This window comes from Mustela lutreola, chromosome 4, assembly GCF_030435805.1.
Source record: "Mustela lutreola isolate mMusLut2 chromosome 4, mMusLut2.pri, whole genome shotgun sequence".
In the NCBI taxonomy this organism is placed as follows: Eukaryota; Metazoa; Chordata; class Mammalia; order Carnivora; family Mustelidae; genus Mustela; species Mustela lutreola.
In genome coordinates, this window is record NC_081293.1 from 55,965,305 (window position 1) to 56,106,332 (window position 141,028).

The 141,028-nt window shown below is 46.8% G+C and overlaps 4 protein-coding genes and 1 long non-coding RNA gene across 9 annotated transcripts; 3 read left to right on the forward strand and 2 right to left on the reverse strand.

The window, feature by feature from the left end:
* The first annotated feature begins 14,026 nt into the window (after positions 1-14,026).
* Positions 14,027-30,137, forward strand: SAR1A (secretion associated Ras related GTPase 1A). The gene is made up of 7 exons (XM_059170040.1): positions 14,027-14,152; positions 18,783-18,856; positions 18,982-19,101; positions 19,533-19,598; positions 23,173-23,276; positions 26,146-26,277; positions 27,836-30,137. Exons 2-7 carry the CDS (start codon positions 18,799-18,801, stop codon positions 27,950-27,952), a joined length of 597 nt encoding a protein of 198 aa, XP_059026023.1. The 5' UTR covers positions 14,027-14,152; positions 18,783-18,798; the 3' UTR covers positions 27,953-30,137.
* Positions 30,138-32,318: 2,181 nt separating this feature from the next.
* On the forward strand, positions 32,319-39,164 carry TYSND1 (trypsin like peroxisomal matrix peptidase 1). The gene is made up of 4 exons (XM_059170041.1): positions 32,319-33,647; positions 35,334-35,464; positions 36,704-36,889; positions 38,357-39,164. Exons 1-4 carry the CDS (start codon positions 32,467-32,469, stop codon positions 38,572-38,574), a joined length of 1,716 nt encoding a protein of 571 aa, XP_059026024.1. The 5' UTR covers positions 32,319-32,466; the 3' UTR covers positions 38,575-39,164.
* Positions 39,165-40,996: 1,832 nt separating this feature from the next.
* On the reverse strand, positions 40,997-46,190 carry LOC131828877 (uncharacterized). Of its 2 annotated transcripts, none has more exons than XR_009352598.1 (3): positions 46,019-46,190; positions 43,278-43,412; positions 40,997-41,897 (listed from the first exon to the last, which is right to left on the reverse strand). It is a non-coding gene; the product is annotated as an uncharacterized LOC131828877 (long non-coding RNA). The 2 variants fall into 2 exon arrangements; XR_009352599.1 differs by having other exon boundaries at positions 46,009-46,190.
* AIFM2 (apoptosis inducing factor mitochondria associated 2) lies at positions 45,567-62,314 on the forward strand. 4 transcript variants are annotated; one of them, XM_059170044.1, is made up of 10 exons: positions 45,567-45,702; positions 53,669-53,862; positions 54,230-54,345; positions 55,229-55,348; positions 56,085-56,177; positions 57,760-57,868; positions 59,002-59,154; positions 60,288-60,488; positions 60,634-60,808; positions 62,025-62,314. In XM_059170044.1, the coding sequence occupies exons 2-9, from the start codon at positions 53,685-53,687 to the stop codon at positions 60,783-60,785; spliced, it is 1,122 nt and encodes a 373-aa protein (XP_059026027.1). In that variant the 5' UTR covers positions 45,567-45,702; positions 53,669-53,684; the 3' UTR covers positions 60,786-60,808; positions 62,025-62,314. The 4 variants fall into 4 exon arrangements, with proteins under 4 accessions (XP_059026027.1, XP_059026029.1, XP_059026025.1 ...); XM_059170046.1 differs by having other exon boundaries at positions 62,047-62,314; XM_059170042.1 differs by having other exon boundaries at positions 62,079-62,314.
* A 27-nt stretch (positions 62,315-62,341) lies between these two features.
* On the reverse strand, positions 62,342-105,487 carry LOC131828876 (core histone macro-H2A.2). Its single transcript, XM_059170047.1, has 9 exons — positions 105,041-105,487; positions 86,482-86,712; positions 74,803-74,909; positions 72,881-73,078; positions 71,743-71,853; positions 70,178-70,277; positions 65,662-65,751; positions 64,774-64,948; positions 62,342-63,088 (listed from the first exon to the last, which is right to left on the reverse strand). The coding sequence occupies exons 2-9, from the start codon at positions 86,651-86,653 to the stop codon at positions 62,923-62,925; spliced, it is 1,119 nt and encodes a 372-aa protein (XP_059026030.1). The 5' UTR covers positions 86,654-86,712; positions 105,041-105,487; the 3' UTR covers positions 62,342-62,922.
* Between the last annotated feature and the right edge of the window lie 35,541 nt (positions 105,488-141,028).

A 141,028-nucleotide genomic window follows, 5' to 3' on the forward strand; every position in this document is an offset into this window, starting at 1 on the left:
GAAAATTTGGGGGAAAGGGGGAGTCTGTAGGGAAGAGAATACCTCCCTGGCGGCTTATTCCTGGCTGGACCCGTAGTGATCCCCCTTGCCAGCTGATGTTCTGCCACCAGACAGACTCCCACTCTCTAAGGGGCAGGAATGAGCCTCTGTGGGCTGCCTTCTATTGCTAGGTCAAGGGTTAGGAAGGACTCTCTTGTGGGTGGTAGGACACACATGCCCCTGCCCTGGGCTACTCTCTGGTCCTGTTCCCAAACCAGCTCGCTGCCTAGAGTTTTCATGTGGCTGCCTGTTTTGCCATTTCCAGGGTTTATAGCTGTACTTTGCCATGAGGAGCAGGGGGAAATGGGTCTACACCATCTTGTCTGCACCAGAATCAGAAATGTCAGCATTCAGATTTTAGCAATATTTCTCTGACTCCCTTTGTAAGTCTATTTTTAATGTTGCCTCAATCACAGTTGTATGTGATTCTGAAGTGATTTGTCAGGATGAGAAGCAGGTTTTGTAATGATGGGAGTATACAATGTGCAGGACTTCCAAAGACTTGGCCCACTAGTTAGGAATCAGTCATCAAGGTTTCTGCCAGTTTTCAATGCAGTAAATGATTGTATTTTTTCCCGTTGACTTGGAAGTCAAAGCTGACTATGTCACCATAAACTACTTAAGCCTACTTGAGTTAGTTTTTCTGTCTGTAAGATGGCCGTGAAGCTGTCATCACAGGTAGAAGGAATGTAGGTGAAGGACTTCCTCAGTGCCAGGGTCACAGGAGAGGCTTGGTGGAGGCTGGTTGTTCATAACTGTAAATCTCAACAACAGTGAGTGTGATCAGGTGCATTTTTCCAGCTAAGAGAATCTGAAACCGTGGCCCAGCTGTGGACAGGATCGGACTGAGAACTCCCAGGGGAAATCAATTCCCTTTCGCCATCATTGAGCCTAGGCCTACGTGTGCAGCAGCTGTAAAGGTAGTTATGTCCTATCTCATCTGCATGTTCTCTCTGCAAGGGCTTAAACTATGCTTTTGCACAGAATGTTCTTTACATTTAGAATGAGCTGCTCGGCTTTCTGAGAGTCTGGGCAGAGGGGAACTTGGAACTTGCTTTCACATTGACAAGAATGCTGTGCAAATAGCTTCACGGTGGGCAAGTACTTATTAAAGAATTATTAACTGGGTCGCCTGGGTGGCTCAAGGGTTAAGCCTCTGCCTTTGGCTCGGTTCATGATCTCAGGGTCCTGGGATGGAGTCCCACAATGGGCTCTCTGCTCAGCAGGGAGCCTGCTTCCTCCTCCTCTCTCTCCCTGCCTCTCTGCCTACTTGTGATCTCTCTCTGTGTTAAATAAATAAATAAATTCTTTAAAAAAAATTATAAACTGGAGTTGGTTAGCACATAGATCATGCTTCCCTCCGTTGGTCTTTGGAAACTTTGGTTATTACAAAACCTTTAAGTTAAAATATTCACCAGATGTAAGATGAAGCAATGAAAAATCACAAGGTCTTGTGGCAATCTGAATTTAAAAAGAAGCCTAAGTTGAATTTGGCAGTCTCTTATCAAAAGTTTAGACTCACACTTACCCTTTGAGTCAGCAGTTCTATTCTGAGAATTCATTCCAGTTGACAACAGTCAACCAAGTGCACGGTGTGTGGTGGCTTTGTGTAGTACAGCAAAACCTGGAAAACGAATTGTCCAGTTGAGAAGTGGCTAGATATGTTCTCAGTACCTTGTAGCAGTTAAAGAATAGTTACCACTAGAGCCGATAGGGGAAAGATACTCAAACTATACAAGTGGTAAGAGAATCCTGTACTCCGCAGCCGCTAACTATGGCCCGTGGGCCAAATCCCACCTGCTGTGGGTCTGATAACTAAAGCGGCCTTGGAACACAGCCACACCCATTCATTTGCAAATTGTGGCTGCATTCAAGCTACAATGGCGAGTTTCGTAGCTGGACAGAGACCATATGGCCTGCAAAGCCAAAAATATTTCCTGTTCAACATGTTGCTGAGAACATTTGCCAATCCCTGCTCTCTCCTATGATCCTATTTGTGTTTTCCACAAAATGAGCATGGGGGAAAAGACATATATTAATGGATATGCTTGTATGGGCATAGACAATTTCTGGACACAAAACCCACCACAGTTAACAAGGATTATCTCGGGTGGGAACCTAGGGATAAGTGTGGAAGAAGCAGGGTCTGGGGAGTTTCTTTTCACTTAGTAAGATTCTGTGCTCTTTGAATTGTTTTTCTAAAACCATGTGTAATTTTTTTTTAAAGAAAATTGAAGTAGGAGAACACCAATGGATAGTACTCAGCACAGCTCCTGGCAGAGGGCTCCCGGCTCCCGGCAGCCTCTCTCCCTGTGGGCCTTGAACCACCAGCACTGATTCACCTAAGATATTTGCAAAAAATAAAGAAGTAGGGGCGCCTGGGTGGCTCAGTGCGTTAAGCCTCTGCCTTTGGCTCAGGTCATGATCTCAGGGTCCTGGGATGGAGCCCTGCATCCGGCTCTCTGCTCAGCAGGGAGCCTGCTTCTACCACTCTCTCTGCCTGCCTCTCTGCCTAATTGTGATCTCTCTCTGCCAAATAAATAAATAAAATATTTAAAAAAAAATAAAGAAGTAAAACACATACCATATATATATAAAATATACGATAGATAACATGATACACATATACATACTATATATGATAGATAACATGATATCCATCCCACTGAATTAGAGCAGGGAGGGGCTAGGCCCTGAAATCTAATTTTGAACCAGTTCCCCTCAGGTAATTCTAACAAATCTCATGTCTGAAACCACTGCTCTAGTCATAAATCTCATAAATTAGCGAAAGAGTTCTCAGCGGGTCGTAATATAATCAGTGTGAGATAATTAGCAAACATCTACCACAGCAACAGCAGCCACAAAAGTAGCTTCCCATTTGTGGGGCGCCTGGCTGGCTCAATCAATAGAGCATGTGTCTTTTGATCTCAGGGTTGTGAGTTTGAGCCCCATGTTGGGTGCAGAGATTACTTTAAAAACAAAAAAAAATAGCTCCTATTTGTTTGTACTTAGTAAATAAGCATCAGGCCCTGCCTCTTCTATACGCTTTATGTACTTCATCTCATTTAATTAGCTTGCAACACGCAGCTAGGGAGGCCAAGCTCCGAGTGCCTTGGGCCCTGCCCTTTGTGAAGGGCCAAAGGGCCGGGAATGGGACACCCTCCCAGCCCCATGGCTCTCCCCAGTGACAAGCTGGTTTCCTCTTTCCCCTGGCAAGCCACGTAACACTGGCTGCACTTTGTCAGGTGGTTTCAAGAGACTCGTAAGTTGGGTCACCTTCAACACCCAACTTCCATCCCTGGGAAACAAGGGGCTCAATTGGGGTGCCCCGGAAGGCCTCTGCCAGCTGATTTCCACGCCTCCACCTTGGAGCTGCAGTGCGGATGGTCCAGTGGGACGTGCGGCTCCTCACTGCTGCACCCATGCACCGGCGGCCATCCTCCCCTGGCCTGTCCCCCTGCTCCTTCCCTGCGGAGGCAGATGGCATTGTCCTCCTGTGTTCCAGCCCTAGCAGCCCTGTTTCTCCTCCTAGCTCCTTAAAATACATAACTCCGTGAGCACGTAGCTGGGATCCCTAAACAGCCTGCCAGCCCCTCACAGGCAAAGGCTGTGTTGATGCTGTGTCATCCAGCACAGCCCCAAGCCCACAGCGGGAGTTCAGGAAACACCTGATGCTTCTCCAGTGCGTTTGCCAACAGAAACGTAAGGGCGTCATCATATGACTCAAGTTGATAACCAGCAGCTGGTGCCTGCCTGCTCCCGCAGAGGGTGTGAGAGGGTACTGCGTGCAGTAGAGTGACACATGGCCTTCCACACGGGGGTCCAGCACCCCATGGGGATGCAGTCTGTGCCCAGACACCGAACAGAGACATGCGGCTTCCATTGTACTTGAGGGGGAATAATCACTGGGTTATTCACAGGTTCAAAGACATAGACGTGCTGTGATTTTTGAATGCTGCCTTCCCCCCACCCCCCTGAATTTTAAAGAGAAACATGCCATTGCAGGGCAATTTTGCTATGTGTGCCTTCTGTCCTGGGGCTATGGCACCAGACCCCTGGAGCCAAAGCGGATTTTCCTCTGGTCTTAGAGTCAAATCAGAGGCAGTTTGCAGAGCACTATAGGAACGAGCTCTGGGCCGCCGGTCTTGAGTCAGGAGTTCTGGCTCTGGCCCTGTGTGATATCGCGAAGGTCTTCTTACTTCTCTGGGTCTCAGTGTCCTCATTTTGTATAATAAAGTAGTCGATCCCTACCTCGAGCATGTATTAACAAGGAAGATATCATGTCTTTATAACTGCTACAGTCCTGGGGAGCAAGGAAGGGGTGGGAACAAAGTTTCTCTCTGTGGCTGGCACTGGGCTGAGAGCTGGGGTGACAGAAACCACCTTTTCACACTCTTTGCCTTCAGGAAGTTCCCCAGTATGGCGGTACACTAAAACAATGGCTGTAGATGTGGAGAAACTGGACCTCCGCATGCACTGCTGGTGGGAATGCAACATGGAGCAGCCACCTTGGAAAACAGGCACGTTTTCACAAAATTCAACATAGTGTTACCAGATCACCTAGCGATTCCAGCCCTAGGTATATACCCAAAGAGATGTGTCCCTACAAAAATTTGTATGTTCATAGCAGCATTATTCATAATAGCCAAAAAGTGTAAATAGCCCAAAAGTCCACCAACTGAGTGGGTAAGTAAAATGTGAGTATGACTGTGAATTAGGTGTTGTTCAGCCAAAAGGAATGAACTATGGGCATGCACTACAACTTGGATGAACCTAGAAAACATGGTGCTGAGTGAAAGAAGCCAGACACAAAGGCCATATCTTGTATGATTCCATTATAGGAAAGTCTACAATAGAAAAATCCATCAGGACAGAAAGTACACAGGTGCTTGCCAGAGTCTGGAGTGAGGGAGAGTGGGGCTAATGGGGTATCTTTGGTGGATGGTGAAAATATTCTAAAATTGGGGTGATGACCGCCCAACTCTGCAAACATACTGAAAATCACTGCAAATACACTGTAAATGGGTGAATTTTATGATATGTGAATTACATCACAATAAGGCCATTATGAAAAAACCCCAAACCAACCTCAGAGGTACTATAATGGTAGAAAAGTAGTTGAAGGACAATGCGGGAAAAGGCCGTGTGGGAAAGGCTGACTAGAGGGAGTTTGCTTGACTTGGGTCTTGAGCCACAAGGCGCAGAAGAGATGGAAGGGTGTCCAGACAGAGGGAGTAGCCCGTGCAAAGGAAGGGATTCCGAGGCTGGAGAGAATGTTGATGGTAATATTCAACTGTTACTGGATGTTTGGATTGTGCCAGCAAACTGGTATCATCTTATTTAATCTTCATAAAAGTCCTTACTTCATTCACTCTGTCATACTGAACAAACTTCATCAGAGACCTCCTGTATGCAGGAACTGTGCTAGCCACCAGAGATGCTATGATGAGGTAGACACTCTCATTATCCACTGTAGGCATATAAGGATTATATAAGTTATGTGAAGTTACAGAATGAGTAAGTGGAAGAACTGAGGTTCAAACCCAGCAGTCTGATTCCAGAGCCCATTTTCAAAAAAAATGTTCTTTTATACATCCCTACAAATACTGATCATTTAGCATAAATACATAAATACCATCACACATTTCTCCACTCATCTCCCTCTTATTCTATCACTCTCTCTGTCTCTTTCTCTCAATCCTTTTCTTTTCCCAGTTTGATTGCGAGAACATGAACAGATAACACTGTGTTTCAGGTGTACAATCTGTTCATGAGATACGCTCACGCACTATAAAATGATGACCATCTCAGCATCAGCTCACACCTCCCCTCACGTCACCTCATACCATCGCTGTTCCTTTTTTGTGGTGAGAGCATTTAAGATCTATTCTCTTAGCAACTTTCAAGTGTAAAATACAGTATTACTAACTATAATCATCATGGTCTACCTTAGGTCCCCAGAAGTTATTTATCTTTTTTTTTAAATTTTTTTAAAGATTTTATTTATTTGTTTGATAGAGAGAGATCACAAGTAGGCAGAGAGGCAGGCAGAGAGAGAGAGGAAGGGAAGCAGGCTCCCTGCTGAGCAGATAGCCCGATGTGGGGCTTGATCCCAGGACCCTGAGATCATGACCTGAGCCGAAGGCAGTGGCTCAGCCCACTGAGCCACCCAGGTGCCCAGAAGTTATTTATCTTAAACTGGAAGTTTGTATCCTTCGGCCAGTATCTCCTATTTCCCCACCCCTCTGCCCCTGGTAACCACCACTATACTCTGTTTCTAGGAGTTTGGATCTTTTGGATTCTACATATGATTGATATCATACAGTATTTGCCTTTTTCTGGTTTATTTCACTCAGCGTGTTGTCTCCAAGTTCATCCATGTTGTCACAAATGGCAGGATCTCCTTCTTTCTCACGGGTGAACAATATTTCATTGTGTATACACATCACAACTTCTTTATTTGTTCAACAATTGATGGACACTTAGGTGGCTTCCGTATCTTGGCTATTGTGAATAATGCTGCGGTGCACATAGAAGAGCAGATATCTCTTTAAGATTGTGTTTTTAGGGCACCTGGGTGGCTCAGTAGGTTAAGCCTCTCCCTTCGGCTCAGGTCATGATCTCACGGTCCCAGGGTCAAGCCCTGCATGGGGCTCTTTGCTCAGCAGAGGGGCTGCTTCCTCCTCTCTCTCAGCCAACTTGTGATTTCTCTGTCAAATAAATAAACAAAATCTTTACAAAAAAAAAAAAAAAAAAAGATTGTGTTTTTGTCTTCTTTGGATAGACCAGAAATGGAATAGTTGGATCATATGGTAGTTCTATTTTTTATTTTTTGAGGAACCTCTATATTGTTCTCATTCCCACCAACAGTGCACAAGGGTGCCCTTTTCTCCACATCCTCGCCAAATCTTATCCCTTGTTTTTTTTATAATCTCCATTCTAAAAATCACCTTTTGATAATATCCATCTAAAAATGGATAAAATCCATTCTAATAATCTCACTGTGGTTTTGAATTTCCCTGATGACTAGTGACGTACCTTCTCATGTACCTGTTGGCCACCTGTATGCCTTCTTTGGAATCATGTCTGTTCAGATCCGCTGCTCGTTTTTTTAATCAGATTGGTTTTTTGTTATTGAGTTGTATGAGTTCTTTATATATTTTAATCCCTTATCAGATATATGATTGGCAACTATTTCTCCCACTCCATAGGTTGCCTTTTAATTTTATTTTTGTGTATTCTCTGCCCCAGCCCCAGAATCAGCCATTTCTTCAAGGAGCATCAGTTCCTTTCACTGGAGAATGGTATTAGAAACCAAGACTGGATGCAAGGTGTGGTCAGGGCTACTGAGTTGCTGCTGCTTCTAGGTCCTCTCAGCTCACAGAGCAAGGAAATATACGTCTGTATACCATCTTGTGTATATACATATATCTATATATATTTCCATATACACCTATCTATATCTATAGTAAGCTAAACTTGAGTTTCTACTGTTGCCTCCTAAACTGCTTCTTCAAAGCCAGAACCTACACCTGGAAAGGCTCCTTCAACCAGAGGGAAAAAAGGAAAAACCAGTGCTAGTGAGGATGGGAATAATCCTGCAGAAAATGGAGATCCCCAAAAAGACTTTGCATGGAAAGCTGAAAATGCTAGAGGTTCTGCTCACTTCACCAGTACATACACTAACACTGGGATGGAAGACAGATTAGCATGGCCCTGCGCAAAAATGACATGCAAATCTGTGAAAATTCTGGAGATGCCAAATGAAACATGTGTATTTAAAAAAAAATTTTTAAGGGGTGCCTGGCTGTTTCAATCAAAGGAACATGTGACTCTTGATCTCGGATTGAGAGTCTGAGCTCCACATTGGGCATAGACATTCCTTAAAGAAAACAAAAAATCTTTTTAAATGTGGCAAAATATTTTACCATTTAAAAACTTAACATTTTAACCATTTTTCAGCGCACAGTTCAACAATGTTAAGTACATTCACGATGTTAAGGAAAAGATCTCCAGAATTTTTTTTGTCTTGCAAACCTTAAAGTTTATAATCATTAAACAACTTCCCATTCCCCCTTCCCATAACCCCTGACAACCACCATTCTACTTTCTGTCTCTATGAATTTGACACCTGCAGGTACCTCATATGAATCGAATCCTATAGTATTTGCCTTTTTGTGACTATCTTATTTCAGTTAGCATGTCCTCAAGGTTCATTCATGTTGTAGCATGTGTCAGATTTCCTTCCCTTTTAGGGTTAAATAATATCCATTGTGTGTACATATCACATTTCATTTATTTATAAAGTGTGTTACTTTCACCTTTTAAAAAAATATTTTATTTATTTATTTGATAGAGAGAGAGATCACAAGTAGGCAGAGAGGCAGGCAAAGAGAGAGGGGGGGAAGCAGGCTCCCCACTGAGCAAAGAGCCCGATGCGGGGCTCGATCACAGGACCCTAGGATCACAACCTGAGCCGAAGGCAGAGGCTTAACCCCCTGAGCCACTCAGGTGCCCCTTACTTTCACCTCTTGACTGTTCATAATGCTCCTGTGAACATGGCTGTACAAATATCTCTTTGAGACCCTGCTTTCAATCCTTTGGGATGTATACACAAAGCAGTGCAGTTGCTAGAACAGATGGTAATTCTATTTTCGACTTTGTGAGCAACCCCCAGGCTGTTGTCTCTAGTGGCCGCACCATTTTACATTCCCACCAACAGTGCCCAAGTGTTCCAATATCCCCACCTCCTTGCCAACACTTATTCTCTGTTTTTGTTCTTGTTTTGAGTCTAGCCATCCTAATGGGTAAGATGGCCGCTTACGTCAGTTCAATTTGCATTTACCTGACGATTAATGATGTTGGGCATCTTTTCATGTTTCTTGGCCATTTACAGATCCATTCAAGTCCTTTGCCCACTTTTTTCTTTTTGAGAGTGCTATATTTGATTGGAATGAAATGGTATTATGTAAAATCACCAATACAAAGATAAGGCATTATTCTCAATACAAACAGGACAAAAAAGACTTGAAAATCTTCCTGAGTGTCACAGTATGTATGCTTTGATCTAGTTTTTCGGGGAGCTGAAAGTAATTTCACTGAAGACCCAGGGAGCTCTGATTTGCCTTTTTTTTTTTTTCTGAGTCATCTTGGAAAGAGTGAAGGAAGGGGCATTTTGGCCTATCAGTTCCTCAACTCTTATAAGGATATAACAAGGGACGAAGAAAGTAATATACTATTCAGGAGGACATGGAGTTCATTTGGAACAAAGATACAATAGAAAATAGTTCTCTTTTAGTGATTTTTCTGACTCTAAAACCCATAAAGTTTTGGAAGGATTCCCTGTCCAGGAGGAAATCTAAGGTAAAACTTATTTTTGTATAACTATAATGACCAAGGAAATCAGAACCTAGATACAGAGAAATTTATAAAAAAATATTTCAGGAAAGGCCTTCAAGTTAGACGTCCTCTCCCACCCCTTTGTAAACTGGGGAACATACAACTTAAAGAAGAAGTGCTTTTTTTCTACTTGCCTCTAGGTGATGTCTAAGGAGAAACATCTGAAAATTTTAACAATTGTCTCAAATTTTAAAATAGATTGCTTTGGGGGGTACCTGGCTGTCTTAGTGAGGTGTCTGACTCTTGATTTCGGCTCAGGTCATGATCTCAGGGTCGTGAGATTGAGCCCTGCATCCAGGCTCTGTGCTGAGCCCACTGAAGATTCTCTCTCTCCTCCTCACTCTGCCCCTTCCCCCTCTAAATAAAAATAAAATAAAATAACATAAAATGAAACAGATTTTTCTAATCAATATGGTATAAAATCCTCCAGATGACAAAGGTCAAATGTTTATTTTCTCAAGATTTGAACCAACTTTTAAGTTTTTTTTTAAAAAAAGATTTTATTTATTTGACACAGAGAGAGAGAGAGAGAGACCACAAGTAGGCTGAGAGGCAGGCAGAGAGAGAGGGGGAAGCAGGCGTCCTGCTGAGCAGAGAGCCGGATTCGGGCTTTGCTCCCAGGACCTGAGACCATGCCCTGAGCTGAAGGCAGAGGCTTAGCCCACCGAGCCACCCAGGTGCCCCAACTTTTAAGTTTTGACCCAGACGATATTCCAGTTTTTTACCACTGAGCAGAAAAGAATATGAATTTTCATCATCTATGCCCTTTTAGATCCCCAGTCTCTCCTTCATAGCCATATTTCTAACGGCATTGTCCTGGGTCACTGCCCCATTTCTCTCTCTCCTCAGGTTATTCCAGTCCAGCACCCATCCTCGTCACTCCCCCAAACTGCATTTATCAGGCTCACCCATTACCTCCATGTTGACAATTCCAAGAGATGCTGATGGTTTATTGTATGTGTCAACTTGACTGCACTAAGGGATGCCCAGGTAGGTGATAGAGTATTTCTGGGTGTGTCTGTGAGAGTGTTTCTGGAAGAGATGAGCACTTGATTCAGTAGACTAAGGAAAGAGGTCTGTCCCCACCAATGTAGGTGGGCATCACCCAATCCCTTGAGGATTCAAATGGGCCAAAAATGCAAAGGAAGGACAAATTCTCTTTTTCTCTTCTTAAGCTTTGTCATCCACGTTTCCTATCCTCAGACATCAGAGCTCCTGGGTCTAGGGCCTTCAGGCTCTAGGGCAGATACAGCGGCCCCCTGATTCTCCACTCCAAGGCCTTTCGGGCTTGGCCTGAATCATAACACCAACTTTCCTGGTTCTCCAGCTTGCAGATGGCAGATCTGGGACATCTTGGCTTCCATAACTATGTGAGCCAATTCCTCAAATAAATCTCCTCATATATATGTGTATGTATGTATGTATATGTGTATACATACATATATACATACTGTGTATATAGATACATACATATATATATACATACATACATATACATATACATATACATGGAGAGCTATGAATACTGACACGTTTTTCAATCCCCATTTTAGCTTCTGAGTCCTGTCTACCTAATAATACTGACATGTATAGGGGATAAGAATAGGGTGGGAGGGGATAACATAAAATTGCTCTGTTTCTATTATTGTTTATTATCCTAAAAGACCTATTTGTATTTCTTTTCCTGTGAATTGTCTGGTCTTATACTTGGCCTATTTTTCTAAAAATTTTGTTGAGATTCTATTTTGGAGAGAGAGAGAGAGTGCGCATGCGTGAGTGCGTGCACACCTGCTGTGAGCAGGGGGCAGATGGAGAGGGAGAGGCAGAGAATTCCAAGCAGATTCACACCAGTACAGAGCCAGATGCAGGGCTTGACCGGCAGCCCCAGATAATGACCTGAGCCAAAACCGAGAGTCAAATGCTCAACCCTCAACCGACTGAGCCACCAAGGCACCCCTCCTTGCCCATCTTTCTAACAACAGTTAGTTTTTTCCTTTCACTTGTGATGTGATTATGCATATTTTTTCCCAACGTGCTGTCTTTAGGGTTCATGGTGTCATCACTGTTAGGGCAGCACTTTTCTGTCATATAAAACTTTCCTGTTTTCTTGTAGTTGAATTCGCACATTTTTTCTTTTTTTACTTAGAAACTACAAGTTTACTTTATTCTTTTGACGAAGATGTAACAGACAAAAAACAAAAATAAAAACCCAAACAAGAAAACACGTGGTTAGATGTTTGAAAGCAAGGCTGGGCTCAAACAGCCTTCTGGTCAAATACAACTAAAAGTTTTGCTTAAGTGTTTAGGCAGTATTTTTGTTTATTTTTATTTATTTATTTTTTAAGATTTTATTTATTTATTTGACAGAGAGAGATCACAAGTAGGCAGAGAGGCAGGCAGAGAGAGAGAGAGAGAGAGAGGGAAGTAGGCTCCCTGCTGAACAGAGAGCCAGACGTGGGACTCAATCCCAGGACCCTGAGATCATGACCTGAGCTGAAGGCAGTGGCTTAACCCACTGAGCCACCTAGGTGCCCCTGTTTATTTGTTTTTAAGTAAGTTCCATGCCCAGCACGAATCCTGACATGGGGATTGAACTCATGACCTTGAGAGTAAGACCCAAGGTGAGATAGAGAGTCGGATGCTTAACCCCCGAGCCACCCAGGCACCCCTAGGTTTTCATTTTGTTTTGTACTATCTATTATCCCTACCTTTTTATTATTTATTATTTATTTTTAAACCTATAACTGAAACATTTATTGAAAACATACTCTGGAAAAATTCCTTACATGTACAACATCCTTCTTTCACTCATTTTAGAGCTGGGTACCCTGTGATCTGAGGTATCTGTCAACTCGCTCAAAGCTGCCCACTTGGTAAGGAGAGTTTGCAGCAGTCCTGATAATTTGCCTGTGTGCTCCTTCCTTCCTCCTGAGCCTCCCAAGCCATCCTTTGGTTTGGGACTCCCCCACCCCAACCTCTAACAGCCAGCCTTCCATCAGGGCCAGTAATCCAATGCAGTAACTTGTGCTAAGGGAGCCCTATGTCTCCAGGATACACACACTAAGGGTCCAAGCCCTACGGACACAGTTCTGGTCTCACCGGAGCTGGGAGAAGCCTCAGAACATGGCTTTCTGTGTCTGGACAGGATTCAAACTCAATGCAGAAGACTTACAGGATAAAAAGAGCGGGGAAAGTGGCAAGCTTGTCCGTCCAGCTCCCTCTGAGTATTACTGGAGTTGTCGGATGCCACTTAAATTTTATTTCTGCACATATTTGGGTCTATTTCTGTATTTTGTTCTAATTGGTTTGTTTGGCTTTTCATGCACTAGTACCAAAGTGTCTTCTTTAAAGTTTTTATTTTCTTATGAGAGAGCGAGAGTGAGAGCCAGAGAGAGAGAGAGAGAGAGAGAGTGAGCACAAGCAGTGGGGAGGGTAAGAGCGACAATCATACTTCCTGATGAGCAGGGAGCCCCGATTTGGGGCTCAATCCCAGGACCTTGACCCCAGGACCCTGGGATCAGGACCTGAACCTAAGGCAGATGCTTAACAACTGGGCCATCTAGGCGCTCCCCTCCTTGCCCTCCTAAAGTGTTTTAATTACTGAGGATCTATAATATATTTGAGTATCTGATAGTGCTAGGTCCCCCTCCTTGTTCTTTTTCCAGAGCCTGTTCCCTGAATAGTCTTGTTTATTTTTCCATTTGAATTTTAGGAAAAAATAGGGTAGTTTAAAACACACACACAACCTATTAATTCTATTAGTTCTTTTATGGGAATTATGTTAAATTTTATAACTGTACTTAAGGAGAATTGAAATGTTTCTGGTATTGGGTTTTACTATCCAAAAACATCATTCATCTTGTCACTTGACTTAGTTTTCCTATCTGTAAAATTGGAGTAATACCAATCTCATAGGACTGTCTTCAGAATTAAATGAGAAAATGCTTGGGAAGGATGGCAGAGTAGGAGCTAACGTGCCACTTTGCCACTTCCTAGACTATGAACTTGGGCTTGGTTACTGGACTATTCTGAACCTTGATTCTCTCATTTGCAAAAGGGGGAAAAATAAATCTGCTTCATCTGCTGTTATCAAGGTCAAATACTGGGGGCATGCATGCCAAGTACTCAGTGCACTGCGGGGAACCTAAGGGCTCAATGAATATTAGCTGTTCTTCCAAAACACAGGCTGTCGCAGAAAACGGTGACTGAAAGCAAAGGCTTTCTGGGATGCACCCTATGTCGAGGGCTGTCGGGGCAACTCTTCGCTCTGAGAACCTACCTAGCCACTTGTCGCTGCTCCCGATTTGGCCCGACCGTCTGCGACCGCAGTCGGACTAGAAGCAGAGATCCAGCGCGTCTGGGAGCACTCGAGACTCCAGCCTCCTGCTCCGCCCCTGGAGCCGCAGCCCTGCCACGTCTCGCGTGCCCCGCCCCTCCGGACGGTGGGAGGCGGAGTCAAACGTGGCCCGTCCCCGGGATCGCTCTGCACGCCTCAGGCCCGCCCCTCCGCGCCCGAGTCATCGGTAGGAGGTCCCGGCGTGTCTGAGCGCCGTGACGCTACGAGGGGGCGGGGGGCAATTACGCTGCCGGAAGTCCCGGGGGAGGGGGTGTTACGTATATCCGGCGAATAGCTGGCGGTCCCGGGTGCTGCTGGGCTGTGTGCTGTGAGGGAGGGTCGAAGCCGCCCGCCGCCGCCAGAGGAGCCCCCTTGGCCGTGAGTTGGGGGGCTGCTGCGAAGGAAGGAGCCGAGGGACGCAAGGGGCTGGGGCGGACGGCGGGGAGGGTCAGGGCGGAGGCCGGCTCAGGCGGGGTTGCTGTGTGTGTGGAGGGGGGGGGGGAAGTGACACGCAGGCGGTTCTGTGGGGCCGCGGGGCTGGTTCTGGGTGGGGACGGGCCGACTTGGCCGGTCTGCTGCGTTTCCTGACAGCCCTTGGGGTGTCGGGTCGATCTGCATTCCTTTCGGGGTCCCGCAGCTGCTGGGGCGGGATAACAGTTTTCTTGTCTATACTGTGCGCTCAGGTTTGCGAAACGGTTTCACATCCCGTCTCGGAGGAGCCTCACAGCCCTGGGTCGGGCTGGTGGGGGTCCTTGATGACAGTCCTTGGTGTGGGGGAATAATAAGGCTCGGGAGGCACTGAATTGGCCAAGGCCCCACAGATAACGAGAGGAGCGCTCGAACCGGATCTCCTGACTCCCAGACCTGTGCGCACCCCCCTTCCCGACTTTCAGCTCTGTTATCGTCTGATGCCCTGGGCCTCGAACCCTGTATTTTTTTCTTCCATCTTCCTCTTTTCCTTCCTCTTTTCAGTGCCTGGAAAAATTCCTTCGAGTGCATTTTGTATAGATTAGTGTTTTCTTCATGATTCTATCGTAGAGGCCGGGAGTGCACTTGTGAGGGCTGGCACTAAATTGTCTCGGTTACTAATCTCCCCTGCTCTTGTCTTTTCTCTTTACCTCGACCCATCTGCTTAGGTCGTGACAGAGGACCTGTGGTGCTTTGCCTGGGGGCTTGACCTTTGGTATTTATGCTGCAGCTAAGCTTGGTTTCTTAGCTAAGAACCAACAGCCTGCTCTCCCAGATCTGTCAGGAATGGTGTCTCCAAGTTGTAAAGAGTATGCCTAAGAAATAATGAGTATATAGAGAGCGTAATGCATACATTATTGGCTAATGGTCAGCATTGGCTAGTGCTCTTCTTTTTTATTTACTTCATTCTCATGTGAGTCCTGAAATTGGCAAATTTTAGTTTGGGGTACATTGGCAGTGCTTTGCTGGTAGTTTAGAGTTCTTAAATTTTAGAGTACGCCAATTTGGCCACAAGATGCCATAAGGTGGTAGAGTGGATCAAGAGTAGGAGATAAATAGAATGCTAGTTATTAAAATACCATTCAGAAGGTGTGATAAATTGTAAGGAAGGAAACTTAGAAAGATTATCATCTGTTTAGCAGGTAGGTTAAGGAAGTTTTATGTTTCTTAAAAAGCAATTTTGTGATTTTGAATGAATTTTATGTAATATTAACAGGAAGAGCTTTAGCTTTGGCATTTTAAAAGGAAGGTTTAAGTTTTGGCACTTAGACTTCTTTAGCTGAGCAGTTTTGGTTCAGCCAGCTGTCCTAGGAGTGTCCGCGTCCTTGTCTTGTTATCGAAGGCTAAGGACCCCTGCCCAGTAGGATTTGTGTGAGGTCGAAATGAGATATATGTGCAGGCACTGTATAAAACTGTAGAACTGCTCACGAGGGTTACAAACCCTAAGATTGCAAGGACGGAGGAACCATCAAAGCCATTTACTTAACTATGGAAATAAAGTACAACAATACAGTACAACACTTTGGGTCCAGTAATGGTTTTTATTATTTTTTTAACATCACCTGAAGAGTTTCTTCAAGCACTTTTCCATCGATCATTTTGGAGGGACCTTTAATTAAAGCAGGAATGTCAAGGGAAGATAAATTGGAAAATCGAACTAATTCAGTTACCATGATAAAATTCCTTACGTGGGGGTTTTCCCATTGTCACCTTTGGAGAATTCATTGAGTTTGGAAGAATTCTAAAATGATATGGTAAAACTTTACAAAGAGTCTGTAGAAGTGTTGACTGCAACCCTGTGTGTACAAATGAATATGTAACAGTGGGTTTTAAAGGAGTGATCAGAGTGGGAGGGATCTTAAAGAGAGGTTCTCTGTAAAGGTGAGCCTCACTTCTCCAGGTTGTAGAGTGAGAAAAGTAGAAGGGAGAGATGACTGGTTCGGGGGAATTGCAGAGAAGAGGCACATTGTTCTTTTACTTACCTACAGTGGAAACTTAAAAACAGGAGCTTTGTTGGTGTATTTAAGTAATTAAACTTCTTAAAGTGCCGACTAAGTTATCAGACAAATTATTTAACATGCTAAATTTGGTCCCTGTCCTCCCCAAATATATGTAATATATATTAATATTAATATACATATTTTAAAATTTTATTTATTTGAGAGAGAGAGAGCATAAGCAGGGGGAATGGCAGAGGGAGAGGGAGAAACAGATTCATTGCTGAGCAGGGAGCCTGACGTGGGGCTCAATCCTAGGACCCCAGGATCCTGACCCAAGCCAGAGGCAGATGCTTAACCAACTGAGCCACCAGGCACCCTGCCAAAATATATTTTAATGTTACTGAAAAGGGCAAAAAAACCCCACAGTTAGTATTTTTTTTTTCTTTCTTTTTTTTTTGCAAAAGCTTTTGTCTTAGCCTCTGCTCTCACCCAAACTCCCAAGCCTCATTTGGCTTTCCATGATAAGAGCCATAGAAAACAAGCATTAGGAAGCCCCTAAAGTTTATAGTCAGACCTGATTTTTTTTTAAAGATTTTATTTATTTATTTGAGAGAGGGAGGGAGCGAGCTTAAGCTGGGGGATGGGGCATGGGCAGCAGAGGGAGAAGTAGACTCTCCACTGAACAGGGAGCCCAGTGCAAGACTGGATCCCAGGATCCGGGAGTCATGACCTGAACCATGAAGGCAGTTGTTTAACCGCTTAGCAGACTGAGCCACCAGGTGCCCAGAGCCACCAGGTGCCCAGGCCTGATTAAAAAAAAACAAACAAAAAAACCAACTCAGTCACTGGACAGAAAAAAAGAATGATATACACACACACATATATATGTATATGTATATTAAGTATATGTGTGTCTATATATGTGCATGTGTGTGTGTATATATATATATATATATATTCACATTTAGTTTTTTTAAGTAGTTTCTACCCTTAATTTGGGGCTCAAACTTACAATCCCAAGATCAAGAGTCACAGTTCCTCTTACTGAGCCACCCAGGCACCCAGTGTAGCATTCTTTGAGGGAAGAATATGGGTGGGTTTTTGTGGATAACCCTGTTAAGGTCACTAGTAAAAGAAACAAAAGTTCATGAAAGTTGCATTTGATAACAGTTGGTCACATCTACCATAGCCTTGTGTTGATATGCTCTTGCTGATAAAGAGGAGTGAAAGTGGGGGATTCTTCTTCTTCTTCTTCTTTTTTTTTTTCTGCATTAAATCTGAGATACTGAGGCAAAAGTTCAGTGACAGGAAATGCTGAACCTCAGAAACTTTGACACTAGCACTGGCTTTAGATCTTCCCTTCTTAACTTCTTTCAGAGGTCCTCTTGCTCATTACCAGTGTGTGTAGACTTTCTAGTAGCTTTGGGTGATCTTTTGTTTTGTTTAGGCTTATGGAAAACAGTATGAAAAGTGGTCCTACTATTAGTACTAATTAGGGTGTGTACTTGGCTAGGAACCCATTTCTATGCCCTAAATAAGTACTCTTATTTTAAGAAAATCACTGTTTGTAAAATGGTAATTATGTCTTGGTTACTCATATTATGAAAAGATTATCTTATTTCTTAATGTCTCTCCAAAATAGTGATATCATATCTTTTTATAAGTTGAGGCACAAATCTGCAAGAGGGGTTAAATAAATATTGTTTAAGAAAGGGTATTGGTGGGGCGCCTTGGTGGCTCAGTTGATTAAGATTTCAACTTTTGGTTCAGCTCAACGTCATGAGCTCAGGGCTCCTTGCTTATTGGGTTGTCTACTTGAGATTCTCTCTGTCTCTGCCCCTCCTCACTTCCCACAAGCTCTCTTTCTTTCTCAAATAAATAAATCTTTAAAAAAAAGAATTGTCATTGGTAAGTGGGGCAGGGCAAATCATGTCAGCCATTGGGATTTTGGTAACCGTGTTTTAGAGCTGTTTACAAGGAAGGATTAATACGCTTTTCATTCTTATTTTCTGTTTAGTGTATCGATGTGATGTTTTGATCTAGATTATTGATAGGATTCATTTCCTAGAGGTTTTACTAATTGGTAATAGCTGTGGTGTATCTAGGGAATGTGAATGAGCAGCTGCCTGGAGGAGAAAGTTACACAGTAAAAGATGAAAGTGTATTTAAAAAATTTTTTTTTAAAGATTTTATTTTTATTTATTTGAGAGAGAGAGAGAATGAGAGAGGAAAGGTCAGAGGGAGAAGCAGGCTCCCTGCCCAGCAGGGAGCCTGATGCGGGACTCAATTCTAGGACTCCAGGATCATGACCTGAGCCGAAGGCAGTTGTTTAACCAACTGAGCCACCCAGGCGCCCTGAAAGTGTATCTTTAACTCCTAGCCCTCGGAGTATCATAGATTGAAAACTGACAGAAAACCAGGATTTTGTACAGATCTGAGGACCCCAGAGACTTCCCTCCAGGGTGCAAAATCTTTATTATCTTATGCCTGAAAACATGGGACAATAAACATGCATCAGAGCTACAGAATAAGAGTTAACTTCTCTGAAACTATACTAGCATTCAGAAAGCTAATGTTTGCTGCTTTCATATTTTATACAGGTAGTAAGCATTAATAATGTCTTTCATCTTTGAGTGGATCTACAATGGCTTCAGCAGTGTGCTCCAGTTCCTAGGTAAAACCATTTCCTTGAAATATATTATAGGTTTCAAACTTTGTACATTTCGTCCAACGATCTAACACAAACAGCCTTTGGTAAGTAGAAAGCAAAATTATGTTAATTTTTTTTTTCTTTTTTAGGACTCTACAAGAAATCTGGAAAACTTGTATTTTTGGGTTTGGACAATGCAGGCAAAACCACTCTTCTACACATGCTCAAAGATGACCGATTGGGCCAACATGTTCCAACATTACATCCGAGTAGGTTTGAAAATACCAGGTGACCTTTTGATACTTGAAGGTCATTGTCATGGTTTAAGGATGAATCCCCAGTTGACTCATTTCTTGTATTAACTGAGGTTTCAAAAGACAACTCACTTGAAAAAAAATTCCTTGTAGGACACTCAGGTCACATATCCCTAAACCTAACCCTCTGGGACTCTCAGTATCAGTTCTCACTAGTTCTCTAAGGGGACACATCTCCCATATCTACTAAGAAGCAGCAGACAGACTTTGGAGAAAAAGAAACTTGGCTTTTTAGAATAATTTAAGAATGTTTTCATCCTTGTATCCTTTTCTTTCCAAGGTAAAAGCTTCATTAAGTTTTGCATTTGTATTGGCTTACAGTACTGGGAGCTGGGCCTTGTTGGATGGAGGAGTTTATGTCTTTTTTCTGTTTTGACAATTTTCAGCATCAGAAGAGCTGACAATTGCTGGAATGACGTTTACAACTTTTGATCTTGGTGGGCATGAGCAAGGTAAGAGAATGGAAGAATGCTGTTAACTTATGGTTCTTTTTATTCCCTCTTTTTTTTTTTAAGCAGTGTGACATTTTTTCCTTTTTAAAATATGATTAAATTATGATTGAGCTCTTATTACTTAAAATTGTTAAGTACTTTCAGACTTACCAAAAATTGCATATAGAGAACTCTACTCCTTTATACCTTTTGCTCTAATTTATTAATCTCTGTGTAACACATAGTAAGTTATCAAACCTAGGAAGTGTTATTTTATCTACTATGTAGTGTATATTTCTCTTCTTGTCAGTTGTCTTCATAATCTCCTTTATAGCATTTTTCCTCTTGAGCAAGATCTAGTACAATATCAAATTTAATCATGTCTCTTTTATATCCTTTATTCAATGGAGTGTAAGTATGTAGAAAATTGTTATTATTTGTAAGTAATTTCAAATTTGTCAAAAGTTGCAAAAATAATAACAGGGAGGGGTGCCTGGGTGGCTCAGTGGGTTAAAGCCTCTGCCTTCAGCTCAGGTCATGATCCCAGGGTCCTGGGATTGAGCCCTACGTCGGGCTCTCTGCTCAGCGGGGAGCCTGCTTCCCTTCCTCTCTCTCTGCCTATGTGTAATCTCTGTCAAATAAATAAATAAAATCTTAAAAAAAAAAAGTAAAAAATAACAGGGATATATACTTTTGGTTTTTTTTTTTTTTTTTAAAGATTTTATTTATTTATATGACAGCGACAGTGAGAGAGGGAACATAAGCAGGGAGAGTGGGAGAAGGAGAAGCAGGCTTCCACTGAGCAGGGAGCTGGATTTGGGGCCAGATCCCAGGATCCTGGGATCATGACCTGAGCCGAAGGCAGAGGTATAACTGACTGAGCCACCCAGGCGCTGCTAACAGGGATATACTTGTGACCACTCTCATCTATTTAGTATACTCTGTCCATATGGGGCGGTTGGTAGAACATTTCCTTCTACCTTACTGTTTTTGTAGTACCTTTTGCCTTATGCAGGCCATGTCTATTTGGTTCCTAGATTCCTATCAGGTATCTTGTGTGGGTTTTGGAGATATGTAGACCAGAGCAACTTTTTCTGATGGACACTTACTTTACATTTGGCAAGACTTTAGGCTTAGGAGTCAAACATTTAAGATGTGGGAATAAATATTCTGCAAAGTAGGAAAAATATTGAAATTCTGTCAGATTTATTCATTTGTTATTAAATTGAGTTGAGAAGTTTCCTTTTGGAGCATTCATTGTATTAGGTTGAATTAAATATAGCTTTTTAAAAGCATAGTTAAAAGAATAGAATATTGGTAATTTTAATTTTTTAGCCAAGTAATTATTTTTAAAATTTTATTTATTTATTTATTTTTAAATATTTTATTTATTTATTTGACAGACAGAGATCACAAGTAGGCAGAGAGGCAGGCAGAGAGAGAGTGGGGGAAGCAGGCTCCCAGCCAAGCAGAAAGCCCGATGTGGGGCTTGATCCCAGGACCCTGGGATCATAACCTGAGCCGAAGGCAGAGGCTTTAACCCACTGAGCCACCCAGGTGCCCCTTAACTTTTATTTATTTATGTCACAGAGAGAGAGAGAGATCACAAGTAGGCAGAGAGGAAGGCAGAGAGAGGGGCGAGGGGAGCAGGCTCCCTGCGGAGAAGAGAGCCCGATGCCGGGCTCGATCCCAGGATCTTGGGATCATGACCTGAGCCGAAGGCAGAGGCTTTAACCCACTGAGCCACCCAGGTGCCCCATTTTTTTTTTTTTTTTTTTAAAGATTAATCTATTTGACAGAGATCACAAGTAGGCAGAGAGGCAGGCAGAGAGAGAGGGAGGAAGCGGGCTTCCTGCTGAGCAGAGAGCCCGATGCTGGGCTCGATCCCAGGACCCTGAGATCATGACCTGAGCCAAAGGCAGAGGCTTAACCCACTGAGCCACCCAGGCGCCCCCAGGTTCCCCATTTTTGAGCCAAGTAATTTTAACTGAAAATCTAAGGAGTGATCCAGATGATTTTGTATTCAGCGATTTCATTGACATAATTACATTTATTTTAGTCACTTAATATTTATATCCCACTAAATCATATGTAGTATGATCATAATCACATAAAATACTTGTATAGAAAAAAGATTGAACAAATATATACAAAAATATTAGCAGTAGGTATGTTTCGATGGAGGATTATAGATCATCTTGTGTCCTTTTTTCTGTAATGAGCTTGTATTGTTTTCATTTGGGTAGGAATGGGTGTATGGTGGCTTTTTTGCTTCTTTCAAAAGGATTTGTAACTGCTTACAAATTGAAATTCAGGGTAATACAGTTGTAAGAACTGAACTGAGACCACTTTGAGAATGTAGGAAAGATGTTTTTAGACCCCTAAACTGAGATTTAGGGTGGTATTCGGTGTGATAAATTTAGGTTTCAAGTTTTGATAGATTAAGAAGGGGAGGAATGTGTTACGTGTAGTTTTGTTTTGTTTGAGGAAAATTTATTTAACAAATTACTTTATCTTAATAACTTAGTCACCATTTTACAAAAATTACTAAAATGGTATATATTTGGAGATTTCCTTTAAAAAAAAACGTATAAATTTTAACTTATAAAAGTAGGCCAGGCTTAGGGTGCCTGACTGGTTCAGTCAGAAGAGCATGCAACTCTTGATCTTAGGGTCGTGAGTTCAAGCCTCAGGTTGGGTACAGAGATAACTTAAAAAAAAAAAAAAAGTAGTTCTGGCTCCATATAACAAATTGAATATACACTCAGCATATGAATATGGAAAGCAAAGAGTGAAAGTTTCCCTAGCCTCTCCCTATCACACTCTTTAGAGATAACGGTTATTAACTATTTGATGTGGATATGCTTTGTTACTCATCCCAGTGAAAGTAGTAGAAATGAATGGCTTAGAAATGATAATATAATTAAAGTATTGCTTCCCAAACCATTATCACTTCATGGCATAAACAAAAAAATAAATAAAATTTATAAGGCCTCTTGGGTTAAGTATGGGAGACTGAGGTAATTGCCTGGGAACTTCAACCACCTGTCAGGCCCCATCTCCTGAGTGTGGATGGAGCGGGTGTGTCAGTACACGTACACATTGGTTAGTTAGGAACTAACTTGGGACTGAATGGTGTCTGAACAGGTAATTTGCATCTTGATGAATTTGGTTTTAGGGGTGAGGTTGGTCATTTAAGGTGAGTCAAAGTGACTGGGTTTCAGACAGTAGGGAGTGGTGGAAACTTTGCCAAATGAAGAGCCCAGATTTCATCTAAGGGGGGACTTAGTTCCAGCTGATCAGTGACATGTGGGCAGGTATGTGTGGGATTGCCAGATGTTGCAGTTTTTCTGAAAATCAGGCAGAAAACCTTGATTTTTTAATCTGAAAAAAATCAGGTTCATGGAATATCAGAGTATATATATATGTACTTGTTCTGATTTAATTCTGGTTGGGACTTGGGAGAATCCATATGGAATTGAATGCTATTGAAACCAAGCCAAGGTTTGCCCATTTTAGGACAAAAAAATAGATACATTTTTCAAAATACTTAAAAAAAAAAAAAATTAACACAACTACAAACTTTGTCTTCCAGCACGTCGCGTTTGGAAAAATTACCTCCCAGCAATTAATGGGATTGTCTTTCTGGTCGACTGTGCAGATCATCCTCGCCTCATGGAATCCAAAGTTGAGCTAAATGTACGATTATATTTTTTCTTTTCTTGGCTTCTGTTTCTTTTAAGGAATACAGGTCAGTAGTGCCAGTACTTCAGCATTCCGTTACCATTTGATAAAAGTCCTAGTTATAGGAAGAATGTGTTTTACATCCAAAGACCTTGCTTTTCAGTGTCCTGAGGAAACAGCTTGAACTTGAGGAAGTTAACTTTGTTTATATCTATCATAGGGTGACTTTGTCCAATTTGCTCCTACACTCCCCAGAGTGTGCCTCTTGCCCTGGCATAGTGAATGCGTTTTCCCTTCACATACCATAGATGGTCCCTGTTTCAGAGTGAAACCTAAAGAGAGAGATTAAGGGTTCTTTATGTGTTTGAATCTGGGTTCTCTGTGTCTGCCCCGCTCGCACTGAATGACTTCACAGACATTTACAGTCTCTTCTCAGTCGTCAGTTTGGGTCATGGGCAGCATTTGATACCGTCAGGTTTTCTCCTTCCTCAACATAGCATTTGCTAGGCTTCACAGTTCTTGTCATGTTGTCTTTGTTAATCCCTACTGGGTCACCCTGCACCTCTTCTTTTTATTTTATTTGTAACTGTCTCTCTGCATTCTTGTTCCTGGCCATTTGAACCTGTGCCCCATTTATTGTGAATCTATAGCTCTGGTCTCTTGTAGAATCATTTATAGGGCATTCCTTCTCTTACTTGACCTCTTGTCATTGGCATTCTCTCTTTCTTTGAGCTCCCATTTGCATTCTTGGTTTTGGTGTGCTCTCTCTGGCTAATACTTGCCAGTGACTCCCCTATGGATTTCTCTTGTTTAAACCTCTCTTGAGGTCCAGCCTCATACATAATGCTGCCTACCTACCTGCCAATTCCAGTCTCCCGGGAAGAATGGAACTCTTCCCGACCATCTACCTGGACATGCGGTCCAGGTACTGTGAATGACCAGAGATTTCACTACCACCCTGCCACATTCTAAAATGCTAGAAGGAACTTTTTCAGACATATCATTGGCCTATTTAATATTCTTTAATAGAATTCTATCACCTTCTGGATAAAATCCACAAGTCTTTTGCATAGCACATAAAGTCTTTCCTGATCTTTCCTCTGTTTATTTCTCCAGCTTCTTTTCTCTTTATTGCCTACCTGGAACTACATTCCAAACATAAAGAACAACTTGTCCTTCCTTCACTATGCACAAATGTCCCTGCCTGGCTTTCTCATCTGACCCCCACCCACTTTAACTGGTAAATTAAAAAATGTCCTTTAGGAGATCCCAGAGTTCAGCCTTGACCTCTTATAGGAAGCTTTCCCTGACCTCTCGGACTTAGACTCGCGGCCTTATCAGTGTCTCTGGTCTTTACTGGTTCTCTTGTAGGTGTCCTCATCAGATTGTGAACTTAGAAGGGACCTAGTTTTGTTCTTTGTGAAACGCTTGCATTTAGCAAAGCATCAGACATAGAGTAGCATCTGGTTAGTATTTAATCAACGAATGACATCCTTACTCTGATTTTGTCTAACACTTCCGGGAACCTAAGATGGTCAGAAGTATGTTGCTCGTTATCTCTTCAGCTCTACTGTCCTTTCCAAGCTTTTCCTGTCAGTGGGCACTGGGTTCCCAGGCTCGAAATCTCTGCCAGCTCAGGCCCCTCTTACTTGTCTTATCCAGACATCAGTCTCTTTACTTCATTCTTCACAGTGCCTGCTGCACTCACTGTCCCTTGGGTGCTGTCATCTTAGGCTAGGTCATTGTCTCTTACCTGAGCACACATAGACACTTTGTGTGAATTCATTGTGTTTTTTTTAATGCACAGATTCCCCCCCCACCCCACCCCGGAGAGTGGGAGTGGGAGGGGCAGAGGGAGAAATAGACTTCTTGCTGAGCAGGGAGCTGGATGTGGGTCTTGGTCCTAGAACCCTGAGATCATGACCTGAGCCGAAGGCAGACGCTTAACTGACTGAGCCCCCCAGGCAACCCCTTACACACAGATACTGTCTGTTAATTTCTGGATTGGGGGTCTTCAGGATCTGTTGCAGCTAACTTCTTAGGCTGGCACCGTAATGTTGATCATGCCTTCCCATTCTGTTATTACTGTGTGTCAACATACAAAGACAGGCAATTCTCCATGTGGCTTTCTGAACTCTTTCCTACCATAAAGCCATTGCTTATATTCTTCCTTCTCCTTTCCATCTATCCAAATCCTGCCCCTCTTTTAGAGCCTAGTTTGGGGTCCTCTACTTTGCTAAGACTTTTCCTTAAGTCCACCATTTTCCCTTCCATTTGATTTCCCCAAATGTCTGTTAGTATTTGATTCTGTCCCTGTTCATTGTGATACTTAATCATACACTTGCTTTGCTTTGCTGACAGATGTATGAACATAGAGTGAGGATTTCTTGAGGCCAAGGATATGTCTTACCTTTCTTTTTGTACTCCTTTCAGTGCCTGAGATAGTGCTTTGCACACACTGAGCACTCAGTGTACACTCGGGGACTTCCTGTAGCCCTCCTTGAGACTCTGTAGCCAGAGCATTCAGTCTTCTAGGACCGTGCTCAGTGGAGAGCTCGAGGATGGTCTGTGGTTGAGTGATTTATCTCAGAGTTAAGGTTGAGGCAGTTCTCCTGCCTTGTAAATAGGCACAGCCTTAAGTTGCAATTGTTTTGAAGCTGTTAGGGGATTTTTACCTAATGTCAAGGTAATTTTTAGGGGCTTCTACGTAACATTAAGAATGTTGTATAATGTCAGGATTTTTAGATCATCGCTCAGGTATAAAGACTATTAGATATTTCTCTTTACATTTGATTCATTGTAGACAAGTGATGGTCTGGTGGTTTTCATGATCTAGTGGGCATTCATAGATTCTCACCTAGTTCTTCCTTTATGTTGTCTTTAGGCGCTAATGACTGATGAAACAATATCCAATGTGCCAATCCTGATCTTGGGTAACAAGATTGACAGAACAGATGCGATCAGTGAAGAAAAACTCCGTGAGATATTTGGGCTTTATGGACAGACCACAGGAAAGGTAAGAGAAAAATCGTCAGGGGACATATTATTAAGGAAATTAACAGTGTTTGAAAAATTAATGTTTTACTATCTGGATTTTACTTGTCTTTCAAAAGTTTAACCGGGCCTAGGATTGGTTTTGCCATAGGTGATTTGTAGTCACTGTGAAGGCAGGAGCCTGTTCTTTCACCATTGTCTGAGGAAATTTTCCTCAGGTATATGAGGATGAAGAAATTGGGAGGAAAAGTTAGGCTTACCAATTTAAGAATTTTCTGATTCTCTTTCAAATCTCATTCAGAGAAATCTTTTTTGAAGAAGGCCACCGTAACCAGAAATCAGTTTTATTTTTGACTGGAGATTTCAGGTTATGAAGAAGAGTGGTCATTCATGATCACTTTCCAAACACTGAAACCCTAGCACTGGATTATCGTCAGTGTTCTTGCTGAGCGAGGTAGGAAGTCAGTGATAAAACCAGGAATAGAACCTGAGTCTCCCAGATCAGTAGGTTATATGCTGTTTCCAGTTGGAAGGAGAGCTTGCTGCAGTGCTTCTGAGAGAAAAAATCTAGACCAGCAGTAGTTAAGCAGGAATTCTGTTTTTTTCAGCTTGAAGTTTTGGCATAATCAGTTTTAAAAATTTTCCTTTTCTGAGATCTCTGATAACCTTTTTTCTTTTTATGGTTTCTTATTTCTAAGTGTTATCTCTTCTTGATTAGCTATTTCTTTCTAGAAACACTGACTTTAATTTAATTTCCCCTCTTCTGCATGAGTGTTATACAACATGAATTCTTAAATTCCTTGATATAATTTATTTCTGAATGTTTGTGCTAATGAGAGTGTTCTTTTTTTTTTCCCTTAAGTTTATTTATTTGAGAGAGAGTGCACAGAAAGAGAGCATGAGCAAGGGGAGGGACAGAGGAAGAGGGAGAAGCAGATTGGCCGCTGAATAGGGAGTCCCAAGTGGGGCTCAATCCTAGTATCCTGAGATCATGACCTGAGCTGAAGGCAGATGCTTAATCCACTGAGTCACCCAAGCACCCTTCCTTTTTTTTTTTTTTTTTTTTATTTATTTGAGAGAGAGAGAGAGCATTTATGATAGGGGGAGGGGCGGAGGGAGGGAGAATCTTGAGCCAACTCCCACTAAATGAGGAGCCCTATATGGCGCTGGATCTCACAACCCTGCGATTATGACCTGAGGCGAAACCAAGAGTTGGTGGTGCTGAACCAGCTGAGCCAGCCAGGTGCCTCAAGAATGTCCTTATTTCCAAGAGTCTTGGACTTCTCTCCATCAAAGAACATGCTGGTTCTGTGGGTCCTAGTGGCCTTTTTCTTGGTTAGCTGCAGTAACTTGCCAGATGCTGGTGTGTTCAAAGTAAAGGCTCTTCACTATGCTGCTTATTTTGTCTTGAAAGCATGACGCTCTGGGGAAGGTAATCTATATGGCTTTGACCCCATTTTTATAAGTAATTCCTACTTCCATTTGCTTTTGAGGAACAAAGAGAGTGATTTGTGATCACCCTTTCAAGCTTTTCCACCACGGGGATGCTAACAGGCCTTTCTTGGTTTTGCCTCTCTTAGGGGAATGTGACCCTGAAGGAGCTGAACGCCCGCCCCATGGAAGTGTTCATGTGCAGCGTGCTCAAGAGGCAAGGCTACGGCGAGGGCTTCCGCTGGCTTTCCCAGTATATTGACTGATGTTTGGACAGTGAAAATAAAAGAGTTTTCCTTCTCTGGACTGATCCTATTCACAGCTTCCTCATGAACTTTTCTAATAGAACAAGGAAAGCTCTTCAGCCATGTCTGGCGTTGAGAAGCCAAGAGTCTCTGTCAGCTCTCTCATCGCCCAGTGGTGACATGTGCTCTTCTCCACACTGTCGGGAGGTAATGCTGCCTCACGTGCTGGTGCAGCTCAGCATCCTGGGACTTGGAAGTTGGCAGGATTTGCTGGGTAAAGCTGTGTGCCATCCTGGGGCACCTGAAAAGAAAAACACGTCTCACCACTGTGGTTGATTTCAAAGAAAGTGATTCTATTTTTTAAAGAAAGTGTTGTTAATGTCATTGGTGTCCTAACTTTCTGAGTTCAAAATTTACTTGGTCCAGAGTTTTCTCTTTTTTTTTTTTTTTGGTCTAGTGAATGGCATTTAGCTTCTTCATGAAATTATGCACATGAAACATGTTGGAGGCCAGAGCTCAGTCGAGTAAACTTAGTCCTGTTGAGTTAGCAGGTCAGTGAGCCAAAGCTCCCCGGCTCTCTGACGGCCTTGTGGTAGGTGGCGCCAACCTTGCGCACAGAGGAGCAGGAGAGGGCCCGGTCGGCCTGGTGGCGGCAGCAGGTTTCCACTGTGGTCAGCCAGGGTCATTCCTCACCTGGTTTGTACAACAGATGGTTGGTTTGCTGTGGAGGAGTTCAGTACAGAGTGGTGATTTTATTATTACTTACAAAGCTTCAAATTTCAGGCAGTCTTTGCTTTTATCTCTCCATAGCACCTTTTTCATTTTCAGTTATAAAAAAGAATGACTTTTGCATCAAAAGAGAACATCCCCCATGTTCTCCTATACTACAGGCATGTGTCTGTTAATTTTGCACAGAGTCTAGGAGAACATTTTGGGGATAGGTGAGTCATATAGGGCAGTTACAGTTACTGTGAGTGAGAACTTAAAAACCTGGCATTTGTAGCATTTGTTTGAATCCAGGAAAGATTTATTTAGTGGGGTTTAAAATTCTTATGTGCAAGATTTGACTTCTTTATGGGAATGTTCATGAGCGCTTTTTTAGGTTACTTTTTGGGGGAGGGGTTGTGGTATGAAATTGCCTTTCTCCATGCCAGAAATAAGCTGGGGAAACTGAGGACTTTGTGTAGTGGTGTTCTTTCTGTGCCAGTGTCACTTGTCATTAAGAGCTCAGTATAAAAGCCTCAGCATGCCCAGTCGTGTGATGATCATTTTTATAGCATTCCTTTTTTTTAGTGCCATGTGTAAAATTGGATTTTCAGGATCTTAGACCCTCTCTTAAAATGGGTGGGTGTCTTCATCTTCATTTTTCTTTAATGAGAGATTACAAGTAGTTTCCTCAAAACAAAATTATGATGCAAAGGTTTGAAATAAATTCAGTGGAATTTTGGTGTCTCATGTGAGGGTAGGGAAGTGTGGGTAATATTCCAGGGGCGAGTAGGAGTGTTACTCTTTAATGGACTTATCATTGTCAGTCTTCAGTACTGACCTATTAGGAAAGGATACTTTCTCACTGCCAGGTACAAATGCAGAGGCTCAGTAAAGGATAAATCTGGGAAGAGCGTGCCTTTCCTCTGTTAGCAAGCATAGCTGGATTGCAACAAAACTTGGTTTGGAAAGGGTGAAAGCCTTAACTGAACAAATGTAGCTAATGGTGAATGAACTAGGTAGTTAACATAATTTTAATTTCCTTTGGCTAAAGGTAACCCATACTTCTTTATCCAGAGACTTGAGAAGTATGATTGCAGCGCTAGTTTTCTTGTTTTTGGTTTTGTTTTTTCCTCTTTGTCCTTGACCCCTTCGTAGCAAGCTAGAAAACTATGGATTCTACACAGCTCAGCTCTTTGTGAAAGTGGTTTACTTTGGCCACTGGAGAAAGAGGGGATTGAAAAGTCTGGTATCTGTCTATTTCTTACTCCACAGAAAACACTGTTCCTATGAAAAGATTGCAAAAGAAGCTGCTGTGAGGATCTTGGCTCTTAACAGAGAGGATCAGAGCTTTGTACAGGAACTCCCATGAATTGAGACTTTTCATTCTGTTTTATCAGAGTGCATATGTGTCCTATTTCAGGAAAAGTTAATTAAAACAGTCATTTACAAAAGAAAGTCAATCTGTATCCTAAGCATTTTAATAAAAAGTTAAAACAGACTTGATTTCTTGTGCCATTTATTTTTCATTTATTTGCAAGGCTTTGTTCTGGTTTTGAATGTTCCTTGACATTTGTTGTTTGTGTGGTGGGGGTGACGAAGCAAAAGTTGTTTCCTACTTAGGGAAAGAAATATTTACAAAGCTTATGAGAGACAAGTTTTGCTACTGGGAGAAAAAAAAAAGGGCTAGGCCAATTCACACATTTCATTGCAAGTCATAAACTTAGTACATTCGAGGCTTCAGACATTTGGTGATCCCAGGACTGATGATGTACTTCTTTTTAGCAAAATCTATTAACACGTTAGTAAGGACTGGGGCCAGTTTAGCTGTTTACCATTCTCCATTTTATACAAAATCGGATTCGGTTGAGAGCTACATTTGGTAAAACAGGGAAAGCAATGAAATGTGTGCTTGTGCATTTACCAGGTTTGTAGGACTTTGTTTTTAGAAAACGCAAATGAGATTCTAAAACTAAAGCAATGGGACAAATAGAATGGAAGCAAAATGCAACAGGTTCTTTTTGACCAAGTATTAAAAGTGTTAGAGGCAGGGGCGCCTGGGTGGCTCAGTGGGTTAAGCCGCTGCCTTCATCTCAGGTCATGATCCCAGGGTCCTGGGATCGAGTCCCGCATAGGGCTCTCTGCTCAGCAGAGAGCCTGCTTTCCTCTCTCTCTGTCTCTCTCTGCCTGCCTCTCTGCCTACTTGTGATTTCTCTGTCGAATAAATAAATAAAATATTTTTTAAAAAAAGTGTTAGAGGCATCTTGTGATTGAAACTAATGTCCCTGTTACTAAAATGATGCCATGGGTCCTATGTTTATATATAATATCTGTTGTTTGAGTTAGAGTGGGACATGAGAAGTACAGACTGAGTCAATGAACCCAGCACTCAAGGGGTCTCACCTTGGCTGCTGGCTGTGACTTGGGACTCTTTTTAATGTGCTGTAAACAGAAAAACCTGACGCATCATGGTTCATGCTGGAGGCTTGAGCGTCATTAAGGGAGAATAACGGACTCGAGAGAGAAAGGAACTCTTAATTGCTAGGAGGTTGGGATTTAGATTTTCCTGTGATCGAGGCATCTTCAGTGTCACAGAGCCGAAAGAAAACGCCTGCTATGGAAGACTGCTTATTTCAGTCCCACCTCATACTATGATGGGTCATTTAACTTTCTCCAGCAGGCTTATTGGATAAAACATCATTAGTTTTATCCGGAAATTGAGGCAGAAAGATTATGTAGTTTAAGTAGTAATTGAATCATCTTTTAACAAAGTGCATAAATAATGCACTACAGTCTTCCAGGCTGCTGCCTGACCTGTGTGTGTGTGGTGGTGGGGGAGGGGCGGCGATAAAAGAATGCTGTCTTGTGACATAAAATTCAAATTTCAGTTTCCATAAGGAAACTTCTACTGGAGCACAGCCATCCATTCCCTCAGGTTTTGCCTACTACAACTGCAGACTTGGGCGTTGGAGAGTTTATGGTCCCCAACTGCTATTCACTGAGGCTCTGGCCCTTTACTGAAAGTGTGTTGGGCCCCTAACCTAGATACATCCTAGGTGGTGGTTATAAATGTATGGGGAAAGTGCACACTGCAAAGTACAGGGTGGTAGAATTGAAAATTTTTACTTCAGTTACTGTTCATAGTTTTAAAGGGCAATTTTACTTTGCGCAAACCCAGTTTTCACCCGTTTTGTCTCAGGCTTTGGCATCAAAAGCTTCCTAGATGTAGTCCTGTGAGCTGCGTTTCAATTTCAATTAGTAATTTCAAATTACTAATTCGGCCAAAGGGCCAAGGATTTCCTTGCGCTTATCAAGCCCGGGGCCAGAGGCCGCTGGTTTAGACCTGAGCGGATAACTCAGGTCCTATCACTGCCTGGACAAGTCTAGCTACGTCAGCCCTCATTTCTATTCTTTTTCTTGCAGCCCAACGAACAGCAAAGGTACTCTGTCTTGCCCAAACCCCGTCCGTCTCTCGGTAAAACCACACGCCGTCCACTCTCCCAGAGTTTATCCTCCTGGACTGCTCCGGCCCCTCGGTGGCACAGGCACCCAGAACCAACGAGTCGGGGGCGGGGGCGGGGGGGTTGGGGGCGGGGAAAGGGACGGGGTCAGCCTGGGCAGCCAATCAGAGCCCGGCCCGAGCCCAGCCAATGGGGGCGGGCAAGTTGGGGCTTAGCCAATCGGGTCCGACGAGGAAGGCTGGAGTCCGTGTTTGCAGGTCTCGCTTGGCCCTTTGGGTGACGCTGAGTGGGAGCCGCGCGGGGTCCGACCGGGGATCTCTGTCTCTCCGTCGTTCCTCTGGAAATCCAGTGTGCATCGTTCTGGAGGCCATGGCGCGGCAGTGGGGGCCCTCCATGAGGGCGGCCGAGAAAGCGGGTTGCGTGGTGAGCGCCTCCCGGGCTGGGCAGGCCGAGGCGGACTCGTGGAGCTGCAGCGGAGTGATCCTGAGCCGCGGCCCGGACCTGGTGCTGTGCCACGGGGGCATCTTCACCCCCTTCCTGCGGGCCGGGAGCGCGGCCTTGACCGCGGCCGGCGCCTCCTTCCTGCCCAGCGACAGTTGCGATGACGACCTGCGCCTGCACGTGCAGTGGGGTCCGGCAGCCGCGAGCCCCGCAGGCCGCGCGGAGAGGGGCCGTCCCGGCTTGTGCACGCCCCAATGCGCCGGCCCGGAGCCCGACCCGCCGGCCCGACCCCGCGGGCGGCTCATACAGCCCCCGCGGCCCGCCGAGCTGCTACTGCTGCTGAGCTGCCCGGCCTTCCGAGCCCACTTCGCGCGCCTCTTCGGGGGCGAGGCGGCCGAGCAGTGGCGCTTCGCGAACGCGGCGCCGGACGACGAGGTGTCGGAGGAGGAGGAGGAGGACCAGCTGAGAGCGCTGGGATGGTTCGCGCTGCTGCGCGTGCGGCCCGAGCCGGAGGAAGAGGAGGAGGCGGCGGCGGCGGAGGAGAGCGGGCCGGCCGTGGCCGTGGCGCCTCTCGGGGCCGTGCCCAAGGGCGCGCCGCTGCTGGCCTGCGGCTCCCCGTTCGGGGCCTTCTGCCCGGACATCTTCCTCAACACGCTCAGCCGCGGCGTGCTCAGCAACGCCACCGGCCCGCTGCTGCTCACCGACGCGCGCTGCCTGCCGGGCACCGAGGGCGGCGGCGTGTTCGCGGCACAGCCCGCGGGGACGCTCGTGGCGCTGGTGGCCGCGCCCCTCTGCTGGAAAGCCCGCGAGTGGGTGGGCCTCACGCTGCTCTGCGCTGCCGCCCCTCTCCTGCGCGCCGCCCGAGCCGCACTCGGCCGCTTGGGTCCAGGTCCCCGCGCCCTGGCCGCCCTCCTGCCGCAGGAGATGGGCGCGCCGTGGGGTCTGCCTCTCCGAGACCCCGGCCCCCCGTGGGCGGCTGCGGCCGTGCTGGTGGAGTGCGGCACCGTCTGGGGCTCCGGAGTGGCCGTGGCGCCCCGCCTCGTGGTGACCTGCCGACATGTGGCCCCTCGGGAGGCGTCCAGGGTCCTGGTGCGCGCCACGCCCCCTAAGTAAGGCCCGCAAAGTTGCCCCAACTCTGCCCGCCCCGGGGGTCTCGGATCGTAACTCTGAGGATAATGGAGGCCTTCTGGCGTCATGCTGATGCTTTGACGGCGTAGCGCGGGCAGAGACCTGAGGCCCTGCCCTCATCCTCGGCGTTCACAACCTTAATGTAGGGCGTTCGGGGCCTCCTTCTTGGCAGGGGGTGAGCGGGGCTTGAGCAAAAAAAAATGTCAGGCAGCTCTGGATTGGGGGGGCAGGGCGGAGTCTCAGTATCCCTGGCTGGGAGGGCGTCTCTGAGCACCCTCTCCCAGCTTGAATTCCTTCTGAACTCTGCTGTCTCATAGCTTTGCTCCCACACACCACTAGGCTCCTTGGATGGTGACTTCCCCACCCTGTTCTGTCTCCCCTGAGAGGGGTGGTGAGGTCTCAGAGGCCCAGAATGCTGCCTTCCTGGGGTCAGGAGAGGAGCCTCTTAATCTTACTTGATCGCTATCTTAGATCTTAAGCAGAACTTCCCATCCCGGTAAAAATTACATGTGTGGAGTTACACCTAGTTAGAATGTGGGATTGGGGCGGAGCCCACAGTTGCACTGGAACAATCTTTGGATGATCCTGGCAGCCAGGTTTGGACTTCAGTCACTTCCATCTCTGCAGGGAAAGGGCCCTTGGCCGCCTTTCCTATCTTTTGCCTGGTAGCAGGGACAGCAGCCTTAGCTTCCTGGCTTAGTTTCTAGGATGCGGTCTGTTTCTGGGACTTCCCAGGTGCCAGACTTAGGCAAGAGCAGAGCACTATTGCATCTTTTTGTTAATGCCTGAGGTTCTGTACCCGGCTTAGCCCAGCCTTGCAGCCCAGGCCTTTCCAAATCCCTCTACTGAATTTCCAGGGTTAACCCCTCCCCTCAACCCCCGGCAGCCGGCAGGACAGCCATGGCGCTATAAGGAAGAGGGTAATGAGGATTTCCAGCAGGAGTGGTGTCCACTCCGCCTCCCATGACAACACACACACTTGTTTCTGGGGAGCCCATGGGGTCTGCTGGAAGCTTTTACTGCAGTGTAGGACGGGGGCCCCTCTGTGATCCCGGGCAAGCCAGTCTATGCTGCCTCTCCCTGAGTTGACTTGTAAAGTCTTGGAACACAGTCTGGGACACACTGAGAGCGGAGATGTGCTAGGGTGTATGTATGTATGTAAACAGGGACACAGCATTGAAATCCTGCGCCTGCCCCACCAACTGGCAGAATTATTTTCCTGCAATGAGACCGTGAAGGAAAACACTGGGAATGTGTGCCCTGGCTTCTGCCACTTAACTGTGTGACCGTGAGGAAGTTACTCAACCTCTCTGGGCCTCAGATGTGCCATTTCAAATGGCGGTAACACCAGCGCCTGGTTCTTAGGGCTTCGATGGGAACTAAATGAATTGGGGTGCACAGAGCATTAACACCTGAGCTGGCCCACAGCGCTGTCCAGGTGTCAGGACTTAGGAATATGGTGAGACGCAGGGAGCTTACATAGAAGTGTGAAGCTTATGTTTGGAAGTATCCCAGGATGGCCGAGGGGTGTGCCCAGAGATGCCTGCCTGGCACATGTCAGGGCTGACGCCAGACCCGTTAACCCCCAAGTCCATGACTTCCCCTTGCTTCCTCCCAGCGCTGAAGGGTCAGAAAGCTAGCACTCACTTTGTTTCCCTTGCTCCTAGGAGTGCCACAATCTGGGGACATGTGGTGTTTGCCACCCAGGAGACCTGTCCCTATGACATAGCACTAGTGAGCCTGGAGGAGGACCTACACGATGTACCCCTGCCGGTACTGGCTGAGCATTTCCAAGAAGGTAAAGGACAGGGTGCCCTATGGTCTGTGGCGGACCTCAGGAAGCAAAGTGCTGGGCACTCGAACCCTCTAGATCGGGGGCCCGGTTCCCTAGGCGGGCTCCCGGCCTTGCCCCTGACAGAATGATGACAGTGGCATGAGTCTGGGATGAAGTCAGCCTGCCTTGAGCACTCTGGCTGGGTTGCTCTTGGAGGTTTCCCTGCTTGTGCCCAGCATGCGTCAGGTCCTAGGCACGGTGGGGGTGTGTGTGTTGGGGGCGGGTGGTGGGGTCCCCATGAAAGGTAAGGCACACCTTTTTTTTCCCCCTGAGGCCCTGCAGCGGTGTCCTGTGGAGGGGCTGAGCTTGGGGGCTCTTATAACATCATAGGCCTGCCAGAGCGCTGTTCTGCTTTTGAGGCCCCAGTGGCGTGGCACACTGCCTCGGGAGTGCCTGAGGTCTCCAAGTGGGCATCTCCTCTGCCACTTGCTAACCCTGTGTCCTTGGACAGGCAACTCCTTATTCTCTGCCTCAGTTTCCACATCTGGAAAATGGGGATAATGTTCCCTGCTTCTGGGCACTGTGAGGTGTGGGTGAGACGTTGCCTGTAAAGCAATTAGCTGCGTTTGCCATGCACGAGCACTTGGTAAAGGAAGTTACTCGCAGGTTCATGGTCATCGTCATGACCATCTTTTTTTTTTCAGTTGATCTTAGCCAAAAGGCCGAGAAGCGATGACCACTTTTTTTTTTTTTTTTTTTTTTAACCAAGGGACTTCTTAGGAGGAGATGGGTATTAATGTCACAAACATTTACTTATTTATTTTTTTAGGGTTTTATTTATCTGTTTGTCAGAGAGAGAGATCACAAGCAGGGAGAGTGGCAGGGAGAAGGAGAAACAGGCTCCCCATGGAGCAGGGAGCCTGATGAAGGGCTTGATCCCACGACCCCGGGATCATGACCTGAGCTGAAGGCAGATGCTTCACCCACACAAGCATTTATTGAGCACAGGGCTGGGTACCAGGGACCCTGAAAAGCAGCTCCCCGGTCCAGCAGGGACATGAGGGCCACAGAACAGCCTGATGTCAGGAACAAGTGGTGAGCAGGTGCGGAGAGCTCAGTGGATGTCCTGGCTTCTTCCCATAGGGACTTGGGGCCGACTCCCTGGAGGCGGGAGTATCTGAGCAGCAGGGCAGGTTTGGGACTTTGGAGAGGGCAGGGAGCAGAGGCGACTCCCTGCCTTCGCCCTCCTTTCTCCCCGGGCAGGAGAAGCTGTCAGTGTGGTGGGCTTCGGCATCTTCGGCCACGCTTGTGGGCCCTCGGTGACCTCAGGCATCCTGTCCGCTGTGGTGCGGGTGGACGGCAGACCAGTGATGCTCCAGACCACCTGTGCCGTGCATGGCGGCTCCAGCGGGGGACCCCTCTTCTCCACCCGCACAGGAGACCTCCTGGGTAAGCAGCCCCTTTGCCCTCTCCCAGCCTTGTCCTTCCTGGAGTCTCAGTGCCATCTAGTGAGTGCTGGGCATCCTGCCCCGGGAGCCACCCTTGGCCTGGGACGTTGGTGGGCCTGAGGCCCAAGAGGTAGTGAGCCAAAGTTGCCAGGCGCTTGTGCGCTTGAGGGCGGAGAGGGACAGAGGCTGAGCAGGGAGGGAAGAGATCTGAGTACCGGTTCCTTCTCTGCCACTAAGCCACCCTGTCACCTCAGATAAGTCCCACACCTCGTTGGATCTGTGACACTCAGGAATTGGATTAGTCCAAGAGTCACAGTTCAAGTGAATGAGTACGGGAGTGAAGACAGCAGGGAATGGAACGTCAGGGGTGACGCAGGGGTGAACGGAACCCCACTCTAGCACCCCACGGCCTCCTGACACAGGACTGTGGGGTTAATATGGCCCAATTCTGCAGCTATTCGCTAGCAACTGTGACCTTTTTTCTTTTTTTAATATGTGGTTGTTAAATCTTTCCATTTTAAAATTTTGGTAATAAAAAACAAAATAATCCATCCATTAAAAATAAAAAAAGCCAACTCTGAGCACATGTGGACCCCTCCACCTGCACGCCGGCACCAGGACCCCTGCGGTGCTTCCCCTTCCCTTACTTCTGAGGTCATGAGGAACCTCGCCCTGTGCTAGCTAGCGGGAGTGGAATCTCTTGCTTCTTCAGCTGTGGAACACATAGTACTGGTGGAATCCCTACCTCACAGCCCCGCGAGAAACAGATTAACCAGTTAGAGCACAGTGTTGAAGTGCGGATGGTTCTTTTTGTCTTGAGCCTTTATGTGTCCCAGCGAAACACTTTTTCCCCCAAGTTTCGTAGGCACTTGCCCACAGTCTGTTGCCCACTGTAGAGCAGCCTGCAGACAGCATCTTAGCCAAGTGATGGAAGTTAGCTAGCATCACAGACGTGCCGACAGACATCCTCCATCTCCCAGTGGGTCGCCCGGAGAAGGGCGCGGGATGGTATTCCCAAGCACGTCAGACCTCATACTTACCGTGAGGAAACACTGGGTGACCCCAGTGTGAGGGACCTTCTGTGGAACAGTTGACCCGTGCTCCTCTAAGCGTCTAGGCCACCAACAGTGGGGAAAGACTGGAACTGATGCAGATCAGAGAAGACTCTAGAGACAGGAGCCAGAGGCTGCCGGGGAACTGGATTGCATCCGGGAGCAGAGAAAGCTCTCATGGAATCACTGGCGACATCTGAACGTGTCTTGTATTTCAGTCATGACCATTGCTCCAAGGTGACTTTCCTAGTTCTGAGGACCGTTTTTGCAGTGACCTGAGAAGCTGGGTGAGGGGCAGGCAGGGACTGTACTATTCTGGCAAGGCTCCAGGCTGGGGATGGGCCTCAGCTCCCATTCATATGTCCATCCGTCTGTCCCGCGGCTCACACCCCCTTTCCTCTTTGACCCTTCCACAGGCATTGTAGCCAGCAACACCAGGGACAATAACACAGGGGCCACCTATCCTCACCTGAACTTCAGCATTCCCGTCTCGGTGCTGCAGCCGGCCCTGTGGTGGTACAGGCAGACGGGGGACCTGGACGGCCTCCGCCAGCTGGACGGTGCTACGGAGCCCGTGAAGGTGGTGTGGCGGCTACAGCGGCCCCTGACCGAGGCCCCGCGGAGCAAGCTGTGAGGCAGCGTCAGGCCTCTGGAGAGAAGAGCCCCTGTTTTACACCACAGCGAGGAGCAGCCTTGGGATGCGAACAGGGCGCACCCTCCCAACCTTGTTCAGCTCTGGAATTGGGACCAGACCCCATGGGTCTCCAACCTGGCAGCCTTTTTCGGGGTGCCCCTTTGAGCCCTCACCTCAGTCTGCCCACCGGCACTAGACTTAGCTGTGTTATTTCTCCTTCTGGGGAGCCCCGTGCGGGCACATAACAGCCCTGGTCCTGAGAGACGGAGGCCAGCGAAGGGCAGGGCCAGCCCCGGCTTTGCATCTGTTCCCTGTCTCCTGATGGCTGCTGGCCGCCAGAGCAGTGGTGTTACTTAGAAACCCTTGGCAGAGAGGCCGGCCCTGACTGTCTTTCTGGATCTGCTGCATCCCTAGGTGGAGTCCCTGAAGGTTAGGATTCGTGGGTCTTCGTAAGTCGGGTGTCGCTGACCTCCAGCGGCACTCCACCACAGTGCCTTTACTTTCCCGCCCATAAAATGGGCCTCAGGGATCTCATGGGGGTAGAATGTGTCTCTCTGAGGGTTGGGAATAAAGAGGATGTCTAGGAGAAACTCTGCTTCTATATATCAGGTTCTTTTTTCTTCTTCGTTGTTGCAAAAGTTGAATTGGGAAGAGGAAACCACCAGGCACAGAAATACACCTTTTCTGTCCTGCTTTCTTGGCGGGGCTGTGAGCTCGGGGGATACTCTCATGCCAGATGGGCCTGGCCTCAGGCCATGGTGCCAGGCAGCGCTGTTCGGGGCTCGCAGCCCCCGGAAGGTGGCGGTCTTGGCTGGGCAGTAAGGGCTCCCAGAGCAGCCAGGATGCATCCAGGCCTGTACTAGGCCCTGAGGGTGGGTTGGGAAGTTCAAATTATGAAGGAGACCATGGCAGCCCCCAGGAGCTAAGACCAGCCTTCCAAGTCAAGAACATGTACTGCATATCCAGGGTCCTGCACGTGTCCCCCCTCAAGAAATGACTGAGGTCATTGACAGGTTGAATGCCATTGTGTGGGTGGTGACTGTGGGACTAATTCTAAGCCAAGAGAATCGCTGGGAATATTTCGTTTCCAGCATCTGCCTGTTGCGTGCCAACTGGACAACGAAAACTCCTGTGATGGTGGTTCTCCTCTTCACAGCTTCAGAATGGTCCAGAAGCCAAAGTTAGCTTGAGAGTAACCCCATAGTAAAGTAGTGGCAGCAGGGGATGAGGGCTGGGGGCTGACTTAGCTGGGGGTGGGAGGGGAACATTCCTTCCAGTGGGTATCAAGGAGCTTGGCATTCTGGGGAGACTGGTGTGTCAGCCCATGAGTGCGATGGGCTGTGTCCTAGGGCCTTAGGGAGAGGGGATCAGGTAAGTTCTCCTCAAGGTGTCTTAGGAGCTGAAGGCTGCGAGGAGAGTAGGTCTTCACGTGATGGCCTGGACACAGGCAGGGTGTTCCAGTTGGAGAGCAGCAGGAGCTGGGACAAGGAAGTGTGAGCCGTGTGTGTTCTGGGCAGTGCTAAGTGGAGGGGAATTGGAAAGGAGCAGGATGGTGGGCTGGGGAACCAGCTCCACGGGGCCAGGTCGGGGAGAAGATGGGTGAAGTAGGACGGGTGGGCATGGAGGAGACCAAGTGATGGGACAGGAGCCAGGACAAAGCCGAGAGAGAAAGGGAAGATGCGCCTGCATTTCTGATGAGGACAGTAATACAGCTGATGAATTTGGGGGCAAGATGTTTCCTCGGGGTGTGTGGGACCTCAAGTGGAGAAGTACAGTGGGCTGTTGAGTAAGTAGATGAGTCGGGATAAAGCAGGACCCCCCCCTCCCCCAGCTCAGCGGCTTCAGACAATAGAAGTTTATGTGGGGTCAATAGTAGCAGACCGGACCAGCCAGGAAGGGAAGGGGCTCTGGTGCAGGGGTGGTCAAGGGACTGAGGCTCCTTCCCTCTGGTCCTGCAGAGTCCTCTGCCATGTCCTCTCCAACTGGCGAGTGGAGGGGAAAGAGACAGATCTAGTCCTGCTTTTTCTTCTACTTTTTTTTTTTTTTTTTTAAGATTTTGGGGTCCCTGGGTGGCTCAGTGGGTTAAAGCCTCTACCTTCGGCTTGGGTCATGATCCCAGGGTCCTGGGATTGAGCCCCACATCGGGCTCTCTACTCAGTAGGGGGCCTGCTTCCTCCTCTCTCTCTGCCTGCCTCTCTGCCTACTTGTGATTTCTGTCTGTCAAATAAATAAAATATTTTTTTAAAAAAGATTTTATTTATTTGAGCAAGAAAGAGTATGAGCCCTGAGGAGGAGCAGAGGGAGAGGGAGAAGCAGACTCCTCTGAGCAGGGAGCCTGATGCAGGACACAATCCCAAGACCCTGAGATCATGACCCAAGCCCAAGGCAGATGCTTCACCAACTGAGCCACCCAGGTGCCCCAATTCCTGCTGCTTTTTAAAAAAAAAATAAATTTATTTTGAAACAATTTAATATGCAGAAAGGTTGCAAGAATTCACAGACGCCCTTCACCTAGACACCCCATTCCACTTTTGCCAAATGCCCCTGTGATGTTCTTTGTAATAAAAAGGTTTGATTTGGGATAATGAATTACACCCACTCACCATGGCTTTGATTCCCCCCTTTGCCTGGAGCACTTCCTCACTCTTTCCTAAGTCTGATGCCCTTGATCTTCCTAAAGGAAACAGAGAATGTGCCTGAGCCTGAGTCTGTCCAAGCTTCCTCCTGATCAGATTCAGGATATGCCTCTTTGGTGAGGCGATCAAATTAGTGATGTTGTCTTATTGTGACCTACTGGGGGGTACGTGACATATATTTGTGCTATTACAGATGATAATGTTGGTCGTTTGAGTAAGACAGCGCCTGCGAGGTTCTCGGACCTAAAGGTTTTTTCCCCCTCTTTGTAATTAATAGTTATTTTGTGTGGAATCTCTGTAAGTGATATAAATCCACTGTTCTTTACCCCACTTTCACCCACGATGTTTATCACCCATTTATGACTGTTGGCTGGATAACCTTAATCATTGCAAAATGGCCGTTCTTTATTTTCACTATTCCTCCAACATTTATTCGCGGGCATTCTGTTGTAAGAGCTTTCCCTTGCATTTGTTTAATTGTACCTGTTTAGACTCATGGATTCATATTTTCTTCTATGGATTATAATCTGTTATTGTCATTATTTATTTCGATGCTGAAATTGTTGCTTTTGTCTATGTGCTTTGAGGCCGAAATTGTCTGTTGGCTGTTGGGAGCTCCTTCAAACTACCTTCTCTGTTCCTTCTTTTGGCATCTTCCCATTGTTTTTGGAGTACCGCCTTCCATGGCTGTAGATAGGAAGGAAATTTAGTATTTTTTCTTCTGCCTTTGTTTCCCACATCAATTAGGAAGAGAGAAGGAAGACACCTTTGCTTCTTAACTGCTTCAGACCAGAAGTGATGTGTCTCATTACTGTTCACTGTCCTTCGGTGAGAACTTGGTCCCACCCAGAAGCAAGGGACAAGGTGGGAAATGTCCCTGGCTGGGCAGAAGCTCCCCGGCAGGACCCCCACACCATAGAAGGATCTCTGGCTGAGCTGGCTGACCCTGCCAAACTGGGTCTCATTTTTGTGCTGCCTTAGGAACAAAGACTCACTTCTACCTGAATAAAAATAGGTTTCGTCTTCAGGACCTTGTGGATAGGTGCCAGAAAACTCCTCAACCTGGAGGCTCCTAGGGGCTGCTAGGATACATGAGGACCCAGCGTCCTCTCTGCTTTGTTCCCCCTCTTCCAGCCTCCTCCGCACGTGGAGTCTGTCCTTTGTTGTAAGCACAGTTTGCATTTGGCCATCCAGACCTTTCTGGCCCTTCTCTCCAGGCCCTTTGATCTCTAGCTCTCCTTATCACACACCCCGTTTTCAAAATTCCCTCCATAAATGCCCAAGAGACCAGATGTCTGATTGGACCCATTGTCTTCTCGGGTCTTGCTATGGCTGGGTTCCTGGGCCAGGGGGCAGGGCGGTGGCGGGGCAGAGAAGCCCTGCACCGCTGTCTGCCTGCGTTGCAAACGAGGCTGGGTGTGGGCTCAGTGAAGGGCCTGGGGCTGCCAGTGTTGACCAGACAGAGGCAGAGCCCGAGCCTGCCAGGGGGCCAAGAAGAGACAGGCAGAGGTGCAGGAAGAAAACCAGGGAGGCCAAGACCTAGCTTACCAGCATCCCCCATACTCCTGGGTATGTGCTAGACTGCGTTTCCTGACCCCTCTCACAGTGAGTGTGTCCATGAGTTCCAGCTCACAGAATGAGAGCAGAAGGGAAGCATACCACTTCCAGGCCTGCCTGTAACAACCTCTTCGCTCTCACCCCCTCCCCTTGATGGGAATGGAGGCGACTCCTAAAAGAGGTCAGAAGCCACTTGTTAAAGATGGCCTCTGGCTGGCTGGTTCCAGGATGACTGTGCCTGAAGCAAGGGGCAGCTTCACGAACCTGTCCACTGGCCTGGTACTGACACCCAGCAAGAAATGCCCTTCTGTTGAATATGAGCCATTCAGTTCGGGGGTCCAGATGGCCCAACAGTAGAATTCTATCCTTGGGAATACAGTCTTTCCCTAGCTGGAAGCACTATAACCAAAGCACATTCTGGGGGAGAGAAGAGGAAATAGGGAGATTCCCCCTGTCCTTTGAGGCTTATACATTTCACTGAAAATACAGGAGCAAAAGGAAAGTACTTACCAGGCTCGCCAGAGTTAAGGGTTGCCTCTTCCTCAAGTGGGGGGTCCTGCCTCTCTTTCACGTGCTCCCCGAATTGACCCAATGACCTTGGAGCTCCTCCGAGCCATGGGACCTGGCATTAAAGCCACCTGTTATCTGTCAGGAAATACGGGTTCATCGTGGCTGAGAGCCAGCAACACTTCCTTCTCTTAGGTTACGTGATGTTAAACAATCTGTCCGCGGTTCCTACAAATCATTAAAGTTCCATAAGACTGCCAGGGTTTCGACATTCAAACCATATCTTCCTAACTAGCTCTGACCCTTGCAAATACAAAGACAAAAGTCTTCTGTTGGGCAGGGAGCCCTGATTTTCAGTTTCATGGCTCTGGGCCCTGTTGGGTGGGAAGAGAGGAGTGGTGTGGGGTAAGTGGCCTGGGGAATTGCATATGGGGATTTTTTTTTATTTTGGGAATGATGAAATGCCCTGGAGTTAGACAGTGGTGAATGGTTGCACAGTGTAACACCCCTGAATTGTATACTTAAAAGGGGGAATTTTATGGTATGTGACTTATGCCTTAATCTAAAAAAAAAAATCATTCATTTTTTTGAACGTCTGGCGATGCCAGATGCCGGGGATCCACAGTCCAGCAAAGCAAGGTCTCTGTCCCCCCAAAGCAGGTCAAATGTGCTTATTGCCCTCCTTAGCATCAGAGTTTAAACCTCAGCTCTACTTTTCTCTAGGGGTGTCAGGAGGCAAAAAAGGAGATTAAAAGCTATTTGGAAGTTTGCAAAGCCTAGGACAAGTGCAAGCCTTGGGGCATCCACGCTGTAGCTCTTGGGTGGGTCCTCAAAGGCCAGCATTAGAACGGGCAGGGCAATGAGCCCTCTGTGTGGTTGCTTTTCTGTGGCCCCAGGGGCTGAGAGAAGGAGGTAGAGACTCCCATACCTCTGATTGAATCTCCTTCTTCAGCCCAAATTCAGGGGGCAGGGTGCCAGCCAGGATAGGAGAGAGGCAAGGAGTCCAAAGAAGCGGAAGGAGCAGCACATAGCCTGGGCTGTATGGGCTAATGATGTGTGTAGGGCACTCACGGGAGGACACCAGCTTCCCTCAAGCTTGGGATGGTTCTAGGCACCAACGTCTTCTAGGTCGCATAGATCAGAACCCTCCTCATTCCAGGGGTATACCAGGGGATACAAGGTCCTTGCCCAGAGCTTTTGGAAAAGGCACAGAACAGTTCAGACTGCTAATGTAAATATTCCTGAATACCAGGAAGATGGAGGGCAGTATCAGAAAGAGCACAGGCCTGGGAGCCCAGACATTGCCAACATACTGTGTAGCCTTGGGCAGACTGTCTTCCTGTATAAAACACCTATAAGAAATGGCTGCTGTGTGTGTGTTGCTGCTGTGAGCCAGGCACCCAGCTAAACACTTCACACAGATGAACTCGTTGGATCTGTTCCACAACTCTTAGGGTAGGTGCTAATATTTGTATTAAATAGAGGACGATGGCTCATCCATCACCAAACTGGCTATATCCTGTCTCCAGGTTAGAACTTGGGCTGGTCTGTTTCTCTCCGGATCTCAGTCAAGCTCCTTGGTCTCCAGGACTGCCCTCCTAACTAGTTCCCCAATTTCAGGCATCCCTGCCACTCCCCTATTGTTTCCCTACAGACGTAAGTCAGATCTGTCTCTCTTCTGCCTAAAGCCTCACAGTGACATCCCACCGCCCTGGGGATGACACAGCCAATCTCCACCGGGGCCTGGGTGGGGGAGAGGGCGGTGCTGCGCACCCTGTCCACGCGGCGCCACTCTGTCCCGTGGAGGCCTCTGCAGCAGCCCCCTCTCAGCTCTCTGTCCGGCCTCTGGGTCTTTGCACGCTCATCCTTGGAGAGAGGCCTTGGGACACTTCCTTTGCCCGTCTTTGGTACTGCGGTTAGCGATACAGGTTTTGTGTGTTTACCCCGGACTGTCAGCTCAGCGGAAGGTGGACACCATGCCTGTTTGGTTCTCCGTTCTGTCGCCCCCCCGCCCCGCTGCCCCGCGTTTACAGCGGGTGCGGGTTTACAGGGTGCCCCGTGCGCGGTCTCCGGGATTGGGATTTATGATGGTGCAGCCGGAGGCTGGTGATCGGCCGAGGTGGCTCAGCCAGTGCCTGGGAGGCCATAGCGTCCCCCGCGCACTCTGGGGGCGGTCCCGGGGGCGGTCCCGGCGGCGGTCCGGGGTGAAGGCAGGCGCGTGCCAAGCCACGCCCACGCCCGGCGGGAGGAGCCGGGGGCGCTGGGCTACTCCGGAGCGTCCGGAGCGGCCGGGGCGGGGGCGGGCGCGGCCCGGCGGGGTGGTGCACGGGGCGGGCTCTTGGGGCCCCGAGTGCCCGAGCCCGCTCGGCCCCACACACGCCTCGAGGGGGCTCGCGGGGCCTGGAAGACGCAGCGGACGGCGTTGGAGGTCGGTGCCGCGCGGCTTTGGGGCCCTGGTGGGGAGGGCGATCGTGCGGGGTAACCGGGCCCAAGCCCGCCTCACTCCAGTTCCCCCAGCACACGAAAATTGGGAGGTTTAGTCCCGGGGAGGGTAGGGCAAACTCGACCCCTCGAAACATCCGCCCCTCGAAACAAACGCCCCTCGAAACTTCCGCAAAGTCTTCCCGGGGAAGGCGGGCGGCCCCTCCCTCACGCTCCCCGGGTCGAGTCACCCCTGGGTGGAAAGCAGTGTTATCAAGCAGGAGGAAATCCTCCGACTCTAGGGGGGCAATACCTGGGCTTACCCGAGTGCCGACCGACTCTGGCGTGCGCTAGGAGGTCCGCTTCTTTCCCCGTGCAGCCCAGGTTCTGCGGGGACAAAGGCCATTGGTCCTGAACTAACTCTGGTGGGGCTGGGAAGGCCAGGAAGCCTGAAATTCACCCGGAGCTGCTACTAGTGGGTGATGTGGGGCGCTTTCTTCCCCATCCCACCCAGTAAACACTCTCCCCTCCAGGGAGAGCCCTTCTGTCAGGGTGGGGACGCTCTGGAGAGGCCCTGGGGAGCTGAGGATCCCGCAGAGGGACCGGGGCAGGGCAGAGGGTCAGGTTGGGATGGGCCTTTCAGGTGTGGCAGCTAGCTGTACCTTGTGTTTAAAGGCCAGCAGGTGAAACAGGTAAATATGTAAAATATCAGGGAGGCCTGCTCAGGTCAGTGTGTGTAAGTGTGCGTGACTACACTAGCACCCCAAGCTCTCAGACCCCCTTGTCCTCACCCTTTGCCTACAGAGGAGCCTCCAAGGAGCGCTGGGCCGAAGCCAGCATCTGGAGGGCTTTGGGGAGGAGACCTGGACCTGGTCTCGTTCGGAGCTAAGGAGGGGTTACTGGGTGGAGCTGGGCTCCAGCCAGGTCTTCAGCCCTGAAATGAGGAAGCCTGGGTTTAGACACATGCGGGGAGCAGACTGTGGGTCTGGGTGTTGAGGGAACCACAAAGTGACTTGCCCCCAGGAGGATGTCCAAGTTTCCTGGCCTTGGTTTTCCCTATGAACATGTATGTGCCACCTGAATGAGCCTGTCTGCCCAGAGCTGCCCTCTCCTGGGGCCTGACAGGACAGCTCCCCCTTCAGACTTTACCTTCTTTCAGAAGTCCCTCTCTTTTGGGTTATATTCAGTGTGCATCCCCGGGGGGGCTGGCCATAAAATGCCAACTCTCAGCCTGCCCCCTTCTTCCCTGACTGTGAGGGTGGCCACCTGAGAGGGGACACTCAGGGTGAGCCACACTCCAGCGGCCCCCTCATTCCAGATGGCCACTTGGAAGCATGGCTGAAATCTACCCTTGGGGTCATGGGGATGACTCAGAAAACTGTGTTTTATTTGTAATCTCTGCGAAGCAATGCTGGGGTCATGTCCTCGCTTTGGTTAGAGCCTGCATGGTTCTCGTGTCTTCTGAGGCAGGACCTCTGAGCAGCTTTGGCATAAATGTAACTTCCTAGCTTCTCAGTAGGTTCCTAGTAGGCTCTTGTTTGCATGACTGGAGAAGAATCCTCCTGGAGTCAGGCTGGTGTTCTTGGCAGAGAAAAGAGGATTTACCGAGAAAATACAAGCGTAAACCAGATCGTGTGTGTGTGTGTATTGGAGGGGTTGGCAAAGGTAAAATTCCATAGGAGTTGTGGACAGTTAGGGTTTTTTGTCTTCTTGGACGGGACTTTATGCTAACATTCCCGAGTCTAGACTGATGTAGTTGATTCTCCAGGGTCACTCTCCCCCTCGGCTTGATGTTTGGTTCAAAACCTGATAGTGGGTCTGGCAATTCCTGGAAGAGTTAAATCTAGAGTTACCAAACTCTACCAAACAACCAAGCAATCCCACACCTGGGTGTATATACTTAAGAGAACTGGAAACGAATGTCCGCACAAAAACTTGGACACAAATGTTGACAGCAGCACTATTCATAGCAGACAAAAGGTGGGGACAACCCCATGTCCCTCAGCTGACCGATGGAGAAACAAAATGTGGGGGCTCCTGCGTGGCTCAGTCCTTAAGTGTCTGCTTTCAGCTCAGGTCACTGTCCCAGGGTCCTGGGATCAAGCCCCGCATCAGGGTCCCTGCTCAACAGGAAGCCTGCTTCTCCCTCTCCCACTCCCCCTGCTTGTGTTTCCTCTCTCACTGTGTGTCTCTCTCTGCCAAATAAATAAATAAATCTTAAAAAGTGAAACGAAACAAAACGTGGTATCTCCATATGATGGAATGTTAGCCACAAGAAGGAAAGAATCCTCATAATATGCTGTAGTTCGGATGACTCTTGGAAACGTTATACTAAGGGAAGGAAGCCAGACACAAAAGGTGGGGAGCAGGTGAATCTATAGAGACAGAAAGATGAGTGCTTGCCGGCGGCTGGAGGGAGAAGGGCATGGGGAGTTTACTGCTAATGGATAAGAGTTTTTTGGGGGGAGTGAGGAACATGTTCTGGGATTAGATTGTGGTGATGGTTGCACAACTTCATGAATGTACTAAAAACTGCTGGACTGTGTACTTTAAACTAGTGGAATATAGGAGTGTCTCAATTTATAAAAATAGATGGTAGGAGGCCTGCCCTGTTTTTAAACCTTTATTATTTTTACCAAAATGACATATTCAGTTAAAAATTTTCAAGCAATACAGGGGCGCCTGGGTGGCTCAGTGGGTTAAGCCACTGCCTTCGGCTCAGGTCATGATCTCAGGTCCTGGGATCGAGTCCCGCATCGGGCTCTCTGTTCAGCAGGGAGCCTGCTTCCCTCTCTCTCTCTCTGCCTGCCTCTCCGTCTACTTGTGATCTCTCTCTATCAAATAAATAAATAAAATCTTTAAAAAAAAAAAAATTTTCAAGCAATACAAAAAAAAAAAAAAAAAAAGAAAAAAAGAAAAAGAAAAAAAAGGCTCAAAGAGGAAAGTAAAAATATCACCTAGTGACCTCTATTAGCATTTTGGTTTGGAACTCAGTTCTAGTCAGAGTGTTGAGGGTTGAACTTGGACAAATTATTAAACTGGTTTCTAAGATAGGAACAGAAATCCACAGCTGCTGGGTACAGAGGCACAGATGAAAACACAATGAATGCTAGCCGATGCAGTTATCACGTTTCTGTGCACAGCGGGTTAGGCTTTTTTTTTTTTTTTTTTGGGATTTTCTTTATTTGAGGGAGAGAGCATGAACAGTGGGAGAAGCAGAGGGAGAGGGAAAAGCCAATTCCCCACTAAGCAGGAGTTCGATGTGGGGCTCGATCCTGGGAATCCGGGATCATGACCTGAGGAGAAGGCAGACGCTTAACCGACTGAGTCACCCAGGTGCCCCTAGTGGGATGAGGCTTACATGCTGTTACTAGACTTTTTTGTAGACACCTTTTCCCCCTGCTGAGACTTGATGCTTTTAGAGTGGTTTTAGGTTCACAGCAAGCAGAGGGGAGGGCCCCGCGATTTCCCGGGTGCCCCCTGCCCCCGCACAGCCCCAGCTTCTCCCGCGGGCAGCCTCACTCATCAGGGTGGCACAGTTGTTACCATTGATGAACCTCCGAGGACGGAGTCACCCAAAGACTGTAGTTTACATCGGGGTTCACGGTTGGCCTCGTACGTTCTATGGGTGTGGCGTTGTCATGGACAAAATTTCCATGTAAAAAAATCACCCGTTCTGAAAACGGACAGCTCCAGGATATTCCGTCGTGGGGGTGTATAATGGAGTCGTCTGCCACGTATGGAGGTTCGATTGGCTCCCTCGAGTGGCATCCCCCACTGATCGAGGCTATTCGAATGGCGCTACTGTTAGCTTGGAGCGTAGGACTCAACGTTATCCATAGTCCACGTGCTTTTTGGCCGCCTTTAGGGTGGGTAGCTGGAACGCAGGTCTGTGGCTTAAGCCCACGGATTCGGTGTCCGCAGAGTAGCTGTGGGCCTCTCAGAGTCTAACTGTCCTCAGGGCCAGGCATGACTTGGCACTGGAAGAGCCAATGGAATGTTGGTGTGTCCTAGAGCCTTGGGCAGGGGAGGCTGCTGAGGAGGAAGGACGGAATGGGCTGGAGAGCTTCCAGCCCCCATCTTCCAAGTGGGGGTGCCAGAGGCCAGTAGGGGAGAGGAACAGATTCCAGGAGAGGCCTCAGGCAGCCTAGTGTGTAAAAGCCTTTCCCCTCCCCTGGCCTAGCTATGGCAGCCCCTCAGGGGCCTGGCTCTGCCCTCGGGCCCCAGGCGCTCCACTGGGAGTCTGGAGAAGCAGTCTGCTTTCATGGAGGGGTTATCTAGGCCAAGGTTAGCCCTTTGGGGAAGTCAGCTGATGACCCTTGGGGGCTGAGGGAGCAGGGGTTCAAGTCCTTTGGCCAACCCACTGTCCATCAGGCCTAGGCTGGGGTCCTTGGGCTTTCCTCCCTGGGTGCTCATAGCCTGGACGTAGGCTCGAGAATGGCCCTGGCAACATAACATGTGTCTGGTGGGACCTGTCACCTGCCCTCCTGGCCTCCCCACTTTGTTCCCTGAACTTCTACCCCCTCCCTTCCTGTCCCTGGACTTTGTGGGCTAAGCTTTGCCTTCGGTGGTGAAGGCCCCTGGCCCCACTGTTTTTCAAGGCTCCCCTTTGAGCTGTCCTGGGTGGTCTGGTGTGACCTGACCCATGCTGGACCCCATCTCCCCAGTGCACTGTGTGTCGTCTCTAGTGCCCATGTCCAGACAACTTGGAAACCGAGTTCTCTGGGTTCTCCCCAACCTCCTTTCAGGCTGCTGGCCCCAAGAGCAGGCTGGCACGGAGGGGGCTGTGTTGGAGGGGGCTGGTGATGCAGCTCTTCCTTAGCCCTCCACATTCACAGGCTCTGCAAAGGTCCTGGGATCCTCTCCTGACCTCTGGCTGGGTCCCTGGGCTCTCTTGGGTCCCCACCCCAAGAAATATTTTCATTCTGGCCCAGTTGGCAGATTCAGCCTGATGAACACTCAGGGGACCAGATCTGGATGATCTTTTTGAAGGCCTGGAGCAGTGAAAATGGCACTGCCTGCGGGAGACTTGTCTTGGTCATGGCGCTGCTGAGGATTCAGTTTTCTCATCTGTAAAATGGGTGGAATGTACAATGCCTCAGTGCATTGGGGACAATTTGGCCAAGGAGAAACAGAGTTAAATCTCTTCTAATTTCCTGTGCCAAATCCCCCTCCCCCATGCCCAGGTTCTCTCTCCCCCAGGGGAGATAGGAAGCAGCGGGCATTTGAATACCAATGAGAGCAGTACCTGGAGGTCCATAAGCTGCATCTCTAAGTGTGGGAAGATCTGTAAATTGTTTTACAGATTTCATGTGGGGGCCATCTTGCAGGGGTCACCATGTCCTGGAAACTTAGGTGTGCAAGGCTATCTCAGGGCATCCCCTCCCATTACAGGGGGTAAATGGCCCAGAGAGGGGAGGGATTTTGTCCCAGGCCATACAGATAATGCAAAACAGAGTAGTGGCCTTCCCCTTCCCTGCAGTGCTGCCTGAGAGGATCCCAGATGACCTGGAACATGCTTCCGCATTGAGCCTTCAGGCAGTTTGCTGTCTGTCCTTCAAGGTTGACCTTCAAGGTTGAATTCAATTTCTGGGGCGCCTGGGTGGCTCAGTCGGTTAAGTGTCTGCCTTTGGCTTGGGTCATAATCCCGGAGTCCTGGGATCAAGCCCCAAGGTGGTCTCCCTGCTCAGCAAGGGGTCTGCTTATCCCTCTCCCTCTCTGCTCTCTCCCTCTCTTTTCTCTCTGTTGTTTTCTTCCTCTCTCTTGTTCTCTGTCAAATAAATAAATAAAATCTTAAAAAAAAAATTTGGGGGCGCCTGGGTGGCTCAGTGGGTTAAGCTTCTGCCTTTGGCTCAGGTCATGATCTGGGGATCCTGGGATCAAGCCCCACGCTGGGCTCTATGCCTGTGGGGAGTCTGCTTCCCCCCGTCTCTGCCTGCTTCTCTGCCTACTTGTTATCTGTCTCTGTCAGATGAATAAATGAAATCTGTAAAACAATTTAAAAAAATGTTTAAGTTCAATTTCTTATTTCCTTGCCTTCCCCCCTCCACATCCCACCCACACAGCCTTGAACTCCCCCTCCCTGAAGCCCACAGCAGCTGTTGGCTTCTCTTGCTGCTTTCTGCTGCTTCTTCTTTTTAAGATTTTATTTATTTATTTGACAGAGAGAGAGAGAGCACGCGCTCACAAGCATGGGGAGCAACAGGCAGAGGAAGAGGGAGAAGCAGGCTCCCAGGCTGAGCAGGGAGCCCAGTGTAGGGCTCCATCTCAGGACCCCAGGATCATGATCTGAGCCAAAGGCAGACACTTCACCGACTGAGCCACTCAGGCCGCCTCCTCTTGCTGCTTTCTGTGCAGGGAAGACTTTGTTTCTTTCCTTAGCATTGCTCTCCAGCAGACAGCAATCCCTGCCTCTCCGTGGAGCCTGGCACAGGCTGGGAGGAGGTTTGATGGCCGGTTGCCCTTGAGCTGTCCCCTCCCCACAGGATGCTCTCAGTATCTCAGCCCCTCAGACAGCTAGGCTCCCACCCTAGCGAGCCCTGAGGCCTGTACCACGACTGCCCTTCTCTGGGGCTAAGCTGGGCCGGGGACAGAGCCCTTCACTGCAGCCCCAAGCCGGCCCCTCTGCCCTCCCTGGAGGCAGAGTCTGGAACACTCTGCCTGGATGACCCAGGCCCTCAGGAGGCTGAGCCCCCTGGGCAGTGCCCCAGGCTGGCTAGGAGAGCCCCAGCAAACTGCTATCCCGTTCCTTTGGGCTTGGTGGTTCAGTGTCTAGTGACCCAGCCCAATGTTGTCCTCTGCCTCAGATGTCCTTCAGTGTCCAATTCAGTGCCAGGCAATGGTCCTTGAATTTTCGCTCCTTAGGGGTTCAACCAAAGTTGGTTCTCAGTTTGCCAGGAACTGGTCAGGCTGCCCCAGCCCCTATGTGAGTGTGAGCCTGGGGCACCCTTGGCCTGCAGATCTGGCTTCTGCCCTCTGCAGATGCCCTCCGGGGGACTGCTCCCCTGTCATGGGCTTCTGGCAGGACCCTGTACCCCACGCCTTCTCACCGGAGCCTCCACGGTCAGTGCGTCTCCTACCCTCTTTCTTACTGCAGACATCGCCTCTTGTCTCCTCTCCTGGGGGATGCGGCTCAGCCAGCCATCTTGGTACACACCTGCTGTCCCAGGAATGCTCAGGTGACCTGCCCACTGCAGGCCCCTTTTCCCCATCCTCCTGTCCTGACCTCCACGTACCACATCCTGTTTTGTGGGTTGATGGGCATAACCTGCTAATTGATCTCCTTCGACTTGGGGCTCAAGGTGGTGGCCTGTGAGCAGGGCAGAGTCTAGCGTCTGCGCAGTGCAGCACTTAGAGGAGTGTGGTCCGTTTCTTTACCGTGCCTGCCAGTTCCCTCTTGTTATTCTGCATCTGCCCTCATCGTCTTCATCCACCTGGCCCCACGAAGTCTGCAAGTCCTGCCTTTATAAGGGCAAAACAAATACACAACGATTTGTTTAATGTGTGCAAAAAGGAATATTGTAGGTGCGCAGAGCATCTCTGGAGGGATTTGTGGATACTCGGTAATTGCGGATGCTGCTGAGAAGGGGACTCGTGGTTGGGGAATGGGACGGAATTAGGGTACACCTGTTCCTATTTTTAGTATATGTGCTGCCGAAGCGAGCACATAGGGTACACCTGTTCCTTTGGAATTTAACCCACATGTTACAAAATTGGAATTTTGTTAATAGACAGTTATATAATTTAAAAAGTTCAAGTCATGGGGCACCTGGTTGGCTCAGTCAGTAGAGCAGGTGACTCCTGACCTTGGGGTTGTGGGTTCAAGCCCCAAGTTGGATGTAGAGTTTACCAAAAATAAAAATAAGGGATAAATTAAAAGATCAAGTCTTGGCATTTGAGGCCTTCTTGCTGTGCCTCCCCCCCCACAGCCTTTGAGCGTCCTGACTCTGATGTGGTCTCTCCTCCTATCCCAGCAGTGCCTGGTTCGAGATGGGTTCCCAGGTGTCCGTGGACGTGGGAGCCGTGCGTGTGGTGATCGTGGGTGGGGGCTTTGGTGGGATGGCTGCTGCCAGCCAGCTGCAGACTCTGAACATTCCCTTCGTGCTGGTGGACATGAAGGACTCCTTCCACCACAACGTGGCCGCCCTCCGGGCCTCTGTGGAAAGTGGTAATGGACTCTCTTCTGGGGCTTTCTTCGTCAGAGTGGTCTTGTCACCACTGTGGGTTTGGGGGTGGTTTTTGCCACTTAGGGCAAGGCCTAAATTCCACCTTTAGAGAAATTCTGGAGATTGTTGAGGTCTCTGGCCTTAAGCAGCTACCATATCAAGGCTGTAGAAGTAGGAGCTGCAGCTTCCCTGAGGACCCGGTGAGGCCCAGGTGGCGGTTGCCGGCGGTGGGTGGAGGCGGGGGTTCCCCGAATACCACTGGCTCAGCTCTTTGGCCAAGGACACCCCTCAGGAAAGGTTTTGAGTGCTTCTGGCTTCCCGCAGGCAGCCCAGTTTCACTCTCTGACCTCCTCTGTGCGCATTCCCCAGGGTTTGCCAAAAAGACATTCATCTCCTACTCTGTGACCTTCAAGGAGAACTTCCGGCAGGGGCTGGTGGTGGAGATAGACCTGCAGAATCAGACAGTGCTGCTCGAGGATGGTGAGGTGAGCACAGTGGGGGCTGACCCGGACCTCTGCTAGCTTCAGGGGGTCCCCAGGGCTCCTCAGCTGCCGCTGGGAGGGGACCCAGGTGGTCTCAAAGCTGGAGAGCCCTCGATGACCCCTACATGGTGCCGGCCGGTAGCAGATTCCTTATAAGTGAAGACCTGGCCCCAACAGACTTTCCCCGAGCCATTCCTGTATGCCTGGCACTGTCTTAAGCCTTAGGTGGTCTCATTTTGTGCCCACCTTGACTCCGTGGGGAGGTGGTGTAGCTTCTCTTTATGGAGAGGGTAAGTGACCCAAGATCCCACAGCTAGTAAGACACTTGGCCAGGATATGAACCCAGGCAGTTTCAACCCAGAGTCTACACTGAAAGCTGGTGTCCCAGACCAGGTTCTGGCTTAGCTGGCCTGTGGGGCCGTCCTGGCTGTGAAGGATCAAAGGGCAGGTGGACACATGATACCACATCCTCCAGATTGGGAGGCTCTCATTCATCCCTGCATTCCCCAGCCCTGGGAAGAGCCTGGAGCCTGGTGTGGCCCTGCAGTGACGGAGACCGTGGGGGAACTGCCATATGTTGGGAAGGGCCACCTCCAGCCTGGCCCTAGGGGCGCAATTTCTGTCCTTGGTGACTTTGTGCGAATCAGTCTTCCTTGAATTTATTCCCGGCAGGACGCATGACTGTTCCCTTCGGTATTGGCCGGGTTCTAGTGCTTCTTCTTGGCCTGCTCAGTGTGATGGTTTCACTCCTTTCAGAGGAGGGCGGCCGCAGTGTGCCCAGGCCTCTCCCTCCCGGTACTCCTTGCTCGGTGGGCCCAATCATGGGCAGAAGCCTGGGCCTGCCCTCACCTCCTTTCTCTACCCACCCTCCCGCCCCCTGCCCCAGGCCCTGCCCTTCTCACATCTTATCCTGGCCACTGGCAGCACCGGGCTCTTTCCAGGCAAGTTTAACAAGGTTTCCAGCCGGGAGGCTGCTATCCAGGCCTACGAGGACATGGTGAAGCAGGTGAGCTACCTATGGGGCCAGGTGGGGCCGTGAGGGTTAGGCGGGGCCCTGGGGGAGGGGAACCACTGTGGGGATGCATGGGGCGGTAGCAAAGAGCCCCCGGGTGCAGCTATGAAGATAGAGAGTTAGTGGGAAGATCCCAGACTCCCTGGCAGAGACCTTTGTCCCTCACCGAAGTCTGGATAGGAGTACCCCCGACCTCATGAAGTGGCTGGTGTATCCCTGCCATGTCTCCCCTGGGGTCCCGTTTGCACAAGGCTTTGTATTTTACAGATCAGCTGTGGGTCCGTGACCTCAGGCGGTTTTCCCTGAGGGGTGGGCAGGGTCTGGCCTGGCTGAATGACAAGGGATAGATCCCCACAGAAGGATCCCAAGGCGAGTGCGACTGTGTGACTGTGGCTGGGTCCTGCCCTCCCCGCCACGCTTCTTTGATGCCTGGGGAGCCTCTCTTGGCCCATCTTAAACAGATGTGGGTGTGGAGGTTAGGGTCCCGGCTGTGAGCTCAGACAGACCTGGGTCGTGGTCCTCTGGATGGTGGGTGGGGGTGCTGCTTACCTCGTGGGGCCAAGCACGAACCATGCGAGGACATGCGGGGAGACACCCGCACGACCTGGCTCCGAGGAAGCACGGTTGGACCCCAAATTTGGACTCTTCTTTGGTCGGGGAGCCCCCAGCCTGGCCGAGCCCCTGGGCAGGCTGAGTCTGAGGGCGTGTTTTCTGCTTCCTTCCCCTCCAGGTCCAACGCTCCCAGTCAGTGGTGGTGGTGGGAGGCGGCTCTGCGGGAGTGGAAATGGCAGCCGAGGTTAAAACCGAATTCCCCGAGAAAGAGGTGGGCACACGGCCTTGCCTTTGGGCTCTCTGCATGGCGTGAAAGGAGCAGGGGGGACTGGCTCGGGGCCTAGGCCATAGCGCTCCACGACTCTGGGCCCCGCTCTCTGCAGTGGGGTGCCCCTGATGTCCTGTTCTGCTGGCAGTGCGTCCTAGGGAGCCAGGGCATGTCCTCCTTCAGGGAGAGGGCCTGTGAGCCAGTCTAGCCAGGGCCAGTGAGCCTAGCAGAGTGTGAGCTCTCGTGTCCCCTGCTGTGTTCAGCCTCTTGAGACATAAATGTAGACTTTGATTCCCTGTCTTTGGTGGCAGCTGGCCTGCTCAGAGACACCTGAGGGCGGCGTTTTGTCTGGGGCAAGCAGCAGCTGGTCTTCAAGGGACGAAAGCCTTTGCCCTGAGTAGCTGCACTGGGGGCTCTGCCATGCTGTCCCCTCACTGCCCGTGCTGGGGAAGGAGTGGCCAGCACCCCTGGCAGGAGTGCCCTTTAGAATGATGGGGGGGGGTGGGCAGGAGGACCTGCTTGGAACCCTGGAGAGAAAGACCCGCAGGATGTAGAGGCTCAGCCCAGGGCCCAGTGAGGAGCGGTCATTAAAAGGTCCTTGAGGCAAGAGCTTAATCAGCTGACGCCAGCCCGGCTTCTCAGAGCCACGTGGCTGCTGCTTCCTCCCGAGGGAAAGGCAGGTTGGCTTTGAAAAGATCCATATGGGCTAATTGAATTATATAGCTGTTCTCTGACAAATTATTGGACCTTATTATGAGTGATTGATGTGAAAGGGTTTTAATTTTGATTTATGGGGTAAAGACGAGGCTGAAGTAGTCGTCACTTGTCAGGGAGCAGATACAAGTAACAGTACCCGCCCTTTATTCAGGACTCAGTGGGTACTGAGTTACGTGCTTACCCCACGGTTTCTCAGTCCATCGTCACAATTTCCCGAGGGTGGGCCTGGATCCCTGTTTGACGGACTCTTCGGGAGCCATCCGAGACGAGGCTTCCACTCAGGCCATCCGGTTTTATTTTCATTTATTTATTTATTTTTCTTAAAGATTATTTATTTATTTATTTGTCAGAGATCTTAAGTAGGCAGAGAGGCAGGCAGAGAGGGGGGGTGAAGCGGGCTCCCTGCTGAGCCGAGAGCCCGATGTGTGGCTGGATCCCAGGACTCTGGGACCATGTTCTGAGCTGAAGGCAGAGGCCTTAACCCACTGAGCCACCCAGGCTCTCCGGCTTCTGGTTTTAAAGCCCGAGCTTCGAGCACCGTCCCAGGCTGCCCCTGCCTCCCCAGGCTGACCCACAGCGAGTAGCCGCGTCTGGAAGGGTGGGCGTCATGCCTGGCTGTAGTGTAAATGCCGGCCTGCCCGACAGCCAGGGTGGGGGTGGGGATTGGAGCCCTGGCGCCTTCTGGAAGAGTCTCAGACTAGATATGGACTCCGGCCCAGCCGCCTTCCCTGGTTCCGGCTTTGGGCAGTTGACTTCTCTGCGGGTGTGGAGGTGGGGAGGGAGACAGGCTGGCGTGGACGTTGGTAAGCCTCTTCCTGCGAGCCTGAGACTCAGCCGCTCCTTCTCCGCCCCGTGGTCACCTGTCCAGGTCACTCTCATCCACGCCCAGGTGGCCCTTGCTGACAAGGAGCTCCTGCCCTGCGTGCGGCAGGAAGCGAAGGAGATCCTGCTGCAGAAAGGCGTTCAGCTGCTGCTGAGTACGTGCGAGGCCCCCTCCTACTCATCCCCTCCCCCGCCCACCACCCCAGCTCCACGGCCCCTTGGGTTCCAGGGTCGGGCATTTGAGCCTTGCTGGCCTGCTGTGGGCTGTGTCTGCCCGTGGACTGGGCAGAGGCCCTGGTGCTCACGGGACTCCTGGGCCACAGGCGTAGCCCCGGCCTGGCTTCTCCAGGATTTGACCTGAATTATGGTATCTCTGTGGTACAATTGTTTTGTTTTGTTTTGTTTTTTTGGCGTGTGTTTTTCTTTGGTTTATATTCAGAAGGTGGTGAGGAGTGTGAGCTTTGTTGAGACCAGGAGGAAGGGAGAGCACCGCACAGCTTGTTTAGAGACTGGGGCCCTGACCCTGGCACGGTGACTGGCGCACTTCATGGGGTTCAAGCCTCTGTGCGTTCTGCAGGGAGGGGTGACATTTCTGCTCTGGGCAGACCCCTCCCAGCTCCTGGTCTCCTTGCGCTGGGCTGCCCACTAGTGTGTCCACCTTTCCTCTGAGGCAGCGTAGAGTGTAGGTGAGCTTCTGGACTTTTCTCTTCTTCCTTTTTTTTAAAAGAATGTATTTATTTATTTATTTGTTAGAGAGAGAGAGGGAGAGAGAGGGAGAGCATAAGCAGGCAGTAGCAGGCAGAGGCAGAGGGAGAAGCAGGCTCCCTGCTGAGGAAGGAACCAGATGCGGGACTTGATCCCAGCGTTCTGGGATCATGACCTGAGTCGAAGGCAGCGGCCTAACCGACTGAGCCACCTCTTGGTCCCTCTTCTGGACTTTCTTGCTCACACCTTAGTCGGTGGTGCACCTGGAGTGCCTCCCTGCCTGGTGAGGATGGCGTGGCTGGCTGACTTTCCCGGAGGCGTGCTTGAGGTCTTCCTCCAACAGCTTTTCCCAGAACTTCTCGGGAAATTCAGCCTCACTTTCCCACACTGCTTTTGGGAACTTTCCTGCCTTTGGATCCTCTGGGGTGGCCGGATGTCCACCTTGTGCTTCTTGGGGGCAGTAGGGTGGACTGGGAGAGGGGCTTGCAGGAAGGCGGGAGCCGAAGGATCTCTTAGGTGGGCCCCAGCCTTGATGCCGTGCCCACCCCCTGCTGGCCTCCCGCTCACGGATCCCACTTGACAGGTGAGCGTGTGAGCAACCTGGAGGATTTGCCTCTGAATGAGTATCGGGAGTGCATCCAGGTGCGCACGGACAAAGGCACAGAGGTGGCCACCAACTTGGTGATCGTCTGCAACGGTATTAAGATCAACAGCTCGGCCTACCACAGTGCATTCGGTAAGCAGAAGCCAAGGCCCACTGCCTGGGCCACGGCCCCACTGTCCGGCCATGGCAGGCCCTGCAGGCCTCTCCCCTGGGCATCAGTGTCGCCCTGCCTCCCTTCCCCTCCACCCCAGCAGCTCAGGTCTCTTCTGAATGGTGACATCAAACTTTAAATTCAGGCTTGGGTCCCCTCTCCAGGTGCCTTCCTCCACTATGGCCGTGACTTAGGCCAAGGTGGCGAAAGTGACCATCTTTCAAAGTCGGAGCCCGCCCCCTCGTGGTGAGAGCGGGGAACAGGTTTCAGGGGGAAGGAAAGATCCACCGTTTCATTTTCTGTGAACATGGAGGGGAGGCAATTCCTGGGTCAGGCCTTTGCCTGTTTATTCACAGGTGTGCTGTTCTCTCCAAACCCTGATCCAAACGTGGAATGACATTCTGGGGAGTAGAGGAAATGCTGCGGCCTCAGGCTCAGTAGTGAACTCCCCAGCTAACTGGAGGCTGGGGGAGGTGGAGTCCCGGCCTTCGGGTGTGACCTGGAGGCTCTGTGACTCTTCCTTGGGCCCCAGGATTGTCGTGTCCCCAGGCTGCTCCCAGTTACTTCATAGCACCCTTCCTGGACAGGGAGGTCCTGTTTGGGTCCTGCGGGAAAGAACTGGCCAGTCCCAGCAGAAGGAAACTGGTCCAGGCCACGTGTAGGGGGTGGGATCGAGGGCCTGTAATGGACAGAGGTCCCAGCATTTTACACCCATTTGTCTTAATGTCATATTTTCAAAAGTAATTCTTTTAGGTCCCTTAAAAAGAAAAGTTTATCATTTACTAGAGTCCTGCATTAACTTAAAAAGTCTGGTCCATGTTCAAGGGGAAATTCAAGACTTGGCTGAGCTGCCACGTTGTCATTGTGAGTCATTGTCGGTCATGGTAACTTATAGTCACACAGGTTGTATAAAACGGCAAGTGCTGTCTTTCTGATCAGTTTCCCTCCTGGAATAGTAACCTTGACTTTGCAAGAAGAGTTCTGAGATGGGCCTTGAGGCAGAACTAAATCGAGGATGTGCCTTTGGAGGGGGGCTTAGCCGGCACCAGAGGGCCCTCTTCTTGGTGTTCTAGTGGCCGCATAACAGTGTTTCCGGGTTCCCTTTGCCCGGCAGAGAGTCACCTGGCCAGCAACGGCGCTCTGCGAGTGAATGAGCATCTCCAGGTGGAAGGCTGCAGCCGCGTCTACGCCATTGGTGACTGTGCCGATGTGAAGGAGCCCAAGATGGCCTATCACGCCGGCCTCCATGCCAGCGTGGCTGTGGCCAACATTGTCAACTCCATGAAACAGAGGCCCCTGAAGGCCTACAAGCCAGGTAAGGAAGCTGCATGTACCTCAGAGACTCGCCCATCTTCCTAAATGTCTTACAGTTCCCAGTCCTCAGATGGGAGGCCCCAGGAACTGCAGGCCCACGGATGGTGAGCGGGGGTCTGGTTTACCCACCCGTGTCTGCTCCACAGGGGCACTGACGTTCCTTCTGGCCATGGGGAGAAACGATGGTGTGGGCCAGATCAGTGGCTTCTACGTGGGGCGACTCATGGTTCGGCTGGCCAAGAGCCGGGACCTGTTCATCTCCTCCAGCTGGAAGACCATGCGGCAGTCTCCACCTTGAGCTGGAGCAGGGCGGGAGACAAGGTACTGCTGGGGTTGGGGTTGGGGGTTGGGGGACAGATTGTTTGCCAAGTGCTATCCACTTGATGAATGCCGAAGGGTAGATGCCCTTTTCCTGGAGTGAGATGCCGGGGATGTACTGATCAGAAACAACTTACAGAAAGCAAAAACTGGGAAAGGGAGCAAGTGAGCCATTGGAAAAAAGACACCTTCTAGAGGATTCTTTCTGGGTTTGGAGAGGTCTGCTTGCCTTTGTGCTAGCGGAGGGGTTCACTTGGTCCTGGTGAGGGGTATAGCTGGCTTTCTCTTCCCCAGGCTCTTTGCGTGTATGTACATGGGCACATGTGTTGGGACTCAGGGCTCTCAGAGCAGGAGAGAGCAGGGTCTCCTGGCGGCTGGCATCCTGTCTGTTAGGGTGAAGAGGAGCCTGCATGGTGACACCAGCTATGGAAAGGGAGCTGGGGTAGACATAGCCTGCACCCCAAGCCTCTCTCGTCGCATCCTGGGTGGGGAAGCCAGTGCATTCTGCAATACCCAGGTTGTTAAGAGGAGCCTAATTTCAAACTATTAGTCCCTATGGCCTTTCATTTTCACAAAACTTTCTATATTTCCTTTTCTAAGTAATGATTACACACCTTAGGTTACATTTAAGAAGAAAAAATTAGATAAACTGCCCTCCCGTTTAGCCCGTCCTAACAGAGAGTGAGTTCTTAACAAAGCTAGTGGGTTGAGACGGAAGCCTGGCCGGCCAGCCGCTAGAGATGTTAAGGAGAAGCAGCTGAGCTAACCGGACCCTTGGGTGGGCTGCTGTTGGGCTCATATTCAGGGAGCAGAGTGAGACTTGCAGGTGAACCCGTGTGTGCTTCTAGGCTACTATCTCAGTGGATTCTGTAGGGGACAAAATTCCTGCTGATGCTGGGGCAGGGGACCCTGTGGGAACCTCTGGGGTTCTGTGCTTCTGGTTTCCTGGCTAACCCCAGTGACACTTGTGGGGGTCCTGTCTGCCACTGGCTGTGTTAAGGTACATAAATGACTCCTGTATCTGGGAGAGGACTTCAATTAGAGGGAGTCTCTTCTGGAAGACAGAAGTTAAATCCCCAGAGTGGAAGTGGTTGCTGATTTCATCTGCATAAATGCAGGCCCTGCTCATTTTTGATGGTGGCTTCTGGGTCCTTGGCCAGAGTCCTGAGGACACAGCCTATGGGGGTTCTCAGTCCTTCCTGCCTGGGCTGTGGCCCAGGGCAGTTCCATTTGTTCTCTAGGCCTACGTGAGACCTGTGCCTCTCTCCCGTAGGATGGCTGCCCACTGGAGGCTTCACCTAGGACTACCTTTCTGTGGACCAAAGCCAACCAGGCTACTCTTGCCCAGACCAGTCCGTGCTGTCTGCCCTGGGGCCTGGCAGGGTGGGCGCCTCAGCCTGTGCGTGACAGGCCTTGTTCTATTTATAACATTTTACAAGTGCCTACCCATGGGGACACAGTTTTCTAAACTGAGGAAAATGTTGCAATAAAAGATTATGTTGTAAGAAAGACACTGGATCTTCTTTTTTTTTTTTTTCCTTTCATTTTCTTTTTCTTTAAAAACAAAATAAAACAAAACAAAAGCCTGAAGCCAAATCTTTTTAGGAGTAGATACAGATGTCATGGAGGGAGGGGGCACTAAAAACAGAAAAGGAAAGCACCAGTGAGACGCCTTTCTCATGTTCTTCTCTCTGCCCCCGAACACAGACAGCTGACAAAGCCCAAGTCACTTTTATGCCCTCTTCCCTTGCAAAAAGGAGAAACGAGGTTTTAAGAATTTTGAAAGGATTTTTTTTTGTGTGTGTGTGTAAAAGTCAATGCTATAAATCTAAAACGAAGTCTGTCTTTTAAAAAAGTTCTAAAACAACAGGAAGGAAACACATGGAAAGAAACCCCTCGTGGAGACCTGGTTGATTACAGATGGAGGCTCTTTGAAACGAGAATAGAAAAGGCAGAGGGCTCGTTCCGTGGGCAGGCCCTGCTCTGGCAGCCCCCGTGACCTGCTGCCCTCCGCTCTGCCGTCACCCTTCCTCTCTCCTCTTAAAAAAGAAACCCCTCTCCTGTGACTTGGATCCTCCTCCGATTCCCGTGGGCCACCGTGGCTGGGCGGGGAGCGGCTACTTGGCATCGAGCTTGGCCATCTCCTGCACGTAGATGCCGATGCTCTCGCTGTCAAAGAGCAGGAAGTAGACATTCTTCAGCGAGGATGAGCTCGAGTCGTCAAAGTGGGCTGAGATGGCTTTGAGGGTCACCTGGGCGGCCATCTGTTTGGGGAAGCAGTTTCTGTGTTGGAGGGAAAGAAGAGCTGATGTCACTTTGGTTCCCAGGACCCACGGGATAACTTGGCCCTCAGCCCCGGGGCCGGGGGCAGCACGGTGCCTTCTTATTTTGGCACCAGGCCTTTTGGGTTCTGTCTCATGGGGTCTCCCTATGTGCCGGCAGGGCCGCGGACCACCTCCTTTGAGCCGAGGCAGAGGGGCAGCTTGGGACGGGGCATGCGGGTCCTCCTCTACGGGAGCCACGCTGGCTGGGACAGGTGCGGTGGGCTCAGCCCAAGTCATAGGGACATAGGAATCCATGTCCCCTGCCTCCAGTCGAGCCGGGCTTTAAAACCATGACCAGCTCAGCACTGACATAGCTGGTGTTCTAGAACGCACAGCTAGTTTTTCTGAGTGCCCTCGAAACCGCTGCATGGTGTCAGGTCGTTGGTGAAAGGGGAAAATGTGCGCTCACTGCTCCCCTCACGGGCCCCCTATGGACATGCTGCTGTAATCTGCGGGGGGGGGGGGGGCTCCAAGCACCCAGTGGAGATGCGGCTGTCCGCCGGGCTGGGCCATGGCAGCAGCCTCCGGGGACATAGCCATCGTAGTTGTCTGGGGTTGGCCACCAAGCCCCCTCCGGCAGGGACGGGATGAGTCCGCTAGGCAGGAATTCTCATTTGCCTGTGGTGTCCCAGCCCAGAACATCACGATATGCGGGCCCAGCCGCACAAAGACTTCATCCTGCCGTGCCTCTGGGCCAGGCTATGGAGACCCCATGCTGCTGGGGTGGGGTAACAGCAGGAAGCAAGGCCTCACCGTGACCCTCAGAGCCTTCCCCTCAGAGAACATCTTGGGTATGTAAATCCTATCCGTGTTACAGAGGGCCATCTTGTAAGAGAGAGCATGTTCAAAACGGAAGCAATAGCTCGATTTGACCGTGAGGGTGACAGGAGAGGACAGGCCACCTTGTGAGGACAGACAGCCTCATTTCCTACCTGCTGTGGCTCTCGCACTCAGCTGCGTCCGTGACAATTAGAACCAGCACTTATAACTCCCAAAGCAGACCTTTGGTGGGAGCCTGTCCCCTCTCTGGGAGTGTCTGTGAGGGCCGCAGCCTCAGCCTCTCCTCCCCTCCCCCCCGCCAACACATGAGCCCCGCTGGCACTCTGAGGTGGTACTTTTTTGTGGGGCGGGGGTCCGAGACTTTGCACTCTAACACTCTAACACAGCAGAGTCAGTGCGGCCCAGCCATTCGAATAGCAAGACATTTGAGCCTGGTATTCTTTTAAGGAGGCTCCTTGACCAGCAGAGCCCAAGGTGAGGCTTGAACTTGTGACTAACCCTGAGATCACGACCTGAGTGGAGATCAAGGGTCGGACGCCTAACCAGCTGAGCCCGGAGCCTGGGGTTTTCCGATCACGTGTTCTGACGGGGCAGCCACTGGGGATGGGGGCCTTGACCATGGCAGCCCGTCAGAGAAGCTCCGCTCCCGGCTCCTCTCCAGCGCTGCCTTTCACACTGCGTTTCAGAGGCTGGAAACTGGGTTTCTGGCCCAATGACCAGGTCAGTGTGCTCGGCTGCGCCGGCAGCCCTCGGTCATATCTTCTGGATTGGCCAGACTGGGTGTGACTGTGGGAGAGCCGCAGGCCACAGGCTGAAAGGGGAGAGCCCCGGCCACCTGCTGCCGCCTGGAGGAACTCGTCTTACCTGCCACTGGGGAACGGTGGGAACGCCACGGACTTGAGCTTCTTGTCCTCGGCTGCCGACAAGCAGTTTTTGATGGTCTCTTCAAGCTGTTCTTCACATTTGTCCGAGCCCCACTGAGGGATGTGACAGTGGATGACAAATTTGGCTGCAAGTCCACTGGATTGGCTGACGGCGGCTGGGACAGGAGAGAAACACGGCGGGTTATTTCCTATACCTTTCCCTTTAGCCGGGGGCCGAGGCTGGACCTCACGGAAGCCTCTCGGCTGTGCGCGCTTGGGGCAGTGAGAGAAGCTCGCTGGGCACCGTTCTGTGTCTCTGATGGGACTGGATGGCTGCCAGAGAGCAGGAGCCCTGTCCAGCCTGCCGTGGGCAGTGGACACCAGCTCCAGACGAATGCGTCGGCGGCCCTCACGTGCTCCCCCTGGCCGCTAGGGTGGGCGACCTCCTGACCGTGGTTCCCAGCGGGAGGTACCCACCAGCATCATCTCTGATGGCTGAGTGGCCTGACTCCAATGTCCCCCGCCCCGTCCAGATCCCTGGAACCTGGGGGCGTTACCTTACATGGCGAAAGGGGCTTTGCAGAGGTGAGTTAGTGAAGACCTGCAGGATGGATTATCTGGGGTTATTGGGGGGTGCCCTAAATGTAATCACCTGGGTCCTTTTAAGCGGGGCGGAGGTGGGTGGGCAGAGAGGTCAAAGGTAGGAGCAGTGATGGGAGGAGAAGGTGACTGGAGCAACGTGGCCAGGAGCCAGGGAGTGGGGCGGAAGTGGGTCTCATCTTGGCTGTAGTGTGTTTTGCTTGGCACACGGCTTGTGCATGAAGCAAGTGATGCTGGCGGGGAGGGGGCTGAGGCTGTGCTGGGAACCCGGGCTCGAGGCCACACTCACCTTCAGCAACTTCCAAAGGGCCTTGGGATTTGCGAAGCTCCTTCACCGTTTCTAAGAACTCTTTGCCGCCAGCCTTTTCCAAGGCCTTCCCTGAGGAAGAGAACAAGGGAAGCCATCACTGTTGTCCTTTCCAAAGTCATTGGCCACACCGTGTCACATAGTTTCAGTAGGCCAGAAGACAACCCCACCCACCACCCTGAGAAAGCAGGAATCGCGCTTGCAGTGGGAGTCCTGGTTGCCAGTGGTCACTGCTGGCCGGGGTCTTGGCTTTTGTCCCACAGGACTTGGATTCTAGCAAACTCTTTCTTTTTTTAAGATTTTACTTCATATTTTCGAGAGAGCTTGCTCTCCTGCGACTGGGCAAAAGGGCAGAGGGAGAGCGCAAGAGAGAATCTCAAGCAGATCCTCCCTGAGTGGGGAGCCTGATGCCAGGCTCCCTCCCCCAACCCTGAGATGATGGCCTGAGCTGAAATCAAGAGTCAGACGCTCCGCTGACGATGGAACCACCTGGGTGTCCCTCCAGCAAACTCTTTTAAGGGGACTTTGAGGGAGTGATGGCGTCATAAGCAGCCTCAGGACACGAAACCTAAAGGTGATTTTTAAAAATGGAAGTATAGTGGACCCATGAGGCTACATGAGTTTCAGGTGCACCACACAGTGATGGCACAAATCTACACGTTACGTTGTGTTCCCCACTGCAGGGGCCGCTGCCTGGCACTGTTCGGCGCCTTGTAATACCATTGCCTACGTTACTCCCTATGCTGTAGTAAAGGTGAGCTTTAAAAAAAAATTGGGGGTCCAGTGTTCTGAAGTCTGGGTTCAGTCCCCATGCTGGGTTGGTCAAATTCAGTGTCTTGGCGATTTGAAGGCAGTGCTTGCTCAAGAACCTGCAGCCTGCCTCTTGTCACCAAGTCCCAAGGCTGGTCCCAGGCTCGTGGTGACAGATGACTCAGCAGGAACCTTGGGGCATGGGTGGGGTGGGTGGAGAGTTCTAGGTCCCTACTCCCAGCTCACCACCTGTGTGTGGTAAGTCTTGGTCAGAGGACAGACATAGACCCAGGACGGCCCGCAAGGGTCTTTCTCCAAACAAGCCCATGGTTTTCAATGAAAAAAGGCAGTTTGGAGAGGCTAAATTCTAAGGACCTTCCTGATGGGAGATCCCTTGGCTCTTTGATGTTAGGACAATTCTTGGTATCTCAGAATCATGTTTCCACAAAGGCCACGAGGAACCCCCAGGAGATGGCAGGATGCCCCTTCTGGCTGGCAGGAACCCCATGTCAGCACACTGGGCTCCCTAAGCCTCTGAGCTGACATCTGGGCATAGTGTCTACGCGAGATGGGGGCTGCCCCCGGGTGCGGGACAGGGCCTTTTCCCCCAATGTGCTTTCAGCTTCTGGTGGATTGGGTCATCTTGCTGTCTGGGGGCAAGTCTCGGCTCTCTCTTCAGAGTTATTATGATGGTGGTTAATACTCAGTTGAGGGGTTTCCCTGGGAGCTGGGTGAGGGGTTTTCCCCACGCCCCACAAAGACACCCAACTGTATTTAGAGAGCCACAGGATGTCACACAAGATATTGGGGACCGTGTCTTTCCAGCAGCCATTCTCCCCTGGGGTTGGGGAGCCAAGGGGATCTCTTCACGAATGTGCTTGGGTTTCAGTGACATCATTAGGAATGGTCACCTCGGGCCTTCAAGTCTCGTTTTGGGCCCTCAGACTCCTGGCCTGCCTCCTGATGGAAGAACATTCCGACACCGACCAAACAGTCTTGCCAAAAAATTTAGAGCCCGAATCTCATTGAGACTCTAGATCCAACTACCAATTTATAAGAAAAACAGAGAAGAAACATGTTTAATGATACCAGGACGATGAAGTCAGTACAATCCAGGCTTGGGAAACCCTACAGGACAAACCGCCCAGCTTCCTCAACAAAATCAACTGGAAAAAAAAAAAAAAGAGAGCGAGCGAGAAAGAAGGAAAAGATGTGGAAGAGGAGGCTGTAGATTATAAGAGACTTAACCAATTGGAGCATGTGGGCTTATCTGGATCCTGAATCAAACACATTAAAAAATAAATTGATATTAATGATATGATTAGAATTTGAACAGTGACTGATATTTGATGACATGACTTTTTCTAGTTGTGATAATGGTATTGTGGTGATGCTGTTAAAAAGCTTGCCCTTATTCTGACATATCCACGGATTCGATGGTGTGAGGTCTGGGGGCTACGGGTGGGAGGCACTGAAGCAGCCTTGGCTCTGGGTAGATATGCTTGTAACAGGGTGTGTAGGGTTTATCACGCTCTGCTGTTTCTGTGTGTGCTTGAACTTTCCTGTAGTAACACACAATGCTTTACAAAGAATAACTCAAAGGGGTGTTTGGGTGGCTCAGTCGGTTAAGCGTCTGACTCTTGATTTTGGCTCAGGTCGGGATCTCAGGGTTGAGAGACCGAGCCCGGAGTTGGGCTCTGCGCTCAGTGCGGAGTCTGCTTGGGATTCTCTCTCTCCCTGTCCCCAGTCTCTTCAACTTGTGCGCGCACGCTCTCTAATAAATAAAATCTTTAAATAAAATAGACTAAACCAGAGTCTCATCTACAAGGGATGACTGGTTTGGATGATGGTCGTGGAAAATGGAATCATGACAGCAGGGCCCCCTCCTAAACACAGAGCAACAACAACAACAAAGACCAGCACTCACCGGAGTGGTGAGCCCGGCCCTGTGCTCCGCTTCATCCGTGTGTGACCCTACTCTTCACAGCGTCCCTGTGACACAGGCGCTATAGCTATCCTCACTTACAGTGGAGGAAACGGAGGTTCTGAGAGCTTAAGAAACCTGCCTAAAGTCACACAGCTAGGAGGTGTTTTGTAGAATCCAGGCCTGAGTTTTTGCCCCAATACCTGTATCCTTTCTACCCTATCACCCACCGCGCCACTTAAAAAAAAAAAAAAAAATCACGATGACTTTCCTGACATAAAAATGCAAACTACAGAAATGATACAGTAACACACTGCTACTCGTTTTGTTTTCAAGAAGCTAGGATGTATGTCAAAACAGAGCTTCCGGCTAAAGCTCTGTCGGGGCGGGAGGGGGTTTGTCTTTCCACGGGGGTGGGGAACGAGGGGAGTTCAGGGCAGTTGGTAGGACCAGGGCTGGGTCTGAAGAAGGAAGGAGAAATTTTCAGGTTTTGTGTGCAAGTCCTGCTTCTCCCCATTGTGGTTCACCCACCCCCACCCCTGAGGCTATTCTGTCTCCTTTAAGCAAAGCAAGTGGCCTCTGATGCCACAGGGGAAACCTGAGGGTGCCCAGCATTCTGGGGCCCCCAGTGTTGCCACCCAAGGCTGAGCTGCCAGCCTCTGCCTAAATCCCAATCTCAGAAGCAAGCCCAGAACCCCAGGGACAAAGCCCTTTCTTTCTTTGCTCACTTTACTTTTTCACTGGTGAGCTTAAGGCACTTCATCTTCTAAAAAATGGCCAAGATAGTGGTCACCCAGAGGGCTACAATGTCCAGTGCCCTCGAGATCTTACCCCCCACCCCCCGCCAGTTTCATCCAGCTAGCCCGGAGCAGCTCCCTTCCCCACCCGTGGGGCAGGTGGCAGTCCCCTGAAAGGTGACTCAACGCACAGCCTCACAGACAACTTTGTCCAGATGTCCGATTCCTTTTTATGAAAGGTGTTAATTTCTAAGCTCAGAATAAGTGTGGAGGTTTACCCAACACACGTACAACAATGTTTACAGCAGCATAACTCATCATAGCCCGAACTGGAAGCCATTCAAGTGGTACCCGTGGTGGAAGGTCAGGATGCTGTCCACGGGGGAGCTAGGTAGAGGACCCAGCTCCAGCCCCGCGTGACAATACGGGTGGATCTCACAATACAGAGTTGGGCAAAAGATACAGAAGACGACTCAGGGCATGACTTTGTATAAAATCCCAAAACAGAGGACAGCCATCTGTGCTGTGAGAAGACAGGACAGTGGCAGCACTTGGAGGGAGGGGACTGGGGCAGGGCAGGAAGGGAGAGTTCTGGGGTGCTGGTGAGGTTCTGCTCCGTGATCAAGGTGCCCGCTGCACACTTGTGTTCACTTAGAGGAAAAGTCATCCAGGTGTGCCCTAACGAGCTGGGTTTTTTGTTTTGATTTTTAAGAGACTTTTAAAAAGATTTTATTTATTTATTGGTCAGAAGAGAGAGGATGTGCACACAAGCATGGGGAGCATCCGATGTGGGGCTCGATCCCAGGGCTCTGGGATCATGACCTGAGCCAAAGGAAGTCACTTAACCAATTAAGCCACCCAGGTGTCCCTAATGATGTTTTTATAGAACACCTCAATAAACGTTTCAGAAATACACTCAGATTTAAAAGAAAATTCATTATTTTCTAGTAATGCTGTTTGGGGACATGCAGGGTGTGACACGGTTCCACCAGGAGAAGGTATCAAGTCGACAATGATCCACTTCAGAAGGATGTGCCCAAGCAGTGGGTGATGCTCTAGCCCCTCTACCCGAGCCTCGGGACCTTACCTATGTCTTCCTTGAGGTCAATTTCGGCTGTGGTTGGGTGGACAATGCCCTCCACTCTCATGGAGCCAATATGGCTGATGTCACTCTGGGTCAGGGACAGCTGCGTCAGGAAGGGAAGAGGGGAGAGTGTGGGAAAGATCAAATCCTGTTAAAATCTTCACATTTCACGTCCCGTCTGTTAATTCTCATGATTATTTGTAGCGAATGTCCGCAGAAAGGACCGGTGCATGGAGTGACTGTCAAGATTGCCAGGTGTTTGGCCTTTGGTGGGCTCTTCGCAGCTCAGTGGATTTAGTTTTCACTATGACGATGGCAGCATGCGACAAATCTACCTCCTGTTCCAGGAGCAGGAATGGGCCCTCGCCTCGTCTTCTCTCCACTAGAGCTATGCCTCCGTCTCTCAGTCCTGGGGGCCTTGGTGTGCGGTGACACAGAGTCTGAGCGGCTCTTAGGAGGGAAGCCCGGGCTGGCTCTCCGCCTCCCCGCTCAGCATCCCAATTGTCCCCAGAGCAGCCTAGACCTCTGAGAACAGGGACGTGCGGCCGAGGGACCTCACTCAAGAAAAGTGATGGGCTCCGGGACCCTGACCTGTCTTCCTCGGGCCACCTTGCCTTTGGGGGGACCACATTCTTGGGGCTACACTGGTGAAATGCTGCCCTAGGTGCGCACAGCTCAGTGGAAAGCAGGGCATTTTCCACTGTTTCCCCTGTGAGCACGACAGTCACGTTCCCCTAGGTAAGGGACAGAAAGCTAATTGTCACGCGGCCATAGCCAGCCCCTGCAGGGGACCTCAATGCCACCTCTTTGCTTCCCTGTGCTCGTCAGTGAAAAACGAGGAACCCGCCCCAGGTACACTCTTCTCGAACACGCTCTTCCCATCTGCTGCAGGCGCGGTGGATCTTTCACCAGGCTGCAAACATTCAGCTCCCGGAGATGTGATGCACTGACTGTTTCCCTGTGTGTGTCTTACTTCAGCCCCGTTTGACGTGGTAGATAAATGGTCTATTCTGTAAACTTTATGCTAGTGGGAATGAATTATTTGCATGTCTGTCTTGGCTGCCGCAGACTGTTCAAACGCATAGCCCTGTTTGTTTTCTTTTTGCAGTCTAGAAAGGCAAGCAGACTGAATTATTGGCAAATAATTCATTTCTAACACCGGGGATGTTCAGGAAACATCTATTTCTATTTTCCTTTTCTGATAAATCACATCGAACCATGTCTAGCTGGACTCCCAGAGCTGTTTGAGAGAGTCAGCTGAGGATGTTTTGGGCAGGCCCAGGAATGAGGGGGGTGTGGGGGGTTCCCGGCAATGGTGCCATTCTTTTGCCTGACCTGGAAGCTTCTCTATCTTTGTCTGACCGATGGAACCATGTACACTTCTTGGTGCTAAAGAGCATGTTGATTCTCACAATACAGACCCTGTCAAAGCCCTTTAGTCTAAATGTAAATAATTCAAGACTAGAGAGAGAGTCCTCTTGGGGGAGCAGGGATAAAGGAAGCATCGTTGCTTGTGGCAAACAGGAGGTCATAAAAATGCAACAGCACATCACAATGGTCTTTATTACCTTCTGCCCTAGAACAAGGCTCTTAGAAGACAGAATGGTGAATCCATCCCCTGGCCCATCTTCGGAGGTGGAATTTGAAGTTCCTTCTTTATCGCTGTCCTTTGGTTTGGACTGTTGGTAGAAATCAGAAGGACAGATGGGAACTAATCCAGAAAAAGTCCCAAGTGGCGTTATTAAGTTCTTCCTGTGGCTGTTGACCACCTTGGATGTAAAGGAAGTGGTTAGGGGTTCCTTTCAGTGGAGGGAAGCAAGGACAAGGATGCGAGGGAAAGAAAAGGGTACGGCCCCAAAGAAAGAGTGTTAAAGGAGTTCAGAGGTACCTGTATTCCTCACTCCGATCTGGACACAGGTGTGTTATTCTTGTCCTCAGCAATGCCTACAGCTTATGATGGCAAGCCTCAGAGCGAAGTGGGGTCATTCCTAGCCCACTGTTCAACCTCCCTTCTCCCTAGGATTTCCCTGGGGCACGGAGGCAGCGGAGTGAACCCGTACAAACCTTTTGTGTTATCACAGAGGTCTGTGGAGTGGAAATGTGACAACCCTTGCAGCAGCGTTGTCCAGTAGAAATTTCAGTGATCACAGAAATGTTTTATGCCTATTGAGCACTTGAAATGCGGGTGATGTAACCAAAGAACCGGATTTTTAATCTGATTTAGTCTTAATGAATTCCAATTCAAAGAGCACATGTGGCTAGTGGTTCTGGTACTAGGCGGCATAGGAAAGTCTTACTCTGTAAATGGTATCTGGCAGCTGTGGCTACTTAGTACATCTCACTGGCTAGACCCAGGGGACTGTCTGTGGCAGACACACAGTCTGTAGGAGACAGAGGTGTTTTTGTGCACGGTGAGGAGCTCTAAAGAGAAATGATAAACTCCAGGCTATCATCTCTCACTTAAGATTTTGACGGGGCCAGTGGAAGCATCTGGCAATGTGATGACCATCCGTGCTTTGGCTTTGGAAACCTCTAGTAGACCCTGCTTGGTGGTTTAAGTTCTTGTCCCAGAGGCCCCTTGCCATTTTCTCCCAGTGGGGAGAGTCCCCAGCCCATCAGCGACGCTGGCTACACCCTCATCTTCTGACTGTTTCAGCTTCTCCTGTTCTCTGAGAGTCCCTGGATCACACAGTAACCTGGGCTCACCTTTTTGGACGTCCGTGGTTTGGCTGCCTTAGATTTCTTGCCTCCCTTCTTGCCCGATGCCGCCTTCCTTCCCCTTTTCTCCGGGGGAGGGGAGAGGATAGTTTCCGACTTGCCTTTGGTCCCTCGCTTTTTGGCCAGAAGTTCGGGGTGAATTCTGGGCAGGACACCTCCACTGGCGATGGTCACTCCTTTTAGCAGCTAGAAAGAGAAACGTGTGAACTCAGGCAGCAAAGAGCTTGTTGGTTCCGGATTTAATACTGTTCTAATTGATGGCAAAACAAGTGTTATATCTGGCCTTTGCTTTCCCAGAGACACTGTGTGATTAGTGGTTTCACTGGCTTTCCTGTTTCACCGGTAGAGCGTGTCTCTGTAGGTATCCAGGCATCCCATGGTCTCGTACAGAAAGCAAAACAAGGAAGGCACAAGGAAAAGGTGGAGGGGTTGCAGCCAGCAATATTGCCCAGGTGTGGAATTCTAGACATAAAGGAGGATAAAGAGCTTTGCAGGTGGAGAGCTTTGCTTGACAAAACTGGGTTCAAAGGTCCATGCTAGGGCTAGACCCAGCTAACAACAGATCAGTGGTCTCCACGCTCTGGGGATCATGCATTCCATCTGTAAAGTACGCTGGACTGTGCGCCTCTCCATGTTTACTTTGTACATAATTGACATGTGCTGCTGCATTAGCACAGTCTGCACATCCCAAAACAGCTCGGGGACTCCAAGGGTGGTCTGCAGCCAGGACTGGCCCATAGATAGGCAATTACTGTCCAGGACAAGAAAAGTACAGATATGGCAAGGAAGAGCCCAGAAACTTTTAAAGCAAGCTAACAAAGGTATGGTATATCTACTGGATCAAATAGCAAAGAATTGTGGCTTGTGGTTTGTATGTTTTTGTTTTTGTTTTTTTATTTTCATTTTTTTAAAAAAAGATTTTATTTATTTATTTGACAGAGAGAGATCACAAGTAGATGGAGAGGCAGGCAGAGAGAGAGAGAGCGAGAGAGAGAGTGGGGGAAGCAGGCTCCCCGCTGAGCAGAGAGCCGAATGCGGGACTCGATTCCAGGACCCTGAGACCATGACCTGAGCCGTAGGCAGCGGCTTTAACCCACTGAGCCACCCAGGTGCCCTTATTTTCATTTTTTTTTAAAAGATTTTATTTATTTTTTGACAGACAAAGATCACAAGTAGGTAGAGAGGCAGGCAGAGAGAGAGGAGGAAGCAGGCTCCCTGCTGAGCAGAGAGCCTGATATAGGTAGGGCTCGATCCCAGGACCCTGAGATCATGATCTGAGCCAAAGGCAGAGGCTTTAACCCACTGAGCCACCCAGGCACCCCTGTTTTTGTTTGTTTTTTTTTAAATGTTTCTGGCAATTAGTTTTTATTGTATTTTTGGAAATTATCAGCCCATGATGGACTGGAAATAAGAGCTGATTCTTCACCACACACAGTTTGAGAAGAAAATGATTAGAATAAAAATTCTTACACCATCCACCATCCATCTCACATTTCCCGGGGGAGGCATTCACAGCACTTGGTAATTAATTCTATGCTAAGAAGAAGATTCTCCTACTCTCATCAGAATAAATCATCAATAAAATTCAGGTGAAGAAACCATGAATAGCATCTCTGCACTGTATCTTCCCCAGCCACACACAGAGCTCGCTTATAGAGAAGAAAAGAAGGTCTGGCAAGACCCAGAGTAGGTAATGGGTTTATTCCAGAAGCAATTTTCTCTCTGAACGACTGAGCTACCAGAAATGGTTCTTCTCTTACACAATCTGAAATTTTCCTTCTTTCTTTTTTTAAATTTTGTATTAATATGCTTGTGAACTGTAGCAGGAATGATAACATAGCCAACCGGGTCCACGAGCTGTTGTGTGTCCGGCAAACATGGCTTATCGTGGTGTTTCAGACAAGACGTACCTGGTTGAGCTCCTCGTCATTGGCCACTGCTAGCAGGATGTGTCTCGGTGCTATCCGGGCCTTCTTGTTGTCCCTCGCGGCATTCCCAGCCAATTCTAGAATTTCCGCTGAAATCACAATGGAGAGTTAATAGGCAATCACAGAATGGGGTCTGAGATTTCTAGAGCTTTTCTTTGGAAATGGTCTTTGAATGTGATCACATTGATGCCATTGTGAGTTTTAAAGCCAGGGCCTGGAAAGAAACCCAGAAAGCTGGAAAGAACTCAGGTTACAGATGACGACAATATTTTAGCAAGTCCTGCTCTATGATCCCATGGCAGTCTTCCAGCAGCCCTCGACATTAATTCTCCTCATCTTCCTTAGCATCTGGACCGCTGACATATTGTTGAGCCCACCGTCACAAGAGAAAATGGTGTTTCCCAACCTGCCTTGTTGATAACTGTGGTCATGTGACTAGATTCTGGCCAATGAGAGGGAGGCGTCCTCCTGTGCAGTACTTCTGGGAAGTGTCCATCAATGGCGGGACTGTGCCCTCCTTCCCTTTCTGCTGGCAGACTGGGGACGTGATGGCTGGAATTTGGCCCAGAGGAAGAACAAAACAGAAGGAACTGGAGTCTCTTGTGATGGTGGAGGCTCCTGACTGGCCTGTCCTTCCTCCTGGACTGTCTTCTTTTGTATGAGAGAGAAGTAACCTCTCCTGTTTAAGTCACAGTCAGCAGGAGCTAATGCTGACCAGTATGGAGCCCTAACACAGGACTGGAGTCTCTTCTAGTCTCAGGAGAGCAGGGCCATCTCTGAAGAGGATAGTGATGTAGGCAGAGTCTATCTTTGATGCCCACTGGGACATCTTCCAGAATCTCCTTTTCCTCTTCACTTGATGCCCCAGGTCCCTCCTGTCCTAAAGGAAAGTGAATGGGAAGAACTAACTCGTACTCTGGGATGAGGAAATGTTTAACCCGGAAAGTGAATTCTGAATGCGGGATACCTACAAGGCTTGGAAGGAAGATATTTGGGGTTTGGGGGGTTTCCACATATCCCTCAGGATCCTACTTTACCAAACATGTCATTTGACAAATGTGAAAGGGCTGATAAAGAGGAATTTTCCTACAATTCTCTTACATGTCATCAAAATTTTTAGTCAAAATTAAAAAAAAATCTGTAGAATTGGATCATACCATCTATATGCTTTCCTCCTTTCCTCTCTTTCTTTCTTCGTCAACTTCAGACGGATGGTCTGCTCATCAAATTTGTCCACCTTCGAAAGTATTAGTGAAGCTTGAAGGAAAAATTCCTTCACTTAGAACGCTAGAGGCATGTGCCAATGTGTTGTCTTACTGACACTGTGGTGGCGAAGTATGTGTGTTGGGAGAATTTGCTGGTATAATGGCATAAATACTAAGCTCTAAAATTAACAGGCAATTCTGTGTGAGTCTTTACAATCAACCTAATTTCAAATAAATAGCACATGAAATTGCCATCACTCATAAAAATCTATGGCAATAAAAAAACTGCCTAAGTATGCCATATTAACTAAGCAAATGTGATTAACAAAAAATTAGAATAAAATACGCATTAGAGTTAAATATTTATATAGAATTTCCATAATGAAAAGTTGTAAATCACTGCAAATTCATTCTCACAAGATCTTTTCCAGGTTATTAAGCAATGAATATCGTGTTTACCCACAATCCATTTATACATTGGCCGTGTTTTCAGAATCAAAGACTGGGGGATGGTAGTTTGAGAAGTATGACCACGCTTGTTGGGACGATGGGATAGAGTATTGGAAATTCATGCCCTGTTAGGTCATCTGGTTGGCTAGTTCAAGCTGCTGACCAACCCTTTTTTCCCCTGAAAGAAGAGTATCCATCACAAAGAACTGTAGTGATGAAGCTTTCACAAATAGGCTGGCTTTTTCGACTCTAGGTTAAAATGTACAGCTCCCCATTTGCACAATAAAAAGGAGTTGCCTGCACCTGCTCATCTAGGGGGTTCCATCCCTGGGGGGAAGGAGGACTCCTCTCAGCCCTTTTTCTAGATTGGGTGGGGGAGGTCAAGGAGCCCCCCACTTTTAAACTTCTGAGCCACGGAATTTAATTCAGAATCTGGGACTACCACTTTCCTGCCTGTGTCTCCAGCACTTAAAGAAAGATGTTAAGCACCCTGCCATGTTCTGCAAATTAACTGTCAGCAGGAGAGGCAGGGTAAATGGGAAGCCTGACAGACTTGGAGCCTTCAGGAAGCTCCCTGAGGTTGGGCTATTTTCAACTTGACAGACAGGATGCACACACATTGGATTCACAGACGGACAGCCTGCCGGAATCCAAGGCAGCACGGCCGGCCAGCATGCCACTGGACTCCTGGACTAGCCCTTTCTGAAATCAGAGAGGAGAGAAAAACCTCAATTCTGTACTCCAGCAGAAAAACAGAGGTAGACTTTTGCTGTAGAATGAGAAAAACTTCTTAACAATACACAGCTGAAAATCTAGACCAAGGACTTCCCTGTCGCATAGGTGGTCTGATTGTTCCTCAGGACAAGGACTTCATGGTTTAAATGTCTGAAATAACATTATTATTAATATTTTCCAAATGTTATTAGGACTCATATATTCACATGAATGATAAATGTTTGTTACATTCTTGAGCTATTTTATTGATTTTGAGAACATAAGTATCCTTTTATTGGCAGTTAGTAGGAAAAATGGATTTCTATAGCACAAATTTGTTTCGCTGAAAATTTTGTGGGAAGATGATTATTCTGTGAAGTGGTGGAGACTTCCTTGGAAGTCTATAGACTTCTATATTCTTGGAATTCACACTTTCAGCAATAGGAACCATCTGGAAGATGGCTTAGAATCTGGTCGTTAAAAAAAAAAAAAATTTCTGTAGCCAAAAGGGATTTTGGAAATCTCATCATGCACATAATCTCAGAAGAGATGGGTCCTCTCGTTCTGTCCACAGTCTGACCAGCATTGGCTACCTGAGCCCACGGGAGCCCGGAAATAGCAGAGTGACTGCAGGGCTGGGGCAGAGGGCACGGTGTGGCCACGCCTTCAAGACTGTCTCCTTCCTCAGCCCCTTCCTTCCTGCCCATTTGCCCATGAGGTGATGATGCCCCCAGGGGTCTGTCTGGGCCCTCTGGTCTGCCCAGGCCATGCAGTCTTCCAGGGAAACCCCATCCATTCACGGCTCTAGCTTCTCTGTGCCACCAGATCCGCACCTCCGGTCCTGATGGGATGTCCCCCGTACAGCCTCCCCTGGCTGTTCCACAGGTAAATCGAACTTACCACATCCCCAAATCCAAATTATTTCTTTGGGGGTGGCAGCTCTAACTCCATGCAGTTCCTCCCAGAGATCTGCAAGTCCTTCCCTCCATCTGCCCTTCTCACCTCCTCCTGGCCTCACGAGTTATACCTCTTCTCCATACCTGCTGCCTGAGGGCCCGAGTTCAGGCCCTCTGCTCTTTGAGCCCAGAGAGTGATCATGTCTGCCCAAATGGTTTCCTTGCCCCCATTTTTGTCTTCCTCCAGATCCATGCCAACAACACCACTGCTGGCCCATAGGCACCTTTATACAAATTCCAGGTCCCTTCTGCCAGACACTTTGCTTCCCTGATTTTGTCAGAACAACACCCTTTACTGCCATCTGCTGGCAATCCTCATAATAAATATACAAATCTTCGAGGTTATGAGCAGAATGATATTCCCACACGAGTGGAATGTGTGTCCTTGCACAGTGTACAACCTGTACAGCCATACATGTGGCCCTGGATGCCAAAGTCATCTTTTCAAAACATAAATGTAATAAATGAAAATCATTAGATAAACAAATGTTTGTTGTTAAATGGAGAGACCCAACTGTCTGGAAATGATGTAAATGATGGGTTTCTATGTGACACAGTGACTTAAGGTACCTGGAAATTCAAGGTCTTTTAAAGGCCTATTTGTCCTATCAATTAAAAGTATATTATAGAACATTTCCTCACTACAAAAATTATTTAAATTATTCACTTTTAATATCTTACATTTATGTTATATCTATTGTTGGTAAATACAAAACTATTTTCCAGGATTGGGGGCTTGCTTTTCAGTCCATCTTCCCTCACTTCTATTGGAGATGTGAGCTGGACCAACATTTACAGAGGACACACTGAAATATGAATGTGATGTCCATTCTGGGAAGCTTGAGTATGTCTCAGGTGGAAGGAACACTCTAGATGCACAGTTCGGCATGCCTCTGCTACCAGACTGTGCAACCTCCTCCCCCTTTCTTGGGACTTAGAAACACTGCATGGCTTTAACATCCTGGTGATGTATGAACCAGGGCCCAACCTGGCAGCCAGTCCGGAGAAATCGGGCAAGGCAGACTGCTTTCTCTTGCCCATCCACTGTGGGTATGAAGAGCATGGTCTGCTGTTGAGATCAGGGCAGGAGAGAAGAGCTGAATGGTGAGACTTATAAGCTCTTTTACGAGGTTCAGTAAGGAGAGACAGCAAAGGTGATGCTCTGTGGGTAGGACGGTGTTGCCCAGATGCTGATGTGTTCGTATGGGGACACTGTAATGTGCTCATCTGTACCCAGCTGTCCCTCTGCTTCTGGGAACCAGAGGGGAGACCTACCCCCTTCGACCAGAGCTTCCAGCCAGCTCCGGAGGCCCCATGGGTCCTACTTCCCTGATGGGCCCCTTGTCTCCAGCATCTGCAGCTTCTCTCCCTCTGCCTGGGAGGCTAGATCATTGTCAGTGCCAGGATATTCTTTCCTGCTTTGTTGAAAACTGACCATATAATTCTGGGTTCAGTTCTGGGTTTTCTATTCAGGTCCACTGATCTACGTGTCTGTTTTCCTGCCAGTACCATGCTGTTTGGATGACTACAGTTCTGCAGCTTTATAATTTGAAGTCTGGAATTATGATGCCTCCAGTTTTTTCTTTTTTAAGACTTCTTTGGCCATTCAGGGTCTTTCTGTGGTTCCATACACATTTTAGGGTTGTTGGTTCCAGTTTCGTGAAAAATGCGGTTGGAATTTTGATAGGGCTTGCGTTAAATCTATAGATTGCTTTGGGTAGTGTGGACATTTCAACAATACTCGTTCTTCCAATCTATTTCTTTTTGTCACCTTCAATTTCTTTCGTCAATGTTTTATAGTTCTCAGAATACAGGTCCTTCTCCTCCTTGGCTAAGTTTATTCCTAGGTAATTTATTATTTTTGGTGCAATTGTAAATGGGGTTGTTTCCTTAATTTCTCTTTCTGTTGCTTCATTATTAGTGTATAGAAATGCAATAGATTTCTGTACATTGATTTTATATGCTGCAACCTTACTGAATTCGTTTATCAGTTCTGGTAGTTTTTTGTGGCGTCTGTAGGGTTTGCTATGTAAATATGTTATCTGCAAATAGTGCAGAAAGATTTACTTCTGGCCAACTTGGATACCCTTTATTTCTTTTTGTTGTCTGATTGCTGTACGTAGGATTTCCACTACTATGTTGAATAAAAATGGTGAGTGGACATCCTTGCCTTGTTCCTGATCATAGAGGAAAACCTCTCAGTTTTACCCCATTGAATATGACATTTGCTGTGGATTTTTCATATAAGGCTTTTATTATAGTGATGTATGTTCCTTCTAAATGGACTTCTTCAAGGGTTTTTATCATGAATGGATGTTATACTTTATCAAATGCTTCTTATGCATCTATTGAGAGGGTCTGATGGTTCTTATCCTTTCTCTTACTGACACAATGTATCACGTTGCTTGATTTGTAAATATGAAGCCACCCTCGCATCCTGGGGATAAATCCCAGTGATCATGGCAAATGCTTTTCTTATGTATTGTTGAATACAGTTTGCTAGTATTTTGTTGAGAATTTTTGCATCTATGTTCACCAGAGATATTGGCCTGTAGTTCTTGCGCGCTCTCTCTCTTTTTTTGGTGGTATCTTTATTTGGTTTTGGTGTCAGGGAAATGCTGGCCTCAAAGAATGCATCTAGAAGTTTTCCTCTTTCCTCTTACATTTTCTGGAATAGTTCGAGAAGAATAGGTATTAACCTTTCCTTACGTGTTGGGTAGAATTTTCCTGTGAAGCCGTCTGGTCCTGGTCTTTTGTTTGCTGGGAGTTTTTTCATGACTACTTCGCTCACTCTGTTCAAACTTCCTACTTCTTTCTGTTTCAGTTTTGGAATGTTATAAGTTCCTCGAAATATATCCATTTCTTTTAGGTTGTCCAATTTGTTGGCACATAGTTTTTCGTAGTGTTCTCTTATAACCCTTTATGTTTCTGTGGTGTTGGTTGTTTTTTCCTCCTATTTGTGATTATTTGAGCCATCTCTCTCTCTCTTTTAAATGAGTCTGGCTAGAGGTTTATCAATTTTGTTGATCTTTTCAAAGAATCAGCTCCTGGTTTCACTGATCTGTTCTAACATTTTTTTAGTTTCTCTATCATTTATTTATGCTCTAATCTTTATTCTTTCCTTTCTTCTGCTAGTTTTGTGTTTTAATTGTTCTTCTTTTTCTGGTTCCTGTAGGTGTAGGGTTAGGCTGTTTATTTGAGATTTTTCTTGTTCCTTGTGGTAGGTCTTTATTGCTATGAACTTTCTTCTTAGGACAGCTTTTGCTGCATCCCAAAGGTTTTGGACTGTTGTATTTTCATTTTCATTTGTTTCCAGCTACTTGTTTATTTCTTCTTTGATTCCTTGGTTGACTTCCATGTTTACCTTTTTGAGGAATCACAAACTGTTTTCCACAGCAACTACACCAACTGACCATTCTACCAGCAATGCACAAGGGTTCCAATTCTCCACATCCTTATCAAAAATTGTAATTCTTTTAATAACCATCCTAATGAGTGTCAGGATAAAGTTTGAAATGTACAAAATAAAATACATAGGATGGCAAAGAAAACCAATGACGCTGAAATGTAATTTTCAAAGTATTAAAAAATCTGCAATATAGTAGTCACCTAGAGAGAGTGCGGCCCTTAATGCCATCTGCCCACGATACCCCCATCTGTACCTCCAGCTCTCAGCTCCCTGCTGGCTCCAAGCATGCCTAGAAGGGTTTCACTCAATAACAGCCATAGCCCTGGGGCGAGCTGTGACCATGGATCCCCAAGTGAAGCCCCTTTCATGCACTGTCTTAGGTAATGCTTACCATGATGTTGTGAGGGTAAACCTATATACCTCACAGTCCTCAGCTGATAAGTGGCAGAGCCAGAATTTGTCCTCCCGGGCACCTTGCAGGGCCCGCACTCAGCCCCTCCCCCTGCACCCGGTTTCTCCGCCATTGTTTCGGGCTTCAGCGACAGGCACCAGTCTCACACACCAGCTGCTTGGCTCTTCTCATCCCCTTGGCCAGTCCTCTTAGATGGAGGTCCCCGTCTCCACTCTTCGACCAATGGCAGCTTGGGTTGAGAGAAAGTAGCCAACTCAAGGCTCAAAGGTTCATGCCATCGTTGATGCCCTTCCCCTCATCCAATCCATCATGGAGCAGAGCTGACTCTACTTGCCCCGCCCCCGCCATATCTCCCCGAGAAGTCCATCTTTTCTCATCATCCTCTCTGCACACCCCTGTCCTGGCCACTATCAATTCTCAAAGGTGACATGAAAACGGCCCCAGTGGTTTCCTGCACTCTGATCTTGCTTCCTGCCAACCATTCACTTAAAGTCCAAGTGATGTCTCCCAGATGCCACTGCCTCCCTTCTACACGCATATGTCCCTGGGAGTGCTTAACATATTCATTTTCATCATGACCTCAAGGACCCGCCTGCCCATTCCCCATCTTGTCCCTTACCCCCTCCCATTGCCCAACTCTGCTCCAGGCACGAACCTCCTCCAGGTTCTGGAAGGGGCCACATACTTCCTCTAAACTTCGGGTCTTCACTCTTGTTCCTACCCCACCTGAAAATCTCCCCCACCCTAGCTCAATCTCCCATCAGAATCAGCTTAATTCCTACTAATTCTCCACTCTGCCTGCCACCAAAATCATTTGGGGGAGCTTTAGAAAAATCCTGATGCCTAGAACATACTCCCATGAGAGCCTAGCATCAGAATTTTAGATCAGTCAACTTAAGAAAAACCAGAGCTGCGAACCCAGTTTCGGTCCTAACAACTCTTATTTGACAAGAGGCAGCCTCCGGCACCCCAACTCCACACATGCTTTCCAGAGCTCTGGTAACTTCCTTGCCCAGCACGCATGTGGCTTATTTTGCTGTGCTTCATGCTCTCAGCCTTGCTGCTCTGCCAGCCCTGCCTTCCTAGGCAGGAGCTGCTGGCCTCTGCTTTCCTCTGGATCTTCAAGGCCTGATCCGAAGGAGAAGGTCAGTCGAGATTTGTGTCATGGATGCTGTAAGTCGTCTCAAGGGTGACAGGATGCTCTTGTGCTTTGAACCTCTTTTCCTAAACAAAACCAACTGATGGCTGCCACCCCCACCCCAAAAGTAACAAAACACCCCATTTTACTTCCTCAACAATGGTCTGCAAATTCTACTAATAAGGATTCATTCCTTTGGCTTAAAACTTTTTGTTTCAGTAGAATGCAAGTGCCGCCGGAAAATGTAACACATGAACCGAGTTAGTCATTATCTTTGCCCCGAATGATTTCATCAGCTCTCTATGAAGGGACAACAGAAGAATGACCATTTGTTGAAGGTATTCTAGGCACCTCGCATTAAAAATATGTTAGCTTGGGGCGCCTGGGTGGCTCAGTGGGTTAGGCCGCTGCCTTTGGCTCGGGTCATGGTCTCAGGGTCCTGGGATCGAGTCCCGCATTGGGCTCTGCTCGGCGGGGAGCCTGCTTCCTCCTCTCTCTCTCTGCCTGCCTCTCTGCCTACTTGTGATCTCTCTCTGTCAAATAAATAAATAAAATCTTAAAAAAAAAATATGTTAGCTTATTCATGGAGTTAAATGAGTGAGCTCAAAGAGGCTCAGGAATTAGCCAAGGTAACAGAACCTATAAATTGACACACCAGATTTAAACTGACAGGAAGGGAAGGAAGGCACACAGGCCTGGGCTTCTGAGGACCTACTTCACCTCCTCCAGTTGGCTCAGGACCCTCCTGGGTGCTGGGACTGGCCCTGGGGGATCCAGTGTTATTGGAAATGGCATGCTTCCAGGTGCTCATCCTCTCTCCTCGTTCATGTTCAACACATTGGCAAATGCTGTTGGCTTTGCCTTCAAGATATATCCGTGCTCTAACTGCTTCTCAGTACCTTCGCTGCCCACTCACCGGATCTCTGCAAGAGCGTCTTGCTACTTACCCTGCTTCCGCCCTGGTACCCTCTCCCCACAGGGTCCCATCACTTCCACTTCTGCTCAAAGCTCCCCTAGAACTCTCAGTGCAAGCTCTTATCCCCCACCGGCCCACTTATAGGCCAAGCCGCTCCCTCAGCCCCAGAGCTCTCGGGCCCACGGCTGCTCCTCCAACACCCTGCACCTGCCTTCCCCCTGCCTGGAGCACTCACTTGCACGCACGCACGCACGCATGCGCACGTGAACACACACGCATGCGCGAGCACATGTGCGCGCGCACACACATGCACGCGCGCGCACACACACACTCACTCACTCCCTCCCCCCCCCAGGGGGTCCTCAACCAGCACTATTCGCCTCACCCCGCCCCTCGCCTCTCTCCTTCCTATCTTTGCCTCCTAGCCCTTGTCACCATCTGAGGATCACATACACTTCCCTTATTTGTTTGCTGCTTCTCCTCCCCGGAATGCACCTGCTCGAGGGCGGGGATTCCTGCCTGTTTGGGGCTTCAGTAGGCATTCCTATGGGGTCTGGTGGTTCTAATCCGACATAAATTAAAAATCCTATCAGCGGTCCAGTTCTAATACCGGGGAGAGGCTAAGGACTTGCTGTACACCGATACGTTGATGCTTAACAAGTATTGGTTAAATGAGTGAACAGGGAAACATCAGCTTTTATTGGAACCACAGACTAACAGAGATGCCAATGATTCAAAAGGCCAAATTTGGTCTGTTGTGTTATGCCCCAAGTTTAGACTTTCACCGAGTGGAGGCATGGGATGTACTTAACTATTATTTCATTAATACCAGCATTAATGGGACAATGTAGTGCAGCAGAAGTACATGGCCTAGGGTTGAAAGACATCGGGGGAACCCCGACTCCCTGCTTGGAGGCTGTGGGATCTCTGGTTACTCGGTGTCTCCCAGTTTCACTGGGTGGTGTGTTCCTAAGTGATAGTTTTAAAGCTTCATTCGCCTTTCCCTCTCTGAGCCAGCAGATTTTCCCATCAGATTCCCAGGTCGCATTCCAGACCCAGTGAATCAGACCACAGGGTGTGTATGTGGGGTGGAGGTGGGGGGGAGGCAAGCAGCCAGGATCCTGCATTTTAAACAAGCATTCCCTAAGCGTTTAGGCTGCTGCTGCTACAAGACTGGCTAGAGTCTCGCTCCTCTGAGCCATCCCTGGACCAGCATCAGCACCAGCTGGGAGCGCATGAGGAAGGCTGAGTCTCAGGCCTTCCTGAGAAGTGGTTGGCACTTTGAAAACACAGTTCTCTCACACTTGATTGGACCAACTTACAGAGCCCTCAGCCCTTCTCTCTAACCTCCTAAAGGATGCCAGTGAAAAGCCTAGGACAAACCTTTCATTTCACAATAAGGGACAGGCTTAAGATGCCAAGGTCTGCCTAGGAAGCTCCAGGGGAAGGCTTCCACAGGTGGATTAAGGCAAACCTTTAATCGCTAACATTGCTTGGTGACAGATGGAGGCCAAGAGGGCAGATGTTTCAATGCTCAGGTCATGACATCGAGCCCCATGTCAGGCTCCACGCCCAACAGGGCACCTGCTTGAGGATTCTCTCTCTCCCTCTCCCTCTGCCACTCTCCCTGCTTATGCACTCTCTCTCTCTATTTAGAGAAATAAATAAAGTCTTAAAAAAAAAAGAAAGAAAACTAGGGGCATCTGGGTGGCTCAGTCAGTTAAACATCTGTCTTCAGCTCAGGTCATGATCCCAGAATCATGATTCCAGAATTCATCGGGCTCAGTGGGGAGCCTGCTTCTCCCTCTGCCCCCACTTCCCCTGTTTGTGCTCTCTTTCTTTCTCTCTATGAAAAAAAAAAAAAAAGCTAAACAGGAAGTTACTTTAACATATAAAGACTACACACAGCAAAAATCTCATCTTTTAGTAAAAAAAGTACTGTTAACAATCAATATGGGAATTATTTTTTATGGACCCACTATATACAACGGAGAGTGCAGGTGGAACGTTACGGGCTTCATGGAACCGGCTGGCGCTGGTTCTGATGGGGGTCAACACTATTCACCAACGCCAAGGACTTCCGCAAAACGAAGACCCCCTGTTACAAAGTGAATAGCACGCCCCACCCCCACCCCCAGTCTTCCCTGGAGTTTCTCTTCTGCAGGAACCTAGACTTCTACTCGCTGTGTTTGCCGAAAGCAAAACACACCTTTTTCATGGCTGGTCTAGAGAAGCCATTTGATGGTGCGGTCTCTTCTTTCCATGTTGTTTCCCTGTCGTCGTGCCCTCTTCCCCCCGCTAAAGCCTACAAAATGAATCTTAGCCAAGCAGGCACGCGGAAACCCCGTTAGCACCCCCCCAGGAGCCTCGAGCCCGCGACCGAGGAGAGCGACCCTCCCTGTCCTGGGGTGGCAGGGGTGGAAGGGCCGGGATAGGGAGCCAGGAGGGGGAGACACGTTACCTGCCAGGTACTCGATGACTGCCGCCATGTAGACGGGAGCACCCACGCTGATCCGGTACTTGAACGTCCCTTTCTTCAGGTACCGCATCAGCCTCCCCACGGGGAAGATGACACCGGCCCTGGCTGAACGGGACAGCTTGGACATTTTCTTCTTCCCGCTCCGGCCCGACATCTTGCCTCAGTTTCCCTCTCAGCTTGCTGACACGGAGGCCTCCTGGCTCTAACACGATGCTGAGAAGGAAAGAAGGCAAGGTGAGGAAGTGGGGCTGGCAAACATTTGGGAACGGTGATGGGGCACCAGGACAACAAGTGACACATTTGGTGGCCCCAGGGTGACAGCTGAGACCTGGCAGCCACAGCCAGCCACTGAGGGCTGGGAGCTGGGCATGGGGGCTTTACGGGGTCTTGCCAGCCACCCTGTAAACATGTCCCCACCCCACTGCATCAGCCCAACCTCAGGGGGAGAGGCCAAAGAAAGTCACTAGAGAAAGGGGTCATGGTGCGGCTGTCTGCAGGACAGTGGCCCCAAAGATGCCCAGAATCCCTGCCTATGTCACCTTATATGGCAAAAGATTCTTTGAAGATTTGATGAGGTCGGGGATCCTGAGATGGGGAGATTATCCTAGAGTATCGGGACAGGCCCAGCGTAATTGCAAAGGTTCTTTTAGGAGGGGGCAGGAGATGAGTGAGTAGGAACAGGTGTAATGGGAGAAGCAATGGATTCTTCCCTCAGAGCCTCCAGGAGGAAGCAGTCCTACTGACACCTTCTCTTCGGCCCATAGAACCTGAATTTCACCTCAGCTCCAGAACTGTCAGGGAATAAATTCATATTGCTTTAACCCCTAAACTGGGGCTAAGTTATTATAGCAGCAGCAAGAAAATGAAATGGATTCTTCTTTGCCCTGATTTGCTTCTGCCTGTCTGACTCCAGGGTACTTTGTTAATAGGGCAATGCCTGTAATGGCTGGCTCTGACCGACGACTCAGAGCTCCTGGGCGTTTCTTGGATGAAAGTTTTTTTCTAAATTCTCCAATCTCCAATTCTCAAAATCAGAAAGATGCCAGAAAATGCAGTTTACTCATCATGCTAAATGCAGAGGAATAAACCCCAGCAAATTAAAAACTGCAAAGCAGCCCAACCTTCCCCTTCTTTGAATGAGGGGTCCAGATTGATCTGGGGGAGAAACTTCAGAAAGAGCCTGAAGGAGGTGACTTCAATACAACACACGGACAGACACGCCAATAGCTCACTGTTATTTCAGGAACCGGTCTTCTGTATGAAGATAAGATAATTATACCCTTCTGAAAAGCTCACTCAGAGAATCATAATAGAGCTTAATCCATTGGTTGAAGGAGTAAAAGCAAATGAGACAGGACAAACAGGCATGACCAAAGTTGGGGTGGGGGAGAGAAAAGGAAACAAAATTTCTAGGAAATCCGTGAATGAGTCAAAGTTCTCTGCTTCAAGGGCAATGTCATTCTTTCTGGCAATTTCATTTGGGAATGCAAAGTAAGAAAGTCAAAAAGAAATTGAGATTGGTTCTTTTTGCGGAGGCTGCCTGTCTCACATGCCAGCTAGCCTAGTTTACCAACAGCCAATGTGACCTTGAAAAGGCCCAAGAAAGTGGACAAAAATATGACGGAAGAAAGTGCGACACTGAGGCATGGCTGGTAGGAAAGACACGAAGGTGGGATATATTTAATCTGGATGGAAGAATGAACACAGAGTTCAGGTGCCTAAAGTAGCTGATTACCCTGTTACAACTGAGAAATTTTATCTAAACACCATGGAATTGGCAACCAACCCTGTCCTCGACACCCTCTCATCCTCGAGGTGAATAATGTGCATTTGAGGCATTTTATTACATACTTCACATACATTATTTTTTACGTGCTTATATGTACTTACTGTACTCCTATTTTATGAGTCGTTTTGCCCCCGAAAGATGTAGGTATTCATCAAAGTTAAGTATGAGCAAAGAGGAGCAAATAGCCTTAGAATGATTGTCTCTTTCATAATAAGGCACAGGGATCAAACAATAGCACCCTTTTAAAAACTCCCACATTTTCTGTGCTTCTGCTGTCCCAGGCTGTTACCTCTCATGGAGCTGCTTAGATGTCCTCCTTCGGAGGAAACAAGCGACTACAATATTAAGGTCCTAGCCATGAATTTACATTAAGGAAACTGAGGTCAGGCATCCATCTAAGTCTGCAGTACCCACTGTTGGTCATCGCGGACCCGGGGCACAGGGTGCTCATAGAGCACAGCGAACTGGTCCTGTCCGAAAGAGAGCGATACGACAGCTGTGCTAGTGGCTGGTGGGGTCCATAACGGAGGTGGCTCCTGGTCCAGTGGAAAGCCCCTAGGATCGGGAGCAAGAAGACTAGGGCGAGGTCCTGCTTCTACATAAGTAGCCAGGAGAGCTCTGATTGTCATTGGTGTGGGCCTCATCTGTAAGACAGGGAGGTGACTCATTGATCCTGAAGGTCACTGCCGTCTGAAACACCCCAGGGTTCGTGAAATGCACTTTCAAATGGTTCTGGTAAAGAAGCTTTAGTTCCTTTAGGAAAAGAATTCTAAGGAATTGAGAGCCTGTACAGGTTCATAAAGATGTATTAGCACTGGGGACTCCGCTAAGGGAATTATATGCTATTTGTAGTAATAGGTAAGTTGTGGGGGGGGGGGAGAAGATCAGTCCGTCTGGTTGCCAAGAAAACCACCTGGGAAGTCTGTCACAGGGTGGACTTGTCCTGCAGACACTGTGCAAGCTGTACGGACATGATCTCTCATACCAACCGAGAGAAGGACACACAGGACACGAATATCACGGGGGCAGGACCCACTCCTCATCCCTCCCCACCCCGCCATATTTTTCTCAAATGAAAATAGCCAGAGAATGACTAAGTATGCAGGGTAAAGCCACCTAGTGACTCTCCCAATGTCAGCCAAGTGGAGTCACAAGTTTCCCTAAAAAACAGGTGACATTAGGGGACAGACGCCTAAAACACTCGTGAAGATAAAACAGCCAGGTAGGGAAAAGCAGGGTCAGATCAGACAGAGGCGCATGTCAGCTATGCAGTGTAAAACGTAGGGATCACCCCATGCATAGCATTTTGTAACCAGGCTTTCTTTTTCTGGCTTCCAGACTTTCCTCCAGGTTAGGGCCCTAGAGCTGGGGAGGTGGCTCCGTCTGAGGTCTCTGAGGGAGACTGTGCCCGAGGAACCCATCTTTGCAGACACTTAAGTAGATGGGCACCCAACTCCGGGGCCCCGGATGCTGGGAGGACCCGGATATTGTAAGAACCAGACCACATCCGGGAATCCCTAAGGAGACAGAGGAAGCTGATGGGGCTGACGTGTCACACCTACTGGACCCCACAGGTAGAAGGAAGTGTTTGGCACCCACCATCCACTCCAGAGAAGACCCTCCCTTTACAGCCATCCCCGCCCCCAGTCTGGGAAGGGCTCTGCCTGGAGCGGTGAGACATTGTAACCCCTAACTGCCTTCCTTCCCAGGACTCCCTTTCCCCTGACTCTATCCAGTCTTGGGAAGTTAGGAGTGAAAAACTTGAACAAGTTTTTTATCTGTGAATCTCCAAAATCTACTGTAGAGGGCCACTCGTCGAAAGAGAAAAGCAGTATGGCAATGTGAAATTTGTTTCCATCAGATTAATACTTAAATGTTTACACTTATTTACCTTCTGCTCTAAAACAATTTTTTCTCTAATTAGGCACAGCTAAGGACTACCCTACATTATGTTTGTTTTCAAGTTTGAAGACAGAATATGGCTGGCTGGAGCTCTCCCGGTGGTTACAGGCACCACGTGGGCGCCCCCTGGAGGCTGCGCCTGGCCAAGCTCAACCGGCCCCACCCTCCAGGCCAATCCTGGGGTATCCTGGGGTCCCTAAGATGATTTGGGGACCAGACCAGAGAGAACCTAGATCTGCAATATATCTGTCCTTTCATATCAGAGAGACCAAGAAAAACCAAGATATAAAGTCTCCTGATGACTTGAAGAGCGGATGGGAGAGTTTTCAGCATGCTAACAGTGGGGGCTCAGGGAAGAAGACCAGAGAATGCCTGCTGCCTGCTCATTTCCCTTTCCCTCCAAAAGCACAACTGGAAGAACAAAACTGGTTTTGTGTGCTGGGCAGAGGGCACATTCAGATTCCGTTGTTTTAGGATTTATTCCTACAATGGGTTTTAAGCCCATAAGAACACTGATGAGATAGATTTCACAGATATGACAAGGGTAAATATTACATTGCAGCGTTGACTCAGACACGGGCAATAAACTCATGCTGGCTTATTCAAATAACTACTGTATTCCCCTGATTTTATAGTGCTTTCTTTTTTTATATTTTACTATCTCTGGAAATCAGTATGCATCTTCCAATCTATGACATCATCAATGAAAGACAGTATTTATGAAACATTTATTATTGAACAAGAAACTACATTAGTTGTGGAGTATACATGGCCCTTGTCCTCAAATATTTTCCAATGAAGTTGCAAGACAGACCATGATAGAGTTTCAAATAGATGCTAGAGACATGGTTCCCAGACTGTGCACCAGGATACCCTGGGACAAATCAGCAAATGTTTTAGCTTTCAAGGGAAATAAAGTGATACCCAAACACTGTGGGACCCTATAGCCTCCAGGTCAAAGTGTTCCTACCAGGGGTTCATGACAGATTGTACTTCTTTCTCATGGCTCTGTATCTTATAAAGCTGAGTTTTTGGTTGTTGCTGTGATTAAAGCAAAAGCCAGGGAGAAACTGATGTGGAACAGAAAATGAGAATGACCACGTCCAACCTTATTCTAAGGTCTAGGAAGTTGTGCAGTGCCCAACACACACATACATGCTATTTGTAATTCATTGTGGCTATTTAAGAACAGAATACAAATATTCTTTTTTTTTTGTCTTATTCGTGTATTTTTTTTTTCTTTCAAATAGCTCCTAATTGTTAGGACATAAATACAAAGATGTTTGGACCTTACCACTTAATAAGTAGAACCAATAGGTATTTCTTCTGGCCTAGGCATTCAGAGGAAAAATGGAGACACTAATTTCTCTGTGAACTGAGAAAGTCTGGGAACTTCTCTGTTAGGGCGCATCACCAGCAGGCTGAAACATATAATTATGACTTGCCCAAGGTCGCCCTGAAGCAAGGAAAACAAAATTTTAAATTAGTTATTTAAAATGTGTTTACGGGTGACTGGCTGGCTCAGTCGGTAGAGTGGGTGACCCTTGATCCCGGTGTTCTAAATTCGAGCCCCACACTGGGTATGGAGAGGACTTAAAAATAAAATCTTAAAATTAGAATTTGAGTTTATTTTATCTTTAAATCTAAGTAATACTTGCACAGAGTAATATGAAGCAAAAAGACAAAGAAATGCACAAAATGAAAAGTAGTAGTCTCCCACCCCACTTTTTCTACCTCCAATCTTGCCTCCAGCGGCCATTCTGGAACAGTTCTATAATTTTAGTCCTGGTGGTCACTTCCTCAGCTCTAGTATTTATACTTTTACTTGGTGATTTATTTCCATTTTTAGATAGTCTATCAATGCCTAAGGAGGACAATGACTTTCCCCTCCCTTTTCTAGTTGTTGACAGCATACTACCGTTTTTATTTCTTCTGCTGATTACCTTGGAAACTTTATTTATTTTTAAAGATTTTATTTATTTATTTGAGAATGAGAGAGAGCATGAGCGAGGGGCAGGGAAGGAGCAGAGGGAGAGGGATGAACAGGCTCCACGCTGAGCACGCAGCTTGACTCAGGTCTTCATCCCATGCCCCTGAGATCAGGACTTGAGCCAAAATCAGGAATGGGACCCTTAATCGACTGAGCCGCCCAGGCACCCCTACCTTGGGAACTTTAAATAACACACTTCAAGCTCTGACTTCCCCAACTTCAGGGTTCCCTATTGAGCTGCTATTACGTAGGCTGGGGCTGTGTGCCCTGAGCTTTCCCTGGTCCTGCACTCCCTACCTCTCCTCCCCTTTCCTACCTCTGCCCTCTCTGCCACCATCATCCCCCCTCACAACCTTCCTTTGGTTCCAGAATCACAGTGAAGTCTTCATTTTGGCTCTAGGCTGATTTTGAATGTGAAATACTCCTAGGCAGCGTTTATATGACTAAGACTTTATAAAGACTGGCCCTTCAGAATCAGGTGGGTGTGGGGCTCACATTGGCCTTCTGTGGTCCAGCTCCGGATGCCTTGTGTCTCAGGATTAACAAGTGGATTCTCTGCGTTCTGAAAACGTGTCGTTCAATAGTCATTCTACATTTCACTTGGCTTCACCTTTAGATCTTGCCTTTGTTACAGGGCTCCCCACCCCACCCCCAAGTTAGGAATCACTGTGGGCTGGGGTGGGGAGGGGCAGTAGCTGGGTTCTACAGAGCAACTGGGAACACTGGACTAGTGAATAAGGAGCACGGCTCCTAGGGGAAACAGGGTTAGGTGGCCGCGAGCCCCTGGTCATCACTTTTTCATCAATGAAATCAATATATAACCTCGTTTTATGTGTGTTTCTGTTCACAGATACCTTATGTAATATGTAGTGTAGATTCATCAACATTGAACTCATGGGAACTAGTGATTATCACTTAAACTTGAACGAACTTCAACTAACACACTTACTTCCTCCCAAAGGCACGTTTGTTCCCAACCTTCTTGTGCTCAGGAACACTGGACGGCATTTCAGGATAGTGCTTGGGGACCAGTTCGAAAAGTGGAATCATCCATGCAAAGCACACAGATGTGCAAACCAGGGCGCTACACAGGCCGTGGAAAGGGCACGAATTTACTGAGTGAGAGACAAAAGAGGAAGGCCAGTCTCGATAGAACTTGGCTGGGAAGGTGAGTGATTCGGCTCAAATGTTTTGCTGCTCTGTGCGTGTCTTTGAAAGACTGAAAAAGCATTGATTTGGCCGTGACAAATGAAGTTTAGTAAGCCGGCAAACTCGCTAATACGGAATCTGTGAATAACAAGGATTGATCATGCTTTCCTTAAGTGTGGCTTTGCCATAGCCTAACACTGCCTCCCCCCGCCCCCACCACTTCTCGCTCATCGTTCTTTGCCGGGGCCACTTAATTCCCAGAGACTTGTACTCAGACCTCTGACCTCACGCTCCAGTCTGGAATGGTGCTTTCGCCCAGTGGTCATCCGGGACCATCTTCCCAGCTCCTCCTTCACCCCTCACCTCCTCCTTCTCTGCTCGCTGCCTGGTTTGCTTGGGGTCAGCCGCCTGTAACTCTTCGGAGACAGTACAGGGAAGTACACGTTGGTCTCTTATAAATGGAACTGTCTTTACTGAATGATCTTTGGGTGATCATTTGGTAGGGTATATAATTTTCAGCATCGAAATAATTTTGCTTCAACATTTTGAAACCATCGATCCATTGTTTTTTTTTTTTCATCCAGTGTTACAGAGAAGTGTGGTGCCCCCAACCCCAAGCTTTTATTTTTTTACTTTTTAAAATATTTTTTTATTTATTTGATACAGAGAGATCACAAGTAGGCAGAGAGGCAGAGGAGGAAGCAGGCTCCCTGCTGAGCAGAGAGCCTGATGCGGGACTCGATCCCAGGACCCTGAGATCATGACCTGAGCCGAAGGCAGAGGCTTAACCCACTGAGCCACCCAGGAGCCCCAACCCCAAGCTTTTAGATGGTCTCTTTCTATTCTAAAATTTCACAAGGATGTGTCTAAGGATGATGTCTAAGTATGGGTCCTCCCAGACCCCATTCACCCTGCTCAATCAGTCAGAAGACTGGAGACTTTAATAATTCCAGACATTTTCTGTTCCAGACTTGATCATTTTGCCCTGTCTCTTTATGCCTCTCGCCTGTCCCTTCTCTTACTGGATGCCTGTAAACCAGGGGTTGGAGCTCCTGCATTGCTCCTCGAAGTCTCTTGTCTTTTTCCTTCCATTTTTTCAGCCTTCTTAACATCTAATTTTGGCAACCGTATTATTAATTTCCAAGAACTCTCTCTTGTTCTCTGATCATTCCTTTTCTCATATCAGCGCCGCCTTTTATGAATGCACCACGTCTTCAAGTCTCTCTCAGACTAGTTAGGGTGTGTTAATGTGATCGTCTGCCCTCAAAATTAGTTGGTCCAGTCAGTCATCCCATGTATTTCTTTTCTTTCTCTTTCATGTCAGATTTCCTTCAATGTCTGCTGAGTTTGGTCATGCCTTCATGTTTAAGAATGAAAGCCAAGTCTGATCATTACAGCTTTTCTCAGCTGTTGTTATTAGCTAGGCATGGTTCCTGCTTGGGACCTCTGGGTGTGTGCATAGGGCCTGCCAAGCACATATCACCTGGGCACCCGGTCAGGGACTGAGAGCCCCCAAATGCCAGAATGGGAAAGCATCACTTTGTGGAGCTGAAGGTGTCCTAGAAATTCTAGACCTGCCCTGTAGTTGTTCAGTTTCTTTTATTAAAAAAATAAACCTTAATAGATTTCTTTTTTAAAATAAAGAAATTTATTTATTTTGAGTGGGGAGGGGCAGAAGGAGAGGGAGAGAGAGAATCTCAAATGGACTTCATGCTCAGCGCAGAGCCCGAAGCAGGGCTCGGTCTCACAACCCTGAGATCATGACCTGAACTGAAATCAGGAGTAAGACGCTTCCAGAACTGAGCCACCCAGGTGCCCCACATAGTTAGTCTTTTTCTTTAGAGAGGAAACCCAGATAGTTAGGTGGATGGATACATGCCCGATGGCCAGAAACTATAGGGAGGAGGGGAGGGAGAGGGACCAATTCAGCTGGCTGTTCTGGAAACAGACTCTCAGCAACTCCCCCTCTCTCACCCTGCCCACCTTCCTTGCAGCTCCCTCTTGCCTTACCCTTAAATGGGAGGCTCTCCCATGTGACACTGTTTGCATGGTCCGAGGCACTAGGGTCTTCCAGCAATGTGTTAAAATCTCCCACCTGCTGAAGACCCACACCAGCCTTCCGCAAATGTTGTTGTTCAGATTTCCTTGAAATTCTTTTTTTTTTTTTTTAAAGATTTTATTTATTTGACAGACAGAGATCACAAGTAGGCAGAGAGGCAGACACAGAGAGGAGAAAGCAGGCTCCCTGCCGAGCAGAGACCCTGATGCGGGGCTCGATCCCAGGACTCTGGGATCATGACCTGAGCCGAAGGCAGTCGCTTAACCAATTGAGCCACCCAGGCGCCCCTCCTTGAAATTCTTAACCATTATTTTTGTGGGCTCCAGGAGAGGGAAAGCCCTTGCGCTCTAGCCATCATGTAGAACTGGAAACGGAAAGTGTCATTATAACTTAACATCCTAAAGAACATCAATTGGGAATCAGCCTAGAAATGAGTATGCTGGTAAAGAGAAAAAGCTCAACTGTTTTATAATTGAGTAATAATGTCATATTGAAAAATTTAGATCACTTTCATCACCAGGTGAGTCACTGGTCTTGAGATAATTGAGGAATATAAAATTTCCTATCAAGAGATTATGTAAGACCCATTAATATAACCGAATCAAATTCAGTGTGTCTGTATTTGCCCAACTATAGCATATGGGATTCCTATAAACAATATTTATAATTATACTGTAATCCCAGAAGGGAGGAGAAGAAAGGAAAGAAAAATCCCAAGCATTTGCCCTTATTGAATGAATTGCTTTTGATGGGAAACAGCAAACTTTGCTTAACACTCTGATTGCCTGCCTTCTTGAGAAGACAAAATAGTCTGGTGTCTTTGGACCAATATTTTGTTTAATTTAAATACGTTCTTTCTCAAGCATAAAGAGCTGATCAAGAGTAATCCAATTTTTCTGCCTCCAACAACTTCTTGCAATGTTTATTATATGTAAACTCATGAGGACTATGACACACCCTAGCCAATCAGCGAGATGGTCCATCAGAAGCCGCCAGCCATCCTGATTCCAATGACCCCTTTTCTGCTGTTAAGGTGCTGCAAAGCGGCTTTTAAAGAGAGCAGTCATTTGAGATGGGAACAGTCATTGCGGGCCGCGTGTCACAGTTGAGGGTTGGTTGGGCGGATGAACCACCCTGACAAAGGATCTGGAATTACAAGACAGCTTATTTTAAATTACTCTTTTGAGCTTGTTCTCTTCAGAAGTATGCGATCAGGGGCTATGGGGAGGGAGTGGCTGGGAATAGCAAATGCTCTGGGGCGGGCTTTGGTCCCCCATCTGCCTGCAGGCTGCTCCCGCTGGATAGAGAAATCCAGTCCTGCTGCCTCTGCTTTAGTTAGGAGGGACCCTGGGGTTGGCCAGTGAGAGGGGCCCCGACCCTTGAACATCAACAAGCCTGGGGCCTTGTTTTATCCATGCACTAGCTAGACAAACCTTGCCTCTTAGATGATTCTCCCGAAGTTTCTGTTGAGTAAGTCAGTGAACAAGGGAATCTCCATAGAAAAGTATGTGAATCAAAATGCTTTCATCTCTATATTACTTTAAAACCAGAAATTAGAGGACTTGTAGCTTTTTAATGATGGGGATGGATTTTTTTAAAACTTTAAGTACTGTTTTAAAATTGCTGAGATGTACTCATTTCTCATCCCCGTGATATTTTTCTAATCTGTAGGATCGTGCTTCAGAATATTTCATATTGTAAATATTTATGAAAAAAACGAGGTAGACGCTGCAATGAAGCATCTTTACTCTGTCAGTTCAAAACTCACCTTTGGGAGACTAAAATGAGATAAATAAAACTCGGTAGAACATAAGGGAATTCAATACAAATGTATTAACTATATGTAGAAATATATTTTTAAAGGGTGTTAAAAAAAAAACCTCTTAGCCTCACACCTAATAGAATTCTAATATATTTTGGTGTGTTCCCCTATGTACTGTATTAAAATAATAATAGTTAGTATTATTTTGTAGCTGTAAAAACCATTCTCAGTAATACTAGCTAAATCACCTGCTCTATTACATTTCCATTTATGAAGTCCAAGGGCAAATCATTATTGCACAAGTAATACTTTCCAAACCGTTTTCTTCCAAGGCCACCTTTAAGTGAATGAGAACAGTCAATAATTTTATCGTCATATATGTTAGAGCACATTAACAATTTATAATGTAAAGAGCTATAGCAAATGCAATTTCATCAAAATGACGCGTGGATCAAATTAACTAAATTAACTAACCGTGAACGTTAGAACCAAGCATTAACCCAATTTATTTAAATTATACTATTGGGTTACAAATCATTCCCTTTTAAAAAAGTCTTTCAAGTCATGTCCTGGAATAATCTAGGAGGACGTCAGCTTCTAGTGAATTCTTTATAACCCAGAGTCAGAGTGTGTGTGCCCATCTCCTTCTAGAGGGGACAGGAGAGAGAGCAGAGCATGGGGGCAGGGGGACAGATAGGGTCTGGATATAGAGTATATCCTGCTAGGATAGTACTCGGGGACTAGGTTTTGTTACCTTTGCTAAACGTGAGCTTATGTTTTTTTTAAAAAAGACAAAAGGACAAGTTGTTAATATATATTCAGTCTCTTCGTTATTAGCTTGCCATTGTCTAATACAATATAAATATATTTGGTTATCTATGGTATCAGTTGATTGAGAAATGAATATAAATGAATGAATAAAAAAGAGTTTTATTCTTATTGGATCTCAGTCATGCACCCCGGAAGAAAACCGTCTTCCTGAATCTATTTATTCATGGAAAACAAAATAAAAAACAAACCCTTCACTGGGTCCAGCCTGGTCTCTTGTCTTTTTGCTCTTGGGAATTAACAAACCAGAACAGTGGGCAAGCTGTCTTCTTTCTTCAAAATCAAGCAGTTTCAGATTCGTAGTGAGGTTTATTGTTATCAGTGGTGGCCTCTTATCCTCTGAGCAGGGGACCAACTTTGAGCCAAGATGAGCTTCTCAGGTGAGGGGTGAGGAGATGCGGGAGCCTGCTTCGGGGCTGGGTGTGAGCATGCCAGTATCAGACAGCAAGGAGACTGTAGCCCCCCAGGACTGCCTGACCCACCAGGGGCTTCCAGAGACATCCATGACTGCTGTGCCCCTGAGTGCATAGGTGGGGGCAGTTGTGGGTGCTCAAGACAGAGGCAGCTGCCCTGGAACTCCTCTTCCTCCATCCCTCCCTCGCCTGCCTCTCCCACCCTGTTTTCCTTACTGTCGGTCCTAAGGCAGTGGCTGTACTTTTGGTGCTGGTGGGGGGCGGGGGGCTGTGACTGCGGCTGCCATGTTCTATACTGGCAACACACAGTGCCCTTTCCTGGTGTGCGCGTACGGACTGGTCTTGGCAGTTTTATCTGCTACACTAGGTAAGGGCAACCGTGGGGTGCCTTGCCATCTACGAGTGGAAGCCGCTAGACCTCGAGGGTGAAGCACAATGGCAGATGGGAGGTACAGGGGACCGGAGTGGGGGGCGGGGGGCGGTGTGTGGTGTGAGCTGGTGGGGGTCCAGTCTTTTACGCACCACCTGTGGTCCTTAGCCAAACCCACTGATTTTTCAATACCTCTCCTCCACAACCCCGCTAACTTTGCTCAGAGAAACAACAAAAAGAACAATCTTTCAGGAATTCCAACATATGAAACAGATGGAAGGAAGGGGAGCAGTCCTGGGTGCAGTTGGGAAGACCCTGAGAACCCTGATGGCTGGTCCCTGCCTTGCCTGCTTTGGGCCTCTGAGAAATGACAGCCATTACACCTGCCGACCTGTGAGGTCCTTTCCCACTTGAAAGATGGTCCTATTCTATGAAGATGCTCAAAAGGTCCCTCCTTCTGACCCCCCTCCCCTCTGTTACATCCACAGACATGGAACAACCCAGTAGAATGAAGTCATAGCCAGGTGATCTTTCCTTTGAAGGGACTATCTTGTCATCCACAAGCAATCATCGGAAAGAAAAACCAGACTTGAATATTCTACTTTGCTTTGTTCCGAAACTGCCCTTCTCCACCCCAAAACATAATCTATAGCGTTCGCTGAAGAGCAGCGGGGGTGAAATCCAGTTTCGTAGCACGGGGCCAACATTGGAGTGGGTTAGCACTGCACGAAAATTCCGGAAGCGTGATCGATCCGCAAGCTTGGCATCCTGCTGGGGGACCCCGTGAATAATCACCTGAGCTAAAAGTTTATGTTGTCTATTACAAAAGCTGTTGGAATTTACCTTTTCATATTCTGTCACCACTATCTAATTTTAATGGCTTTATTGAACGGTTAAGGCAGTCCAAAATACACATTGCATAATGTATGGCGTTATTAGCACCGGGCTAATGTAAATGCAGTAAATGCAGGGCGTGGGTTTCCCAGGATTGGTTTGATTTTTACTTTGTTAGGTTTTTGTCCACTTGTGGTGGAAACACCCCAAATTTAGTCCTCCAAACTGTATCATCAGGATTGCCTCTTTTATCCAGAAATAACCCCAAATCTCTGATCAGATCATGTGTCACAGTTTTGGGTTCAATATTATGGTAGCTAATCCTGGCATCCCCAGAATGAGCTGGAGCGAACGTCCCTGGGCTGGGGCTGCTGGTCGGACATGGATTTCCACCCACACTTCTCTGTCAAAGCACGAGAATTCTGACTTGAATTACTTACTCCATTCCTAGTCCAAATTGGCAACGCCAGTCAAATAAATCGGGCGAAGTATGATGGAGGGCGGGATGGATAAATGAACAGCAAGGGCTTCAGCGAAACCACCAAATTCATCTTATTTAATACTTTGTGACAAGACAGTTTAAAGCACAGTGTTGTGTAGCTCAATCGGATAATCTTTATCTTTCATCTGACAGAGGCAGGTAAAATGGTGATGCAGAGAAGTTTTTAAAGTAAAAATCTTCGTATCGAACCTAATCTGAGACTCCCTAGGGAGGCCCGCAGGCCCTTGTTCTCACCCCATGGAGGGGAGGATGTGGGTTGTAGAGGGAGGGTGTCTGGAGCCGACTCCCAAGTCTACCTCCAGCTGTGGGCACATCTTCCACCTCTCTTTTCTTTCCCATAAGATGGATCTAATAATAGTACCCGCCTATTGCGCTGTGGAAAGAATGAAAGGAGTGAATATGGAGAAAGTGTCTGGAACAGCACCTGGCAGGCAATAAGGCATTTCATAAACCTTAGCCATTGTGGACTTATTTCCAGAGAAGAAACAATTTTAGGGGATGACTTTCATGGAGCGCAAGCTGGCATTTCCCCTCTAGTTCAAAAGCAACAACGACAATCCCGCAGCACTGGGTGGTCTGTGTACATCGCGAAGCTGGAGCTCAGCAACATCTTCCTAGGAGCTCGTGTAAAGGGCTGGTGATGAAATTTCCACCCTGGGGAAACAGCGAGAGCTACCCAAGCTACTGAGAACTTCAAGACAGGGAAACTTTTATTTTTCCCAAGATGGGGCACTTGGGGCCCCTCCTAGTCCGATCCCCCAAATTCCATCTGTCTGGGAATTCACAGTCAGTCATCACATGGTTAGAATCCTAGGATTTCACAAGGTCATGATCTAAGACGGAAAGGGACTAGAGTGATCGACCATTTTTAGTGCCCCCCTCCTGTTGGTAGCCACCACAGAAGGTGTGACAGGGGAGGGGCGGGGGTCAGTAAACACCTTGTCTCTGACCACACAGTCCATGTGAGACCAGACCTATGACCAGCCCCTCACCCCCACTTCTGGAACCCTGGTCTGGGGCTGTTTTTCCTGTACTCGGTTATACCTGGCAGTGTAATGTACACATTTGATCTTCAATAAATATTCCTTGAATGAGTGAATAAGGGAAACCAGCCTTAAATGTCCCTTCCTTCCTTCCTTCCTTTCTTTCTTTCTTTCTTTCTTTCTTTCTTTCTTTCCTTCCTTCCTTCCTTCCTTCCTTCCTTCCTTCCTTCTTACTGCAGTCTCCACTGCAATGTGGGACTTGGACTCATGACCCCGAGATCAAAATTTGCATGCTCTAGGGACAGAGCCAGCCAGGTACCCCTTAAATATCTGTTTCAAAAGGGGGGTTCCTTTTGTAAATTTTTGGGGGGAGGGGAATTGAATTATCCTCTCAAATGCTCATCTTTCCTTCCAACTTAATTCCCCATATATAGCCCTGTGTGCATCCAGGAGAAAAAAACTCCCCCATCCTGAAGTTTTCACTATCTTCCTTCTTAAAATACTACCTTCCAGCATTATTGTCAGAAGTTCCTCTACTGGTTCATTTTTTTCTCTCATCTAAATCTAATGTAAGATATTCACAGAATCATAGTGATTAGACAAGTATAAACTATTGGGTTTAGTTCCCTCACCCACCTGAACCTTGGCAGGGCAGGCTGACCACAGCCTCGCAAGGGAATTTATGTGATAACGTGATGACATTGAAGAAAGAGGAAGACTGTCTGGTCAGTCTTCCTTCTGCCTGCCTTCTGCATTCTCTGTGAAGCCTACTCCCAGCCTTCTTCCAGACTAAAATTCTATTCTCCCTTTAAAAACTGTTGCAGCATTTTATTGGGACTGTTGTTACACATTATCAATCACTTGTAACTTCTTAATTGTATTTAGTTATGCAAGTAATACAGAAATTAATTCAAATAGTAAAATTCCAAATGTTGTAACAATTGTTACAGATGGGTATGAATAATTGTATGACTAAACTCTTCCTTGATAATTTCTCCAGTTCTCGTCTCTTTCAGTGGGTGTCTTTATGCCCTTCCTATCTTTTTATATGTGCATTTTTACTTATAGAATACATAGTATTTTGTTTTTGTTTTTGACATAAATAATACCATACAGTATGTTTTGTTCTGTAACTGCCTTTTTCATTAGTATGTCTTGGTGACCTTTCTGTTTCAGTGTATATGGGCTTACTTTATTCTTTTAAAATGTTGCCTGATCTGTCCAGAAGACAGATGTACCAGATTTTATTTAGCCATTCCTTATGATGGCCATTAGGTTGCTTTCAGTTTCAAAACTGCCAAAACTCTGCAATGGGAGGGAATTACATAATCTGTGCCTGCTTCCCTAAGATATAGACCAAGAAATGGAATGGCTGGGTCACAAAGTGTGTCCATTATTTGACTTTAACAGTGCCCTCCAAATTGGCTATACCAGTTGACAGTGCAAGAAAGTAACTGGTTTCCCACTTAGCTTGCCAAGAGTAATCATTTTTTTACCTTGTCTTACTTGCATACATATTTTATCTCCTAGGCTTGGAACCTGAGCTCCCTCAGAGCAAGGCCCATGACTTCTACTTATATGTATTGGTTTCCCCAACCAGAGGTGTTTAAAAATTGGGTCCCAGTAGCTGCTTGGGGAGTGATCTCCAATCACAATCTTTGCTCATCCCTGTGCTAAAAGGTTATTTCTTAAGAACAAAAAACAATTTTCAAAAACTTGGTTGGATTTTTGTACATCCTTTCCCCTGGCCAAGTTACAGATATCTTTCATTTAAAGTTGTCTGCCTAAAACAGGATTCCCTCGTTCTCTGCAGGCAGGAGGCAGTGAAAGCAGACCTGCCTGTCTCAGACAACAGCTAACAGGGTGTCCCACCCACTGGGAAAAGCCTCAGAATCCCTGGGAAGTAGACAGAAGATGGGATGGAGAGGGAGTAAGGTCCCTCTTTGGAACATTCTAGATCCAAGGAATGAAATTCTTTTACAGAGTTCTGAAATAGAGGAAATCATTCATAATGTCGGAAGCATGGCAATGAATGGATCCAGGTGAGGAAGACCTGTGACAGGCTAGCAGAACTGGAGCAGAGAACCGGAAATAAATATATTTTCAATTTGGTTACAGGAAAGGGAGGTTTTAGAGGTGTAAATTACTGGATGCAAGATAAACTTTTCCTTCAGGCAGAGCCTATATTTATTTGTATGATAATCTGGGGCTAAAGCGATTCTAAAAATCCGTGAGCGTGGTTCCAAATCTTGCCGTTCTGAACATTCACTTAAAAAAAAAAAAAAAAAAGAGTTTTCCAAAAGGGTAAGAGATAACTTTCAGTTAAATATGAACGAGCTGAGAATTGTGTGTCGCTAAATAAGAAACAGTATAAACCAAGGCGCGTTTTGCTCTGGATAACGTTTCTATTTCTCTCGCCTATTGAACCGTTTCAGTAGCAACTGTGCAGCCCAGGGAGGGGGCACAGTGGTATTTGGACACAAACACAAATGAGAAAAATGAAGAAATCGTTTGCTAGGGTGGACTGACCGCCTCCAGCTGAGTGGGCCCCTGAGGTCTGGGGGGCGCAGGCGCGGGCCCTGTTCGGAATTCCCTGGGGTCACCAGCGCCGCTGGGGTGCGGGGACCCCCTTTCCCATCGGGGCTGCCCTGCCCCAGACACACAGGGACCCGCGCTTTGGCTTCTCAGCACGCTTCTTCTGGCCCCTTTTCGCTCACCGTAGGACCGTTGCCACTAAACCCCAGCAGTGACCCGGCGGAAATCAAGCCCGCGGTGGCCCAGGTGGTGGCCGCAGCAATCAGCGCCCGGGAACTCCTGGAGCAGGAGTTGGGGGCTCAATGCCCGTTGGCCATTGTTGGGAGGAACAAAGAGGGCAGGAGCGGAGGGCGCCCCCACGAGGCAAGGCGGGGAAGGACACCGACGGGTGCGATTTCGGCGGCGGGCGAGGCTGGCACCGGGTGCTGGGGAGAGCGGGCTGCGAGCCGGGGAGGCAGGGCCGGTCCCGCCCGCCGCGCCCCGCACGCGCCTCGCGCGCCGTCTGGCGCCCGCCGCAGCCCTTTCCTTCGTCGCGGCCACTTTACTTTTATCCCCCTTTCCCTTTTATTATTATTAGTACTATTAATTATTATTGTTATTATTATTGTATTTTTCCCGCGCAAAGCGGGAAGCGGGGATTGCTCCAGCGAGCTCCGCGGAGGGGCCGCCATTTCCCGGGGAAAGCGCAGCGCGCGGCGGCACCGGGCGCCCCGGAAAGGGAACCGGAGGGGAGTGCCCGGCCCCGAGACCTCCTCCGCGCCGGCCGGGGCTCACGGGGCTCACGGAGCTCGCGGCGCCCCGCTACCGCGCAGCGGCCCCCGGCGTCGCCCCCGCCGCCCGCGTCCCGGGTCTGACCTTCCGCGGCGCGGCCCGCCCCCGGCCCGCGGCCCCCTTCCCTCCGGCCCGCGCCCCCGCGCCCCTTCCATTGTCAGCCCCGAGCGGGCCGGCGGCCAGCCCCGCACCCTCGGAGGCCCCCTGAGCGGCCCACCGCCCCGGAGCAGTTCCCTCGGCGGCCGGGCGCCTCCCTCCTCGGCTCCGGCGCCCCGAAGTCCGCATCCCGGGACCCCTCCGCTCCCTGCCAGGCCGGCCTCGCCGCGGCCCGCCGCTGGACCCCGCATCCCGCCGCCTCCTCCCACCTCGCCCAGGATGCCCCCCGCTCCTTGCCGGCCGCGGCAATTTTACCGCTTCTTTCGCACCCCCCCCCCCCTGCCTTTATTTCGCGAGGAAGCAAGTTGGGCAGCTTGATTTATTAATTCTTCTCTCTTTTCTTTGGCGGGGAGGGTCGGCTATCGGGGTGCGCCCGCAGGGGCCGGGCGGCGGGAGAGGCAGGGGTTCTCTCCGGCCCCGGCGCTGCCCCCGCGGCGCGTTTTGTCTACAGACCCCGGCGCCCCCTGAACAATAATGCCATCGCCATGGCGGGCTCACCTGGTGCTGCGCCTCCTGCTCCGGGCGCCCGGTGCCCTCGGCACGCCGCTCCCGGGGCGCAGGTTCGGCCCGCGCGGCGCCGGTGCCGGGCAGGACTCTTTGCCTTTCTTTGGGTTCTATCGGTGCTTGTCAATGGCGGCAAGCGGCAGTTCTCCGGGCCGCGGATAGTAGCGGGGGGAGGAGGAGGAGGGAGAAGGGATTGCTCCTTCTCCACATAACCACCTCTAGGAGGAGTCGCTCAGCCTCATCCCCCGCCAGCCCAGGCTCCGCGACGGGTCCGGGGCTTTCGGTGGGGCTTGATGAGCTATTGTCCTTCAGGAGCATTAATGATGAAACCGCGCGGCCTCCGCGTCGCGGGCGGATCTGCCGGCTGCGCCGAGGGCCACTCGCGGAGACGAGGCTTTCCCCAGGGCCGGGGACAGAAGCGCTACGGTCAGGATCCGGAGGCTCCGGAGAGCAGGAGCCACCTTTGGTGGGAGAAGACGGCGTGGGCGTTCATCGGGCCCTTCTGGGGAGAGCCTTAGAAGGGGAAAGCCCAAACGGCCCCCTTCTATGGTCTCGTGTCCTCAAATAATAACGAATACCGTACAGGAACGTTCGTGTCTACCCCTGGGGCTGTTGCCTAGGGTGGCCACGGCCACGAGAACTGAGACTGTGTATCCATGCCTGTTGGCTTTTTATAAATTCAGACCAGTTTAGATTCCAGCATTGCATAATATTAGCAGATGGATGTTTTGGTGGGGGAGACGGTGTGTGTGGACATAATTTTTAATTCGGTTGCTTTACCGTGTGTTAATTTGTAATATCGAAGCAGGTGTTAAGATGGGCGCGAGGCTATTGTCTTAAGGACCAAATGTTAGTTTCAAGGAAATGTATTTTTCTAAGGATGCGGTGGACAATATCAGGTGTGATCATGGGATTAGTAGTAGCTCTCTTCTACTGGAAGCCATCTCCTTTGTCACTGGAGATGGTGGTGGGGGCTCCGTGGCTGGGGGTGAGTCCAAGGAATGTGTTTATTGCAGGGAGAAGTGTTCACTTGCTATGGGCCACCCATGCTTCCTCGGGTTTCTCCCCATGACTCAAAGGATTGGGAGAGGCGAAATTTTGACCTCTTCATAAAAGAGAAACCCACAGGAAGACACAGGTCTCCAGCATTGATCAAATGTGTGCTTTTCAGAGCCTTTCACATTTGGTGATATTGTGTACATCTGCCCCCATAAACCTGTAAATGTTTAAGTAGTGGGAAACATTGGGAGTGACTGAGAGCCTCCAATCCCTGGAGTGGGAAAGAACCCAAATGCCCAACTGGCCTTGGGATTTTCATTAGTCCATGGGGGCTGTTGATGGAATTAGTAGATAGGGCTTTAGACTGTATGCCTTTTAAACAAGTATTTTGCTGAGAAATCTGTCTGCTTCCCAAAAGATCATGCATATATCGAAAGGTATAAATAAAACCTCATTTGTTGAAATCTCATATGGCTTCTCCAGCTCTCCGGGACACAATAGTCTCAGTTTATGGAGACTTCCTTCACTCTTCTTCCTATCCCTTTTACCCTCTCTGTATATGACCTCACTTTTCTTTGTCTTTGAAGGTACTCTCCAGGTCAGAACTCTAGTCTTTTCCCGAGACATATATTTAAAGGGTTTCAAATGATCCCTTGGGAGCATCTCAAATGGTTTCGATTTTCCTGTTCTAGAGGAAGTGCCTATCTCCCTTCTTATATAGATTTTTGGTGTGTCCATTCTTGATCACAAATAACCTCCAGGCCAACATTCAAAAGAGTTCAGGAGCCTTCTGGGAGTGCTTGAAAAATGCTCCTACCCTGTGACCCACTCAGCCTGGCTGACTGAGATATAGTTGAATAATTCATCAATATATATTAGATTCACATTCTCCCTGTAACTTTGCCATAAAAATGGTACACTTGGTCATTTTTATGTGCATTTTATGTAACTCATTTCATCCTAGCATTTTGTTATGTGCTATCTGAGAAAGGCTGGTCTAAGAATTTACTGGTCAGCATTCTCCTGTTTCCTCCTGGTGGTTTTCTTCCAATAGATGATGTAGTCACAACTTGGAGAGTCAACAGGGGTGTCAGCTTCATAAGGCTCTTGTTCCTTGAATAGAAGGGATCATAGAGGCCACCTGCCTATATGTTACAGGATGAAATCTGATCTTCAGGTGGGTCAGGTGACTTAGTCAAGGCCACATGGGTGAGACTCCAGTTCACTTACCGTTACCCAGCCTAAAGCCGTTTCCCCCAACTCCAAACCTCAGAGGATGTACAGAGGATAAATAAGCAACCTAATATCCGGATCTAGTTTAATTATATGTATTTATTATTGGACATTTGACACATGAACAAAAATTTGACACGGATAATATCGACCATTTAAAATGGTCAACAGGGGCGCCTGGGTGGCTCAGTGGGTTAAGCTGCTGCCTTCGGCTCAGGTCATGATCTCAGGGTCCTGGGATCGAGTCCTGTGTCGGGCTCTCTGCTCAGCAGGGAGCCTGCTTCCCTCTATCTCTCTCTCTCTGCCTGCCTCTCCATCTACTTGTGATCTCTGTCAGATAAATAAATAAAATCTTTTAAAAAAAATAAAAATAAAATGGTCAACATAATTAGAAATTCATCAGTAATTGTAAGTTCTGCATTGACCTAGCTCAAGGAATCTCAGACAAAGGGAATAATATATAGGAATAACGAGAATTTGCACTTCCTGCATTTTTCCAGAGTGCACTGTACTCTTACCCTTACTAACTCATTTAGTCCTCACAACCACTCTGTGGGTTGGGCAGTATTACCTTCTCCGTATAGACAGAGAAACTGAGGCAAAGAGTGAATGTGAAACTTGCCCCCCAGTTATAGAGTTAGGAAGTGGCGGTTTCATATTCTTAATTCCTGTGCTAATCTGGTGGGAGGGAAAGTATGCGTTCTCTTCAGGTGAAGTAATTTTGTGATCAGTCACAGGATGGGATGTCCCTTGGCCATTCCTGATACATATACTCAAGGATGCAGCGAAAAGCCCAGGTGTAGCAGGTTTGGTTGATTACCACCGCGCTGAAAACATTTTCTTAACCTTTGACTGTGTGTGTAGATAACATTATGAATAAATGGGTTGGCTGTGAGTTGACTCCATCAACGACAAGGAGTCTAGCGAACATTTTATTGAGATGCAGGATGGATTTCTTCTCCACATAGGGAGTCATACAGCATGATTTAGAGATGGGGGAAAAAAAAAGAACCAGCCATGCAGCTAGATTCATAGTCTGTGGAGTCTACTAGTCATTCATTAACAAAATCATCTATTTTAAAGACAGCTTCATTGATTTTGGCCCCCCACAAACAGTTTTATTTTCTTATGATCCCAGTGTATGATGTTCTGTGAATTGAGTGGGTGTTTATTTTCCATGATTTGTTCCAATATAGTTCATGACACCTATTATAATTTGTGGTCATTTTACCCTTCTGAGATGTTGGTATGCAATGACCCTATTAATTTCCTGACCCTCGTCTCTTCCAGAAGGAATGTATCATGTGGGCATATATTTATATCTGGCCTACGTGAGTGTATGCGTATTATGTGTCTAAGATTTATATATCCAGATTAATTTCATTTGAGAATTTCTGCTCCCCTTTGAAATAACTTGAGATTCCCTGGGAGTGTCATAAAAACAGATGGAAATCATTGGTTTAAGCTCTTCTTTGAATGTAAGTTAGGCAATTCTAGATGCTGTATTAATTCCATCAAGGCACCAACTGGCGTAACTTGAAATAGCAACACGGAGGCCTGAGGTTATGAGTGCAGGCAAAGCTCCAGGCTAAAAAGTACCCCGCTAAAAAGTACACAGCTTTTAAATGTACCCTATAACCTGAGAAATACTAGGCAATCTGACTCAAAATTTTTTATTGGCTAGAAATATGCAAAGTCTTCCCTGGTGTTATATTTTGAGTGGTGAACATTTGATTAATGTTTAATTAATCACTTGATTTCCTTCACCAAAACTGGCAGCTTTAGGATCTTAATCACTTAAGAAAGGGAATGATGTCTTTAAAGAAACACATAGGCCCTTATTATGCCAACAACGCCTATTCTTAGTAGCTCTGGTTAAAATGAACATCGCAGTCTCCTAACAAAAGGAACATCTTAATAGCCCAGGTTTTTAAAAACAGCAACAAAATATGTCCTTTTCAATGCTAAGCCCTGACCATTTGGTTCTGGGACAGGGAGATTTACATAAGTGAGTCTCTTTTTGTGTGTAGATAATTAACTATGTATATACATCTCAATATAAATTTATAAACATTTGGGGTGTGTGTGTGTGTGTGTGTGTGTGTGTGTGTTATGAGATGGGTCATGACTTCTACAGCAGTAGGCTCAGAGGTAAGGCTGATCGGGATTTTAAAGGAATCAACTAAATGTTTAGCATTTAACTGATGATGAACAACGCTGTAAAAGAAAATTAAAGGTTGCAGGTTTTCAAGAGAAATACATTATCAGCCCCAGTGATGCAAAGTTGTGGTTAGGAAGAGAAGGCATGAGATGTCATTATTAATGGAAACAAAACCCGGAGCTAAGGGGAGTGTGCCAGTTGGGATCTTGCTGTGCCCGGTGCCAGAGCTCTCTGGGAGATCAACCCATTACCTCCAGGCAGAGCTCTTTGCCACGATTGCGGTGGGAAGTGGCAGCATGCATCTACAGAGATTGGACCTTAGCATCTGTGTTGGGAGATCTGTGCAATGTGGCCTCTCACCCGAACAAAATTGCTCTTTACAATTTAGACCCATTCTAGAGAATGGGGGGGACAGATTTTTGAAATCCACAAAAGCAGAAAACCATAGTAAAACTATAATTTATTTATACAAATGGTGTGTTTTTACAAAGGCCATCTGTCAGTTGACTCTCTGATCTAAAACAAATCTGTTTGTTCCCCCAAAAGAAATAACATGTCTGTTGAAAAAGGATTTATGGACGACAGGCTGCCCAATTCACCAGCATTGGTATAATAGCAACTATTTATGATATATTTACTTCTACAGGAGGGCTGTGAGTGGAAACTATTACTTGTAAAGTATGGTAATTAATTTTCATTACCTTGAAGCCAAGAAACGGAGCCCAGTTGCATTTATTAAGATTACTGCATGAAAAGAAAAACATGTTTCTTCTGGGGAGAAAAATCCAAATAAAAACACTTGGAGAGCTTTGGCCACATGGAAGCTCATTGCTCTGATGGGTGGCGGCAGGGACATGGGCTTGTACTCAAGCACTGGGTTCCTTTTTGGAGGACAAGGGGACAAATCCTTATTGAATGACCCTGGCCACTTGATCCCCAGGCACCATCGATGGCTCTTACTGGAAATTAGATCTTACTAGTAATACTAAAAGGACTCTAGGCTGAGAGAGAGAGAAGTGGAAGAGGAGGGAAGGCTCCCTGTTCCCATCCCCTGTACACAAAGGTGACACTCAAGTGAATATTTATAAATATTTATTTCCAAATGGAATCTAATATTTTTTAATAGGCACTGTCTGCAAGAAACCGGGCCAGGTCACATGAGAGGTACAGAGAGGCATCTTCTCTTCTCAGGAAGCTTGCCGTCTGATAACCGAGGGCATGGCAGCAGGTGCAGAAATCACCTTGAAATTATCAATGAAGAACTGGTGACAAGGGTTAGGAGCTACCTTGTCTCTGAACACCTTTCTTAAATTGACACCAGTTCCTACATGTTGGTGTTCCAAAGCATTCTTAAGATGAGCTAAACCAGGTTTCTCCCCCAAATATTTTATTTTATTTACTGTTTGGTTTTCAAACATTTTAAGAATAGGTAATACTTGAATAAAACAAAAAGTGACCTAGGTTGACAATCCATAGGCCTGTACCTCCAGGCAGCCAGCTGCCCTGTCCAATGTACCCAAAGTTACTTTTCTTGGGTGTCCTTCCAAGCAGGGACTTTTCTCCCTATTGTGGGAAGAAGTCTTCCCTGTCTTCCCTGGACTCTAGAAGAGTCTTAGTGTTTAGTCCTTCAGGGGACAACTTAGCCCATGCACTGTCCTCTGCTGAGGTCTCAGGCAGAAGAGTGGATGCAGAGGCTCAGAGACAAGACACTGGGGAAGGTACAGATTCGGGATCTCTTGCCAGTGCTGCAAAGCAAAGACCTTCATCTCCAGACCTAGAAAGTCCTCACACGGCATCAGTCAGATCTCTGGGACATATCTGGCACAGAACTGTCTTTCAGGCTGACAGTCTAGAATCCCACCTCTGTGAAGATAAGAAGATAAGAGGACTCACCCTTTACTTTTGATGGCCTGATCCTTGGAGATGCCCAGATGCCACTCAGCCTTATTGCCGACAAACACCTCCCAGTCATGGAGCTAGAGATTAAGTGGACACTGCCTTGGACCCCCATTACGTGGACAGGTCTCTCAGGAGAGTTAGATTGAGTCTGGTTGCCTCCAAGTTCCACACTGCAAAGAGCATCAGAAACGATGAGGTGGTTTTTGGTTGGGAGGGCATTTCTACTTGGGACCTCTGTAGCTGGGGTCCACGGGCAGGGTCACCTTCACTTAGGGCTGGTGCTCTCTGGTTGGGCTGCCATCTTTCCCATCAGGAGGATGGCTGCACCCAGCTCTTGGGGAAATCTGAGGGTAATGGCCCTGGGCATAACGCTGCCCTGGGTGCTGCATGGGCAGGAAGTTGAGACAGCCAAGGCCCGCTAGGACTGTGGGTTAGCGGGGCTGGGATGGAAGCTCAGGGCTTCCTACAGCCATTTAACTATGGCCCCCTCTGCTCTGGTCTTCAGAAATTTCCTGCCCCTCTCCTACCCTTTGTAGAGGAAATCCTGTGTCCACCCTTGGGCCTCAACGCCACTCCCTGACTCACATAATTATTCCTTCCATTTCATTTGGGTTGGGAAAGAGTAACCCAAGGTGAGAGCGGAAGGAGTTAATGCTAAAGGAGACTCAGTCACTCGTACCTTTGCTAGTTATAAAGGTTTCCACCTCAATTTCTTTCTTCCTTCCTCCTTCCCTCACCTTCTCCCTTCCTTCCCCTTTGAAACTCTTAGCTTGGGTACTTGGACACTTGGAGATCCACCAGGAGCACTTAGGGCTCTTGGAAGAAACTGGGGTTCTGGAATGTTTTGTGTCCATGTGCATTTCTGTTGAGAAGACCCATCTTATGTTTTGGCAGCTTCTCAAAGGGATTCCCGCCACAAACGTCAGCTAGTGCTGACTCTGTTTTCCCACCTTGTGCCAGGCTCCTGTCCTCACCAGCTGAACTCTGGCTCCATTGCTAGGAGAAAGTGTCATTCCTCCCTTTATAGCAGAGGGGGACAAACTTATTCCATAATGGGCCTGATCGTAAATATTTTAGACTTCTTTGTCATGAGGCAAAATGGAGGTTAATACATAGGTACTCACATAACAAGAGAGAAAGGAAATTTCTGTAACAATTTTATTTATATTTTTTAAAAGATTTTATTTATTTATTTGACAGACAGAGATCACATGTAGGCAGAGAGGCAGGCAGAGAGAGAGAGAGAGAGAGAGAGAGAGAGAAGCAGGCTTCTCGCTGAGCAGAGAGCCTGACGTGGGGCTTGATCCCAGGACCCTGGGGCCATGATCTGAGCTGAAGGCAGAGGCTTTAACCCACTAAGCCACCCAGGTGCCCCTCCGTAACAATTTTATTGATAAAATGTTAACTATAATAAGAGTAGAGTACAATTTTTTTTTTTTTGGTAATACAGGTCTCTAAATGAGAAGAATGGAATTCTGTCTTAGGGGTGATGACATTTCTCATAGCACGGGTTCGAAGGTAGTGTTTACAGTCATCACAACTGATTGCAAATGCTCAACAGTTAGTGCATCCCGACTCATCCACCACCTGTGTTCAAACCGCCATATTTAACAGGAGGAGACCCTTCATTACGTGGAGAAGAGATTTCTTTTCTTTTCCACATCAGGGGAATGAATGGCTCAGGGTGGGCCAGCAGGTGGAGGAAGAAATACTCCTCTCTCTTGGGAGAGGAGGCGAACTGTTGGCACACCACCACCCTTCCAACCTGTCTCATTTGTGCTCGCACCGTTCATGGAAGAAAAATGAGCTTAGCGCTGGAAGACGTGGCCCAGTCCCAGCTCCTCCACTGTGTGATGTTGGTCAAGGGATGGAATCTCCTTGAGTCTTAGTTTCCTCATCTATAAGATGATCACAGAATGGGGGTGGGGGGGAGGGGGAGGTGACCAAATTCTGCTTTTGGAATTACATCTTCAAAGAGTTGCTCTAAAGTGAATCCTTAAAATGAACGTTACTTCACATATAAGCTTAGTGTATTATAATATCCCTAACTTTTATTTACTGAACACTTTCCATGTGCCTGGGACCGCAAAGCCCTTCAATAATGGGAACGAGGCTAATACTAATAAAACCGATGGCATGCTTGCCGCGTGCCATGTACCAAGAACCACTTAGGACAGTTCCATTACCAACCCACTCTACAGAGGAGGACAGTGACGGGTGGGTGGTCCCACAACTTGCCTAAGGCAAGGGTTTACACCTATCCCTACCCCGACTCTGATGTCTTTGCTTTCTCCTGTTTTCTTCCTTCCATTCCACCTTTTCCTAAAATGTTGTATCGGGTTTTTAAAAAAGATTTTCTTTCTTTATGTGTCAGAGCGAGAAAGAGAAAAAGCAGGGGGAGCAGCAGGCAGAGGGAGAGGGAGAAGCAGGCTCTCCACTGAGCAGGGAGCCTGAGGGGGATTCCGTCCCAGGACCCTGGCATCATGACCTGAGCCGAAGGCAGATGCTTAACAGGAGCCTCTGGGGCACCCCATTATCTGATTTATTTTTTTTTTTTTTTGAGTAAACTCTATGCCCAACCTGGGGCTTGAACCCACAAGGCAGAGACCAACAGTCACACGCTCTGTCAACTGAGGCAGCCAGGCCCACCTCCTGTATCTGGGTTTTTAAATGAAAAATTGAAACCCAGCAGGTGAGATGAGAGAACCACAACTGGACCTTAAACAAAACTTGTCTCTAACTTGAAAATTACTGTTTGGAACCCATGGCCACAGCACGGCTTAGGATCATGGAAGGGGACATGGGGTCTTCTACTCTAACATCCCCTGACATGGGAATTCTCTATGTGACAGCCCGGGCAGATGGTCACTCAGCCTCTATCACCTCAGTGGTGGAACTTTTATGGCTTTATACAGCTGCGGGAGCCACTGTTCAAGAATTTTAACAATGTGGGTTTTCAGACTCAAACCCTGCATATGCTTGCCTTTGCCATGCCAAAACCATCGATGGGGGGTGGGGGCGGGGTTGTGGATCTCTCTCTGGCTCTCATTGCCCTCCCTTCCCCTTTCCTCCGACCCCTTTGGTAAAGAATTTCATGGAGCGATGCCTGGGTGGCTCAGTAGGTTAAGCCGCTGCCTTTGGCTCAGGTCATGATCCCAGGGTCCCAGTATGGAGTTCCACATGGGGCTCCCTCCTCAGTGGGGAGCCTGTTTCTCTCTCTGCCTCTGCCTGCCCACTCTGCCTGCTCATGCTCTCTCTCTCTTTGCTAAATAAATAAAGAAAATCTAAAAAAAAAAAAAAAAAAAGAATTTCATGAAAATGGTATCTGAATTGAGCAAAGATGGTTTTGTGGGATGTGAGTGGGCAGAGGATCAGAGGTGGTTGGAGGTGGGCCAGGCGGGGTAGTGGCCAGTGTCCCAGCAGATGGGTCCTTGGGTGTTCCCTGAAGAGGGCGGGTGGAGGGAGCCTTGGCCTTAAGGGGGAGGTTTTGGTCTTTTTGTGTTAAGCAAGGAGATCTTGGAGCTTCTTAGGAATAGGGGAATGGATAGCCTGAGAGCCATGCTTTGGGGCTATCCCCCGACAGCTGGGGCCTGCCCACTGGATGGCCCGGCTGGTAGACTCTGGAGTGGAGACGGGCCCTTCCCAGCATGCCATAGAAGGTGCCCCTGGCTCTGCCCACCCACAGGATCCTCTTTCTCTTTGCACAGTAGAATTTTCTTTCTTCCCACCATATCACCGGACAACTGATTACATTTTTTAAAAACTAAGGATGTACTTCAAAACAAGCATTTTGAATCAAGGAAGAACAGCCTTTGCAACGACTCATTGCAATTTATCTGGGGCACGTTCTTCCTTTCATCTTCCAGCTTGGCTTTTCTGGGAGTATCTCTGGCAAGAGGCACACTTAGGTCACTGCCTGAGCAAGAATTTGTCTTCTAACCTTGTCTTGTGTGTCCAAAGTCACACAGCCAGCCAGTGGCCTGGCAGGCGTCAGAACTGGGGCTTTCTGATCGAGTCCCAGGTTCTTTCCACGGCCCCTCATGCCCCACTGAATCTCACCAGCCCTCTCTGTATGTGCGTGTGTACAAATGCGTGTGTGTAGAATACGTGTAGGATATCCTATTACTACATCAAAGGCTGGAGTAAGCTCAAAATAATTCCACATAAGAATTTTTTGCAGTTGGGGGGCACCTGGATGGTTCAGTGGGTTAAACCTCTGCCTTCAGCTCAGGTCATGATCCCAGGGTCCTGGGATGGAGCCCCTCATCGGGCTCTCTGCTCTGCAGGGAGCCTGCTTCCTCTTCTCTCTCTGCCTGCCTCTGCCTACTTGTGATCTCTCTGTCAAATAAATAAATAAAATATGTTTAAAAAAAAAAAAAGAATTCTTTGCAGTTGGGTTTTACGTGGAGGAATGAATACGGCCCAATCTCTTTATCGACTTACACTTATTTTCATAAAAAGATATTTTTCAAAGAGGGGGACTGAGTAGATCTACCAAGAATCTGACTGTACAGTCACAGAGGGTATGACTGTGTAGACACATCTTCACCCCTTTTCCCGAAGAAATGATCTCCCCTGCACAAGGTCACAGCAGTCTGTCCTTTGAGCCCCATTTTGATGGGAGGACTAGGTCTCTTTCCAGCACACCACCCCAGCCCTCTCCCTGGTGCTCCCTTTCATCCGACTCATTAGATGGGTCTATTCTCCTCTCCGTTCTGTCTGATGATCATGAAATTGAGTGTTCCCAAATAATCCGACAAGTGAGCAAGAAGAAGCTTATTTGGAGCCAGAGGGGACAGTCCCAATTAAGATCTTTAAGAACTTTCAAAAAGACGTCCCTGCAGAGTGGCTTTGACAGCTGCTGCTGGTTGAGATGAGAAACCATTGGCGCAGAACCAGCCAGTTCCGAACAGCGGGGTGTCCTGCTCTATTGCAAAATGTTTATTTCTTTCCATGGTGGCTGCTGAAATGCAGGCTCTAAGAATCCTGCTCTAAATGTGCCACCGGGGACCCTGGGTGATTAAGAGTTATTGCTAGTGGTCCTCTGTCTAGGAAATGACCTGAGTTCTCCATTATGCCTTTTTGAGCAGGCTTAGAGGACTGCATGGATTTCTATGGAGTGATGTGTATGCTTGCTCTGGTAACCCACAGAGTCATTTGTAAGAATTATGTAGAGGACAACATAATTCAGCAAACATAATGAAGCAAACCTTCAGGTACCAGACACACTCAGGTTTTTTTTTTTTTTTCTTAGAATAAATTCTGTAGATGACTCCTCACATGCCAATGTTTCTACTTCCCAAGCAGAATGAGTGTTCAGATTACCTTACAACACACCTACATATCCTTCAAAGGGTTACGTGTATTAATGAATGTATTAATGATTCAATTTAATGAAGAGCCCCCAGGGCCTCTTTTGGAGCTATTTAAATTTTCCTTGTATTGTCTAAGGTTAGGTTTTAAAAAAATCCCAATTTTTCTATATCAAAAGCTAATGATGCACTGTATGTTGGCTGCTTGAGCTAAAAAAAAAAAAAAAAAAAAAAAAAAAAAATCCCAATTTTTGAATTCCATCACCATGAAACAAATCCTGTGTTACACGTGGTGAGAGCATGTGACATCACACATTCTTCCTTTTCGCGTTTCTGAATGTCTTTTTTTAATCGATAATCAAGCTGGGCATCCTTTAAAAACAAAGGGCCCTCTGGTCCCTTTGCTGATCTTTGCAACGCGTGAGGTGCTTCCCTGGGAAACGCTAGGAGGCTGGTATTTTATGTGGCTAATCTTACTTGACTCAACCCTACTCATTCACAAACAGCAGATGTTCCTGGTATATTTTTCACTTTCCTGCTTGCTCTGTGAGCAATTAAGTTTATAGGAGGCCGGGCCTTTGTCAGGTCCTCAGATTTCTAGACAAACCTGGTATTTCCCTCTTGCTGATTTTTTTCCTCCCTCAGGGTAGAATGTTTTGTGAAGGTTAGTGGTCTGTGGTAGTCTTCCTTTAGGCTTGTTCTTGTCCGGGGGTACAACTATATTCAGGCATAATATTTCTGTCATACGAAATTACGAGGCACTCTGTATTTCTGTCTGAAATGCTGAAAACGCAGAATCTTCCCACAGAATTTGTAAAGGCAAGATACAGTCTCCTGTTCGCAAACATCCACAAGATCTTCTAGAAGATGCCAGCACCTCCCAGAGAAATCCCCGGGGTAGAGAAAGCCCCAGGTCAGTTCTGGTTTGTTCATAACGGTTCCTCATCCCTCGTCTCTCTGCCAAATATTATTAGTTAGAATAACGGATCCGTAAACATGTGATTTTAACTATCTTTAATTCAGTTCTGTCCCTGAACGTCTTTGTCCCTTCCCAGATTCCAGTTGCTAACGCACCACAGTGCAGTCTGGAGAGGAGCGGGTAGGGCTGAAGTAGTAAAAACAAAGAAGCCAAGCCAAGATAGTGCAGTGAGTCCCAAGGTGTGAATCTTGGTCCTGAGGACAATATATACAATTGGTGGATAAAATATTTCCACTTTAAGTGTTTACTGGTTTTATTTTTTTTCCTGATTACAAAAGTAAATCATATTTATTGTCAGCATTTTGGGAAAAATAGAATAGTAGTCCTCATCTTTAATCTCAACATTCATAAAACAACCATCGCTGATACCTTCTTTTTTTCTTTCTTTCTTTCTTTTTGATACTTTATTTCCCATCTTTCCTGTCTTTTTTCTAAGCCTGTTGTCTATATCATTCATAAAAAATTTACTTCAGGGGTGCCTGGGTCTCAGTTGGTGGGGTGTCCGACTCTTGGTTTCGGCTCAGGTCATGATCTCATGGGTCGTGGAACTGAACCCCACATGGGGCTCCACACTCACCGGGGAACCTGCTTGTATTTCTCTCCCATTCTCTCCCATTGCCCTCCACCCCTGAGCTCTCTCTCTTTCTCAGATAAATAAATCTTTAAAAAAATTAAAAAATTACTCTATATTGTTTTTAAAAACACCTCAGGTCATGATCCCATGGTCTTCGGATCAAGCCCCGCATCAGGCTCCCCACTCATGAGGAAGCCTGCGTCTCCCTCTCCCACTCCCTCTACTTGTGTTCCCTCTCTCACCGTGTCTCCCTCTGTCAAACAAACAAATAAATAAATAAATAAAATCTTTAAAAATAAATAAAATAAAGTAAAATAGAACTGATATACAGAAGATGATATAAATGTATACGTTTAATATCAGGTATTACGGGGGGAACATTCTTGGAAGCAGTATCATATAAAGAAACAGGACTTTGCTCACATCACCAGGAGTCCCTAGATCTACCCCATCACCATCTCAACTCCCTCACTTGCTACAAAAGTAACTACTATTCTATTTTTTTAAGATTCTTTATATTTTTTTAAAGATTTTATTTATTAATTGGACAGAGAGAGAGAGAGAGAGAAAGAGAGAGCACAAACAGGGGAAGAAGCCAGCGGAGGAAGGAGAAGCAGGCTCCGGGTTGAGAAGGGACCCCGATGTGGGGCTCAATCCCAGGACTCCAGGATCATAACCTGAGCCAAAGGCAATGGCTCAAATGACTGAGCCACCCAGGCAAACCCCCTACTCTTCTAGTTTTTATCATGCATGACATTTTATCATTTATAGCTTCTATATATGTTATAAGCCCCAAGGTGTGTTGTTACTCTTTTCTCATTAAATGGTCAATGATGTCTTAAAGAGATTTTAAAAAGGAAGAAAAAAACGCTTCTCTATTTACCTAGATATTTACCATTTCTGGTGCTCTCCATTCCTTCGTCTGGATCCAGATTTCCATCTGTCGTGATTGTCTTCTCGCCTCCAGGAATTCCTTTAACATTTCCTCAAGTGCCAGTCTGTAGCCAATGCATTCTTATAGCTTTTTTTATATTGGAAAAAACCTTGACTTCACTTTTGTTTTTGAAAGACTTTTTTTCCTGAGTGTAATATTATAGGATGACGGGTTTTTGGTGTTTTATATTTTAAAATCATTACTCCAGGGGCGCCTGGGTGGCTCAGTGGGTTAAGCTGCTGCCTTCGGCTCAGGTCATGATCTCAGGGTCCTGGGATCGAGCCCTGCATCGGGCTCTCTGCTCAGCAGGGAGCCTGCTTCCTCCTCTCTCTCTCTGCCTGCCTCTCTGCCTACTTGTGACATCTGTCTGTCAAATAAATAAAATCTTTAAAAAAAAAAAATAAAATCGTTACTCCATTTTTCTCTGGCTTACATTGTTTCCATTCAGAAGTCAGTCGTGTTCTTATCTTCACTCTTCTGGCTGTTTATAAGATTTTTATCGTTATCATTGGTTTGAAGCAATTTGGTTATGATATGCTTCTGTAATTTTCTTCTGGTTGTTTGTGTTTAGGTTCATAGAACTTCTTGGATCTATGGGTTTAATAATTCTGATAAAATGTGGAAAAACTCCAGCCATATTTCTTCAATTAGTTTTTCTCTCCCCCCCCATACCCTTAGGGGTTTCAAATGGCATATTTTATGCCACGAGAAGTTATCCCACTTCTTACTGATGCTCTGGGTTTTTTTTTTTTTTTCCCCAATCTTTTCTCTATGTGTTTCATTTTGGATAATTTCTATTGCTATGTTTTGAAGCTTTTTTTCTCACATACAATGTCTAATCTGCTGTTCCTCTTGTCCCATGTGTTTTGTTTAAACATTTCCGATGTTGCAGTTTTCATCTCTGGAAGTTCATTTGGGTATTTATGCTACTTTATGGAACACAAGGGCTGTCATTATAATTGTTTTAGGTTCTCATCTCTGAATTCTACTTGTATCATTGCTGCATCTCCTTATAATGGGTCACATTTTCCTGTCCCTTTTCATGCCTGGTAATTTTTTTTTTTTTTTTAATTGGCTGCGGATATTGGCTCCAGGTAATTTAACATGTAGAGGGCTGGATATTTTGCATTCCTGCAAATATTCTTAAGTTCATCTGGGGGGGGGGTTCGCTGAAGTGACGGGGCAAGCGTTTGATCACTCCAAAGTTTGCTTTCCAGCTTTGTCAGGTGGGATCAGAGACGTTTTTGGTTTTAGGGCTGATTTGTGGGCGCTACTGAACACATCATGAATTATAGGGTTTTTCCACCATGGTTGGCGAGGCCATGAACATGTCCTGCTTCTATGTGAGCTCCAGAAATTGTTCACCTCGCTCCTTTTGAGTGATTCTTTCACTCAGAAGTGGGCAGTTTCCTAGGTCTGTGTGCTGATCAATACTCAAGGGATTTCCCCTGCAGCCTTTCCAAGCTCCTTCTGCTGGGGACCTCCTCCACCCCTCCCCACCCCGTGCTTTGCCACGTGGCCTCCTTGAACTCCTAGCTTGGTCTGTTCAACTCAGGAAGACTGAGCAGGGCTCCTCCTCCCTGCCTTCTGGACTTGACGTTTTCCGGAGGCAGGAGGCTGGGGCAATGGTAAAGCCCATCTCCTTTGTTTCCCTCTCCCAGGAATGACTGTTGGGCCGCCAGACAGCTGACGTCTAAAACCAGGGCTTCTCCTCCGTGTTGCCTCATGTTTAAGTTATTTCAGGCAGGAGGGCGAGTCTGGTCCCTGTGACTCCATTTGATGGGAAGCAGAGGTCCCTATCCTGACTTTCAGCTTCCTTATGCTACTTTGTAGTTTTATCTCGAGAAACTATACTTCAGTTTTGCTCATTAAAAAAAGATCAGACATCTTTTAAGTCTCTTTTAAATACACAGAATCTTTCACCATGCCTTTTTCCCCTCCCGTTTTGTTAAATCTGTGGAAGAACCAGACGCTCTGGTCTCTAGCTTCTCACACTGTGGATTTTTGCTGCTGCAATTTTGTGGCACAGTTCAGCACCTGGCTCTGGTCTGTTGCATTTCCTGCAAATGGGGTGCAGATCCTGAGGTTTGGTCAGCTCTGAGTTTGGTTTCTTTGGCAAGATTACAGTGCTGCTGCCTTTCACCAGGAGGCACATAATGTCTCGTTTCCTCTCTTTTTGTGATGTTACATTAATGCTTAATGCCTACATTTAGTCATTCATTGAGGATTGCAAAACGGTGATATTCTAATTCTTTAATTTTTCATTTTTTAGATGGAGTACCTTTATAAAGAGACACACAGCCTCATTACTATTTGATTACCCAGGGTACAGTTTATCTGGGAAGGCTGAATAAATGATTCATTTAAGATAATGAATTGGTTTCATATCATTCTCTCAAGATGACCCATTAGTTTTTAAAAAAATCTTTAATAACATTATTAACTCATTGACTGATGGGTTTTAATCAATTGCAATTATTATCCTTTCTGAAGCTTAAATTATCCTGTCTTTTGCTGGGCGGTGGGGGGGGGGGGGCTTCAGGTTGGCTCTCGGTCCTTTTAACACCGTAGTAGCTTGCAAACCGCCTCTCTAGCTTAGTGTGAGGAGATGTTCCGAGCTCATTTTGTGCCCATCTCTTGGATCTCTTGCCCCAAACCGAGAGTAGAAACTTCCCCGAGAAGCTCTTATTTCTTTTCTTGTGGAAAATGGTATTTCCCACAATCTGAGTATGGGGATCGATCCCTCTAGTAGGTCGGTTGTTGTTCTCAAGCTTCTTTAGTGAACAGAACTAAATTTTGTAGGTGTGTGTGCTTTTACGAAATTTAGATTGTTTCCAAATTCCTCGTGACTTCCCATGGATCTTCTGTTTCAGAGCCACAGAACTGTGAAGTTTAACCTCTTCTCCGCGAAGTCTGTATCTCCTCTCTTTCACACCACCAACCCTGATTCTCAGCGACACAAGAGGTGCTAGAATTAGGACATTCCACAGTTACTCATTTACTTTATCTCTCACTAAAACCAAACACCTTCAGAGAAGTAATCTTGACGCTTCTACCACAAGTGCTATTATTAAGAGTAGCGAAAGTACTTTTTTTTTTTTAAAATAATTAATTACCTCTGTAAAATAAATAATTACCCCCATTTAAAAATAATTAACTGTATCTACCTTGTTGGAGCTTCAGCCATGACATACTATAAACCTCCCTCTTTTTGGCCTCATTTAGTGTTGTTTTTACAAATAACTACATGTTTAGTACTGATCGTCATTCCTTATGTTAGATGTTTCTTTAGTTATTTTGCTGGACTGAAGTTCATTTCTTTCTTTAAACTTTTTAAAAATTTCTGCCCCTTGGTCTTTTCTGAAGTTCATTCTTTAGTGTGTTTTTCAGGGATGGCTCATGGGACCTGTATCTGTATGTTGATGACTTTTTTGGTCCTTTACCCTTGAATGTCACTTTTCCTGCCTCTCAGATCCTTGATTCATCTTTTCTTTGTCTGAGTATCTTAAAATTCTTCTGTGTTTGCTTTTATACTAGTGTAGAATGGTTTCATGATAATCAAATTTTCTTTCTCTTATAATTCATCTGTGGTTTTGGCTGGATGCCCAAAGTATTTTTTTTTTCTTCCTTTCCTTTAAAGTTTAGTAATTTCATTAGGATATTTTGTGATCTGGGCCATTCTGAGTCAATAATCTTAGGTACATGGGATGTGTTCTTTTCAGTTGTCGTTCAAAACTTTTTTTTTAATTTCAAGAAAGTTTACTCTGTTCCCTTTAGCTTTCTTCTTCCTCATCTGCTGAATCTTCTTTACCTATATGGCAGTAGTCTCGTATCCACAGAGGTTATGTTCCAAGACCCCCCCCATGAGTGCCTAAAACCGTCGATAGTAGTGAACTCTATATGCTATGCTTTTTCCTGCACAGATGTACTTATGATAATATTTAATTTATAAATTAGGCACAGAAAAGATTAACAACAATAACTAATAGTAAAATCGAACAAAGTATAACAATATACTGTAAAAAAATTTACGTGAATGTGGTCTCTCTCTCTCTCAAAAGTTCTTATTGTACTGGATTCGTCCTTCTTCTGATGATGATGGGGGATGATAACATGCCCACGTGAGGAGATGAAGTGAGGTGAATGACATAGGGTTTGTGACGTAGGCATTGTTATGTAGCATCAGGCTACTGATAACCTTCTGATAGCATGCTATAGCTTTAAAAAATTCCTGGTCTGGGGCGCCTGGGTGGCTCAGTGGGTTAAGCTGCTGCCTTTGGCTCAGGTCATGATCTCAGGGTCCTGGGATCGAGCCCCGCATCGGGCTCTCCGCTCAACGGGGAACCTGCTTCCTTCTCTCTCTCTGCCTGCCTCTCTGCCTGCTTGTGATCTCTGTCTGTCAAATAAATAAATAAAATCTTAAAAAAAAAAATTCCTGGTCTGATTTTGCCAGCAGTTCCTGTTCTATCTGATTCTGGTTCTGATGCCTGTTCAATCTCTTAAAACCAAGTGTTTTGCCTTTTAGTATGTCTTGAAAAAAAATTTTTTTAAGACTTTATTTATTTGAGAGAAAGAGAGCAAGTGAGAGTGCACAACGGCGGGAGGGACTGAGGGAGAGGGAGAAGCAGGCTTCCCGCGGAGCAGAGGCTTGATCCCAGGACTCTGGGATCATGACCTGAGCTCAAGGCAGATGCTTAGCCAACTGAGCCACCCAGGTGCCCTGTGCCTTGCAATTTTTTGCTAAAAAGGGAACATAGTGTGCTGAATGCATCAATAGGGTCTTTAATAATGCGGTGGGGAGCTGGAGAAGGAAGGAAGTGTTCTCTGCTCTTATGACTTAGTCCTTTGGTGAGCCCAAGCCCCTGAACTGAGAACCTCCCCTGTCCTGCTCAGTAACCCCACTCTCCTTTGGGTTTGATGAGATGGCTTGAGGGGGCTGGAGTTGCATATCTCCCTTTCTGCAGGCTGGTTTAGCATTGATAAAACCCCCATTAGCTAGGCTTTGGCCATACGCTTTCTCCTGAGGGCAGGCCTTGTTAAGAACAGAGCTCTCAAACCTATTTTAAAATGGTTCTTTTCCCCCTTCCTCTACCAGAAGCACGAAGAAATTTTTCTTTGATATTTACTCTGCAGACCTTATCAAGCTCCTGGAGGAGGTAAAACTCACAAATGCATGGGGGGTTGCCCTGTGACCGGGTCTCTCTGGAGTTCCTAACTCTCAGACATGTCCACATGGAGCCTCCAGCAACTTATCCGTCCTAATTCCGGTTTTCCTGCCTCGGTACTGGTTCCCCCAGAAGTCCTGCTGCTGATGTTGTGACTCTCTGTCTCCACCCGTCTGTGTCTCTGGTTTTGCAGGGAGGGGTGGTCACTCTTCCATTTGACCCCCCAGAGTCCTATTTGAAAGGGACTCCTCCTTGGTGGGCCTGAAAACCCTGCTCCACTTCTCGGCTACTGTTTTCCAGTTGGTAAATAGGGACATGGGGAAAGGTGGGTCCAATATTCCCCTTCCTGGGCTTTCCTTCATTCTGAGTTCTTGGCTCTGTAAGTGCTGACGACTTTGATAGTGCTCCTACACCTTCAAGTAGATTAAAAAATGTTAGGCTAGGGGAGCCTGGATGGCTCTGTCGGTTAAGCATCTGCCTTTGGCTCAGGTCAGGATCTCAGGGTCCTGGGATTGAGTCCTGCATTGGGCTCCTTGTTCAGTGGGGAGCCTGCTTCTCCCTCTGCCTGCCACTTCCCCTGCTTGTGCATCTGCTCTCTCTCTCTCTCTCTGTCAAATAAATAAATAAATAAAATCTTTAAGAAAAATTAGGCTCACTTTTTAAAAAGATATATTTATTTATTTGAGAGTGAGAGAGAGCACAAGTCGGGGTTAGGGGCAGAGGGAGGAGAGAGATGCTGACTGGGCTGACTGAGGTGCCCAGCGTGTGGCTTGATCTCATGACCCTGAGATCGGGACCTGAGCTGAAATCAAGAGATGGACCCTTAACTGACTGAGCCACACAGGTGCCCCTAGGCTAACTTTTATGGCTTTTTTTGTAGAATGAAACAAACTAGCCCATCATTTTCAGGAAAGAACCCACTTCGCTGACTTTGAATTTTGGTGAATCTTTAAACTACTTCTCGAGGACTTCGAATAGCTTATTAAAAAAAAAAGTGGATCTGTTTCATAGTGCCTTGTGCATTCAGTGTAGTTTCTGCTCTTAAACATTTTGAAGCATTTGAAGCATATGCTTCTGTTCTACCTCCCAGTGTTCTAATGTCTTCAGCTCTTAGGGTGTTTTTTTCTCCTGTATGGAGCTCTGGGCCTCACGTGTCCTGTACTTTTCAACTATGAGCTAATCTCTAAGAGTCCTTTCTGTGGGAGTTCTGATAGTCCTGTTCTCATGGAGAAGTTTGTATTTGCCTCTGGTAATACTCTAAGGGTTTCATGATCTTTGGGCAGGGCAATTTTAATATTAATTTTAGGTTTATAGGCAGAGAGGGAATGGGAATTATTATTAATAGTAGTGGGGTATCTTCTTGGATGGTGGAAATGTTCTGGAAGAGATAGAGATGATCCCTACACAACTTTGTGAATAAAGGAAAACCACTGAGTTGCACACTTTAACGTGTGAGTTTTATGGTGTGTGCACTGTGTGATAAAAAAATCTAAGTTTCTGTATGCGTAAGTAATGTAAATTCAGATTACACATCCCCACTGAGGCCCAGGGGACAAGACGTTTTGCTGCATCCCTGGGTCTATCAGGAGTCTTTTTTAGTCCTTATTTAAAGGCAGAGCAACAGTTCAAGGGGTTTTTACTCAGCTCTTGCCTCATATAATCCTTAGGCCTTGTTCCTGCCTTTGGTGGGTATTAAAATCCCAACCTCAGACTTTTATGCCTTCAGTCTAATACCTCTGTAAGTCACCAGGATTTTCTTCCTTCTTACCATTTTAATTTTAATTCTTTTCTTTTTTTTTTCTCTTGCTTTCGGTTAGCTAATTGTTTTGAGAAGTTGGTTACGATATCGCAGTGTCACTACAGCACATGCCTTCAACACTTTCCCTTTCTCCCGCTACATATAACACTGTAAGAAACATTCTCGTACATCCATTCTTCTGGGATGATTCTTTTGGTTTTTTTTGGTGAGGTCCAGTCTGAGAAGTGGAACTGTTGTGTCTTTCGGGGAGAAAGACTTCCTTTGCTCTTCAAGGTTCTCCTAGTCAGACTAGGAATTAAATTGACATGAGGCAGGAGAAAATAAAAATTGTATTTCCTATGTAAGGGCAATCCACAAGGATGTGGAAATTCCAAAGACAGTCAGGCAAAATGAGGGATATGTGTCTTTCTGAGCTCAGGAGAAGGGGGTAGGAGTCTGGGACTTCAAAGGGAAGAAATGCAATTCGCAGGAAGATGAAAAAGGATTCGTGTTTGGGAAACAAGTGTTTGCTGCCCCTCACTCCCCAGGAACAATGGGACACAGAGGATGTGGCTCTAACAGGCCTCACTCTGTTCCTCCCTTTCTACCAGACCTGCTTGATACCATAATGTAGTTATCTACAGTGATAGTTGTCTTCCTGGAGGGGATTCTCCATCTAAATTCTTTTTAGGCAGTTAAGGGGGAGGTAAAGAGCTTTTCCTGAATCTGCTGGGTTTTGATGCTTTTTATTTTTTATTATTATTATTTTTAAAAGATTTTCTTTATTTATTTGACACACAGAGATCACAAGTAGGCAGAGCACCAGGCAGAGAGAGAGGGAGAAGCAGGCTCCACACTGAGCAGAGAGCCCCATGTGGGGCTCCATCCCTGGACCCTGGAATCATGACCTGAGCCGAAGGCAGAGGCTTTAACCCCACTGAGCCACCCGGATACCCCGTTTTGATGCTTTTTAATTTGAAATAATCCCCGTGTCAAAGTGGCGGCCATCTTGGGAGTGGCTGGCCCTTGGTCCTTACATGTCAAATGTATGTGCATTTTGAATGTCCATAGCTACTGCCGATAACTTTTAAGGGGTGCTGTTGAATCCCCACCCCCCACAAGCAATGTGTGAGGTGACCCCAGGCCAGAGGTGTAAAAGCTACAGGAGGCTCCCCAGCTTGGCATGAGAAGGAGCTTTGAGGAACCTTAACCTACGTAGGCTTCCATTGAGCATAGGGGAGGTGGAGGGAGAGGAGATGGGGAGGACACGTCTATCTCTGGAGGGATATGTCGATGGCTTCTAATAGGCCAGGTGCTTGTTTGAATAATTAACTTTGCAAAGGGAGAGAGAGAAAATTTGTGAGGTTTGTGAAGTGGGTCTTATCCAGTGTAGAAGGTGTAATTCATACTCAAGATCAGGTCATCCATCTTTTAAATCATATGTAAATCATGTACCCAGCAGAATTGGCCATAAAGATAATTCCCAGGCTCCCATGAAGGTGGTTCTAGCATTTGCTCTCTTGTTCTGGAGTCCCTGAAACTTCAGCTTTGTTTGCTCTTACTTTTTGGATTCACCTCTCAATTTTTACCCCCAAAGGGATTGACTTTGACGGTGGTTCTTCCCGACTTAGGCTTAAGACTCTCCCTTCTAGGACGCTGGCTTTCTTCTTCTCTCTCAGATTTTGACTGTCTTGACTGGATGGCTTCCCTCAGCCCTCCTAAGATCCACCCTGGCCCACCTGTGATGGGCTGAAGTTGGAAAAAATTAGCCATCTAGTCACTGAAACTTATGTTTCTTTTGCTATCATGGAAGATAGCATTAGGAGTCAATGGAGAAGATGAGTGTATCTTAATAATCATATATACAGCTGACATTGCTATTTTTATTTATTTTTCTAAAGGTTTGTTTATTTAGAGAGAGACAAAGCAAAGGTAAGGAGGTGCAGAGGGAGAGGAGAGAGAGAATCTCAAGCAGACTCCTCACTGAGCTTGGAGCCCGATGCAGGGTTCCATCTCCCAGCCTTGAGATCATGACCTGAGCCGAAATCAAGGGTTGGACATTTATTCGACTGAGCCACCCAGGCGCCCCTGACTTTGATATTTTTATTTGGATGGTAAGGAAATGGAGAGAACTGGCTAATGACCAGTCTGAGGGTAACGTTGAAATTTTAAGCACAGAGGGTTTATTAAGGAAAAACAAAAAAGGTTTTATCGGGCAACATTTTGCGACTTATTTTAATATTTTTTAAACTGGAGGAGATGCAGTAGATGTTATATGCAGACATGTTAGCAACACATTTTAGTGTTTGAAAATTTTGCTAGTAAAATTTAAGATGCTTTGGAATGAGAAACCTAGTCACGTGGCTTGCAATCTGCTTGAAAGACTGTAAATTACAAATGGTATTGTTTAGTAGTTGGCTGCGAAGTTGAACAGAGGTTATAGAGTCTGAAAATTATTCCCGGAAGCATAATTCTTAAGAAAAATGTCAAAGAGGTCCAGGAGTTTCCGAGCAGTATATGCAGAAGAGATAATTTCAATTCTCCCTCCTTGCTGGGAGAGTTGACTTTTCAACAAGGTGACAAGGGTGGCTTCATGGAAACGAGCATTTATGTTTGGCTGGCTGTGGTAACCAGCATGGCCCAACCATTGTTCCCTGGGAATTTGTTCTCTGTGGCAGTGGATGCTTTTCTGCTTTAAGTGTTGTAGAGATTCAGAAAGATTTTTCTATAGGTTCCAAATCCTTATGATTTATTTTATAAAAATTATTACATCCATTTTCTTGAGTAACCTTTGGGGTCATTTGCCTGTTGTACTGATATTATTTTCAATGATTAAAAAAAGTGACATTTTCAACATGTGGGTGGCCTAGTCGGTTAAGCGTCTGCCTTCGGCTCAGGTCATGATCCCAGGGTCCTGGGATCGACTCCCGCATTGGGATCCCTGCTCAGCAGGGAGTCTGTTTCTCCTTCTCCTTCTGTACCTCCCCACCACTTATGCTTTTTCTCTCTCCATCGAATAAATAAATAAAATCTTTTTTAAAAAAAATGAGCTTTGGGGGGCGCCTGGATGGCTCAGTGGGCTAAAGCCTCTGCCTTCATCTCAGGTCATGATCCGGGGTCCTCGGCAGAGAGTCTGCTTCCTCCTCTCTCTCTGCCTGCCTCTCTGCCTATTTGTGATCTCTGTCAAATAAATAAATAAATAAAATATTTCTTTTAAAAAAATGAGATTTTGCTATTCAGGGATGGACTATCTACTGTTTTTAATTTCTCTTGGAAATGGAAATGTTTTGCAACCTCCCTTTGGGAATGCAATTATCTGGTTAATTTTAGTGTGTTAAAGAAGATTACAAAGCTTTTTAAGATCTTTGCCTTGGGCTGCTATAGCAAAATGCCGTGGATTGGCTCCCTTAAACAACAGGATTTTATCTCTCATAATCTGAAGGCTGGAAATTCAAAATCAAGGTGATGGCAGATTTGGTTCTAGGTGAGAACCTCTTCCTGACTTGTAGTCAGCTGCCTTCCTGGTGGGTCCTCACATGGCAGAGGAGAGAGGAGAGAGATCTCTCATCTTCTTTTTGTAAGAATCCCCACTCCTGTCACGGCAGACCCAACCTCATGACTTACTCTAAACCTAATTACCTCCCATCTCCAATACCATCACATTCTGGGATAAGGCTTCAACCTATTTTTGAATAGATTTTTGAATTTGAATTTTGAGAGGACACCAATATTCAGTTCATAACAGATTGCATGCCTCTAAATTTCATTCCAAGAAAATGCCTCCCAACTCATTTCTAATAGAAAAAAAATACATATCTCAAATATACACACATGTACATAAATTATATAGATTATCTTGAAAAATATTTTGAAGTTGTGCAAAGGGCAGTTTTTGGAACCACTGATCAGAATTTTTCTGCATTTACTTGCAGCGGACAATATTTTTCTTTCAGAGAAATGGTTTTCCATTGGTCTTCTTCCCAATTGCCCTTTCTTCTCTTTGTTTTTTATCTATTGATAGAACAATTTTATTTTTTATTTAGTTTTTAAAGATTTATTTATTTATTTATTTGAGAGAGAGTGTGTGTGAGTCGGGGGAGGGGCAGGGGGAGAGGGAAAGGAGAAGCAGACTCCTGCTGACTGTGGAGCCTGAGGCTGGGCTTGATCCTGAGGCTCCAGAGATCATGACCTGAGCTGAAACCAACAGACAGACTCTTGAGCTCAACCAACTAAGCCACCCAGGTGCCCCTTGATGGAACACTTTTAAAAGGAATGTTGAAAAAATGTTCCCAGGCACCCCATTTTCTGTTTATTTTTATTTCACTTACAACTGTCAAACACATTTCCCTAGTTACATCATGAACATCATCGTGTGATTTTACGATTGCATGATAATCTGAGGAGATGAAGCACATTTACTGAACCGTTTTGATGGAAACCATTCTAAAATGCAATAGAGGGGTGCCTGGGTGGCTCAGTGGGTTAAGCCTCTGCCTTCGGCTCAGGTCATGATCTCAGGGTCTTGGGATCGAGCTCTGCATCAGGCTCTTTGCTCAGCAGGGAGCCTGCTTTCCTCTCTTTCTCTGCCTGCCCTCTGCTTACTTGTCATCTCAGTCTGTCAAATAAATAAATAAAATCTTTAAAAAAAGAAAAAAGAAAAAAAAAAAAAGAAAACACAATAGGGAGAGATTCCCCCACCCCTTTCTCCCAAAGATGCAAGCGTCTTTTTGTCTGTATTCAGAAGTGCTAAGTTATTTTGGGGGATGCCAGTCAGAGAAACACCAGGTGTTTAGGGAATCTACGGTCCAGCTCAGAGACAAATCTTTAAAAAAAGTTTTACATTACGGGGTGGTCATCTCAGGGTCCTGAGATCGAGCCCAGTGTTGGGCTTAGTGGGGAGTTTGCTCGATTTCTCTCCCTTTCTCTCTACCCTACCCCCCACCCCCACCACACACACTCTCTCTCTAAATAAATAAATCTTGAAAAACTTTACATTACAAAAGCCAATCAAGATTGTTACAAAAAATTTGGAGAGGGAAACAAAAAAAAAAAAAAAAGAAAAAAGAAAAAAGAAAAGAAAAACCAGTCTTAATTCCAGCTTTGATATTACCACTGTAGTATTTTCTTCCACTTTTGTTTTTTTATTAGTACATTTTCTGCCCCCAGATTTGTTTTCTTTCCATTCTTTGTCTTTTGCCTTAAAAAAATACAGAATACATGAGTACATTCTTGCTGTAAAAGATCAAAATAATGATTAAGTGGAGAGGAAACAGTAAAGTTCCCCTTCATTTTGGCATTCTCACCCCCCCTCCTTTTGGAAGTAAATTTCTATTCAATATTTGATGAGCATGATTCCAATTTTATTCCTTTGTAGCTACATACATACAAATATATATACAGCTATTTCTTTTCTTTCTTTTTTTTTAGCTATTTTTTTCTTTTTGCAAGTAAGTTTTCTACGTAGTTTTGTATCTTGCTTTTTCAATTTACAAGGTATCTTTGAATTAGTTTTTTTATTCTGTAGACGAGATTATACCAGAATTTTAAAATATTTTTAAGAATTTAAAAAATTTGATGGATTTAGAATTTAAATATTTAATTTAAAAATTTAAATTCAGAATTTAAAAATATTGATGGACATACAAGTTTTTTCCAATTTTTTTTTATAACAAACAATGTTGCAGTGGATATTCTTGTACATTACTTTTTGGAACTTGTGTGAGACTTTCTATGCGGTGGGTCCCTTTAAGTTGAATGTCAACTTCACATAGTAGACATGTTAAAAATTTGAGAGATTTTGCCAAATGGACTTGAATTTACATCCATTCTACTAGTATACTAGTATACATTTTTAATTCTTGTCAAATTTCACATCACAAAACAATTTTTTGGTAACTTGCATGCTTTTGATTGCTTTAATTTGTATTTGCATTACAATAGGTTGGGCTTCTTTCCTTTAGCATAGTGTTTTCCGTGTTCATCGATAGTGTAACATGGGCCAGTTCTTCATTTCTTTTTTGTTTGTTTGTTTTGTTTTGTTGGCTGGATGATATTCCATTGTATAGATCATATACTACATTTTGTTCATCCTTTACTCACCAGTTGATAGACATTTGGGTTGTTTATCCTTTTTCACTATTATGAATAATGTTGCTATGAGTATTAACATACAAGGGTTTGTGTGACACGTTTTCAGTTTTCTTGTGTATGGTCTTGGGAGTAGATTGTTGGCTCATATGGAAACTCTAGGCTTAAATTTTTGAGCAATTGCAAAACTGTTTTCCTAAGTGACTGCACCATTTTATGTTCCCATCAGGAGTTTATTAGGGTTCCAGTGTTTCCACATCCTTATCAACACTTATAATTATCTTTTTTTTTATAGCTATCTTGGTGGGTGTGAAGTGATACCTCACTGTGGATTTGATTTAACTTGTTGATCATCTTTTTGTGCTTATTGGTAATTTGTATATTGTATTTGGAGTCATGTCTATTAAAATTCTTTTACTGTTTTCAAAATGAGTTATTTGTCTTTTAATTGTGAAGTTGAAGAGTTCTTTTTATATTGTAGATTCAAGTACTTTATCAGATATATAATTAGCAAATATTTTCTTCCATTGTGTTGGTTGCCCTTTAACTTTATTATTTTTTTTTTAAGATTTTATTTATTTATTTGGCTGACAGAGATCACAAGTAGGCAGAGAGGCAGGCAGAGAGTTGTGGGGAGGCAGGCTCCAGAGACCCTGATGAGGGGCTCGATCCCAGGAACTTGGGATCATGACCTGAGTTGAAGGTAGAGACTTTAACCCACTGAGCCACCCAGATGCCCCAATTCTTTAACTTTCTTGACAGTGATGTTTGAAGCACAAAAGTTTTCAATTTTGATAGAGTCCAAAATATGTATTTTTAAAAATTTTGTTGCTTGTGATTTTGGTATCTTATCTTAAAAAGGTTTTGCCTACCCCAAAGCCATGAATATTTAATCCTGTATTTTTTCTTTATAAAAATTAAAAAAATATATTTTATTTATTTATTTGACAGAGATCACAAGTACGCAGAGAGGCAGGCAGAAGCAGGCTCCCTGCTGAGCAGAGAGCCCAACCAGGGCTCCATCCCAGGGTTCTGGGATCATGACCTGAGCCGAAGTCAGAGGCTCTGACCCACTGAGCTACCCCAGGCTCCCCGGCTGTATTTTCTTTTTAGAGATTTCTATTCTATGAATCATTTAAAAAATTTTTTTAAAGTAATTTTTATTAACATATAATGTATTATTTGCCCCAGGGGTACAGGTCTGTGTATCATCAGACTTACCCAATTCACAGCACTCACCATTGCCTATACCCTCCCCAATGTCCATAACCCAGCCACCCTATCCTTACCCCACCGACCCCCCAGCAACCCTCAGTTTGTTTTGTGAGATTAAGAGTCTTTTATGGTTTGTCTCCCTCCCAATCCCATCTTGTTTCATTTTTTCCTTCCCTACCCCCATGACCCTCCGCCCTGCCTCTCAAATTCCTCATATCAGGAAGATCATACAATAATTGTCTTTCTCTTTGGGGCACCTCAGGGGCTCAGTGGGTTAAAGCTCCGGTCATGATCTCAGGCTCCTGGGATCAAGCCCCGCATTGGGCTCTTCATTTGGCAGGGAGCCTGCTTCCCCCTCTCTGTCTGCCTCTCTGCCTACTTGTGACCTCTGTCTGTCAAATAAATAAATAAAATCTTTAAAAAAATTTGTCTTTCTCTGATTGACTTATTTCGCTCAGCATAATAATACCTTCTAGTTCCATCCATGTCGCTGCTAATGGCAAGATTTCATCTTTTGATGGCTGCATAGTATTCCATTGTATGTATATCTATCTATCTATCTATCTATCTATCTATAATCTATCTATCTATCTATCTATCACATCTTCTTTATCCATTCATCTATTGACGGACATCTAGGTTCTTTCCATAGTTGGGCTATTGTGGACATTGCTGCTATAAACATTCGGGTGTACGTGCCCCTTCAGATCACTGCATTTGTATCTTTAGGGTAAATACCCAGTAGTGTGATTGCTGGGTCATAGGGTAACTCTATTTTCAACTTTTTGAGGAACCTCCTTTATTTCTATAAGGTTGGTAATAATGTTCCTTTCATTCTGATTTTACCAATTTTAGTTCTCTTTCTTTTTCAGTCTAGCCCAATCAATTTAAAATTTTTTTAAAGGAACAAAATTTTATCTTCAATGACTTTATTTTTCTATTCTCTAGTGCATTAATTTTGGATTGAGTCTTTATTTCCTTTCTTCTGCTTCCTTTGCATTTAGTTTGTCTTCGTTTTCTGTTCTCTTAAGGCAAAATTTAGGTTATTAATTAGAGATTTTTTCCCTTCCTTCCCTCCCTTCCTCTCTCTTTCTTCCACTTCTCTCTCCCTCTTTCTCTCTTTTCTCCCTCTCTCCCTCCTTTCCTTCTTTAAAGTATAGACATTTGCAGTTATCAATCTTTCTTCAAGCACTGCTTTAGCTGTATCCTGTGTTTTATTATGTTGTGTTTTCATTTTTGTTCTCTCCGAGTATTTTCTAATTTTCTTGTGATTTCTTCTTGGATACATTGGTTATTTAAGAGTGTGTTCTTTACCTCATATTGTGATTTTTTTCAAATTTCTTTCTGCTATTGACGTCTAATTTAATTTCCTTGCTGTCGGAGAATATAATTTGTATAGTTTCAGTCTTTTAAGTTTTACCGATTCTTGTTTTGTGGCCTAACTTATGGTCTCTTCTCAAGAATGTTTCCTGTGCACTGGAGAAGAATGTGCATACTGTTGTTTTTTGGATGGAGTTTTCCGTAGGTGTCTCTTGGATCTAATTTGTTTGTAGTTTTGTTCAAGTCTTCTATTTTTTTGTTGACCACGTACCTTGTTTTATGCACTATTGGAAGGGAATTTTTTTTTTTTTTTTTTTTAGATTTTATTTTGAGAGAGAGAGAGAAAAAACAAGCAAGCATTGGTAGGGAAGGGCAGTGGGAGAAGCAGATTCTCCATTGAACAGGGGGTCCGATGTGGGACTTGATCTCAGAACTAGAAATAATTACAGTGTGAATTCATAGTCTAAGAAATATTCCGAGTCCTGTGTATCTGAATATGTCTTTATTTTGTGCCAGTAATTGAACACTAGTTTGATTAAATATAGAACTTCGTCTCATAATTATTTTGTCTCAACTTCAAAGTTACTTGTACATTATCTTCTTAATTATTTTATTTTTAAAAAAATATTTTACTTATTTATTTGCCAGAAGGAGAGCACATACAAGCAGGAAGAGTGACAGGCAGAAGGAGAAGCAGGCTTCCCACTGAGCTGGGAACCTGATGTGGGACTTAATCCCAGGGTCCCGGGATCATGACCTGAGCCGAGAGCAGATGTTTAAACAACTAGCCACCCAGGTGTCCCTTTTAAAATATATTTGGAAAAATAATTTCAAACAAAGAAAAATTATGATAGTATAAAGAACTCCTGCCCACTCTTCCCCAATATTTACAAACTGTTTACGTTTTCCCACGTTTGTTTTATTATTTTATTTTTGTCTTTACGTCTTTCTGATTTTTTCTGAACTATTTGAGAGCAAGCTGTAGATATCCAACCCCTTTAACTTCTAAATACTTCCGTGTGTATTTTCTAAAGGCAAGAATATTCATGTATACAGCTTTAATACCATGATAAACATGGGAAATCTAACATCAATACCACAGAACTAGCTAAGCCTCAAACTGTACTCAAGTGTTTCCACTTGAGCCCTATCATTGACTTGATAGTATTGTTTTTCTGGCCCAGAATTCATTGAGTTCTCATGTCTCCTTAATGTCTATTCTTCGTTAATCTGGATCAGTTCCTTCGTCTTTCGTTGTCTTTCATGACACTGATATTTTTGAAGAGTACAGGCCAGTGTTGGTGTTGAATCCCCATTACATCGTATTCTTACACTCAGTGTTGCTAGAATTTGGAGGTAGAGAAATGGAATGAGAGTGTATTTAACTCAGCATAACCCACCCTCACTCTTGAAAAGCCAGGGAGATACACAGTCTTCTTTGGGAACACCCAGTACCTAAACTCCTCAAGGCCTGTTCAGGCTCAGAATCCCTGGAGACACCATTCACTAGCTTATTTTGGGGAGTTCACGGCTCTCTCAAATAGAGTGTGAGTTGGGGAAGAGATCTCTGTGTGTTGGCGATCTCCAAACCAATGTCTCTCCAGGTCCCATGTTACAAATCCATTCTCCAGAAGGTTGCATACTGACTTTGTTCAGGCACCCATACAGCTCTGACAGCAACTATACTCATATTATATCGAAAATACCAATGACAACCGTGTCTCCAGCGGTCACTATCAGCTGTGATAGGATCAGAAGAGATTTCGAGTCCAATGACATCATTTAATGAAGAAGTAGGGCCTTGGAGATGAAGTGCTGGGGATGGCCACAGAGCTTGTTAGTGCCATAGCCACATCTTGAGTTAATATTCTGATTTATTATTTAAACTTGAAATGACCCAGCAATCCTAAGGAAACCAGGGTTCGTCAGGGGCCACATAACTGCATGAATAGTGGAAGGAAAGTGGGGCGGGGGGTTCGTATCTTTAGGACTAACATGCTGTGTGCATTCGCCGGCCCGATTACAACATTCAGGTGGATAATATGCTTGGCGCATCATTGGACGGGGCTCTATAAAGTCAAAAAGGAGAGACCACGATTCATTATTCTGAGAACATCTTAACCATTGAATTAACATTGAATTAGGGGTCCAGTACAAAGAGGTCTGTCCCCGTTCACAGCCACACATGTGAAGGGTCAGGGGTCTTTAATTCAGAGGAAAGACTTCAGCCATACAAATGTGGGGATTTATTGCTCACCCAGTGATGAGTGTTAGGAGACGCAGGGCCAACATCCTTCAGGACATCTGCTTTTGATAAACTCTGGGGAGTTACTTATTTAGGGCAAGAGTTCTTAGCCCCAAGCGAAGTGGGGCGCGGGGGAGGGGGCTGGAGAGAAAGCGGTGGGAGGAGAGGAAGGGCACAGAGCTCGCAGGGATCAGAAGGTTAATACTCAAATACAGGGCTCCATCCTTATGTCCACAGGGGTTTTCCTGATTACCCATTTAGCAGCATAATGTGTGAGTTGAAAATGACGATAGGTTTCAGTGTCTGTGAAGTAGGGGTGAGTATTAAATAAAGCTAAGCATTGCTTTACAATTGTAGAAAATATTTTTGTCTTTCAACGGAAAAGTGTGCTTCATCTGGAGTATATATACGTTGGTGGGCTAGCGGATTCTAGATCAGTCCATTGTCTTCGAGTGATATTATCGAGTGATAAATCCTGTCATGTCTGATTGCGATAACTGACCGTTCAATTATCTCTACAATTGATCTCAACGTTTCTCTCCTTCATATACATTTGTGCCCTTCTGACTTTTTGGCTGAGCTGGTTAAAACAGTCTTGTTTCCCCATCGTCTGAATCAAAATCCTGAACACATGTTCATTTTGATATCTGTGTGGGAATAATGAATATTATCGTTATTTTCCTGAATATTATCTTTATCACAAAATCCTTCTGTAGGCCGGTGGTGTGTGAAGAAACCCAGCCTCTCTCCTCTTCCATTTCTCTAAGATTTGGTGATGCAGACCACGTCTCTGGAGACTTCTTTACTAGAACTTTTAAACATCAGTATTTTAAAACAACACACAGATGAAACTTTTTTGGGGGGGGTGCTGTTTTCTGCACTGTTGGATTTATTCATTTGAGACCACAAGACTATGTATCTAAAGTACTCACTTGTTTTACTAATTTTGCTTCAAGGAGCTGAGAGAAGTTGATGGGGGTGTGCCGGAGGACAGCGGGAAAGAAACTGTCAAGAAACAGGAAAGAGAAAAGATGCTTTTTATAGGGCTTCATCCCGGTACTATCATTTTAGAGCAGGAAGGGCTCCGGGTCACATCTAACGACAGACCCAGATCTGGAACTTATTATCTCCTTGTACGTCTGAGCTGTTCTTTGGGAAAAGAAGGAGAAGAGAGGTAGAAGCTTATATTTTTAGAAGCCCCCCGCCCCCACTCAGACCTGCAAAGTGTACAATGCAATGACTGCATTCCTGATGCCTTAATCTGACAACAGAGGGGCCCACAGATAACTGAAAAGTAAACACAGCAAATTCCCCTCTACTTACCCTCCCTGTGGGTCTCCTTGAGCAGCAGGCAGAGAGGAAGAGACCACAGCTCTGGAGAAGGGCCCGGAGAGTCCTCTTATCTTTAGCTGTTTTTCTCATGAGCTCATGGTGTCGAGTGACTTTGGATGAGTCGCAAACATCCTCAGTCTTGCTTCTAGAAGACGAGCTGGGTGCTGATGATCTCGAAGGCTTGTTTCTACTCTGACGCGGTAGGAAGCCAAGGTCAAGCCTTTGGATGAAGAGGGAAGCAAGCTGCTATTCGTCAAGGCTTTCTTTTGAATTCTAGAGCTTTGTTTTGGTCATCCAGAAAGCACAAGATGGCACTTCTCAGTTCAGCGGGATTACTGCAGGGTTTCCTTGGCTCCCCCACAGGGGCCGGCGAGATATTCCTTGGGGTCTTGCCTACTTTGGATAGATTGTCCATTCTGGGCCATCGGATTACATTTCTGCCCCGGGACAAATTTTCTTCATGGGATGACACTGATGAAGAAATTTTGGTCAAACCAAGAAGGTATTTAAAGCTTGAGTATTTCATTAAAAATTACTGAAGATTGGGGCTCCAATTCCAACTTAACTCCAAGAGTTAAGCATCCAACTCTTGATGTGGGCTCGGGTCAGGATCTCAGGGTGGTGAGATGGAGCCTCGCCTTGGGCTCTGAACTGGGCATGGAGCCTGCTTAAGATTCTCTCTCTACCTCTGCCCCTACTCCTAACCCCTGCTCCTACTCTCTTGTTCTTAAAAAAAAAAAAAAAGAAAAGAGAGAGAGAGATTTCTTCCCTAAATTCTCTTAAAGCTAATAAAATAATTACAGTTATTAATCATGGGTCTTTAGATGTCTCAACGGGAAAAGTTAACTTCACACTTAATTTCTTTTTGGTTTTGTCCCCAAATAGAATTCAAGCAAAATAAAATATTAAACAGAAATTTCCCTTATAGAAAATGTCCATCCACCCACCAATCAACAGAATGAAAATTAAAACAGTAATTCCACATGCAACTTTAGAATTTTGAAACAACCCTGTTTTTATGTGGAGATAAAGCTCCAGTTTCAAGTGACTTAGTGTCACATCTGTTAACAAAGAGTCAGAACTAAAACCCACCCCAATGACCTTTAATCTTTTCCTTTTTGTACAACCCCATCTTCATTTCATTAGTTAGGAATGAAGACTCCCTTTCATCCTGAAACTCTCTTTTCCTTCTGAAAGGTATTAAAGTAAAGGTATATAATTTCTAAACAAACACACAGACAAAGATAACATACCATGACATCCGTGATTTGTAATTTATTACTTAGATGAACTTCCATTTTAGAAAAGACAGAAATAAAATATATAATTTATATTTACATTTTTTTACAGAGGAAAATATTTACACCATAGACATTCAGTACAAAACAGTATAGAAAATCCACGATGATACAGACAGGAAAGACTATAGTTTGAGCCGAGTTTTTTGGCTCCTACTTTAATCCTTAATGAGCGGAAGCATAAAGCTGTTGCCTAATCATTTTGCTAATTTAGCCAGTTATTTCTCTTTCTTTCTTTTCTTCTCTCTCTCTCTATTTTTTTTTTTTTTTTTTAACTTCGGTGGCCTCTCTCAAACAGCTATTTTTTTTTTTTTTCAGTGCAATTAGTGACAGAGTTTCCACAACACTCTTTGGGGTTTCATCCTTAGGACACCTATTCTGTCATGGTTCAGGCCACTCGCCCTTGTGGGGCAGCCATTGTACGTTTGCTAGGAATCCCCCCATCCGGGAGGAGCAAAGCTACTTTTCAAGGAATAGTTAGATTTTTTTTTTTTTTTTTTTTTTTTTTTTAGCTATGTCTTCTACAGAACATGCATGTGGCCAAGAATGTCCATCCTTGTATTTTACAGGGTCGAGGACTGGAAGGGACCCTCATTTTGTGAGCCAGTGACCAAACAGAGACCAGAACCTGGGTCTTCTGACCCCTGCACAGGGATCTTCTCCTGGTCCCACTGGCTGGGATGGAGTTGTTCAGTATTCCAGATTTCAGTCTACCTAGATGTGTCCAAGTGGGAGGACAGAAGTTTCAAAGATATGTGGCTATGGGTCAGCAGTGCCGTGGTGGGGCTCTGCCCTCTACTTCAAAAACACTTGAGTAGGCATTTGTGAAAACCTACCTACTCATAGGTCCTTAGGCAAACCCCAGCCACCCGGGATGTTCTCCCTCTGGTTCACTTTCAGCTTGGATGTTACTGAAATGGAGTAAAAACTCCCTCGGCGGGAGTGGGAGAAGCTCTTTTTGACCTCTATGTTCAGACTTTGGTGGATTGACTCATGGCTAATTAAAAATCAAAGGCAGAACTTGGAAGGACAAAATAATTGAGCAGAGAAACAAAGTTTTGGTGAAATAGCACCTGATAATGGGAAGAAGACCATATAATGCAGCATCTAAAAGGACCAAGCTTCTAGAATCTGTATCTATGAAAGGCTTGCTCACTCCTTAAACAAAGTGTTTTCCTCTGCCTACTTATACAAATAACTGACATACTTCCAAGTAATCAAGGGTGGTTAAAAAAAAGAAATTGAGTGCACCAGAAAAAATACTCAAAATTATGAATGATCATAGAATACGTGTGATACAGATCACAATAATAAGAGACAGTTCTTAAAACATTAAGATATTACATATAAGAAGTTAGCAACAGCACAATCTAGATAAAATAGGTCTGTAAAATTGAAACATCTCTGAAATCACCTGAAAGCTGTGGGAAGCAAGAGAAACTCTGTTCCATTATCAAGCTCATTATAGAAATAAAACACTGTGCATTTAAA

Coding starts and splice junctions, on each gene's coding strand:
- SAR1A (XM_059170040.1), top strand. CDS start 18,799: ATGTCTTTCATCTTTGAGTGGATCTACAATGGCTTCAGCAGTGTGCTC. Junction 18,857..18,981: donor CAGTGTGCTCCAGTTCCTAG/GTAAAACCATTT, acceptor TTTCTTTTTTAG/GACTCTACAAGAAATCTGGA. Junction 23,277..26,145: donor AATCCAAAGTTGAGCTAAAT/GTACGATTATAT, acceptor TGTTGTCTTTAG/GCGCTAATGACTGATGAAAC.
- TYSND1 (XM_059170041.1), top strand. CDS start 32,467: ATGGCGCGGCAGTGGGGGCCCTCCATGAGGGCGGCCGAGAAAGCGGGT. Junction 33,648..35,333: donor GTGCGCGCCACGCCCCCTAA/GTAAGGCCCGCA, acceptor CCTTGCTCCTAG/GAGTGCCACAATCTGGGGAC. Junction 36,890..38,356: donor CCGCACAGGAGACCTCCTGG/GTAAGCAGCCCC, acceptor ACCCTTCCACAG/GCATTGTAGCCAGCAACACC.
- AIFM2 (XM_059170044.1), top strand. CDS start 53,685: ATGGGTTCCCAGGTGTCCGTGGACGTGGGAGCCGTGCGTGTGGTGATC. Junction 54,346..55,228: donor TGCTGCTCGAGGATGGTGAG/GTGAGCACAGTG, acceptor CCCCTGCCCCAG/GCCCTGCCCTTCTCACATCT. Junction 60,489..60,633: donor CCTGAAGGCCTACAAGCCAG/GTAAGGAAGCTG, acceptor TCTGCTCCACAG/GGGCACTGACGTTCCTTCTG.
- LOC131828876 (XM_059170047.1), bottom strand. CDS start 86,653: ATGTCGGGCCGGAGCGGGAAGAAGAAAATGTCCAAGCTGTCCCGTTCA. Junction 73,079..74,802: donor ATGACGAGGAGCTCAACCAG/GTACGTCTTGTC, acceptor TTCTCTTTCTAG/CTGCTAAAAGGAGTGACCAT. Junction 71,854..72,880: donor AACCACGGACGTCCAAAAAG/GTGAGCCCAGGT, acceptor TTCTACCAACAG/TCCAAACCAAAGGACAGCGA.